Consider the following 122,079-nt stretch of genomic DNA (forward strand, 5'->3'; position numbering starts at 1 on the left):
TGTGTTATATATGTGTGTTTTCCTCTGGTCACAATAGCTTTGCTGATGTATTGACTAAATGGCAGCGAGCAGATAATGAACTTTGAAGTAGTCACCTACAGGGGCAGCGCAACTGGTAGCAAAACACAAGTCTCATCACCCCGCTTCTTTCAGCGAGTGAACTCTGAAAAATCGCTGTGGACACTTTAATAGACTTTTCAAGAGGGTCCTTTTAGTATTAATTTCACAGTTGCATAGCTACAAGAGGATTTAATTTGTTCAGGCCAAACGTGGTCGGTGTGACTCTTTGACTTCCAGTGTGAGATTGGAGCAAGTCCAGTTTGGTGGCTACGCAGCTAATTGTCTGTGAAATACAGCATGCCTATTTCAAGCCAAATGATATTTCTCCCTTTTCATCTGATGCAATTTCAAAGCAATGAGGTTGCTGAGTGGTGCTGAAGCCAATGAGGCATTAAAAAGCAATACATTTTTGTATTGTTAAGCACATGTCCTTATACGCCATGTTCAAAGCTTCTTCTAACAATACCTATACTTATCGTGTCATATGCCAAGCTGCTGGGTAGCACGCCTCCGCATGCACCCCGCTTATGGAGACAATAGCAGGACGTCTTTGAGGATCCAGAGCACGATTTTCTCAGGGCTGGTCCCTGCAGCTAAGTCCTTTTTTTTTTTTTAAATATCGCTCACTGGACCCGGATAGGGAGAAAGAGCAATCACGCAGCTGATTAGATTAGTGGACACGGGACAGATAAAGTGTCGTCCGGCTGATTGAGAGAAAAAGAAATGCGGGCCAGGACCTGCTGCTGAGGATCACATTAATTGTGTTTTAAGTCTGCGGGCCCACGGCTTAGCTAACACTTCTTCCCAGGAATGCCATTAATATGAAATGTCTACTTGTTGCCCAGAAGATCCCGGCGTGCTCGGGATCACACACTCACACATGCACACACACACATTCTGCAGCTCTGGGGCTGATTAGTGACTACGTTAGCTGCCTTCCAATGAGTCTCAGCTCAGTCCACATCCACTGCAGGCTGCGAGTCCTGAGGGCACAACATTAATCAAATGCTCATTGCTGATAGCCATCTTGTTAAAGTCTCTTATATAGTAATTGCACAGAACCATAGCAATGCTTGTTGCTGCTGTGCAGTTTTATAAATGAAGCTGTTCTGGGTTCTGGATTGATGCACAGTTAGTTCGAATTTTTCAACAGCGCCCAATGTCCATCGTACATCTGCAGTTTTATATTGTTCTGGCCAAAAAAAGAGAGAAAATGAAAATAAAACTGCCAAATCAGCAGATTTTTTTTTCTTGTTCTATACAGTGTAGTAGGAGTGGATTAAAATTGTAATATGTGTGTGATTGACTCTGAGCAGAGTGCTGAAGAGGGATCAGTAGCTCCTTGACAAGACTCCCACCTGAGCTGCACAGTGATGGCAGACAGTACAGAGAGCAGGAGTTGCTTAAATTGGACACCGGGGAGTTCTCCACCAATTAAGGGTGTGGTTGACCTGTCAGTCAAGAAGCACTCTCTGAAAACTGCTGCTGTCCAAGAAATAGAAAGTGCCTGTAATGCTGGCAGCCAGCTCCTCTGCTGGTGTGATATAAATTGTGTTTTCATACAACACAACTGCATTCTCGGTTACTTTTGGAGGAAAACACATTGTCTTTTTGGGGGTGGCTGTGACTCAGATGGTGGAGCAGGTCGTCGACCAACTGTAAGTTTGGTGAATCGATCCCGATCTCCTCCTGTCCAACTGTGCAAGTATCCTCGGGCCCGAGTTGCTGCGATGCATCTGTCTGAGCGTGAATGTTAGAAATTAATTCTTAGGTATAAATAAAAACACTGTGTGGATGTGTTTGGGTGACTAAAACTTGTGATGAGAAATGAGTAGAACAGCACTGTGTTAGTACTGGTCTACTTACCGTTTGCCTTTCTAATAAAAATAATATTAATTCACAAATGTTCACTTGCAGGATAAAAGCAAAGTGGAGGCATACTCAAAAAGATTCAAACCCAGGAGACGTTAGTTCAACTCCTGTGTGGGGCCGTTTTTATTCTCCACTTTATTTTATATTTTTCTCTTAATTTTCTGTGCAAGCACCAAGACGAAGCAATGCATCCCCAATACGCTTCGAGCTGAAGGAGAGGTGAGAGTGCTGAAGCTTAAAACACTGAGAATCCTCCTTAAACTAAACTAAAGTCAAATAAATCGATTCACAGGAAAAAAGAAAAAAAGACTGAAATTAGTGAAAATATTTTTCAGGGAAATAAAAACTAAAATGAAAAATATATACTGAATATACTCTGAAATCTAAAATTGTAAACTTAAAAGTGCAAAACTGTGACTCTGGTTCTTACTTATAGTTTCACGTGATTATTGAACTAATGAAAGCTTGATGCTTAGAGAGCAAGCTATAAAAATAAGCATCTATGAGGAATCTATGAGGAGCCAGCTAGTGTCCAGTTGAGGAACTGCAGGTTTTTTTCTCCTTTTCACGTGTGATTTTATGCTACATGATGTTGGCTAAGACAGCGGTCCCCAACCCCCGGGCCTCGGACCGGTATTGGGCCGCGAGAGTTGAGGCTCAGGTGTGAAATGTGTGGTTTTCAGGGTTTTTATCGGTTTTCAGCGTTATTTTGTTATCGTTTTTATCGTTAACGTGGTTTTCCTGGGTCTTTTCATGTGTGTTATGAATAAATCTTCTTTTTTTCGGTACCGGTACTAGTTTTATTTTGTTATCCACGACACCTTAAAGGCCGGTCCGTGAAAATATTGTCGGGCATAAACCGGTCCGTGGCGCAAAAAAGGTTGGGGACCGCTGGGCTAAGAGACCCTGACACTGACCCGTTTGCATTAGGTGAAATGTCCTGGAAGCATTTTCAGTTACATGAGTTTGTGATGTAGATTTTTTCTTGTCGTAACACTCACTTCTATTTGTTAACAAAAAAACAACCTTTCTTCAAAATTTCTTTTGGTCTCATTTTTGTTGTCAAGTAGTGACAAAAGTAACAGTGACGCTCTGTCAATGAATAAATATGAATTTTTTTACCTTAATGTATTTTTTTTTAACTTTTATCTCCATTTTCTTTGGTCGGGGGGTGGGGGGTGGGGGACTCCTTCTTTAAACACATTTGCTGGACCTTAAAGTCATGTTCACACACTGACCAGCTACCCTTTTACCCTCAACTTCACCTTCATCTCCCTTCTCATTCTTGCTCATTAAAACCTTCCTTGTCACATCGGTTCCTCCCCATTAGTTCTCACACCGGCCTTTGGAACTTTCTCAGCTCAAACTTCTTCTACCCCCCCTTCGTCACTTCATTTTTTTGATCCTCCTCTCTGCCTAACCGTCTCCCGTATTACCCTGCCTTCACAGGAGACTCTCACATCCTCCTGTACCAGCTTTAATTCTTTTGATCTCAGGGCTGTCTCCCCTTTAATTCTCTGGCAGACTTCGGCGCCTGTAGGATGGATTCACACGGACGTCGCTTCACACTGAAACTGAATTCTGTCAGCTTTGTGGATCTTTTAATGTAATATTTGTGCTGCAGTGTATCTTCGGTTCTCTGGCCTCTGGGAACCCAGCATTGGAGTCTGTAACTAAATAGAAATGAGACTGTGACAGCCCAGTGTCAAGGCTCTTTTATAATTACCCTCTGCAGAATTTAACTACGCTTTCGCCACCAGGGGGCAGCATTTTGTGTATTTCAAAGAGCTTTAGCTACCCCATTAGTCTATATTAGAAATATAGGCTATAAATATATAATTAAGGATTTGCTCATAAAGGCACTTCTAGTGATATTAATTTGAATAGTTTAGCTACATTTTTTACCATTAGGAGACAAAGGAAGGCTGCAGTGTGGTTGCTTCTCCAACAGGGGCCCCAGCCAATGGACGGAGTTCTGCAGTTCTTTCTTCGACATGGCCCCCAACCAACCATTCAGTCACCATTCTTGGCCTCTCCAGCTTTTTATTATCAGTGTTTACATGTAGCAGGCCTTCAGTTTTGAAACACTCGCAGTGTACACGACAGCCCATGAGCTCACAGTGTTCCAGACACCAGATATTTGTCCAGGACACCATGAAAAGATTCACTCATGAGCCAACTACGATTTTAGTGTGGATATTATGCTTTGCATTGGGTCTGTTTCACGGTGAGCAATCCAAACAACACAGCAACATGTTTATGACTGACCTCATGTTGTAGATGAATCATGTCAGATGTTCTCTTGGCTGCAGTTGGTCTGGTTTCAGCATCTTCTCCCTGCATGATGCCATTTGTTTCTGCTTGTCAAGGACTCTCAACATTAATTTATATCGAGAACAGTTAAACACTCATCCTATTTGTGTTCCCACTGCTAATGTGCTAATACCGTAGCTCTTCACCAACTCTTCAAACATCACTGCAGTTTAGTTTTCTCTCCAGGTTTACATCCAGAATGATAGAGGTGCTATATGATTTTTACAAATACTCAGAATGTGATATATTGTCTTTAAATAGAATAACTTCATGCTAACTTGTAATTGGGACAAATCTCATTTAAATCTCTCTTGTTCACGGATGCCTGGATGTTAAACACTTGAGAGGACAGCCACATTCATCTTTTTAATGTTTGAAACTCTCAGAGTTGGTTTTGAAAGCTAAAGGAGTAGTGATGTGTCGGTCGCGAACGAAATGGCTCTTAGAGCCGGATCTTTGACGTGAACGACTCCTTATCGCGAGCTGTGGTTTTTTGTTTGTTTTCTTTCTCTCGCCCTCTCTCTCTCTCGCACTTTTTTTCCGCTTCACCCCGCACGCGAGTCTTGTGCTGGGAAGAGGGGGGCGGGGCGGTAGTTACAGTCGCAGTAGCACAGGAACAGAGCGGGAGGGAGAGAGAGAGCCAGGGACAACAACGTCACATTAGAAAGGTAGTAATCATCCACAACCATTTTCAGTTGCAGATGATAAAGGATTCAGAAAGTTTATTCATGCAGGTCCATATGACAGAGAATATGCATCTTCTTTTTGTTTTCATATTTTAATTTATATTTAATTGTGTTGTGGTTTGCAGTGTTTTGTGTTGTTTCACTTTAAATTTGTTTAAAAGGAAAAAGTTGAAATGTGAATAGTTGTTTTTTTGTATTTTATGATTTATTTATTACATTTTATGTGGAGTGAATAAATAAAAGTATATTTACGGTGGCCGCTAGAGACAAAGCACGTACAAACTCTGAAGCACGTACAAAACACAACAGAAGTGCTCCAGGATGCTAGGGGCAGTGTTGAGCTTTTGTTACCTCGTGGCTACACAAGCCAGCAAGTACCAACGACCGGATTTGGTGTGTGGTAGTAACAGGTAATAATTAATTGAATATATATATGAGTGCTTGTGTATAAATACACAAACAATACACATGTGCTTTCAATTGTGTAGTTTAAGTGATCTAGGTAGCTGTTTTGGAAGTTCAGTTCATGCTAGAAATGTGTTGTGGAGTTTGTACGTGTTTTGTCTCTAGGGGCCACCACATATATTTATATATAAACATATATAAATAAAACCACTTTTTTTTAACATTAGTAATTCCTTTTGTGCATAATTTTATTTTATTGTTAATAATAAATTAATTAAAGCAACAAAACAACCTGAAGAGCCGGTTCAGAGCCGAAAGAGCCGGTTCTCTAAAAAGAGTCGGAAATCCCATACAGGAGTGTTTGGACCATGAAATGTTTAATGACATCAGACTGAACAAGTAGATTGTTGTTGCAAGTTGAGCCAAAGCACCGGGGATTATTTAATGCTACATTCTAATCTAACCTCTTATTAGCGTACAGTTACCTTTAATTACACATAAAACTGTTTAAGAAATGTTTGAGAAACAAATGGAGAGCAACTGCAAATGTAAAGCTGTGTTACCTGTCCACTAATGATTACAGATGGGTTAATTATCCATCGTGTGTGTGGATGCAGTTAGCTGTGATTCAGTGGCTCTTTGCTGTGATGTTGAAAGTGGTAAATAAGCTCCTCTTGCTCATTCGGTTTATAGCTTCAGTTAATATCAGAATGTTTTAAAGTATTAAAAAATACTATTTTTACATCTTTAAATGTCAAAGTTAAGGCTACTGAAGCCAGGAACAAGAGCAGGAAATAAAAGGTTTACGATGACAAGTTTAAGATTTTTGAGGTGAGGATGGGGATGGATGAAGGGATTGGTGGTTGTGCATGGTGGTTGAAAATCCTATTGCACGTTTAAAAAAATTCAATGTGGCAAGACTGAGTGAAACCTTATAGATTCGTTTTGGAGCCATTCCAGTGCATATTCAGTTCTCTTCAGTTTGAGCTTTAATTTGGATAAAATGCTGTTTTTATCTGCAGCAGGACGACACTGTGAATGTGAGCTTTCTTGTGCTCGAAGCTTCGTCTTGACGCCCGAGTACACTGGTCACACTGACACAAACAGCTACTGAAAGCTCGCTCACAAGTGCAGAGAGCCAATCAGACGGTCTCGAGTGAGACAATTATAAGTTTCATCCAAAATTTGCCGCCTGTCTGACAACATGCGGTGTCAACCTTCAGACGGCCTATGATTGTGCGTTGCACCCGTAAACACGCCTTGCGTCTCTGAATAACTAACCACCTGATGTGAAATGACATTTTTTTAGATAAGAACAAATGGGGTCCTGCCCCCTTTTTCTCCCCTCCGCAGCCCTTTTTTCGCTAAACTGTTCCAAGTGCTGAGGGGTTACTTCCAATGGTTGCCAGTGGGAGCGGCGAAAAGGTTAATGAATTCAGCACTGTAAGCCACGTCTCCCTTTACAGTGGGCACGGCGAGAGGTGGTGGGTGCACAGGGCTCCTGCAGCATGCTGATGAAGGCGCATCAGCAGAGAGAGAGGGTGTCGCTGCCCCCTGGAGGTGGAGAACAGCAGCTGCGAGGCTCAAATGAAGAGCTGAGGGAATGTCAGATTTCATCGAGCGACACATCTTTAATTAGAGTACAAATGCTGGACTCTTCTCAGTTTTCTCTTTCTTTCTTTTTGATGAATAATCACTTGAATATTTTGACTTAACAATATGAATTTCCTTTTACTTCACTGGAGAGACATGGGACATCATTATTATTTAGTTTTATGGTGGAACTTCATAATGAGAAAATTACATGTAATTTACAAAGTAATAAGTAAGAGTTGGTGTTATCAGCGGTATGTACAAGTAATATTAAAATAAAATATACATAACAGGGTAGAGAGTAGAAACAGAACCTAATGAGAAGCATAAACATGCAGTAAACCAACTATGAATGAAATATCTGTGCTATAGTAATTTGATGACAGTATAGAGTATACAGTATAGTATGTATGCATATTAAGAATATACACACGAGGTGTTTAAAAACCTCTCACATTTTGTGCGGACTGTTATTGGTTATTACTGCTCAATATAATGTTTGTAATTATGAGCTTCAACTAAACAAGTTAAAAATTTGAAGACATACATGTTTTTCCAAGAATATTTAACATACATTCATAAGATTCAGAAAAATGAAATTAATATGAACGATAATGTCATGGGACCGAGTGGTCAGTACCAAAACTGGACTCAGGTGCAGAAAGGAAAAAAAGTAATGAAACACAGGACTTGATGTGGCGTGGCCTGGGTAATGTGGCTAGGGGAACTTGGATCTAGAGTGGGGAAGAGGGGCCTTAGATGCTGGAACAGGGCAGTAAGCAGTCACAGTGCAGGAGGAGGAAAAGAGCGATGACAGGAGGGTGACATGAATGAGCTGAGCAGTGTGGAAAGGCTGACCGTAGGTTTATGATTGAGTGCAGTGGCAGGAGAGCAGGCAGGTGAGGCACAGAGTGATTTCCAAAATGGTGGCTTGGTATCCTGAGTCTGAGAGTGGAGCGTGAGCCAGAGGTTTGAGACAAGGTGAATCCAGGAAAATCTATGGTTAACAAGGTCAATCGCAAAGAGAGCTTGAAACATGAGAGCCGGCTACCAAAATGGGTTGATGACAAACCAGCGGTGAATGAACGTCAGCGTGAGGCTTAAATTACTCTGGCTTGATTGCCTGCAATCAGCTCCAGGTGTGAGGAACTGGAGGAGGAGGTGGCCCTGCCCAGGGGCGGATCCCAGGTAGGCTCAGGAGCCTGATGGAAAATTGCAGCCACACACCCCAGACCCCGTTTTCCTCTTCACACCCAATCGAAGGTAACAAAGCATTAAACACTATATTAAAGTGGCAGAATTAAATCCCCCTTTTACTTAACCCTACAGCATAGCGTTGCCCTGAGGCAACAAACCACATTTTCATGCCTTACACTGGCCCTTCAAAAAAAAACTACTTTTTTTTTTTCAAATAATGCTACCAGACACATCTCTTTCCAATAAAATGATGAGTTGAAGGTGGTGTGACTTTCATTTTGGGGGGGAGGACCCCTTTCTGCAAGCTGCACTACATGAGGGACATCTCCATTAGGAGGCAAGATAAAGATCACTATTTTACATGTTTAAATGGGCGACCGTGGCTCAGGGGGTTGGGAAGCGTACTGTGACCAGAAAGTCGCCGGTTCGATCCTCGTCGTTGTGTCCTTGGGCAAGACACTTTACCCAACCGCCTACTGGTGTTGGCCAGAGGGGCCAATGGTGCGATATGGCAGCCTGCCCCAGGGCAGCTGTAGCTACAACCATAGCTTGCCTCCACCAGTGTGTGAGAGTGAATGAATAGTGGAATTGTAAAGCGCTTTGGGTGCCTTGAAAAGCGCTATATAAATCCACTCCCGTATTATTATAAAGTGAAATAAATGTATATTAAAAAATACTTGTATGTACATGAATATGTTAAGAAGCATATTTGATTGTTTGTTCTACTTTTTAAAATTTATTTATACAGTAAAACTGTTAATTTTCATTCGTTGCCTCAAGGCAACACTGCGCAGTTAGCCCAATTTTTTTCAGGCAATATAATTCATTTGCATATGAGTCTAGAGATGTGTTTGTGTGCATTTATATGATCATAGTCAATGTTTTTTACTTTACAATCTACTCATAATTACAGGACATGGATGTAAATACCTTTTATGGAAGGAAACCAAGGGAATGTGCACTTTCTGTCCTCAGACAGTGAGGACAGTGAGCTTTCAGGGAGTGACTTTGAAGTAGAGGAGTAGATCCCTGAATGAGGTTTACAGAACACTTAGGAGCTCAGGGGTCAGTTGGTAAAGTAACTGTGTGTGCTAGTGCCCACATAGCAAGCAGGTCTGGCCAGGATCTGGTATCAGGCTGGTACTTCTTTTTTTTTTTTTTTTTTTGCTGGCACTTCTGACTGACTGGTGTTTTGGCAGAGTGTATGTCAACCAGATGTGTGCCAGGTCTGGCAATGACGCCACTGTTTATGCGATGGCATGCCATATCTCAGGTGGTAGAACAGGTTACAAACTGATCGGAAGGTTAGCGGTTCGATCCCTGCCTCCTCCAGTCTGCATGTCAAGAGTGTGAATGTGTATGAATGTAGTTAGGAAGTACTCAGTTAAGCAAAAATGTATAGATACACGATCGTGGCTCAAGAGTTGGGAGTTCGCCTTGTAATCGGAAAGTTGCCGGTTCGAGCCCCGGCTTGGACAGTCTCGGTCGTTGTGTTCTTGGGCAAGACACTTCACCCGTTGCCTACTGGTGGCGCCAGTGTCCGGCAGCCTCGCCTCTGTCAGTGCGCCCCAAGGTGGCTGTGGCTACAATGTAGCTTACCATCACCAGTGTGTGAATGGGTGGATGACTGGATATGTAAAGCGCTTTGGGGTCCTTAGGGACTAGAAAAGCGCTATATAAATACAGGCCACTGTCTGAACAGAGTTTCGGCATGTTACTTTTGCATGTTCTGGCACATGTTGTTATTGCATGGCTTGATTAAGGTACACATTAGGCTGACATCTGGGGCTAGAGCTGAAACCATTCTGGGCCAGCACAGGGCCAGCAGTGTGTCTACAACTGGCCCTACAACAGACCTACAGACTGCCCACATACCGCAATGAATGACGGCCCTTTGGTGGCCCAGATCAGGTTTGCCAGAAGTAATCCACACATGGGCCTGCACAGGACCACCAGTGTGTCTGAAACTGGCCTTGTGCTGGCCCATGTGTGGGCCACCTCTGGCAAACCAGGTCTGGGCCACCAAAGGGCCGTCATTCTTTGCGGTATGTGGGCCATGTGTAAGCACATTGTATGGGCCAGATCTGGACCATAGCAATTTTGCTCTGTGTGTGTGTGTGTGTGTGTGTGTGTGTGTGTGTGTGTGTGTGTGCGTGCGTGCGTGCGTGCGTGCGTGCGTGCGTGCGTGCGTGCGTGTGTGGACGTGTATTACTTATTGTTGTGGGGGCACAAATTTGTTTACACACTCCCATTGTGAGGTCTCGCCTACTTTACGGGGACAAATTGCAAGGTAAATCATTCAATTTTAGGGTGAAGGCTTGAGTCTGGGCTAGGGTAAGTTTCAGGCAGGGACCTGTGATGGGTAGGGTCAATGTTTGATGTATTTTGGTGTTTTATTGTTCTGTGAAATGTTTACGTTGTTTATTTGTTGATGGGGCGATCGTGGCTCAAGAGTTGGGAGTTCGCCTTGTAATCGGAAGGTTGCCGGTTCGAGCCCCGGCTTGGACAGTGTTGGTCGTTGTGTCCTTGGGCAAGACACTTCACCCGTTGCCTACTGGTGGTGGTCAGAGGGCCCGGTGGCGCCAGTGTCCGGCAGCCTCGCCTCTGTCAGTGCGCCCCAGGGTGGCTGTGGCTACAATGTAGCTGCCATCACCAGTGTGTGAATGTGTGCATGAATGGGTGGATGACTGGATATGTAAAGCGCTTTGGGGTCCTTAGGGACTAGTAAAGCGCTATATAAATACAGGCCATTTACCATTTTTACCATTTATTTATTTGTTCATCGTTGTTGTACTAATACAACTTATTATAGAATAACTTGGCATTTTACTACCCTTGTCGCACAGTGTTGCCTTGAAGCAACAAACCAATATCTGTTTTGGGGGGGGCAGGGTGTCAAATTTTATGATTGATATATTATTAGAGACCCTAAAGCTCCCCCAAAATAGGGAGAAATATTTTTTTCCCAAAAAATTAAAAAGTCATGCAGTAGGGGGTTAATGTATTTTAGCCAGGTGTGCCATTTAACTTCAATACATGACATAAGTGTTTTATCTTTTGCACTTTGGCAGTTTTACTATCAGTTTCTGTTGTTACTTTGTTTTTAAATAAATTCCACTACAGTAGATTCTAAGAAAACTGTCTGCTTAGATGATCGACTTATTCTGCGTTTATCTGAAAATCTGAAAATCCAGACCAGGAAAGATGCGACACTGTTCATGTACTGAGAGATCAACAGCCAACTTTTATTATTTGCGAGTCAATAAATATGAGATCATGGATGGGATGTTCTAACTTGCAAGTGATGCAAGTGGCTGCACCAGCAGTTGCAAAGCCAATAACCTGCGTGCATAACATTTCCCCAGAGACACCCCTCATAGCAGGGCTTTCTGGTAGGATGTCATAGCCAGCAGCCCCACTCTGTGACAGCAGGTGTGAATGTCCAAGCTGCTGCTTTGAATCCTCTTCATGTTTCTTTTATTTAGTTAGCGGTAGCTGCTCACTTTGTCCCACAAAGCACCGCTGGTAAAGGTGGAAGAGAACGGACTCATCAGATAATCACCCCTATATGCATTTCTAACTAACTAGCTACACAGATATGGTAACCTGAGTAAGAATACAATATAGGTAGATTTTTAACAAAAATGTGTACTAATATACACATATACTAATATATACTTGGGCAAGACACTTCACCTACCGCCTACTGGTGTTGGCCAGAGGGGCCGATGGTGCGATATGGCAGCCTCGCTTCTGTCAGTCTGCCCCAGGGCAGCTGTGGCTACAACCGTAGCTGCCTCCACCAGTGTGTGAATGTGAGAGTGAATGAATAGTGGAATTGTAAAGCGCTTTGAGGGTCTCGAAAAAGCGCTATATAAATGCAATCCATTATTATTATTATTATTATTATTATTATTATTATTATTATAAATATAGAGAAAATCTGATTGATGAAAATGAAATGAAAGTTTTTGATAGAACAAAGTAAACCTGGTGAAGTCTTAAAATGTGTGTATTTCTTTAGCATTGTTTTTTAATGACCTCTAATTTTGCAGTGTGGAAGTATTCGAGTAGGATTAGAGAAACAGGCAGCATGAACACTGCTGCACTGTAAGATCACACTACTCCCCTTGCCTAGTAATCTTGTCGGTAAGCAGCAGCACATGCAAATGCACCAACACGCAGGACAAGATAAAGAGAAAAGGACAGGCTTAGAGAGAGAAGCTTTAAAACTCTTTGTGTGTGTGTGTGTGTGTGTGTGTGTGTGTGTGTGTGTGTGTGTGTGTGTGTGTGTGTGTGTGTGTGTGTGAGTGAAAAGGAGAGAGGATCTGTGTTTGCTGCATCTCTCACTGCATCTCAACAACTTGACAGAGGGTGTCAGCAGCCTGGGACCTGAACCAGTGACCAGAAACAATCCCCAGGCAGGCTGTGTTTCTGCTCTCGCTCCACACATGCCTCCACCCTGCCCCCTCCCTCGGTTGTAAATCAAAGCCACGTGCAGCACGGCGTGCAGCTCCACAGTCGGCCAGTGGTACATCAGGTGGAAGAAAATCCAATTTATTTGATTGCGACATTATTTGCTTAGCGAATGCAGCGGCTATTACGAGTGTGATTAAAATTAAAACAATCATTTTAAATCTGCTCTTATGGGAAGCCAGCAGAGCCGAAAGCCGTGATTGGCCCCAGATAACTTTAGCCATGCGTGACACAGACAAAAATAACAAATACAAAAAGAGCAACCTTAGGAGATACCTCCTGCGCTGTGCGTCCCGTGAGGCCGTATCATTCATTTCAGGATGTGGTTGAGCATCCGGAGTCACGGGCCAGCAGCTTGGTGTTTACTCAGTGGTTATGAAGTATGTGGAATCACCACAGCAGCCAGCTCTGGGTTTTCTTACCCCCTTACGCACTTAAAATGACAAGCAGTGCGTATGAGGCCCTGCGACTCCAGGCATCCGCTCAGCACTGAGAGAGGGAGCGAGAGAGCAGCTGGGGTGGATGCACCATCCTTTATTTATGGAGCTGGAAGCAGCCATGACTGACAGCCGGGCTAGCAGAGAGGTCCAGATCCCTCAACGACCCCCCAAAGCCTCAGGCTGTCTCACACCCAGGATGTCATCACAAACACACATACCCACGCAAACATCTGCACTGCTGTGCGAAAAACTCCATCTCCAAAATGTCACCTTTTCAGGACTGCTCTTTGCTCAACTTTTGTGCTTTGACTGCTTCAGGAGGGCCAGACGGTGGCTGTGAGCGCAGGACAGCTGTTCAAAACCAGAACAAATGCAGAGAAAAAAGACTGAAAGCGTGTCAGGATGTGCCTGTCGCTTTCATTTTCATTACTCTGCCTTTTTGCTTGTTTCTTCTAACTAATGCTAGTTTGGGTACACATGGCCAAATACTGTTGTGGATGGATAGCAGGCAAATTTATCCAAACTCAGTGACTTTGATCTTCCAAAATTAGGAATTTATGTGTAATGTAACATAGCTAGCCATAGCAATTGCTAACTTTTTGGCTACCAAACAGTGGTTCAAATGTTAGATTACATATAATGTTAAATGCGACTGAAAGTCAGGCAGAAAAAGAATGCAAGGTTTAGATAATGAACCTAGTCTGGCCAATTTGGGCATCAGGGGAAGCATGCAGTGAAAATCATAGCAATTCAATTCAGTTTTATTTATACAGCGCCAAATCACAACAACAGTCGCCTCAAGGCACTTTATATTGTAAGGTAGCCCCTACAATAATGCATTCAGAGGAAAAACCCAACAATCATATGACCCCCTATGACCAGCACTTTGGGGACAGCGAAAAGGAAAAACTCCCTTTTAACAGGAAGAAACCTCCAGCAGAACCAGGCTCAGGGAGGGGCGGGGCCATCTGCTGTGATTGGTTGGGGAGAGAGAAGGAAGACAGGATAAAGACATGCTGTGGAAGAGAGACAGAGGTTAATAACAGATATGATTCAGTGCGGAGAGGTCTATTAACACATAATGAGTGAGAAAGGTGACAGAAGAAGAAAAACTCAATGCATCATGGGAATCCTCCGGCAGCCTAAACCTATTGCAGCATAACTAAGGGAGGATTCAGGGTCACCTGGTCCAGCCCTAACTATATGTTTTATCAAAAAGGAAAGTTTGAAGCCTAATCTTAAAAGTAGAGATAGTGTCTGTTTCCTGAATCCAAACTGGAAGCTGGTTCCACAGAAGAGGGGCCTGAAAACTGAAGGCTCTGCCTCCCATTCTACTTTTAAATACTCTAGGAACAACAAGTAGGCCTGCAGAGCGAGAGCGAAGTGCTCTAATAGGGTGATATGGTACTACAAGGTCATTAAGATAAGATTGGGCCTGATTATTTAAGACCTTATACGTGAGGAGCAGGATTTTGAATTCAATTTAGCAGAATTGTTTGGTTTGGGGAAACAAATGCAGAACAACAGAACAATGGTAACACAATACGCAGTAATTGTCATGGTTTGGGGTCTTTGACCCAACATGTTGGGTTTCATGGCTTTTTGTATTATTATGTTCTATTTGTGTAGTTTAAGCTTCAGTTAGGTCTTTTTGAGTTCCCTGTTTAGGTTCCTCCCCCACGATGTTGGTTAGTGTCATGTTTTCAGTGTGCAAGTCCTGTGTTTAAGTGTCCCCCACCCTTTGTGCATCTCAGTCTCCCTCGTGTTCCCTCGCTCCCTCACTCTTCCTTGTTTACATGTTTCCCCTTGTGTCTCGTTCCATGTCTTCCCCATCTGTCATGGGGTCTACATCTGTCTGCTTCCTGTTTTATTTTGACAGTCTTGCGTTCCATGTTCAGTGTGTTTAGTTTTGTTTCCCGTTGTGGCATCACGTTCATTTGTATCAGTTGTTTCCCCATGTGTTTCCACTTCCCTCGTCACCCTCGCGTGTATTTATGTGGCCTGTTGTCATGCAGGTTGTCTGTTGTTTCACGCCAAGTTTCACGTTTAGGGTTTTTTATGTTAATGTTTAGTTTTCCCAGTCTAGGTTATTGTTTATTCTCATCTTGGTTCGTCTTGTGCATTGTTTTGTACCTTTTGATCAGCCTTATTAAACGGCTCGCCTTTTGTTAAATTATAGGTTTGTGCCCGTGTTTGGGTCCGTTGTTCACACAGTGAACAGTCTCCTTCCGAGGACTGTGACAGTAATGGAACACCATCCCCACAGTCAAGCATGGCGGTGGAAACATTACACTTTGGGGTTGGGTACAGGACAACTTAATCAATTTGAGGGACCGGTGCATGGACCAAGTACCATAAAGCACTATATCTTGCTTCCAAACACATATCTGAATGGAAATGCTATTTTTCTGTGAAAAAAACAGATTTATTTGAACTCAGTGTAACTCGTATAATAAAATAAAAGATGTATTTTCATCCTTTTCTGGCCCCCTCTGACAGTCTTTCTGAATTAAAGGTCGAGTTTTGCCAACTAGCAGGTAAACATTTATTACCACCAAAGCTGTAAATCAACATATTCTAAGATAGAAGGTTTTGATCGTGTGGAGAAGCTCAAACATGCTCACTGACTTGCACAAACTCTAAAAAACTGGATCTGAAATGAAAGTGACAGTCACGTCCTGACATGCTCTCATCCTGTGAGAACTCTTTTTTTTTCTCCCTGCTGCTGCTTTCGACATGTTTCTGTCCTCCTGCTCAGCTCGACTCTTTCAAAAAATAAAATAAAATAAGATGTTTGTGTCCACGCTCGTCACCTGGCCCTGCTGAAGCAATGAAAGCACACATGAAAGCCTTTGCTCCAACAGCTCTCCATAAATATTGCACTACACAAACATGTTTGGCCAATTTGCACATTTTCCTTTTGTCTGACAGTTCCATCAACAAGCATCTGGGCGGCTTCCATTCACATAAATAAAATATCAGGAGGAACAATATGTGTGTTTTTAAAAAAAAAAAAAAGTTTCTCTCCATCTGATGCACGGCATGGATGTGTCGGACTACAGTGAAGCGAGTGACAGCTCTCGCATACCTTTGATTTTATCTCTTTTAGCATTTCGTTCTGTGTGAGACAGTGGTCTGATTTCGCTCGCGAAGCCAGCCTATATATAAACTTCAAAGCAACAGAGAGCGACACATAATATCATGGAAATAAAATGCAGAGTCTCCTTTCAGGACTGGCGCTTGCTGCAGAATGTTTAAAATTTAAACATGCTTGTCGCAGCCTTTACAAAGCGCCTGACAAATTATGAGCAGCAACTGTGAGAACATGAAATGCTTCCCCCCAGATCGAATGCTTTTAATAGCGTGGAGATGGTACACTTGGTGAAGTGTTTGCTTTGTTGGCAAGAGATCACTTCACAGAGCTTCCAGTGGCCTGACAGTCAGGGAGAGCCGTGTAATAAGTGCCTCAACAGCTGAAACACGGAGCAACGGGATGACAGCGCCTTTGTACATCATGTTCGCTGATCGATAAAGGAAGAAAGTCGACACCTTCTTAAGAGCACCGCTTGTCCTGAGACTCGGTGTGGAGTCAAAGAAACGGGGAGGCTCGGAGGTTCAACGGCGGGATTAAAGGCGAGCCGATGTTGATCAGCAGTTTGCTCAGGCCTGCAACATGCTAATAGAGCAGTGTCTTTGGGAGCAATTTGACTCAGAGACGCTCAAGCACCCGCTTCGCCCCGAGCTAAGATGATTTTTTTAGCACTCAGTAACCCTTCTTTCATCTGCCGGTTTGTGGCTGTAGTGCGATTGGGGTTTTACTGTGAAGATGCTAAACACGGGCGCCAAGCTGAGGCAGAGAGCGGGCCCGAGATCACATGGCAATTACTGTACAGGGAAACAGGCAGGAGGTGTTTTTCAACAGGGATCAGTAATCCAGCTGATGGCGGGTGTTACAACAGTTTTCATGTATTACAAGCTTTTTCTTGCCCAAGTCTGAACAGATTGTAATGTAACTTTTAAAAAAAACTAGACCTTAAATGAAAAATTCAAAGGATGCTCATGCCAGAGTCCAATCATCACTCACAACACCAAATGATCAGCTTTGACAGAAAGTCACAAACACAAACTCCACACAAAAGCAAAAACCAGTTTGGCTACAGATGGTGTTTTTCTCACAACATGAAATAGGCTCACATGTAGGTCTCTTCAGTATTTTAGCCCTTACGCTCGGTGAGAAACTGCGGTTTACTTTATGGTCTCGTCATTTTTAAAGAAAGCTTTACTGGAACGTACCAGATTTCCTTTAATGTCAGTATGTGATGCTGACATATAAACGTCAGTTTTTAATAAACATCGTTCTGTGATCAGATTCGTGTTTGCCTCAAGGGCAGAGCTACAGAAAAGAAACTCAGATCTAGTCAGTTCCCAGATCTCTGTCGCAGCAAGTCTTTACAAGCTGTGACATCCTCCGTCGTTAGACCCTCGACTTCTGGTGAGGAAGAACTCCACAAAAAGACCATTTCAGGTTCCCAAAAGGGCCGACATCAGGAGGTGATTCATTCTAGAGAACAGGCTTGATACAGAGTATGGCATGTATACAGAGGACAGAAAGACTAAGTGTGTGTGTGAATGGCTGTGTAGGAGCCATAATTGAATGTATTGAATTTTGATGATCACTGGGTTTTTATTTGTTTGGTTGTTATGGGAGTCACGTGGGTGCTAGCGGTGACATAAATGGGCGTTGTCAGTCTGTCATTCACTGGTTTTGATTTTGACAGAGAGGAGGGCTGGGTAGCCGTAGTTTTTGTTGACCGCTGCACAACATGTTTCGCTTCGTTATATTAGAGCCTGTGACGTTGTAAGAGTCTGAATCAGGAGCCGATGACATTACTCTGTAAACTCTCAAAGCACTTTAATAAACAAGCAAACAATTCCACCTCTCGCATTATTGCGTAAAGTTGACAGCGCGTCAGGCAAATAGGCAGGCTTCATCCCCGGCCTGTAGCGACTGTGGAAGTCGCTACAGGCTGTTTTTTTTTAACAGAGTTCAGAAGGGTTTCTGTGTTAAAACTGATTTTATTCTTCGTTATTTTAGGGCTTAAAGTCCCAAAGAGCATGCAGCATTTTAAAAAAGACAGAAATGCTAAAAGAAAAAAAAATCTTCATCAAATGACAATGAGTGTTTAAGAGTCACACAAAGGGAAAAAGATGTCATGCAATATGTAAAACCCACAAAACCAAAGACAAAAGTGGAGCTGAACAAAGGTCCAAGTTCAGTGAATTCATCTCAAACCAGGACATAAGCACAGCAAAAAAAAAAAAAAAAAGTAAATAAAAAAATTCACATGTATTTTGAATGACATTGGCCCAGTCAGGATTCAATTTTACAAACTATTTGTTGTTTAAAAGCACAAGGACTCACAAGCAGAACTTTGTTAACAATTTGATATCTTTGTAACAAGTTGCCAGTCTTCTCTACTAATCGTCTAGAGGCGTTTATTGAATCACTCACATGCTGAATGCACAGATCCTAAATCTAACACTTTCAAACTTTTAACCTTTAATCAGCCATCAAACCAGTGAAAGAAGCAGATGTGTAGATGTGGACATTTATTTCTACAAAAATGAAGAAATATGAAAAAATGAGCATTTTCAGGGGAGATTAATCCAGGGACATTCTTCACACTCCTATTATCCAAAATTTAAAAGGAGAAGCATAAAAACATTTTGGTGGCAGTAAGCTCAAGTGAAAACCACCCCAGTCACACAGGCCTACAGACTGGTCTGCAACCAACTGGCAACCACCAGGAAAAATGTGTATTAACCAACCGGTTGGTGTGGTTGCTAGCACACTGCTGCAGTCATAGTCTGAATGGAAGTGAGAGACCTGTCTTCAAACACTTTCTAGCTGCTGTCAGAGCTGCAATAAAACTGTGAAAAGTACAAAGCAAAGTGGAAATGGAAAACGTTACCCTTCAAATTAAAAGCTGTGCATGCTGCAGCATGGTTGGCGGAATCCCAACCTTTATTCTGAAGGCGAACCTTGCACGCAAACAAGAAAAACTAGAGGCACCTACAGGCGATCTGCTAGCATCCAGAACAATCTCTATAAGATTTTTGTTCAGCACCTTTGTTTCAGTCAGCCTCCAAGAAACATAGGCAATTACATCCAATATGGCAGAAAACTCCAGAGCAATGTGTCACATGATAAACCTCAGCAGAGGTCTGTGGAAAAACAGCCTCGACTTCCTTGCTCTTGGACTTTACTAAACGCTCTCTCTCTCTCTGTGACTTTATGGGCTCAGTTGCAAGTTTCAGGTCATTCTGAATAAAACATTGAGTCCTTTTGTAACTTACGATCACATTACAGTTCTGGCCTCAAGTTTTGGCAGTGGCACTACTGTTATTACATTTTTATTTATTTATTTGCCAATAAAGGTTTTTGAAACTTATGAAATCCTTGCTTGTTCTTCACTATATCAGAAATACTTCAAGGTAAAGCAAACTGAAGCAGCACAGTGCACAGAAAGCAAACTTTGTGCCACCGTGAACCTTTTGGCCACGGCTTCAAACACATTAATTTAAAGTCTAATTTTAAAAGCAGAGAGGGTGTCTGTCTCCTGAATCCAAGCTATGAACTGACTCCACAGGAAAGGAGCCTGATAGATTAAATGACTACCTCCTATTGTGCAGAGTGGGGATGGGGGGGGCGGGTGACAGGACTTACTCTAAGTACTGTGTGTAGCTACACAAACGATCTTTTAAGCATTTTAACACCTCTTGCTCTTTTGTCTTATTTGTGGATGAATAAAACATCTGTACTAACCTCAATTCATTTAGTCTCTTTTAACACCAGCTTGTGCACATTTGCATTGTGCGTTCAGTGAATGAACTCGAGCATTCGGAGGTTTCAGCTCAGAATCTGCACAAGCTGAGTAACTCAACACATTAGCGCCTCCAAATGGAACCAGAGGGTAACTGCAGGAGTTTCAATGCCAGCTCATTTTATTTAAGTTTTTTTTATTTTTAGCTGCTGTAACAGAAGAATCTTACAACCTCTGGGATACATATCTTTAAATTATTATATTAGGTAAAGTGAAATACAGAATTTCCTTTAGAAACACTGTCTAGGAGACTTAGCATGACATGGAACACTTATGTAGCGCTAATTCAAAACTGTACTCTGTAGTATTAACCTGCAGGATTAGGTGGAACACACGCCTTTGGTACAGGATCGATCAGGTCAGGAGATGCCAGCTGCTAAATTTCAGAGTTTGGGGATGTTTTTGCAGAGATTTGAGGGTTAAATCAGGGTTAGTCACATTTTTTATTCCTAAGATTTCAAATAGGTACTAAATAGGATGACATCATTGCATCATATTGAAATATTATTTATATATATTTTTAAATATTGAACTTTGTACTTGCTTTTACCTTTACTGTGTGTATTGTTTGTTTGTTTTTACTTTACTTTCTATATTCTCCTGCTTTACTTTATGGAGTTTAAGCTGTTTTTTTTTTACCAGCTGTGATCAGTGTTCTTGCTGCTGTAACTGGAATTTCCTGATTCGGTTATAAATAAAGTACATCTGATCTCCTTATCTCAGTAACCTTCCTGTGGCATTTCTGAAGCTGAGTCAGGCAGTCTGGAGGAAAAAAACCTCACACGGGGGTTAATTCATACACATTTTGGATCACGTGCTGCAGATCTAATATATACTATATTCTAGGCAGATATTCAAACCTACGGTCCTCTTTTCTATCCATCTGTAGTGGATGAAAGGAGACCCATAAATATCTATTTATCTTTCCATTTAAAATAGATTTATGGCTGTTCTTATCATGTGACCCAGTAACCTCTGCACCAATCTCTGCCAATCAGATACCGACCTCTTGTGTGGGCGCCTGATTTGGATCAGCCCAATGAATGGTCATAACAGTTGTTATCGCTTGCTTGTAGTCTTCCAGTAGACGCCTGGCTAAACCTATGAGCTGGCTCACCGGGCTGTTACTCACTGTTATCCACTGTATAGTGACCAAAATATCTGAAACAAAGTCTTTAATGTATGAATCAAACATTAAACACAGAACAAAGTAGCCACATTTTTGCACGTTACACTCACTCAGCAACCAAGAAATCTGATCAATTCATTTGTAGAGCCTAGACCAAACCAAATGATAATAATAAGCAGGAGTGTGTCAGCAGCAGGCTCGGGTCAGGTTTCCAGCCTCAGTCTGGTGCTCATGGACTTCCTGATTGTTGTCGTGCAGCAGAGCAGTGAAGTGGTATTTCTGGGTGTCTGAACATTCATGCAGAGACACAGTGCGGAGGAGACGTTGCTGTTTAACCCGAGAGACTTCGCGCCACGTAGCTTATGTTTCAGCATGTGTTCGTTGTGTTTGTGTCAGTGTGAGACGATGTGAGAGTGTCCAAATGGGCCGAGCACAGCCTCAGGACCCAGAGAATAAGTGGGCTTATCGAGGATCTATTCTTTCCCACACTCCCGTGCTCTGACCGGGCCGCCTCTGATTTCCCTGGAGTGAAGCGGCTCTGATATACTCCAGCAATGGTCAAAAATCAAGACGTGTTGGCTCAGCTGATCAGTCGAATGGAAGCCGAGAAGCAGAGCGGGCCCCGGTCAATCGATAACCCACTCAGCATCTCCGCGTTAGCATTCATCGACAACTTGGCAGGGGATAAATGTGCTGCCTTTATTTGGGATAAGCACTAAATGTTGTAGTCATTTTTTTTACATTAACTCATCAGTCAATGTTTCATCTTTTATCAGCCTGAGGAATGATTTCTGAGTGTGTGTGTGTGTGTGTGTGTGTGTGTGTGTGTGTGTGTGTGTGTGTGTGTGTGTGTGTGTGTGTGTGTGTGTGTGTGTGTAGAAAATGATGCATAAGAAAATCCCTTTAAAATGAAAAGTATAATGAATTGTTTAACCCTAGAGTCGCACTGACCACAGTTTTCTTTGATAAAGGCTGTTTTACAGTGACAGTGCCCCCTATGGGAGGTGTATCTTGTTTCCCTCTTTCGTCCCTATGTTTTCCTTCCTATGTGTCACGCCATGTTTCCCTGAAGGTCATGTCTTTCGTGTCGCATCATTGCTGTGTTGTGCTCGTGTCCCCTCGGCTCCTGTGTCAAGCTCATGTGTCAGTCTACATCTCAGTGTTTCCTGTTTTATTTTGACAGTCTCGTGTTCTGTGTTGGTGGCATCCTGTTCATTTGTGTCAGCTGTGTTACCCGTGTGTTTCCACTTCCCTCATTACGCTTCTGTATATTTAAGTCATGTCTCTCTCTGTTCATCGTCTGCTAATCTCCCCAGTGTTTCCATGGTTCAGTTATTCAAGTGTTTTCAGGTTTGGTGTGTTTTAGGTTTTCCTGGTTTAGATTTTATGTTAGCCGCTCCTCTAGTTGTTTTCCTCATTTGGTTTACATTTGTGTATCTGCCACAATAAAGGCTCACCTTTTGTTAAATCCAGTTCCACATCCTGTCATCTGCTTTTGGGTCCACACCTCATTCATTCCACACAATCTGCCATCGCAGATCATGAAAGAAACTGCAGTTCCTCTAATGTCCACTTGAGGGTAATTCGCAAAGTGAGTCAGGCCCCATTCAGCCTTTGACAGTATTTCACAACAATCGTAAGCTGAGTGAATTCTGCAAACATATCTTCACCACCACACTTCTTGTGTGTGTGAGAGAGATTTTTTTTATTAAGTAAAAACCTTAATCCCCTCTGATATCATAGAAGCTTTAAGAATAAGAATCAGTGATTAAGGTGGTAAATGGACTGGTATTTCTGTAGCCTTTACTATAATCTCATTCATAGAAGCACTTTTGTCCATGAACTAGAGCCTAAAATTCACACTCACATTCGTGTATCAACTAATGATTCAGACTGGAGGAAATGGAACCACCAACCTTCTGACTGGGAAACATCTGTTTGCTCTGCTGCAACAATTTGACAAGATGAAAGTAGCTTTAATGTACTGAAAGAGGCAGAGAAAAGCAGGTCTGCTGTTTACAGAAAGCAACTGTTCCATTTAGATCATTAACCTTACTGAAAACACTGCCTTTAGCTGATTTTCAGACACATAATTTTAGAAGCAGGGTTTTCTTTTTGGGTGAAGGAGATTTGGGGTGAGATTTCGTTAGTGGGGGTGAGAAAGTGAGGTAATTGAGAAAACAGTTGGTGCTGACCTTTAATACGGTCAGGAGGATTGATGCCAGGTAAATTTGAGGAAGAGAAATAGTTCAGATTGGGTGAAAAAAAAAATTGTCACTGTGAGTGTTTCTATTCTTACCTATGAAGCAACGCCACCAGAGAGGCGTCTGACTGTTCTGACTGACGGACAGGCAGAGTCGTAGAGGACTGTCTTCAGACGAGGCGTCCTGCAGCAGATGCTCTGCCTGGCTTCTACTAGGCTTCACCTCAGCTAATTGGAGTCACTGAACTGGACCTCTGGAGCATTTTTAATCTGATTACCTGACAAACAGCTTACTGTGCAGTTAATTGTACTTACAGACCGTAGCAGACGTTTGTGCTTCAGTTTTCATGAGTCAGATTTTCCAGTAAGTGGGTAAGGGTGTCTTGTTAGCCATGTCCGTTTTTTTGTATACAGTTATTGCTGTGTGCACATAACAAGCTGACATTGTGCACGAAGTTGAGTTGGGTTTATGCATAACAGCTAGCTTCTACTTATTAGGGAGCGTAGCTGGAGAGGGAGTGAGCAGGGTCATGTCAGTTAACTCTCTCCTGACTACCACAGAAATGCCTGAAAGAAATTTCCAAGAGAAAAATTTGCTTTTAATATGAGTCATGTAAAATTTCTGTCATCATTTTTCACCAAAAAAATAAACGAATACTAAAAAATGCTGTAAAGAGATGAAGACCAGAGTGATTTTAGATGTTTTTCTAGGATTTTTATTTATTTTCACGAGAGGCCGTTTTAGATTTCCAGTATCTACCTGAAAAAGATGTTTATCCTAAAACACAAACATCAGAGTCCTTCAGATTTTTCTGTTTAAGGATAAATATCTTGAACTATGGCTGTATTAGTATGGACTGTTGAGAGTTAGTGGAGTGGAGTGGTGAAGTCACTAAAATATTTGTGTGTCTGATCTCTGACAGCAGATTCGGAGGCCTGCAGAAACAGCTTTGCATGTAGGGGAGTGATATTTTATTTACTGCTTCTCGTGTACAAAGAGCGTAAAATTCTTTGAAGCAGTCCAAATCAGGTGAGTTTCACTGATATTAAGCTTGAACTATACCTTGGGCTGCAGGGCGTCGTGATTCCAGATCCAAGAGGAGGACGACATTCTGATGCTCATGATTATTTACGAAGGTTGGCGGTAGCGTGATGCACCGACTCCGAACTGCTGCAAACAATCGAGAACATCTTCAAAACACAGCCTGTAAATGTGTTTGGTTTGGTGGCTGATGTACATGAGATTATAAAGAAACTGTGCGTTTGATTAATTAGTCTGTTTTTCTAACCTCCACTAAAGATGTACTCCACCTTTCTCTGATTTGGACCCAGAAACTGCCAAACCAGTCCAAACCCTTTTGCACTCCTTTTATGGTCGACTTCCTGGAGGAATGTGCCAAGTGTGGTATGAAGGAGGGGGAGGTTATGTTGACTTTAGTTTGCAATCATGTTTATTCTGTTGATATGACTCCAGATGTTTTCTTGCAGCACAGGGAACTAGAAAGATCGACTTTAGTCCAAGTTAGTTCACATGTTTTCAGAAATCATTTGCCTCAAACATTCACAATGTTTAAAAAAGATCATATAAAACTTTAACTCAAACCAGCCTCCCTCGTGCTGTTGCCACTAGATTTGGGCCTGATGATTTACAGAGGAGGGGAGAAAGTGACAATCTTTCAATCTGAGCTGTCGGATGTGGATCGCTGCCATCGTTGGATCGTTGCGCAATTGGATGTGGCGGCAGATGTTTGGTGGTCTGGTCCAGATGTTAGATTTAGCTCACAGTCCTGAGCCGTCTTTCTTTGGAAACCATGGTTTCCAGATTCTTCAACTTTAACACTGTTTTCCTTGCTGCTCTGCTGAATCAAGTAAAAGAACCACTTTCACTTTAGCCCACTCAGAGTCACGACATCCTTCAGGAATCCATCCCCGCTTCATCATCTGGCCTACAGCTGCTGCTGTAAACAGCTGTGGTCAAAATGCTCTCCTGGGCATGATTTAATTGTTATCGTGCTAAGCCCCCACTCTCCCCTAGGAGTGCACGGTTTGTGTATGATAACAATTAATTTGCTCACCCTGCAACAAAGTCACTTCAGCGTCCTCGAGTGCCAGCTGCGTCTTCTGTGCAGATCAACCCTGTTTGTTTGTGTTTCGATGTAGAGATACCGGTGCTGAGCCGCAGGTTTCATTATGAGGGTTAACAAAAACCAGCTGGAAACATTCAGGGTGCCAAGAAATGAAGCTTTTTCTGGTTTTTGCCCAAAGACTGGGCGAAAAATGAGCAGGAAGCAGAAACTTCTATCAAAATTAACTTTATTTAAAGAGACATTCAATAAAAATGTACAAAAAAAGAAGCAGAATAAATAAATATCAACATAAATACCAGTGTCAAGCAAAAAAATAAAGGTGTGTGCCCTTCTTACACAGACTTGCTGCTATATTCTGTTTCTTGTATTAATTTGTATTTATCTGTATTTGTCTCTTTCCTAACAACTCCACAACTTCTTTCTCTTCCGTCCTTTTCCTGCTCGCTCTCACTCGTCTGGCCTTCTCGGCGCGCTTTGCTCTCGCCGTCATTTCACAGAGATCTGAGAAATATCTATCTTCACCATTCTTCCTCTCCTTTTCGTGTGTTTCATTTCTCCGTGGTACTGTTCCCGGCCATTTTCGGTCTGTCGATGCACTCCATTTTGCGTGTCTCATTTTTGTTTATGCTGAGAAGAGAAAGGGAGGAAAGAAAAACTGGGATTAGGCCAAAGGACTAATGGAAAACATCTGGATGTTTGCGCAAGGAGTCACATGTTAACGTGTCCTGAGATTTGTTCTAAAACTCTTTGCATCTGGGGAACGATTTATACGCCATTCGGTCTGTTTCGTTTTTCTGTGGAGTCAGAAGCATGTGGTGTTTTGGCTGTAAAAGAATCGATTCTGAAGCCAAATCAAACATTTTTAAGTGGTGTGATATTCTGTCCCAGCTCTCTGTGAAAGCTGTGCAGCTGCTGGAGCATTCAGTCTGTGCATGTAGCACAGAACAGGGAGCGAGAACGAGACAAGAGAGTCTATGTTCGATCAGGAATAAATGTAGAAAACACCAGAAATGACTTTTTAGGCTTCTGTGCAGTCCTGTGCTCGCATACAGATATATTACATGGAAAGTAAGAAGAGCATTTTTACTTAAAAGTCATACTCCTGCCTACTTGGAAAAAGTTTAAGCATCAAAATATACATAAATTATTTAAAGTAACAGCAGTCTTTTTTAAAGAGATATGCATGCTGGATTATAATTACTGATTTGTTATTGCAATATCAGTGTCAAAGCTGAAGATGGTTTAATGTCTAACAGCAGATATCTGCATCCAAAATGCAAAGTGTAAAATACAACAAAACATTGATCCTGGTTTTAAAACTGAGCGTCACTAAAGTACTTTAAATACTGAATTTGAGGGGATCAAGGCCCCCCCATCCCCTCCCCTCTGGACACGCCCCTGTCTCAAACGCATTTATGGAAAAGTTTGAATTCTGTTTTTAGTTGTTCTTAAATTCTCAAATTCAGAAGCATTAAAGAAGAAGCAAAGAGCAGTTAGTTGTGGGTGAACCGATGCTAATGTTGTGTAGCTCACCTTTCCCAGCACGATAAGAGGCGCTTGGCTCTAACTCCCTCAGTGAACATGCACAGCTTCTGGGTGGAGTTGTCGGGGTTGATCCTGGTTACACTGAGAAAACAGAAGTATTACCATCAAAATCTGCACAGCCGACAAGACTCTAAAGTGGCAGATATTCAAAGATATTCTTTTAAACTTACATCAACTCAGTTTTATCACAGCTGGGCCGCTTTTCAAGGACTTGGAAATCTGATATTTTGCCTTTGACTGCCTGGACCTTGGGACATGCACAGCGTCCTATCGAGGTTTGAGCTGCAGGGGAACGTTTTCAGACAGGTTAGCAAAAGAAATGCAGTCCTACCACTGATGCACTCTAAGAAGTAAAAGCAAATGCATGCCAATAAAGTTTTAGAGCATTACTGCATTACACATTCTGCAGAAATTACTAACCTTGATAGAGCTCCACACAAGCCGCAGCCACAACAACCAACAAGACTGCACAGTTTCTCTGCAAAATGGCCATTGTTCTGTTGAGAGAGACAAACCAAAGTCCCCAAAATATCCCTCAGAGGAGAACAAGCGAGAGTTCGAACCGGTTGCAGTACCTCCTTGAAGAGAGAAGACAGGAGTGAAGAGCTGCTGCGAGCCTCCTCTGCTTTTATAACGAGGCCAGGGTGGGTTTCCCGATAGGCCGAGCCTCTTCCCGTCAGTTAGACTCTGGAATTTCCACATTCATGCAGGAGACATGCTCAAAGAATGCGCTCTGTGCTGGTTTTAAAGAGAAAGGGAGAAAAATGAAATCATGACATAATTAAACAGATTCCACATCTCATTACTAACCATAATCAGAGTCAAAGGGAAGAGGTGATTAATACTTTTTATCACGCTTTGCCCAGGCATGTCCGGGCTACTGTACAGTCATCTGAAAAAGAAAGTCCACGGTCATTTCGTGGACCGTCGGGGAGCAGGGCACAAACAAAAACCCACAAAGCTCAGTGCACTGAGGTACCGTTGTAAAGAAGAGTGGCCAACATTCCTCCAAAACAATGTGAGTGACTGATAAAGTCACACAGTAAACAGTTACTGCAAGTTATTGCTGCTAAAGTTGGTTCTTCAGGCTGCTGAGTCATGGGTGTATGTAGTTCTTCTGTAGTTTCCTGGTAAATAAATGAGGACCTGGTGTCATGATGACCCTTTGTCAGGAGTTGCTGTTCACCTGAGGTTGTATTGACCTTATTGTAAGAACTGCTAAGCACCAGATGAGTTGTTTACAATGCTTTGATGAAACCTCCTTGAAAGAGGGTGTACTTTCTTTTTCACATGAATGTTGAAAGAGTTGGAGGTTATGAGGAAAAGCTGGTGATTGTTTTCAAGCTCTGGGCTAGCAGCAGCACAGCTGGGTTGTAAAATACTGAGTAATGACTGTTACCGTGTAAATTCTTATTTTATTTGAGGTTAAACTTAATGCATCCTCGACATTCTTCTGGCCTGTTGGAGTTACTGGAAAGCACATTGCACTGCACAGAGTAGCGTCACAGTGGGGTGGGAAAAGGAATGTCTCCGAGGAAGACAAATCTGCACCTGTTTCATGAAACACAGTGGAACACTTACAAGGCTGATAACAGTTTAGCGCTCACGATGGATTCACTCCTATTTCCGATGTTTACCAGTCTGTAAACATGCCACAGCAGGTACCATCTCACTCATGACTGAACAGCTCACACCGTGTGAACAACTCACTTTCCCAGAGCGGAGAAAACACATTTCACAACATGTAAATGTCTGTCACTCATATATCTTTTTGCCATTGGGCTCATATCCTGGCATTACACGCAATGAACACATTGAAGGTTACCAATAGGTTGCAACGTGCATTAAGTGCATTTGTGTAACAGGCGCACTGGAGTTCACGACCGTCGTCATATTTCAGTTTTTCAGCAAAACTGCTTATTTCTCCTCGTTGGCTCCGAGCAGCGACTTCTGCGGCTGACGTCTGCTCGAGTCCCCACAGACTACCAACTTTACAGCAGAACTAAACATGTTTTAGCCTCTAAACCTAATTTTCTCCTTTTTTTAAATATAATTTTTCCATCTAGATACAGGAGTTAGGTGGATGTCAGAGGTTGAGACACCTACAGAGGGTGTAGCTGCTAATTCTGAGATAAACTTCCCTGCAGATAATTTGAGTCCCTGAAGGGGCCCTCTGTACTTTATTTGTGCTGTTGGTGCCTCCAGATCACAGTACAGGCCACTCAAGACGTCTCTGCTTTAGTTTATTAGTCAAGGCCTTGGCACTAATTGGCAGTTTATGGTTGCTACTAACTTAGAACAGCAATCTCTGACCCGCTGAATTAAGCATAAAGTCCATTACTTAAATTCTGGTCATTCTAAAATCATAAAGGAGATCATCTAGGCAGCAGGCTGCCTTACTCGTGGTAGCCCTGCCCTGTCTGCCTAAAAGCAGACTCAGAAGTTTGTTGCCTCGAGGAGTCATTTCTGGGGACACTTGCCAGCTGATTGTCATGCTTCCAGTATGACTTTGTGCACAATGACAGAGTATGACTGTCTAATAAATATTCTGTTTCATTGTGTCTGAATGTGACGTGTCATCCTCACATGCCCTGATGCCGTTACAGCTCATTTTATTGCCTGATGCTAAAAACCCCGACCTGCCCCTCTGGTCTGCCTCGTTTACACAGACCGTGCAGGTTCATGGTCACTGCTGCATGCTCTTAACATTTGTGGACTCACTTTGTAAACAAGTACAGATGGGTCAACAAGTTCCCCCTCTTTCGTTCTGCAGCGAAAGTTAATCACCTAACAGCAAGGGGACTATTTGGGGAACTCGCAAAGCAAAACATAAGGTCTCACGGCGAATCCCCTCCTGCTCCGACTGAGCTCGAGTCAGAATGTTTCAGATGAGGTGAGGAAGCTCATTCAGTCTTCACAGCAGCATCCTGCAGTCCAGCAGCGTCTGTGATTACAGCCAAAAAAGCAAATAGAAAGCTGTTATCCTGCTCGGTGACAAATTACCTCCTCATTAGGTGTCTCAGCTTTAATTATTTGGCTCACTCTTTCTTTTGTTGCAGTTTCTTAGTCGACGACAGAGCACAATGAAAGTCAGACTGTAATTTACACGTGGACCTTTTTTTATTAACAGCTTTATTTCATAGCCGATATGATTGCACACCAGCACTGCAAGCCGGCGGTTGCACAAGACATCGCATTTCAATTTTTATGTGTCTATTAAAACCATCACAAAATGCCCTGTGGGAGGAAGCAAACATGAGGAGCTGTTTTCTGTCTGTAAAGTTATCACACTCGCGGCTTGCAAACCTGAACATGCAGATAAGACAGATGATCCCGGTGTTTGTTATTAACAGGCTGCTTTGATGAGGTGTTTTATCTTTTTCAGAGTAAAAGGAAATCAAGACTGTGACTCCTCGATGATTAATGGTCATTTCGGCCTTATTTACGATGAGAAAGTTGGCCATTATGCACACATTATCTTACCCTGGCTTTATTTATTTGATCAGTAAACACAATGGCAAACCAGAGGGGAGGAATAAAACCACTTTTACTGTTTCAAAAAAAGAAAAAAGCGGCTAAGTGTTTCCAAGTGAAGGCAGTAATCGGCACAACAATCTGCCACACAGCGAGTCCAGCAGATACACTGAGAATAAACAGCACGGACGCAACATGGCAGCAAACATAAACATTTATCTCACAAATGTGCACCAGATTTTTTTTTAAAGGAATGGAAAAAGAAAACAACAGTGTTGAGCATCAGTAAGTTTTCAGTTCAACCCAGCAAACACCAAAACAGCTGTGAAGACGCTTTTTCCAACACATCAAACGACCAAAGAAAAGACATTCTGTTCTCTGTCCCAGGGTGTCACATGGTTTCGTCAAAGCTGCTCGCGTCACATCTAAAAGCAATGGGAAGCATCGTTTTTCAAAGTGGAGCATAAATGTTGTGAAAGTGTGCATTTTAACCCTCTCAAGGCAGGCGTTGCAGATTTGCAACAGTTAAAAACTAAAAATACCACTGCAGGTATTCTTTTGTGCATTAGCAACAAAAACTTAATTTGAGCCTGAGAGGGTTAACCTGGCCATTAATTTGGTTATCCCTGGCTAACCAAGTCATTTTGACTCTGTCGGCTGCTCGTCCATGATCAGATTATCGTTCCACCGCATCCCAGAGGTGCTCTGCTGGACTGAGATCTGATGGCTGTGGAGGTCATCTGAGTGCCCTCAACTCAATGTTTGAGTTGATCCGAGCTTTGTGATATGACACATTACCCTGCTGGAAGCAGCCATCAGAAGATGGCTACACCGTGGTCAGAAAGTGGATGGAGCTGGTCAGGGCTAAATACTCGGGCAGGCTGTGATGTTTAATCAGGCCCATAGTGTTCCAAGAAAATATCCCCCACACCATTACATCACCAGCCGCAGATGTTTACACTATCCTCTATCATGTCACAGCAGAAATTGGTCCGACTCATCAGACCAACTTTAGCAAGTGGGTTTCCCGTTCTTAGCTGACACGAGTGCCAGCCGGTGTGGTCTTCTGCTGCTGTAGCCCATCGGCATCAAGGCTTGACACACTGTGGGTTCAGAGATGCTCTTCTGCACTCCTTTGTTGTAACGAGTGATTATTTGTTTTACAGTTAACTTCCTGTCAACTTAAAGTAGTCTGGCCTGCTCCATCTTCTCTTACATCAACAAAGCATTTTCTGCCAGAGAACTGACGCCCACTGGATGTTTTCTCTTTCTTGGACTGATCTCTGTAAGCCCTGGACATGGTTGTGTGGGAAAAAACCCAGCAGGTCAGCAGTTTCTGAAATACTCAGATCAGGCCGTCTGGCACCAACAATCACGCTGCGTTAAAATTCACCTAAATCACATTTCTTTCTGATTCTGATGCCCAGTTTGAATTTCGGCAGGTTGGTTTGCCTAAATCAGAGGTGTCCAACTCCAGGCCTCGAGGGCCAGTGTCCTGCAGGTTTTGATCCAACACAGCTGTTTTAAATTGCTTGAAGTTCTCCAGAGGCCTGGCAATGAACTAATTATTTGATTCAGGTGTGTTGACCCAGGATGAGATCTAAAACCTGCAAGACACCGGCGCTTGAGGGCTGGAGTTGGGCACCCCTGGCCTGATTGTTTTGAGTTGCTTCCATGTTATTGGTATTGTCCCCTCCACTGATTTCTTTTATCATGCTTAAAGATTTCAGTGCCTATATTAGACAAAGATAACTCGAGTAAATGCAAAATGCAGGTTTTAAGTCTTCTTCATTTATTTGGGGGAGGGGTCTACCCAAACCTACCAGAAAATCCTGAAGAAGAATGTCAGTTTGTGCCCTGGAGCCCAAACACACTGGGGTTATGGAGCAGGACAATAATCCAGAACACACCCCCAAGTCCACCTCTGAATGGCTGAAAAGACAAAAAAAACAAAATCAAAGCCAGACTTACATCTGATCGAGATGCTTTGAGATTACTTTAATCAGGCTATTCGTGCTCAAAAATCCTCTAATGTGGCTGATTTACAACAATTCTGCAAAGACGAGCGGGCCAAAATTCCTCTACAGTGATATGAAAGATTCACTGGCAATTATCACAAGCACTTAACTGCAGTTCTCGTTGCCAAAAGTGGCACAACCAGTTATTAGGTTTAGGGGGCAAATACTTTTTCACACAGGGGCAGGTAGCTTCAGATGGCTTTTTTCCTTTATTACATTTAAATCCATCATTTAACTCTGAAAAGATCCAATAACATGAGCACTCAAAGCACTTCATACAACATGGCATGCTGGGATGCACACACATTCACACTCACTCACTCACTGCTGGAGCCAGGGATCAAACTACGGCCCTTGCAACTAGTAGATGTCCTGCTCCATCTCCTGAGCTCCAGCCAAATGTGACAAGTATGCAAAAGAAAAGAAAAAGTGTAAGAAATCAAGAATGGTGCAAGTACTTTTTCACAGCGCTGCACAGATTAAGCTGCCACTAAGAGATCCAACATGAAAACAAAAACGTTGCACGCAGCTTTGAAGGCATCTGCAGACAGACTGATTTTCACTGTAATCTGCAGATAATTTGGCAGCCATGGTGTGATTAACACGAACAGTGCAGCGCTCTGTCTTGTGAAATAGTAAGATCAAGCAAAGTAAACGTTGTGTGACTGTTTTAGCTGGTGAGCAGTAATGAGAATTCATCCATACTAAAAGCTGACATTTCCTGTTATTCATCAATGACTGCGGTGCATGTCTCGACTGGAGCCTGGCAGCTCTCAGCTATAATCCTCAGCTTGTCTTTATGTTCAATTATTGTATTTCAGGGTGTAGTTTGAGAGATGGATTCCCCTGATATCGCCTCTCCACACTGAGCTCTCTCACAGAGCTCCTATTGTTTTTTTTCCTCGCTGTATTTCATATTTAATGCCACATTTCTGTGTTTACACATCAAACAGGTCTTTGGGATATTGCAACTAAACGACTCAAATACAGCAAATCTGTTTTATATCACTCTGGTACGCTGCAGTGTATCTCGCTGCTCACAGTATCTCACTCCTTTTCTAATTTAATGAGTTTTGGAGAAGCGACGATATCTGCACCTCGCCATAACTACGAATCCAATTTAAAAGAAATCCTATGTTTTCAACACACCTGGTGCTGAAGCAGCACTTTACCGTAAGTTATGCTTCATAAATCTTTTCTTATCTCCGTACCACATACCATGTACGTAAATGGTTCCAGCTATTTCTTTGGAATATTGTGACACATTTTTACGTTAATGCAAGAAAATAATGTTCCTGAGGGCCTCTTTGTGTTCATACTTTGTGAGCTTGACATAGTCTGTGTTGCACAATGTGCATGAGTAATTTGGGGTCAGTTTGAGTCAAATTCTGAGGCTTGTTCTCTGGAAGCATCTCCAGGGGGGTCGCTCTGCTCTCCTCCCTTTCTCTCTTTCTCTCTTACCACATGTTTGTTGGATGTAACTCAGGCACTTCTTGCCAATAGCCAGCTGGAGCGACTTATCTCATAGTCACACAACTTCAAGGAAACAGAAACTAAATTTTGATGGTTGAAAATAAAGTGTGTGCCCAACACGGTCATTGAGGACGCCCGCATTCCTGTTCAGACATGATAATTACATGCAAAGAAAGGAGGGAAGCCGTTTTATGTTTTTCTTACAACTGCTTTTATTTCAAATGGGGGGAAAAAGCAAACCAATGTCAACAAAACTTTGCAGGCTGCACTGCATAAACCTGCACAGTGTGAGTGCTTCTTTACCCTTAGCACAAACGTGTTTCAGTTTTAAACTTAATTAAAACAAATAAAATACAATTAGAAAAGTGAATATTTAAAACTCAGAAATAAAGGAGAATTGCTTTCAGTGAGCTCAGGTGGCCAGGAAGCCATAGGGAGCTGGAATTCCTGGAAAATGCAATGGAAAAAAAATACAGATTTATTGAATTTAATTACATAGCCTTGTGATAGACAGGTGAGGTTCACAGTGGGGCAAAAAAGTATTTAGTCAGCCACCGATTGTGCAAGTTCCCCCACTTAAAATGATGACAGAGGTCAGTAATTTGCACCAGAGGTACACTTCAACTGTGAGAGACAGAATGTGAAAAAAAAAATCCATGAATCCACATGGTAGGATTTGTAAAGAATTTATTCGTAAATCAGGGTGGAAAATAAGTATTCGGTCACCTCAAACAAGGAAAATCTCTGGCTCTCACAGACCTGTAACGTCTTCTGTAAGAAGCTTTTCTGTCCCCCACTCGTTACCTGTATGAATGGCACCTGTTTGAACTCATCATCTGTATAAAAGACACCTGTCCATTTTAAGTGGGGGAACTTGCACAATCGGTGGCTGACTAAATACTTTTTGCCCCACTGTATAATGTCCACCCACGGGCAGCTGGGAATGGCTGCAGACTATGAACTGAATAAGTGGTTAAGAAACTGATTTATTTGGGGAGAGAAATTATCCAATATTACAAATCTGTGAGGTTAAAAAGAATAAGAAGCTTTAGGCTTAGCAGTACATTTTAAGGTCAAAGGGGGTTCAGTTCATTTTATTTATAAAGCTCATGAGTCACGACTGATGAGAGTAATCTCAAGATGCTTTATAGATTAGATTGTTTGAGAGACAATAACCTACGAGAAGCATTTGGAGACAGTGGTAAGGAAGATCTCCTTTTCAACAGGAAGAGACCGCCATATTCTTTTTTTACCTGGTGGTGATGAAAAAGAGAAACAAATCTCATCATTTACTAACACATCTCTGCGTCTGTATCGAAGGAGAATTTGAAATCAAATGTCTTGCAGTAGAAGTTTACTTATTTGAATGAAAAAAACCCTAAAAAAAACATGATGATTTCATCCTAACACCTCCCAGGTCACCAGCCTAAGACCAATTTTTAAAAAAAGGAACAACAAGATGAAAGGTTTTTGGTTTTCCAAAAAAGCTATGTGTGTCTAAAAAGAGTTGACTAAAATCATAACCCTAGATCTGGTGGATATGAAGAAGCATAGAGCTTTGAACCAAAAAGATATTAAGATCTTTAGATTAAGACCGAACATCCAAATTTCTTCAAATGTCCAACAGAAATGATTCGGATATTTAAAATTGAACCAGACTCTACACAGAGTTCATATTTATGTAACAGCTTGGATAGACTAGAGCCAATGAGGGAGACTATCTTTAAATTTTTAAGTCACAACTTAAACCCCGAAGCTGTTCGAAGGCCCCCCGTCGGCTGAAGCAGCCCTTTGTATTCCTTTTCTAGGCAGTTAAAGCTTACCTAATTCTGGGCCCTTTAAACGGTCTGAAGGCAAATGCTTGGATATTTAATTTAGAGCTACAGTCTGAAGAGATTTAATATTTGTAGTTCATCTCAACGAGCTCCTGGGGTGTGGGAGCCAATGAATCTACCTAGTTTGCATTGCTTTCTTGAATCATCCTTAGTTTGGGGTCCTCAGAAGATTCTGGTGGCAAAAATCAGAGAGTATGTCTTTAAATATTCAAATCAGGAGAGTTCACAGCTTGGGTCTGTTGGAGGGCCCCCTGGTGGACGAGTGGGCCCAGCACAGCCACTTATCGCACTTATACCTCAGGCATCCAGGCAGGCACTGCTCGTTTGTTTGTTCTGCCCTTGATTTTTCGCTTTTCATCTTTTGTTTCATGTGTTGCGTTCATTTAGAACTTCAAAGGGAATGCATATAGCTTCTGGAGCGTTGCTGACTCAATTACTTCTTACACATAAATGAATCATGCATCGTGGAGCTGACGGGAGCCGTGGGCAGAGGTCAGCAGTCCGGCCGCTACCTTCACCTCACACCAGCCCTGCAAACAGGGAATGTCCCACCAGCACGTCCAGCAGGTTTTGTTTGAAATGTGTTGATGTCTCACACTTTGATTGGTCTGTTAAGGTCAGTGATACATCTGATAGGTCAACTGGACTCCAAGGTGGGCTGCTTCTCAGGGATTTTAAAAACAGAGCCGGTGCCACAGGTGGAGCCGCGGGGCATGAGCGCACCATCCAGAGGCGGTGACCTCTGAGGGGCCCATGGAGTGGGTAGGGGGCCGGCTGGGAGAGCTCTTTGATGGAGTCCACATACTCCTCCATGGTGTGAGAGGAGCAGTCCGGGTCTCCTTCTTCTGTGTCAGTCTCCTGCATTTCACTGATGGTAGGAAGTCTGTCCACAGCGGACAGCAGCCATCTGGACTTCATCCTGCAAAGGAAGGTGCACCTTTAATGGAGGAGACCGAAACCTTTACCACCACAGGATAAAATCTGAACAGAGCCACAAAACACACCCAAGCCTTACGGAGATGACCATCAATATTAGTAATAGTTTAAATCATTTTAGCATCCATGGCTATGCTTGTTGGCTTTTTATTGTTTCAAACTTTAACTTTGTTTTGTTGAATTTATGAAATTGCTGTTTTCACTGAAAACAAATTAGCGCATTTGGGCTGACTGTAAAACACAGCACCTATGAGACTATCATGGTCCGGGCCTTCAGCCTTGTGTCGAGAAAGGTCTGGCTGCAGCCACCGTGGAGCTCCACAGTAGGCAGAAACACATGACCTCTAAAGTAGGCGGAGACACGTCACTGCCACAGTAGGCGGAGACATGTCACAGCCACAGTAGGCGGAGACACGTCACTGCCACAGTAGGCAGAAACACGTGACATAGATACGATGGAAACCGCGCCAATGGATCGTAAAGGCTGGGACAGAGTCATTCATATAGATGCTCATGGCTGAGTAGCCGGCCTGAATTCGAATCCGACCCGTGGCTCTTTGCCACATGTGTTACCTGCTCTCACTCCCTCTGCTTTCCTGTCACTCTTCACTGTACCCTTTCAAATAAAACCATAAAAATGGCAAAAAACAGAACCATAACCCCTAACCATACTGTGGAGGTCACGTGTTTCTGCCCACTGTGGAGCTCCACAGTGGCTGCACCCATTTGCTCTTGCTTGTGTCTTGCATTTATTTTTACTTCCTGTATCTTGTTATCCCTTGATTGTTTGCACCTGTTTGTTTACCCACCTGTCCCACTTTCCCCCAGTGGGGCCCTTTGCGTATTCACAGCCTCAGTCCTCTCTTTGTCCTGGTTGCATTGTACTGTTGCTCTCCGCTGTGCGCTCGATGTCAGTTAAAGGATTATTTTACTGTTTCTCTGGCTTGAGTTTCACTTTTGTTCATGAACACTTATCAGCTAAAGATAAACAGCTGGCTTTTGTTTTGACCCAGCTTCCCTCTGCGTCTGCATTTGGCTGCGCATTTCCACACATTCCAAACACGACAAAGTCTCTTCTGTGCAGAAAAATCAAATAAAAAGTCTCTTATTTCAACTTGATTTGGGACTGAAGTCCAGCCGCAGATAAAGCAGATCGATATGTCAGCAGAATTGGCACTTTTGAATTATTTTCCTCATAGCTCGGGAGCTCACGACCTCTCGTGCACGTGTTTACGTCCATGCTAACCACGACTGTTGACATTCAGCTACATCAAGTGGATGAGGTGTCAGCTGAGAAACATGGATAAAAGTGTAGAGAATTCAAAGGATCACTTGAAGCAGTGATTGACTGAATAACTGAAAGGCTTATGTGTTTCCTGTCGAAGCTACGAGGAGCCACTGGAGATGGGAGCTGCAGGGTCATGACCCCTGCTTGAATGCTTCTGCTGTGAGTATGAAGCCGTGGAGGTCACGAGCTCTTTGGACAAACTGTTATCTGTCCTCGATAATCCTGACCACCTGCTGCATCACTTACTGGATGAGCAGCGGGAAAACTTCCTGGCAAATGATTCACCTCCGCCACCGTGACACCAGCACAGGAAGTCTGTCATACATCATGCGATACGACTTCCAAGCAAATCACATCTGCCATCTCGTTCTCTTCCTGTAGTTTATGTCGCCCCTGCGGTGTCGCTGCGCTTAACGCTCAGAGTACGCTCTGTGGTACTGAGTCACTGTAATGTCACATGACATTTACCAGGCTTTACTACAATCACTCAGCCGTTTGAGCGTCATTACTTTCAAAAAGTCACTTTATTGTATTTCAACATTTACACAAATTTTTATTCTATGTAAAAAAAAAATTCACTTAGGGGTGGGCGAGGTTTAACCTGCTGAGCTCCTTTATTTTTAGGTCTCTCTTAGGCTACATTCACACTGCAGGCGAAAGCGCATCAAATCCGACTTTTTTGACCCTATGCGACCCATCTATCCGATCATGGTACGACAGTGTAAACGGCACAAATCCGATATTTTCAAATCCGATCTGGGTCACTTTCGTATGTGGTACTGAATCCGATACCTATCCGATGTTTTAGAAAGCGACTGCTGTTTGAACGGTCAGGTCGCATTAAATCCGTCTTTTACGTCACTGACACAAGACAGATGCCAATTATCAGCGCCGGAGAAGACAAACGAGAAAGCATGGCGGCAGAAACTGGAGACGGAGCGAGTCAATGGACAAAAACTGAGGTTTTGGACTTGATTAGCATATGGGAAGACAATTCTATTCAAGCTAATCGACTCCGTGTCCATATATACCTCTGCACGGAGGTAGCAGCCACTGCTCTAAACAAGGCCATTGTTAAAGCACGGGCTCTCTTTGTCTCAGTGTCCTTCTTTCTCTAATTAATTTGTCAAAATTCTGTCGGTTACCACTGTGCACAAATTGATAGACTGCTGCAACAGCACCTACTCGCTCTGTAGCCGCCATTTTTTATTCCGTAAACAGAGCGCGTTGTGTGTGACGTCTTCTTTTGCGCAAGCGGGCCGCTTTGAGGGCCGTGAACCGTTCACACTAGAGCGCCTTTGCTGTCACATTTTATTTGTAGTGTGAACAACCAGACAAAAAAGATCAGATTTGATCATAAAATGGAATTGAGCATTAAGACCTGCAGTGTGAACGTAGCCTTAGTTTTCACATCACTGAGTTTTTCTACATTTAATACGTTGATATATAGTTCCGATTTTTCGTGAGACTCAATTTAGTTGTTTAAGATGTGTTAATATAAGAATCATGGGAAGTTTTGGGGTAAAAGCTGGGCTGATATGACGAGACTCACAGAATCAGCATCTGAAATGTAATTTCAGTTCAATATTGACAGAATGAAAATAGGAATAAAACCTAAAAGGACACGCCTGAAGGTTTTTAGGTGAGAAATTGTTGTTTTTGCCTCACTTGGATTTAAACTGTTCTTTGCTTTACCTGCACTTTCCTGATTGTTTCTCTGGTTCCTGTTTTCAACATAAACAGCCATATTAGAACAATTACATAAAATTCTGGCAAACAGTAAAACTAGACCGATTCCTCTGGAAACAACAAAAGCCTTTTGCTTTTTTTTATTTGAAGAAATCAGCTGTTTTTTTCCCCGCAGACTCAGCTGAGTAAATCCTCCTGTGTAATTGGTACCACAGCATACTTCCAAGGAAGTTATTTGGAAGTAGGCTTCCAGTATGGAGACATAAGCAGTGTTTCAGAACTGCAGCCAAGATGAATGATGATAAACTCCCACATTTTACTGGAAAACACACACACTGACCTGTGATATGTCCTGATGGATTTTGTCCTTTATCTTCACTTTTTTTCCTGCACTTTTCCTCCTGTCTGTTTTCACCACGTTATGCCAGCAGAAGTCTGTGGGTGTCAGCGTGTAGACGACATGTTGCGGGGACATGGAGGTGTGATTCTGTAAGTGCTGTCGGAGGATAAGCCGGGCCAGGGGAGCTTTTATAATGCTTTAAGCAGCCAGGCTCAGAGAGCCAATTATAGCAGTGAGAGCATGGAGAGAGAGTGAGAGGGTGGATGTAGGCTGTGATGGACCGCGGGACAAACAAGTGATGTGTGTTGTTATTTCACATCCACACAGCTGATGGATTTGCTGGTACTGAACTACAGCCTCAACCAATCAATAAAGTCAATAAAATCGATAAAATCAAACAAACTCTGAGAGCCAAACACTCACTGCTCCATTTCTCCTCTTACAGACAGCGAGCGAGGAAACGTGAAATATGTGAAGGAGGATTAAAGTGTGTGTGTGCGTGTGCGTGTGAGTGTGTGTGTGCGTGTGCGTGTGTGTGTAATTTAATTTGTATAAATTAATAGAACAGTTGTGGTCAGTTCCATTTGACTCAAACACATTTGTTTTGTCTACAACTATGATATTTATTCTTTGCTGTGATGTAATTATATACACACACACACACACACACACACACACACACACACACACACACACACACACACACACACACACACACACACACACACAGTTTACAATATATATAAAGAGAAATAATAAATATGTATTTATTCTATAAATAAAATATTTATAATATATTCGTGTCTGTTTATTTATTTATTTCTACTTAAATATATTTTTTCCATTAATAATTATTTAAATACTTTATTTGGGTTTAATTGATACATTTAGAATGATACAATTTTCATGTTTTGAATTATTCGTAAAAAAAAAAAAGATTTTTATTTATCGATCTACATATTTGTTTATGTCACTGAATGAGCAGCATGACAGCGCTGTATGCACAGTAAAAGTAACTGTACTGGAACTAATATAGCTTCTTTCTACTTAAGCTGAGCACTTTCTACTACAGGTCTCTCTCTCACACACACACACACACGCACACACACACACACACACACACACACACACACACACACACACACAGCATATTTGATATGTTTTCTGGACTCTGCTGTCAAGAAAACGTGAGTCATGAGGTATTCTGTTTAAATCTTTGGATTTGGGTTTGTCTTTGAAAACACTGACTCTGATTAATATGACGTCTGTGTAACAGAGATGAAAGAAAGCTACACGTCCTAACTTGTCTGTTGTAAACTGTCAGAAGTTCTCTTCTGGGGGGAGCTGTGATGTTTTGTGTACAGTCTTTGCGTACCTGTCAGTGCTTTCGTAAACGTGTCCATTGTGTCTCGTCAGCAGTGCAGAACCACACATCGCTGCTGGCTCCCCGACTCGTTCCCACCAAACCGCTGCATTATTCTGATGTTGGTCACGCTGAGGTTTTACCTTCTGTCTGCTTCCACAGCAGCCTTAACAAGACCACACGATGCACACATGATGGAGTCGACATGATGAGTCATGCTAGCGCAGAGCGTGCAGAAGACTTGCAGAGTCTCCACCAGATCAAAGTGTGAAGCAGCCAAAGGGTCGACCTGACCTGACGAGTCTGCAGGACAACGAGGCAAAAGTGAAGTTATATAAACTGACGTGAGGACATCTGACACTTTCTGTTTTTGTGCTGCAGGCTTAGAATCAGAACATGCAAACATGGATATGAAGAACTCAGCACAATGTTCAGACACAGACCTGCACAGCACAAACCTTTTGGTCTCTATAGAAAGTTCTTCCCTTTATAACAGCTGCATATAAAAACTCACCTGCTGAATTTGTATTAGAGCTTAAGGTTTGCATATCGAGGGGCGTGGCCTCTTTGCTTGACCGGTGCATATGGACACAGGCAGCTGCAGCTGCTTGCTGTCTGCTAGGCTTCACCTCAGCTAAAAGGTCATTGAACTGAACCTCCCAGTACTGTTTGTGCTGTTGGGGCTTTTTTAATTAAATGATATAATGCAAGTTGGTGCAGCAGCCAAAAAGATAACATTGACACTTGCTGCCTGCAGCTTTGGTTGGACGTAGCCGATACAGGCTATGAGCTTGCATCGTCTCCCCGAGCCTGAGTGGGTTTCCTCTGGGTGCTCTGTCTTCCTCCCACATCCATGTTAGGTGAACTGGTGATTATAAACTGGCGTCATGTGTGTGTCAAATAAAATTGAAAAAATACTGAATTTATGTGTGGGTAAATGTGGCCTGTGGTTTGAAGCTCTTTTAGTAGTCAGTAAGACTAGAAAACTTAAAGTAAAAATGCCAGTTCATTTAGATTGTTTCAAGCAGGAGAGTGCAGGGTTTTCCAAAATACAAACAGCATGTATCCATGCATTTTCACAGAGAGGGGTCATATCTCAGTTGTCATTGCTGTTCATCTGCTGCAGGGAAAGAAAGACAACCTATGACTGATTTAGAATAACCAGCTAATCTAACAAGTACGTCTTTGGACTGGGGGAAGAAGTGAGTGAGCCCTCACGGGCAGTGTTGGGGAGTAATGTATTTAAAATACTAAATATGAGTAACTGTATCCCATGACGCCTTTTTGTTGTTGTTGTTGTGCTAAGCTAACAGGCAGAATGCTACAGGCATAGGCCTAAAGAATGTAGCATCATGGGCAGTGTAGTCCGTGCTGCAGGGAGAATGGACTGCCATACACGTTATGTGTCTGTGAGCGCGAGGAGGGAGAAAAAGGAGAGTGGAAAACTACGAGCTGTCATTGAGCAGAAACGGGAGCTGGAAGCATGTAAATATAATAATAACCACTGCAGCCAAACAGAGTGCCTGACGAGCCCAGCTGTAAGTAAGCTATTAAGACTCGACTGTACACCGTGTTCGTGTTTTCCTCCGAAACAATAAGTTCCATTGGAGCAGCCTTTCAACGCCTCTCTCTGTCTGAAACTTGACCCAGACAACAAAGTAAAGCTATTTTTCGGCTATGAGCCGACACAGAACCCAACGTATTAGCCAGAGGTCCCTTTACTACGGTTCAGAGCCGCGGACCTTCAGTAATAGTAATAAATCACATTTATGTAGTTGTAAACAGCATGATAATACATTAAGTAATCCAAAGTATTCAGAATACGTTACTCTCATCAAGTAACGTAACGGAATACATTACAAAATACATTTTCTGTAGTGAAATACATTTTAAAAGTAACCTTCCCAACACTGCTCACGGGCACGGGGACACGATAACTCCGTCCTGAGAGGCCACAGCGAACCCAAGATCTTTGTGCTGTGAGGCAACAGTGCTAACAGCTGTACTGCCCTTTGTCAAATAGTTTCCCATGAAAAACAAATAATGTTTTTTTTTGCTTGAAATTCCCATCCACAACCTGAAACCAGCTTGGCTGTGCACTGAGCTCCTTGGGTACAAACAGATTGTTAAACATGTTTTTGACCATTCATCCGTCCAGCAGCGACCTCATCTTTGAAGCGCCTCACTGAGACACTTTGTTAGTTTTTGCTTTCACTTTTCTGTTTGTTCAGGCACCAAAGATGTTTCCTCGCTGAGGAGAGCTGTTCAGACAAGCCAGCACACTCATGCAGTTTGGCCTCAAAACAGCAACTGTTACAGGAACATTTTAAATCCTTCTAATATTAAAACTTACTGAATTCTTGTGAATGTGAAAATATTTCACTTTCACAATTTGTCTTAACGCATATTGAATAAAAATATGCTTGTATTTATATAACGCTTATCAGTATCACTGACCAATCAAAGTGCTCTATACTGTGAGTCAAATTCACCCATGTTGCGCAACACTCAAGTCTGTGCACTTTATATATCGCACATCCAAACCACATCCAAGCTACGGCTGATTAATCCAGTATGCATGTCTGTGGTCTGTGGAAAGAAACCAGTAAAACCCACACAGATAACATACAAAGTCCACAAAGGCCTCAGGAAAGCTGAAACCAGAGACTGTATATAAAAGATCCATATAGTCACAGAGATGCCACCCAAGTTTTTGGACTCTACGCTTTGAAGCTCAGATGTTGGTTTTTTGGTTGCCATCATGTTTTTGTTTTGTGGAACCAGAAGTGATCATATTTAGATGAAAGGTTGAAGCGCATAGTTATTAGTGGCTGGCTAGCTTATTTAGTTATCTGTATCCTTAAACTATACAGGTGCAGTGCACAGACACAGATGCCTGGCTGCCACTTGGTGTTAACGAACTAAAAAATGCTAGAATTTAAGCTAGCTAACAAGATTAAAAAAAATAGCTAGCTAGCTATTTTTTTACTTCAGTTCTGTTTCTTTCATATTTTTGAAAAAGAAATTAGATAATTAGATGTGTAATTAGGTCTATAATTTCACAAGTGAAGCAAAAACATGGACGTACTGTCATAAAAATGTCAAAGTTAGACATGAACAGACCACTGCGGAGCGCTAACATGTGGTGACAGCTCAAAAAGGCTCTTTTGGGAATAAAGGCTGGTGATCGTACAGATTAGGCATGAGGGGAACTTTTCTCACGGTTAAAAAATAGTCTTTGACACGATCCAGTGGGCAAAAAGTGAAGCAAAAGAACATTACCGCGTTTATATAATACAGTAAAACTATAAACAAAAGCTGACTTTTGCCCTTTGAAATGGTTTTGCCTCTCTGAGCTGCACCCAGGAAAAACAATGACTGGTTATCCACAGTGAATTCCAATCAGTTCTGGATGCTGTGAAACGGAGTCATTTTTACCGCAACAGAAAGTTATCTGCTTCTTAGCAGAAACACTAGTCATTCCCTTGAATGTCTTTCACAACTCATCCCTGTTTTCTACATACCGGTAAGCCATATGTCTGTCTCGTGAACAGTTTGTCGTAAAAATGAAACTGTTTCGTCTTTCCCGTGCAGAAATCACCATGAGCAGACTTTTCCATCAGCTGCCTCCACCATCGTTGTGTTCTATTCTCAGCACAACGCAGTCAAATGTGATGTATAATAGCAGATCACGCTTTTGAGGATAATACTAATATGTTAAAATGGCAAAACATCCTCATTAAAATGTGATTTTATGTGGATTCTGAAACATTTTAATGAAAATAAAGGGCAGGAATTTGCATTAACGCTGGTGTCTGTGTGGAGCAGCACTGAGGCTCGTTACCTCAGAGACAACCCCACTGAGAGCCGACCTCAGGGACTCAGCCTACTATTAAGTGATGTGTACTAAGCTTGCATGCTAATGTGCTATTTAAGGCCCATTTTATTGTCAACAAAGGCCGAAGTAAACCCTGAGATTAAGGCCAGGGCTGAAAATAGAGGCTGCAACAGAAATGGACTTTGAGGCTCAGGTGCTGCCAGCACAAATAAAGATATTAAGGAGGGCTGAGCTAATTGCACACTGACAGTCAGGTAAGTTAAGTAACTTTTGCAGTGTGGATCTGCTCGTTCCCAGCTCCATACAAGAGAAGCTTTGTATGGTTCACTTCATCCTGTGGCTCTGGATGTTTAGCTCCTCCCCCTCTGAGCCCACTTCATTCCTTTTTTAGCAGATTTTATTTATACATAAAAAAAACAACAAAGAGAAAAACAAAGCAACCCAGAAACCAATATGGTAAACTACACAATAATAATTTTCCAGTCTTTCACATGCTGCAGCTTTGGCATTTCTGCCATCAAACGTGGAAAGCTGCACCCTCCACGTTCTCACGAAAATAAATCTGCTATCATCAGGACAAACAGTCTGGGACTGAATGGGATTTTATTTCCTACAGTATCACGCTTCTTCTTCTTTTATTTGTACCCTTTAGGTGTCGTGATAGCAGATAATCTTCCTCCATGTCACCCCAACATCATCCTCTGTCACACCAGCCCTCTGTATCTCCTCTTTCACTACATCCATGAATCTTCTCTGTGGTCTTCCTCTTTTCCTCCTGCCTCCTTCTCCGTATTCGACATCCTTTGTCTATCGATCATCTGCACATGTCCAAACCCTCTTACCCTGAGACGTCTCTCTGATGCACTCATTTCTAATCTCGTCACTCCCGATTAAAATCTCAGCATCTTTCATTTTGCCACCTCCAGCTTCACCTCCTGTCTTTTTGTCAGTGCCACCATTCCCCAAATCATACAGTGGGGCAAAAAAGTATTTAGTCAGCCACCGATTGTGAAAGTTCCCCCACTTAAAATGATGACAGAGGTCAGTAATTTGCACCAGAGGTACACTTCAACTGTGAGAGACAGAATGTGAAAAAAAAATCCATGAATCCACATGGTAGGATTTGTAAAGAATTCATTCGTAAATCAGGGTGGAAAATAAGTATTTGGTCACCTCAAACATGGAAAATCTCTGGCTCTCACAGACCTGTAACGTCTTCTGTAAGAAGCTTTTCTGTCCCCCACTCGTTACCTGTATGAATGGCACCTGTTTGAACTCATCATCTGTATAAAAGAGACCTGTCCACAGCCTCAAACAGTCAGACTCCAAACGCCGCCATGGCCAAGACCAAAGAGCTTTCGAAGGACACCAGGAAAAGTATTGTAGACCTGCACCAGACTGGGAAGAGTGAATCTACAATAGGCAAGCAGCTTGGTGTGAAAAAATCAACTGTGGGAGCAATCATCAGAAAATGGAAGACATACAAGACCACTGATAATCTCCCTCGATCTGGGGCTCCACGCAAGATCTCATCCCGTGGGGTCAAAATGATCATGAGAACGGTGAGCAAAGATCCCAGAACCACACGGGGGGACCTGGTGAATGACCTGCAGAGAGCTGGGACCAAAGTAACAAAGGTCACCATCAGTAACACACTACAACGGCAGGGAATCAAATCCCGCAGTGCCAGACGTGTTCCGCTGCTGAAGCCAGTGCATGTCCAGGCCCGTCTGAAGTTTGCCAGAGAGCACATGGATGATACAGCAGAGGATTGGGAGAATGTCATGTGGTCAGATGAAACCAAAGTAGAACTTTTTGGTATAAACTCAACTCGTGTGTTTGGAGGAAGAAGAATACTGAGTTGCATCCCAAGAACACCATACCTACTGTGAAGCATGGGGGTGGAAACATCATGCTATGGGGCTGTTTTTCTGCCAAGGGGACAGGACGACTGATCCGTGTTAAGGACAGAATGAATGGGGCCATGTATCGTGAGATTTTGAGCCAAAACCTCCTTCCATCAGTGAGAACTTTGAAGATGAAACGAGGCTGGGTCTTCCAACATGACAATGATCCAAAACACACCGCCCAGGCAACAAAGGCGTGGCTCCGTAAGAAGCATTTGAAAGTCCTGGAGTGGCCTAGTCAGTCTCCAGACCTCAACCCCATAGAAAATCTGTGGCGGGAGTTGAAAGTCCGTGTTGCTCGGCGACAGACCCAAAACATCACTGCTCTCGAGAAGATCTGCATGGAGGAATGGGCCAAAATACCAGCTACTGTGTGTGCAAACCTGGTAAAGACCTATAGTAAACGTTTGACCTCTGTTATTGCCAACAAAGGTTATGTTACAAAGTATTGAGTTGTATTTTTGTTATTGACCAAATACTTATTTTCCACCCTGATTTACGAATAAATTCTTTACAAATCCTACCATGTGGATTCATGGATTTTTTTTTCACATTCTGTCTCTCACAGTTGAAGTGTACCTCTGGTGCAAATTACTGACCTCTGTCATCATTTTAGGTGGGGGAACTTGCACAATCGGTGGCTGACTAAATACTTTTTTGCCCCATTGTACGTCATAGCAGGTCTAACTATTTACGCATGTCCTAACTATCATCTTATAAACCTTCCCTTTCACTCTTCCTGTTGTCCTTCTATCCGAAACACTTATGTCCACCCACTCCCCCCACCTGCACGCTCCTCTTCACCTCTCACTCTTCACTCTGCAAGCCTAGCTTAACCAACTCAAAATATGTACGAGGACCAAGATTGTGTTTGGTTAAAAAGTCCGATGTCCTCTCTCCTAAACGTCACCACAGGTATGATATCTGGACCAACGGCCTTTCTCCTTTGCATCCTCCTGATAACTGTCCCCATGTCTTCCTGATTCACCCTCTGCATGTCCTAATTCACTAACTGTCCTCCATCTATCCCCTCTATCATCTTATTTTCTTAATTCATCAGTTCCTCAAAGTACTCCTTCCATCTTCTCACCACATTGTCTCATTTACTTGTTACTTCCATCTCATATTCACTCAAATCTGCTGCACATCCTTTCCAGCTCGATTTCTTTGTCTAGTTAACCGATACAAGTCATTTTCTTCTTCCTTCCCACTCTAAAAGCCTTTTCCTTTACCACTTCTCCTTTTGCTGCATGCCTAGCCTCCCAATACTCCTGTCTACTTTCTTTATCTCTCTATGTTTTTTTGCTAATTCCCTTCTTTGAATGCTTTCCTGTACTTTAACAGAACAAGGACAAAACTAATCTCCTTGTTTTCTCTCCTCTGTCTGGAGCATAAGTCAACATAGCTCACACTACTTCAGCTGTACTCTTCCAGTCACCTAATAAAGCTTCCTAATCTTCCACCCTGACCGTTCATCCCAGTCTTACATCACTTCTGCATTTCTTCTTGAGAGCTGAAAATCTTCCTTCCCCACTTAATGAATCAGCAGAGAAAATGTTCAGATAATTCATGATGTTTTCCAAAATTCAAGAATACTTTATCAAAGAGTTCAGCAACTTTGAAAGGTTGTAAATAAGATGTGAATTTAGATAAGCGTGTCCCAAACTGTAAGCTCTTCAGATGATTTCAGTAACTATTATGACAAAGGTCATCTAGTGAGGCCACTCTCTTTTCTTTCCAGTAAAGTCGGATTTTTGCTTAACCATAGCTTCAGTGTTATACAGTGGCTTTTAAAAGCAGCTCCAGATTAAACACACAAAGCACTTTAATCCAGATTATATTAACCCTCGTGTGACCCTAGCGAAAAAAGGGACCATTTTGGGTACGAAGGGCAAAGGATGGGTATAAATTTTAAGGGATGCTCAAGGGTTAAGGTCAGCATTGATTGAGTGATCTTTGACTAAGACAGCTTTATTCTGATTGGCTGTGCTTGAGATTTGGAAAATTCCATTTCTGTGACATGAAGGAGAGTCCGGAGTCGAAAACACCTCTGTGAAGCTGAGTGTTTGGAGCTGGATTGGGTGTAATGACGGGTAACAATGGACTGATCTGTTCAGTTCAGTTTTCTGTTACACACCACATGTCTGCGGTGGAAGCAGCACCACTTTGAAGTCAAAGAAACATAAATGAATAACTTTAACATTACCTGTAAATATGAGAATAATAAAAAAATCTGTAATAGTTAGTAATTAAAATAGTCCTCTGTGGGCTTTTTCTTCTGGCAGCAGGTGCAAAAAATGACTTTAGGACTATTTCATGAACTTCACCGACTGCAGGCTGAATGGGATTGAATGAAATGACCATTCTGCATCAGCTCTGGTGCTAATCTGCACAACTGTTTCTATTCTGTACGTACAGAACCAGAAACTAGCATCATGTCCTGTTTTTGTGCTGCAACAAACAAATAAATAAATCCATCAGTAAAAACACTGATACAGAACAGGTCTTTATTGGTGCTTTCACTGCACACTGCACCTTACACTCTGAGACGCTTTAAAGTCATCTTATTTTTGTGGAGTCTTTTCTTTCTTGAATTTACTTCATGGGCAATTATATTCAGTGTTTTCCTGTACTTTATTAAGATTAAGAACCATTATTTTACTTAATCTTTCTCTACTGGGTAATTTTTTACCTTTTTGTTGTTGTTGGTTTTTTTGGGGGTTTTTTTTTTAAATTTTCGTCTTTACTTAAGCAAGTCATCATCATACATCGGCTTTCTTCTAATGATTTGATTGCAGTAGCACGTTAATTTTCCAGCATTTATATCTCAGCAGAATAAAGGAAATTACATGTCTTTTACCAGATAGAAACGAAAGGATTAATGGGGAAAAGGTGAAAAGAGGGGGGAAAGGCATGAAGCTGGAACAAAAGAAATACTTTTTTTCTTTAACTTTAGAATAAAATTACTAGAAAACTGTGTAAACATATTTTTCAGTTAGACAATACAGCTAAACGAGAGCAAATGTCAAATATCTCACTTTTTCCTTCTGTGCCATAGACGATCTGCTAAAACTGCAGAAGCTGCGTAGTGCCCCCGGCTGGTCATATTGCAGTATTGCACCTCAGCTACAAGGAGCTTCCTGCAGAGGTTAAAAAATAAAACGAGCTAAAATGTCCTCAGAGCCATTAATGTGCTCTCTTTCTGACTGGCTGCAGGCCACCGGCCAACTTACTGATGACGTTTGTGAAACCTGCTGTGTATTATTAAGGTCCCCCGTGTGTGGGCTTTCCTACCACTAGGACTGAGCATTAAGCAGAGGCTGGTGTTGTTTCGGGACTCGCTGTTCCAGCTGTTGTGGGAGGACCAGGACCCATCAATCCAATCCTACCAGCCCTGGAGGAAAACTACAGCATCCCCATAACTGCAATTTTTTTTCAGCTGAGTGGGAACTAGTTTGAAATATAAATCAAAACATGACCAAAAGCACAAAGAATGGAACCAGGGAAATGGTTTTCAGCATTATAAGCCAATATTTTCAAGGAGGCACCGAAAGATTTTTCAGAAAATGACCCAGACAGTCATCAGTCACGTGATCGTTTTTTGCCTTTAAATGCGTTCATTAAGGTGGTATCTGTCTTTGGGGACATGCCTGAAGCAGCAGAGGAGACAATCTGCAGCAGAACAGGGAGGACACCAGATGACTTCATGGTGATGTATGATTAAACATACAGAAAGTCAAACCCTTTCTTAGGCTGTGACAGGAAGAACATCATGTAGGCGACATACAATATTTGAAAGGGAACCCTTATGAGCAACACCTGGTGACTGTGGGAAGGAAGAACCCCCTTTTAAAAAGAACTGTCCTGCAGCTGTTTGCTAGGTGTGACATTTTTAGCCATTTCCAGGTCCAGGTGCTCCTTTGGTTCAGAATATCAAACACTGAGGGTTAAAAACTTTCCAATAAAATGATGGGTAGCTGAAGTTTAACATTCGAGCATCCATTAAAAAGACAATTTATGAGGTTTAGCCCAGTTAGCAGGAGGTTAGCTTGCAGGTTCATCTATCAACAGATGAAAACCATACAGTACCAAATCTGACTGAAGGATTTCTAAAGCTCTGAACGATGCAGCATGTTTGAAGGGTTAGTGAAGTTGGGCTAGCGGTCATATATGACTGCCCTACCTGTTGGAGACGTACTTATCTTATCTCAGTCGGGCTGAGAGCGCTTCTTTTCTGAACTGCTCAGATATTTGGTTTCTGGGACATCGCCAGGTCATCAACACTGAGCTTAAAGACTTGCTGAACATAAATAGTGCCAGTGAAAGAAACAGAGAGGCTGAGAATAGTGACTGAATACTTTTTGGAGACTAGTGTCTAAAAAATGAGAAGCTCATCCATGGAGACACCTGGATAGGTAACAGGATCACTATGAAGGTGTCCCGAGTACAGTTTTTGAACATGAGGAAGAACGGGACAAAAGCTCACAGATGACAATGACGAGAGGTTTTCACTGGATTATTTTGTTTTGCCTTTTTGCACACGCCGACTGCAGCTGCTGAAAATGAGCTAAATGAGGCAATAACTACTCGCTAAAGATCACAATTACTCACAAATTCAGCTGCCTTATTGAAAAGGAAATAGAACAAATGGCTGGTGCTTGAATTAATTATGTTAGGAAAAGATTTAATTGCTTTGTATTTGAAGTGTATCAAATAAACAGATGTACTAATAGTGTAATTCATTACATTATTATCAGGATGTCCAAAAATTTGCTGAAAAGCCTTCAGTTAATCCAAAATGCTGCAGCAAGAGGCCTGACAGGGACTAGAAAGAGAGCAGATTTCTCCTGCTTTGGCTTCCTGTTAAATCCAGAATTGAATTCAAAATCCTGCTCCTCACATACAAGGTCTTAAATAATCAGGCCCCATCTTATCTTAATGACCTTGTAGTACCATATCACCCTATTAGAGCACTTTGCTCTCGCTCTGCAGGCCTACTTGTTGTTCCTAGAGTATTTAAAAGTAGAATGGGAGGCAGAGCCTTCAGTTTTCAGGCCCCTCTTCTGTGGAACCAGCTTCCAGTTTGGATTCGGGAGACAGACACTATCTCTACTTTCAAGATTAGGCTTCAAACTTTCCTTTTTGCTAAAGCATATAGTTAGGGCTGGACCAGGTGACCCTGAATCCTCCCTTAGTTATGCTGCAATAGACGTAGGCTGCCGGGGATTCCCATGATCATTTGAGTTTTTCCTTTCCAGTCACCTTTCTCACTCACTATGTATTAACAGACCTCTCTGCATGAATCATATCTGTTATTAATCTGTCTCTCTTCCACAGCATGTCTTTATCCTGTCTTCCTTCTCTCACCCCAACCAATCACAGCAGATGGCCCCGCCCCTCCCTGAGCCTGGTTCTGCTGGAGGTTTCTTCCTGTTAAAAGGGAGTTTTTCCTTCCCACTGTCGCCAAAGTGCTGGTCATAGGGGGTCATATGATTGTTGGGTTTTTCACTGTATCTATGAAGCGCCTTGAGGCGACTTTTGTTGTGATTTGGCGCTATATAAATAAAATTGAATTGAATTAATACGGAGGGCCAAAACCAAACAAGAGGTAAACAAAGTGCTGACATTTCCCTGAGCCACGGTGAAAACCCACTGCAGTGGCAGTTAAAGAAGTTCTCTATTAAAGAAAAAGTTGAACATCTAATTAAATGTACAGACTATCTTGTTAAAGAGGCACCCGTCCAGGATAACAGCCTGTTTCCTTAATTATCTGTGTTAACTCCTAACACACTTGTTTTGTTGATGATGCTTCCTGATGGCGTGCTGCTTTAATTAGTCCCAACTTTCTTTTAAATTACCACACGATAGCGACTCTGTGAACAAATGTTTCTTCTGATTGTGCCCACGTCATCTGACCGACACACACACCATTTTTACATCTTTTCAGTATTTGGTATAATAACCTCTTTATATTTAATGTAGTCATGCAATATTTTATCTTCATACTATGAATATTTTCAGAGTAAAAGCCCACAGAGTCCCCAGGGGTGGCTCAAATGTTATGCTTATTACTTTTACCAACATTTCTGAGGCTTTATGACTTCATAAGTGCAGGAGATATTTTCAGATATTTTCTGTAAAAAAAATCAACTAAATCAATTTTACACCCACACCAGGAGTCACAATCTAAAGTTAAAATTACCCTGAAACCAAGTGCATCAGTTTTATATTTATAACAGAGGATCAGAAATAAACGCTGGTAGCCAAGAAAACAGAGAAAGGGGTTTTAAAAAGTGGGTAAACTTGGCTCAATAAAAATAAAGTTAGAGGTTTGGAAACTTCTAACTGGGCTAAGATTTTCACTGGGAGTGACCGGGATGGACAAGATTAGACGGCTCAGGTCTGGAGACAGAGGCTGCGATGGTTTGGACCTGTGCAGAGGAAGGACAGTTGATATAGTGGACAAGACCTCGGAGAAGAAAAAACAGATGTAGTGAAGATGCTAGGGAGAGATGGAGGCAGATGTGGAGACCCTGAAGTTACAAAATGCTCCACAGAAAGAAAAACACACAGAAAGAGTTGAAAACATGAAGTCATTTGAGTGATTTGTGGCATACTGTTAGTCTGGAAACAGTCATCAGAAGGTGGATATGGCCAGCAACAGCACTCAGGTAGCCTGTGGTGTTTATACAAGGCTCCGTTGGTACTAAGTGGCCCAAAGTGTGCCAAGAAAAGTCCCCCACACCATCACACCACCAGCATCCTGAACATTTGACACAAGGCAGGCCGGATCCATGTTTTCATGCTGTTTACACCTAATTCTGACCCTACTGTCTGAAACGCACAGCAGAAACCTTCTGCTGCTTTAGTCCTTCAAGGTTTGACGTGTTGTGTTCACACTTTGGTCATCTGAGTTACTGTTACCTTTCTAAAAGCAGTGCGTCTATTCTCCTCTGACCTCTGGCATCAACGGGCCATTTTCTCTCAGAGAACTGCTGCTTACTGGATATTTTCTTTGTGTGGGTTATGCGGGACTACTCGGACCAGTCTGTCCATCTTTCAAAGTCCCTTAGATCACATTTTTACCACCTTCTCATGCTTAGGTTAAACTTCAGCAGGTCACCTCGATCAAGTCTACGTGCCTAAATGCTTTGAGCTGCTGCCACGAGAGATATTTGTGCTAACAAGGAGGCGAGGGTGTATGCTGTCGGCCTTTACAGGAAACAGGTGCTGCCAGTTGTTTGTTATCGATCCGTCGAGATCAAATATGTGAATTTCTTTAAAGCTTGTCGTTGAAAAAGGAAGCGCTAAGCACTCTTTGAGTAAAAACATTTCTCTTAGCTTTAGTGCTCGATACGCTGAATAAATCTGAATATCTGAAACCACAAAACTGCTGAATGTCCATTAAGATCTCAGAAGAACAACTCAGCAACTCATTTTATTTTGAACACATTCATCAGTTTGAAGAAAGAACACACGACCGAAAGAAAAAAACATAAGCAAATATGACAAATTAAGGTATAATCCACTCCATTCTGTTTTCCTCAATTCAATTTTTCAGAATATACATTTTCAAATTCCACAGACTCCTGCTCACACCAACATATCTCTGTATCACACTGTAATTATTCATTATGTAAATAAATACACAAAAACTGAAAGCAAAGATTGTTTTTGCAGCCTAAATGCAAATTTTATCATGAGTTCGTTTATCACCGTGCTGCTGCAGTAACAAGCTGCAGTGTGAGGAGTTCCTCAGCTGTAGCACAGGCTGTGCATGCAGACTGTGTCCAGTGTTAATGAAAGAAAGGCTGCAGGAGAGAGCAGGAGGACTGCCGGGCTCGTTTCCTGCGAACAGGAGCGTGAACACAGGAATCTTCCCTTTGACAAAATTAATTAATTAAAAAATAATAATAATAACAGGAGTTCAATCATATGAATAAACAGAAAACATACAAGCTTGAAATCCATCATTATTTAACTCCATCAGCTCAGGTTTTTTCAGGCGCACTATGGCCTCTACCATTTATTTTTTTTGGGAGCCAGAAGTGACCACATCTGGATGAGAGAGTGGAGTGACAAGCTACAGCTACTTTATTTAATGTGCATCAATAAACTGATGGATTCAGATATCTGCCAATTCATGCAAATGACAGACTTAAAAAAGTACAAGAATTTCCCCCAAAGCTGAAACACCGACTTCCTGGACCATGATTGGTACGACTGCACAGCGAGTCGTGTTTGTTAGAGAAACGCATTCAAAAATGCGCCAAAAGGAACCAACACCACAAAGAGTTCCAGTCAGGAACTCCAGTTAGCTGGCGCGATGATAGTTAGCGATAGCAGCTTCAGCTCTTTTCAAAGAGGCCACACCCCTAATAATGCAAACTTTAGGCCTTAATGTGATATAAACAAGTGAAATTCACTTTGTGTACAGTTGTTCTGTAAGGGGAAACTGGCCATGGAGACCTAAACCGTGTTTTTGTTGCAGGCTGTAAACGGATATTTTAACATGGGCGTCTGTGGGGACTGACTCACTGCTGGAGCCTCTGGTGGACATTAGAGGAACTGCACGTTGTGGTGCTTCCATGTTAATTTCCCTGGGCTACTTTTTTTTTTAATAAGACCACAAATTTTCAGTGCAGCAGCTTTGAGGTAGTGCTAACATGATAACAGTGCTCAGCATTCTTACCTGATCGCTGCAAAAATAACAGAACCGTGGCTGATAGTAGTGCACAAGCCAAAGTGCTGGATATATTTATCTATAGTGGCACTCAGTCATAGACTGTATATAAAGATCGATGTACCTTTTGGGTACAAAAAGTAAAGCCTTAAATCTGCATCCCTTTTATTGTCCAGTAGGGGGCGACTCCTGTGGCTGTGGAAAGACGTCTGATTGTGTAAAAGTCCACGTCTGTCTCACCCGAGCTCTTTTGCAAACTCTTTGCCGATGAGTTTACGGCCACACGCGCTTGTTTTAAATTCATTGAAAGAACGTGACGCTACTTTTGTGAACACACAGAGTCCAGAAGGACGACGGAGCGTACGAGCCTACAGCCGCCCTCAGTCTCTCCCTCCCCACTCTCTCAGATAGCAACAGCAAAGCGTGAGGCAGAACTTTGCTAACCAGTGGGTCACATCACAATACAGAATCAAAAAGTTATCAAACACTGAGCAGTTCATCCTGAGATGGAAGTTATTTTACCTCAAAACCTCAAATGTGAATCTCGTGGTGAGATTAGAGCAGAAACAACGAAACATTAGAGTCAGTAAGAGTCATCCTCTGATAATCACAAAAGTCTGTACAAAACAGATACTGTCACTCAGCTAAGACGTGCTTGAGAAGACGAGGAGGTAGAAAATCTTTAGTATTCATCCTCCACTCAGCATGCATGGCACTGACATAGAAAACTGGGTTAGTGAAGATGCTGGAAATACAGCAATAACTTCATGGTATCTACATTTATTCATATGATAACTTTCAAAAGCATATGCTGATGTAACGCTGATCACTTTAGCTTTTTAGAAGGTGCAAAGGAAAATTTACAGCTGGTGAAATACATTCGACTCTGCGGTAAACCAGGCTGAAGTGTTAAAGTGAATCAACGATCCAGAAAACAAATACATCAAGTCTGTTAGGCGTCCACCTGTATACCTTACTGGAGTAGGACGATAGTTTAAAGTGGACTTATTCTGCTCCATAGTTATTTATTCTTGGACTCTACCAGAGTAGCTTTGCATGATTCACAGTTCAAAATAATCCTTATCTTTTTGTGGGCCTTTGTTCAGCCTCTGAGTTCATCCTCCCCCTTTAAGGGTGACTTTATTCTAATTGGTCTGAACACCAGCTGGGCGGGGCTTTTATAATATGACCATATTAGGTATATCCCGTGTCTGTGACATGAAGCGTAGAAAGAACTGTGTGAAACTTTTTCACACTTAGATGATGTTTGGTACAATAATTCACCATTTTAAGAGTTTATAGATATAACAGAGCAGAGTAGGTCCAGTTTAAAGCTCTCCATTTATTTTCCTAATTTGTTTGAAATATTTGCGCTTGCAGTTCCTGCTCGGCTGCTTTAAAGAGCTGTCTGAGCTCCTTAAAGGTACTTTTTATACGTTTCCCAACACGGGGGCGGCATTTAATCTGTGCTTGTTATGTTAATGACTTCCCTGGTGACTCACTTCACCAACTCGTGGTACAGACTGGCTTATATGAAGGTACAGCCCATCCTTTGTTTAGCTTCAGCTGATCTCTCTAACACCAGCTTTGGACATCGACTCAGCGCGTGTTTACACTTACAAAGCTTTAAAATAAGTAGCTTTAATGCTCACGCAGGTTTGTCATTTTCCTGATGTCCCGTTATTTCAAAGAAAAGAGGGAAATCAAACAGCTGTAACATCAGATGAACATGTAACTTGTGTGATCCCCTCCGGTGCTGAATTACTGTTTTTCTGAGCACGACAGGCAAAAACACCTTTTATTACAATTCATATGTAAAAATATTTTGTTCAGTTAACCCAAAAATATTATTTTTATACAAGGTTTTTGTCGTCTGAGAGCACCATGTTTAGCACACTGCTTCCACTGTACATTGCACTGACTGCTAAGCTCTTATTTTCTGATGATTGGTTACGACCTTCCCGGCAAACCAAATAAATAAAGCACTTCACCCTACTGCGGTGAGATACGAGGACAGTATGTGTGTGAACACCTTTGGCAGTGAACATGAAGCTGCTCAGAAAGACTCGGAGACATTCACAAACACATCATCTCATGTCTGACCCGCCCCAATCCTACGGCTTTGGCCTGAAGTTACCAACCTGCTGCCTCGACGATGGCTGAAGGTCAATTTCTACCTTCGATCATGTGATCGTTCATCAGCCCGCTAATTAAAACGTCAGCCTGTGATAGCCGACCTCTTCGCCCAAACTCTGATGAACTAATTAAAAGCTGATTACCTAATTAAACCCCCCAAAACTTTATATCCCAGCTTCCCTTTGCTGAGATCACACCGGCGGTCATACAAGACGGTAAACTCTGTTACCATCAGTCATTTAGCCGACCTTGTTGAGGAGAATTAGTGGCTATTGAGCTCTTTCCAGTGGGACTTTTGTTTCCCAGAGATTAGTGGCACAGCGTGACAGAAATACAGTTGCAGATATACCGAGGCTGTAAACTAAAGCTTTGAAAAGAATGAGAAATAAATAAAAGTGCTGGACAGTAGCAGCAGCACTGTAACCGAATATATATATATATTTTAAATGTGAGGTGAGATGAAAGTTAAAAATGAAACAAAAACGCAAACTGAAGGCTTCCCATGGATGATTTTGGCTTCTCGGGAGCCTCGTAGTTAAAGAAAAACCACAACACTCCAACTCGTGTTCCTCAGCACGACTAAACTACATGTTAATCTGACCAAGGCTCGTTCTTTGAGGAGCTCCTCCTCATCTCCGATGTCCTTTCAGCTTCTTGTTCCTCGCAGGGGTTTTGATTGGCTGACTGGCGGCTCCGTTTTCCTTCGGCACCGGAGCTGCCGCTGTCGGTGGAGACATCGGAGAGAAAGGGTCTGGCTCTCCGTCGAGGCTGGACTTGAACGGCCCAGCGGGGGAAAATTTTAAAGGACTGAAAGAAAAAAAAATAATGGTCAAGTTATTATTAACATGAGAGCAGGAAGGATAAACAAGCTTATTTTGGATGATCTCCCAAAGTTTGCAAGAAGTCATTCCTCTAATTCTTCCCAGTGGGAGGATTTGCACTCTTCTGAGCTGGACTGCAGCTCTCACACTGTCCGACTCTTACCCTGTAATCTTGTAATTTCAGTGTCAGTGGCACTGTACTTCACTTTCTCTCATGTCAGTTCACAGCTGCCTATCTTGGCTAGGACAACAGAGACGTTTATTCTCAAGACTCTTACTTTCCTGGTTTAAAAAGTTCCCAGGGGCCAGTGCTGGCCTACCAAAGGATCCGATAATGCAACCCAAATGTTTCATAAAAATGTGTCTTTGTTCCCGGTGTGGTGATGGACACATTTGGAAAACTAAAAATATCTCAGACTAGTTTAAATAAAAGTCCTGCAGAGTACATGTAGTGACTGTAGACTCAGTTAACATGAAAAAACTTAAAGAAATTCACTTTCAACATCTCAGGCTGAAGAACTTTCAGCTTAAAAATTAAATAAGTAAACATGTTGGCTATAGTCAAAGTCCTTTTAGAAAGAAGTCCCAGCACCGCATACTGAAACGCTTCCAGGCAGATATTCTGGAGCTCAGTCACAACTAGGGATTGAGCTGTGAGGACCATGAACTAAAGTTTTTGGACCGTTTCTCTTGAATACAGACTCACAGAAGTGTCTTTCTTTGCGTTACCTGATGGGCGTGCGTGGGCTGCTGTTGTGTCGGCGTACGTTTCTCGCTCGGGGTTCGAATGAGAAGCCTTCCTTTAGACTCTCGAGGACCGATGGAGCCACGTATGTGAAACCCTAAAAACAGCAGACGAGCGAAGAGCCTTTGACTATCTGAGGCTTCATTATGTAGCGGACAGAAAAGAAGTCTGATGAGGAGGATAATCTCACAGCGAAGGCGAGCTCTGCGCTGTGGCTGAGCGAAGTATCATCCGGACTGTCCACGGGCGTCTGTCTGGTAAACCTGGTGTCAAACTGGCTCACGTCCTCATCCGACTGCTGCACATACGCAGAGAGAAAAGAATGAGCAATTAATAAAAGGTATAAGTTGGTGTGAAGGTAAGACAAAGGCATCGAGCGGTCTGGGAACATCAAAGAGAAACACGCAGCAGGAGGTAGATGGGAAGAGAAGTTAATTTAAAGAAAAAAGGGAGTAGAGACTGCTGAATCAACTCCTCTGGCTTTGAATAAATAAAAGGAATAGATTAACTTGAATAAGAAACAGTGCCCTACCAGCTGTGGCTTATACGGCGGCTCCAGTCTCTTATGCAGCAGGTCGTCCCAGTTAACGTGTTTAAAGAAGGCGTGTTTCTGTAAAGGAACAAAAGAACCTGTTCTTAGATTCTTGTGTTCTCGGGGGAACGCCACGAGTTCAGCTCCCTTTTGTTTTAAAGCGTCTGCTTTGGTTTAGCAGTGTGGAATATTCCCATCATATGAGCCGTGATCAGAGGTGTGGCCCTTAATCTAAAACCACATCTCATTTAAATGGAATCATTTTGACCTCTACATCTTTGACCCACGTCAAGTGTCTTTGATTTCAATCTACACTTATTTTTCCCTGCACATCTTGTACCAGCACATCTTTGCTTTACATGTATTCACACACACACAGTCTGATTCAGAGAAAACACTGTACATCAGATTGATTTCCGTACAGATTTAGTCTAAACGATGAACAGTCTGCAGGTATTTCAGAGCGTTTCCTGTGTTGTAGCTCACACAGGAAGCATCACAGTTAGTTACCTGGATGTCAGCACAGTCTGCTTTACTGGAGCCAAGTCTTTGGGCTGGGTTTTTCTTCAACAGCTGAAAAACAGATAAGAGTGGGGCGTGTCACCATGCAGGGAGATAACTGTGTGTCTAAAACCCAGAGCCTGAAATAATTACTCAAACACGTTTTCAGGTTTTACTCTTTCTAACCTCTACATTCATATAACACCAAATCACAACAGCAGTTACCTCAAGGAGCTTTGTAATGTAAGGCAAAGACTCTACAGCAACGTTCACTTATAAGAAAACATTTTCATTCAATGCTAGCAGTTATTATGTGAAGAACAAACAACTTTCATGTAAAATTAACTGATTTTGAGCAACTTGTGACTGAAAGTATTTGTCAGATAATTAGCATGACTTTTCAAAACTTTTCCAGCCACAAAAATCTGGCTTTTGCAGGTTTTTTGACTAAAATCACTGAAACTAAAGTCATTCATTTGGTCCCTTTGCAAAGTTTTTATGTTGCTTTAAGGTGTCAGATGACCAGATGAAGGAGAACGGTGGAAGAAACGTCCACTGAAAGTATCTGTGCAGAAGAAAACCCAAGCAAAACATCCGGGTGCTGCGTACAAAACAAAGTTTTGTGAAAGTTAAAGGTGAACTTGACTAATGGCCTGGACTCAAAACTTTTACGATAAATATATATAAAGTTAAATGTTCCAGAGAAAAATCTGGACATGTTTAAAACCATCTGCTTACCGAGTGTTCCCTGGACTGTTTCCTACATTGATTTTATTTTGGCACAGAAAGGAGAGCGCTACACTGAGATGTGTGACTGGGAAGGGCAGTAAAGTCTCCACCGCACGCTGAGAAGACGGACAGCCAGCTTCTCTTGGCAGACGTGAAGGAGGGAGGCTGCTGGCAGGAGGCGAGCCCCGACTAATTCTTAAGAATCATTGATCTGACACCGAATCCACGAACAGCAATTACTCATATGTGTACAAACCAGACCAGGAGCCACGATGCATTATTTTAAAAAAGCAAAAATAACTGGGCTGAAAAACATTTGAAACCCACTCCAAGTGGCACAATCTAAAGCCAAAACCTTGCTTTTCTTTAGCATGATTTATTTGTGTAACCAACTGGGAGTTGATGAGATACCAGTTTAAAAACTGTGAAGGGACAGAAACGAGTTTGCTACCCTGGATGTTTGATGTGTTTTCTCTTAGTTCACTGGAGAAAACTTCAAAAAGTACATTTAAGCTTTAAAATGCACAGAAGGACAAGCACAGCTGCACCGTGTTTCATGTCACTTTGTGCTACGCACCTTTTTGACGAGGTCTCTGGCATCGATTGTCAGGTACGGCGGCAGGTTGAGTTTACACTTCAAGATCTTATCGATGGTCTTCTTCCTGTTTTCCGCCGTGAACGGAGGCTGAAAACAGAGTACGGGAGTCAGTCAGCGGTTACTAACAAGACATTAAAACTGCTTGTTAATCGATTCTGTGGGCACAGACGTCACTCCATCCCAGCCTGACCCTAAATGCAGCAGGGTGGCTAAACTGAGGAAGAACAGGGGAGCCCACTGGTGGGAAATAACACTGCAACTGTCAGCCTGCACCACCAGTTTGGCCTCCTGTGACTTTTTCCTCGTTTGATGTGGAATTCAAGTTTACATGTTGCTGTTCTGACATACTGGTGGATTTTTTTCCTGGACCAGTACGGCCCTCTGTAGGAAAACTAGGGGAGCACAACTGATCTGAACAGCAAACACAAGGAGTCTGAGATCCTGCATTTTTTGTTACTTCTGAACATTTGATGAACAAAAATGTCTGACTGTCTCGTCACAGTCCAAATGCTCACCATCAAGATGTCACTGCTTAATAACCGGACTTCCAAGAAGCTGAGGACAAATTTAAATCAGGTACAGGCTCATCGTCTCGCGCACTTCTGGACCGTTTTCAGCTCGGCTGCTATTTTCAGAGCTTCTACTGGAAGTGCTGTTCTTGCACTTGTGCCTCCACATTGTGCATGCTGTGCTAAAACAGAGATCCTTTAACTTGATTTTCATTTTCTGGGAAGTGGATGATGTCACGGTGAGCCAAATCAGAGGAAGAGCTCAAGTGACGAGTTGTTATTTGCATGTGCTGGCACAAGATGGCAAGGTTGAGGCCATTTCCTCTGAATGCTGATGCATCAGGACGTGCTCACAGGCTCAACTGATGGTGCACAACCTCATGAATGCGAGGAACAAAAGCACGAGTAGACTCCTGGTCTCGCTCCTCCTCGCTCCCGGAAACTGTGGACAGTTCAACTGAAAACAGCTCGGTCGTATCCAGAGAGCCAGGAGTTATCACAAAATTCAGGTGAACCTGAAACAAGTTTATTTTTGCTCTCTGCAGAGGTCATCGCAGGACTTCTGATGATTGATTGAAAACCTGCAGCTGCACTGAAAGCTGACTGAAACATATGAGGAGATGACTGTGAATCTGGGAAGCCTGTTCTTTGAACCTTCTGATCATATTTATACTGCTGCTGCTGACAGGCAGTTGAGACGTAGCTCCAGCAATCCAAGTTTTGTGGACAGAGGCGTGAATCCATCGCTTGTAGAAATTCTCTGTCCAACCACCACTTTGTTTTTAATAACCATTTTAGCTGAAGTATTGTGGAGCTGAGGAAATAAATATTCTCCCTTAGGGTGTTTGGAGCACACACTTGATTTACTACTTTCACTCTTAAATAAAATACCTTGACTAGAAAATCCGATGTTGTGAAATAGATTTCAGCCTTCATCTTTGTAAAGCAAAACTTTAAGAAACGGCCTGAAGGCTCCACAGAAACAAACTGAAACTGCAGGAAGGAGCATGAAAACCTCGAGGCTCTCTGGATGATCAGTAAAAGCTCTTCTTTGACCTGCCGCTCTTTTTCCAAACCACCATCTATCGCCCTAAACTAAAAAAAGAAAAATGATTGCAGATACTAGCCACAGGGGGCAGTCTTTTATTCTGTTAGGCTGCAGCAACCACTTCTTCATAAAAAGAGAAGCAAGCTTCCTCTTTTTGAGGCAAGCTTTCGGAGGAGGTACAGAGAAAAGCCAGCTTAGCCCTACAGCAGCCAATCAGCCTAAAAAACACTCCAGGCTCCAGCTTACCGATCCAGTCATCATATCGTACATGAGCGCCCCGAGGCTCCACCAGTCCACCGCTCTGTTGTGACCCGACCTGGTCAGGATCTCTGGAGCCCTGCAAGAAAACAGGCAAACACAAAGTGAGGGAGTGAACGTTTTTGTGATGGGTTATAAAGCCGAAGCCTCGGAGTCTGTAACGTTTAGGTGTGTGTGTTACCCACATGTACTCGATGGTGCCGCAGAAGGTGTGTGTGACGGATCCATCGTGAATCGATTCTTTGCAGAGCCCAAAGTCAGTCAGCTTGATGTGTCCTTAAATAGAAAACCAAACTGAAGCACTCAGATGAGGCATAAACGACTCCCTGAGGTACAATTACATCCTGTTTAGAATTCAAGACATTTGCCTCTTTTCTCCACCTTCATTCAAAATGATGCCTGCAGTACCGCTAGTGTCCACTTGAGGCACGCTTTAAAACCAAGTTAGTTAAAATATGAGACTGTGCAGGAGAAATAAACACATTTACAGGCAGCTATAAGAAATGAGACCCTCTATGGAGAGTTTCCAACTTAATACAATTTCAGCAGTTTTGTTATGAAGTGTTAAAGCTTGAATAATTCCTCCTGTCAGTCAAACATAACTCTTAGACTGACAGGTGCATCTGAGCTTGCTAGAGTCCCTGAACTCTGCATCACAGTTGTGCTGTTAGAGCATTTTTAAAGCATTTATCTGCATAATAATATGACTGCTGTGCAGTTATTGTACTAACAGCGGCTCCAAGAAATCTGTGCCCCACATTTCTACATTTTTCTGCATTTTGTGCATTCTCAGGCAAACTTGTGCTCTCACCTTGGTGATTGAGCATGATGTTTTCAGGTTTCAGGTCCCGATAAATAATCCCGTTAGAGTGGAGGTGACCGAGGGCCAGAGTGATCTCTCCGAGATAGAAGCTAAGCATACACAACATTTTCATTAAACATTACTTAAACAGTGAACCGTTTTCAGCATCATTAACAAAACGCACATACCAGGCAGTGTCCTCCATGAAGATGCCTTCCTTCTCCAGCTGCATGAACAACTCTCCTCCTGAGGATAAACAGCAGAACACATGGATGAGACAGAGTTCACATAATGTCAGAACAGCGTGGTATGATAACAAATATCAGAGGCTGGATTTTCAGTCACATAGATTTTGTTTGACATGTATTTTGGGTGCAGGTTAAGAATATTTCTACATGCATATCGTGTCTCCAATCCGTAAAATGCCTTTGACAAAAGGACCTGACGGGTAAGTCAGGGTAAAGATGTGTTGCCCCACAGCTGGATGTTGCCTCCAGCTTACCGCTCAGACACTCCAGGATGAGGTAGAGTTTTCCTCCAGTCTGGAAGGCGTACAGCAGATCTACGATGAACGGGTGCCTCACCGTCTCCAGGATCTCTCGCTCTGCTCGCGTATGGGCCGTGTCTTTAGCGTTGCACACTATCTTTGCCTGCAGGAGACAAAGAGTGGAAGGGGGGCTTGATATAATGACGACAGAGACAAACTAAAAAATGAAAAGTGTGCAATGCGAGGAAGGTCAAATAGCATCCAGGATCCGTCCACGTACCTTTTTCAGGACCTTCATGGCAAAAATTCTCCCTGTCTGAGCCCCTTGAACCTTCCTCACTTGGAAAACCTGCAGAGAAAGAAAAGCAGCAGGATGCTGTACGACTGTGGTTGCATCAGGTGGGACGTTTTAAAATTCAAATCTGAAAAATCAAGGCAGATTTTGAAGATTTGGTTGATGGAATTCCCCCAAGAGTATGATCACAGATTAGACTACCTAGTAATGTATAGAGAGGTAATAAAAGGTAACAGGGACCAGTAAAACTCTGATCTACTGTTATCAAGAAGGAATACATAAAACCAAAAGTCTGTGCTGAAGAAACATGCTACTTAAAGAAGTGTCACATGTGCGCACACAGACACACACACACACACTTTGCCATAAGCTCCTTTTCCCAGCACAGTAAGAAGCTCAAAGCAGTCCGGTCCGACTCTCTCACGGTCCCTGTTGACACTTTCACTGGTCAGCTCCACCTCCTCCGTCTGGGCACTAGGCAGAGGAGAAAATAACCAGTATGGGTACTGGCATCAGCAGTTATTATTTATTTATGTTTTATATGCACTGTTAAACCTGCCTTACTTTTCTGGTTCTGGGACAGTGAAGTCACACACATCATCCTACAGACAGGGAGAAAGAAGACAAACAGGGTTAAATGGAGCTGCAATATTTCAAAGGTACTTTTAATCGAAATGAGGGCTGCGTAAAAGGAGCTGATAGTCAAGAATTTCAGATTATAGACTTTTGAAATGGATGACTCCTGCTGCCTTCTGGACCAAACTTCACACCTTCTAAGACGAACTAAAACTGAAAAATAGCAGCTGTGTCAAACAAGCCTGTGTATTGTATTGGAGAGATATCAGCTGAAGTTAAAATAGGGCCGGGTATGTAATGCCATGTAGCACCACAAGATGGTGAAAAGGTCCAACAACAACACACAACATTCTTCAGAGCTGTGACACAGCAGCAAAATAATAAGGAATAATAAAACTTTAAAGCTTTTTTAGCAACACTCCTTTTAAAGTGGCTGTCTTCTGATTGGCTCCCCTGTGCAAACAGAAGTTTTGGGTACCTGGTGAGTTAGATTCTATGAGATGGCCAACCCATCGAGTTGTCCCCTTTCTATAAGAGCATACAAAGCCCAAAGCAGAAGGACAGGAAATAGCCATGCTCCCAGTTTACTATAAAAGGGTTAGTTTTTCAGAATAAAACTCTAGTTAGTCAATTCAAAAGAATGCATTACTTTCCAAACAAAGCCTTCAGTGACTCACACAAAGTTATTGGGATGATTGTGTCAGGAGTTTCAAAATAAAAGCCCCTAGTTATAGTACTTTCTTTTAATCTCGTCATTTAAATTTCAGAATATATTAAAAAAGGTAAACCTGCTTTACAAATCTGTGATCTTCTTTCAACATTTTATGCAAAAAGTATATCATTTTCTGTCACTTCCTGTTTACCCTACATGTGGCACTTCATATTTTGTCATTATTTCACAATTTGTATGTTTATAGTATTTACAGAAGACAAAGTAAAGAAAAACAGCATTTATCAAAACTTAACAATACATTTACACAACATAAATAAACTATCGTATAAAAACATGATCATTTTTCACATTGTTCTCATTTGGCTTGGCTATAATGAGCATTTAATGCAGACCTCTGTGTCACTGATGTCCTCAGTCTCCAAGTCGATGTCGAACACTCCTGCCATCCTGAAACAAAGACGGTGCAGTCAGACAGTCTGCTGTGTTTCAATTCACTTTACTTACAAACACGGGAACATTTTTGCAGAATGTGAAAACTACACTTTGCTGCAAATTCATAACTGGAAATTTATGTAGGATACTGGTTTGTACAGAAATCAGGTTTACATACTTTTATATTTGGGAAGAAAACAAAATGCAATGTTCTGTGACTCTGCAGAACATAAATAAATGTATTTATTCATTCATTAATGAGGATGTGACTTCCTAACAGCAGCACTGGGAGCCGTACAGAGGTGCATAACCAGACGAACATGAAGGGCAGATTAGACTAAATTAATCAGATCTAAAATCTAAAAATGACACTATGCAAAACAAAATAACCCGATGGAAACTTTAAATGATTTTAAATATCAATAAAACATTGTAATTCACTCAGCAGTGCTTTTGTTGCTGCTATTACACTGCCAATCCCAGGTTGGATATCCACACGTTTATTAATGAATGTTCTGCTATACCAGGTGCCCAAATAGGAAAGTTTAACAGCCAAAATGCAGCTTCATTTCAAAGGTTTCTGAAAATGTGCTTGTTCAGCGTGTAACTCAAACACAGCATCAGCTGAGTCAGTTCAAACACATCTTCAGACTGTGAGCGCACTCCAAATTTAACCAACTGGACCACAATACACCGGAACCACAAAACCCAGCATGTTTTACCAGCTGATAATTAAGGAGAGAACAGAAGTTATCTCCAGCCTCGTCTCACTCTGCTGCAGCTGATTGGCTGTAACACCAAGCCGTGTGTGAATAACCGCAAAAGATACTGAACCAAACAAACATTAGCTGAGGCTCCACCGAGCAAAACACGGCCCGGCTAAGTGAATGCTTACGACGCGGCTGATCTTCAGTTTAAACCCGTTAAATGTGACACGTGAATTCTGTCTTATTTTACTCGATCTACGAAGCCTCGGCGTGAAAAAAAAAAAAAAAAACAGGGACGGAGCTCATTCACTTCCCACGTTAGCCGAAACAAATAAACGTGTTACCGTGACAGAAGCGCTGAGCTTTCCCTGAGATGATTTTAGTCCCACAGATGGTCTTTTAGAGTCTTTAAAGTGTCACTAACTTCATTTAATTGTCAGTGCGGTGACACGTCAGGCTGCGAGCAGGTTTGACAGGCTAAATAAAAACACCGAGAACAGGCTAAAGCTAACTAGCCTCACCTGGGGACGCTCCGTCATCCGGCGGACGCTCGGTTTTCTCTGTACGGTGATTTTCTCTCTTCAAGCAGCTTTATGCACAACCAGCGGTGGCTGTCATTGCTTTGTCAGATTTTACTGACCTGGACAAACAACCACAGAGAGCTGTTTGGGTTCCTCTCATACGCCGCGCTACTCTTCTTCTACTGCTTATTGAGTGTATGACCGGTGTGTTACTAACCCGCCTTTACTGCCATCTACAGGACTGGAGTTTCGTAGCAGCAGGAAATCAAAATGCGAAAAACAATAATTGTTTTTCATGTTTAGCCTGTCTGAGTAGCTCAGAAACTGCTGATCTGCTGGGATATTCCCACACAAACATCTCTAGGGTTTACAGATAATGCTCTGACAGGAAAAAATATCCCGTGAGTGGTACTTCTCGTGGAGAAACTACCTTGATGATTGTTTTGAATTAATGGGAAGGCGAGAGTTACTCAAATAACCACTCATTGCAATCAAGAACACCTCTCAAAGCATAGCAGATCAAGCCTTCATGCAGATGAGCTACAAAAGCAAGTGTCCACCTGAGGTGACACTTTAGTCAGCTAAGATCAGGAAACTGCAATTTCCCAAAACTATAAAATAGAAGACAAGGGGGGGAAAGGTTACCGGGTCTAATGACTCTGGATTTCTACTGCCACATTCAGATATCGGGATCAGATTTGTAAACAACATGAAAGCATCACTCCATCCTGCCTTGTATCAGCAGGTCAGGCTGCTGGTGGCGTGATGGTGTGGGGGATACTGCTTGGCACATGTTGGGCCCCTTAGTACCAACTGACTGGTGTTTAAACTCCACAGTCTACCCAATTACTGTTGCTGACCATGGTCTTTATGATCGCATTGTACCCATCCTCTCATGGCTGCTTCCAACGGGAGATTCATAACATGGAGGAACAGCTGACAAATATGCAATGACTGTGTGATGCTGTCATGTCAGTGTGGGCCAAAATTTCTTAGGAATGGTTCCAGCACCTTGTTGAATCAGTGCCATGACAAATTAATTCTGCTCTGGAGGAAAAAGAGGGCTAAGTTGGTACTAGCAAGTTGTACCTAATAAAGTGGCTGTGGAGCGTACACGTGCCTGTCTTCAGTTAGTCAATTCAAAAGAATGCATCTGTGCCTTTTTAGTGGTAACAGTGTTTTGTGCTGTGAATGTTTTGTACTTTTCATAGTAATTAGAATACTACTATAGCAAAGATAAGGGGTTTGAAATATCAGCAACTGGACTGTTTTGTTTACTTTTTTAAATTAAAGTTTTTGATTTTATTGTAATTTGTTGGTGATTATTCCAGAATTAGTACAGTATAGTACATTTAGCATGTGAGTTTGAAATGTCTGTTTCTTCTCTTCGTCCTCATGTATTTATTGTTCAGCTGCAGTTTTGTCTGTCATCATTTGGGTTTCCACAAAGTGACCCATTTGTTTCTGAGCCACAGGTTTCCTGAGAGGATCACAAACAACTGTCAAAAATGGGGAAAGAAGTTACCTGAGAATCACCTTCATCCAGTTTTACCCAGTTGTTGGTCATTTATCAGTCATTTCAGTAGCAGTGTCAAACTTGTGACCTTGTGGTGAAATGCAATTTTCCAGCTTGGGTGTAGTGTGGGCAAAATCCGTTAACGTGTTTCCTAGTATTAATCAAGCTGTGTTTGTTTTGGAAGAAGTAACGGACCAGGATCATCTGAACACTGACATTTTGAACTTACTTTTAATTTTTTTAGTCAAATTAAATTAATTAGCAAGCAAATGACATATGGGTGCAGGGAGGTGGCGAGTAATCATCGTGGGCTTTTGTTATTTTAGATTTGGGGTTCCTGTTTTGTTTTCATTGTGAATCTATTCGTGTGAGGCTTCAATATCAAAGCACTACTGACGCCAAGTTTTCATTTTTGTAAGGTTAAGGTTCTGGTTCCCATTTTTTGAATCCTCTCATATTTTAGTCTCATGGCATTTCCCTGCCTGTTCCTCCCTGTTTGTCTTGTTTCCCCGTTTCTGTTATGTTTACTGTAAATCTTCAGTCAATCACTCTTTATTCATACAGCACCTTTAAAACAGGTGGTGCAGATCAGTGAGACACACCACAGGATGAGCACCTAAAATAATTGCAATCGCAGACCGTGGTAGCATTTTTAGGTTACCTGGAAAGACTGTGGTTGTTCACTTCCTCTGCAGGGTCTGATTGTGGGCTACTGAACTTAGATCACAAGAAAATAGATTTAAGAAGAAAAAAACGAAAAATCTAGAATTAAAATACATTTTTTAAAAGTAAGATCCATCATAAAACTTATATGATCAGTAAGTTGCAATGAGAGACACAAAAAATGTAAAAAACAAACAAACAGTGAAACCGAAATATTTGTTTCATTGGAGAAAGTAAATAAGAAATAAGGTAAATAATGTTTTTCAAGTCAAAACTCAGTCAAAAGTTGGGATGACGCAGTTTTATGTTTGAAGACTGAATCACTTCCAGCTGCTCTCACATCTGCAGAGATACATGGTAAACATTTTCTCTCCAAAGGTTTTCGTCCTGACTCAGAGGACCTGATGGGTTCACGGTCGAGTCCTGCTAGATCCAGAAGCACATATTCCTTTCTTGCTCAGAGTTTAGCAACAGTTGTCTGGTTATAGAAGGACGTTTTGGTGACAGATTGATCCGACAAACAGTTAAAATCTGACTCAAAGGGCCCTCCTATGTTTCTTATTTAATGCAAAAATAATCAGTTCAGCTACATCTTTACATTTTAAAGTTAATCAAACTGGGTCATCAGTGTGAGGCCAAAGTCACATCTAAATGTCTTCTGTTAACTTGAGACCATCTGTTATTTCCTGTACTATCATGTGTGACCCATAACAGGCAAAATAAACCTGCACCAACTAAAAGAAAAATCCCCATATGACCCACTTCCCCATACGATCGGGAAAATCCAAATCCAACCTAACAAAGGTCTGACTGTCATATCAGACCTGTGAAAGAGACACCCCCGCCACCGCGCTGCTCGACCACATGCTCCCCTGTAATGTTTTTAAAAACAAGCTGATCGCTGATCCTTTGGTTAATGTTTGCTTTATGATATTTTCCACCTCAGGTCCTCTCACAGAGGTGACAGTTGTTTTGCTGTTGTGTACTCGGGGTTCATGTTCTTAGAATTTCTGCCATTTCTGTGGTTTTAACTTCCCTTTATGTCAGCCTGCTTCTCATGCTCAAACTCCAGTCTTTAGTTCAAGATTCACGATTCTTTATTGTCATTATGCACAACAAAACATACAGTTATACTCCCTCACGTGGTGCACAACATTTAATTAACAGATAAATGTAGTGACGTATAAAAAGTATAAAGTCTAAGTAAATATATACATACAGATACATGTACTCATGCCTACATAAGTACACAAAAATAACAAATACATGTATGACTATAAAGGCAAAAGCAATAGGAATGAACATGAGATATTCACAGACTATGAAATGTACACAAAAAACTGATGATTACATGAGAATATGTGTATATCTTAGGATGTAAACATGCAGAATCAAAGTAGAATATTGCAGTTTTTACTTGTGTAGTAACATTTTATTACAATAATTTAGTTCCAAATACGTTACAGAGCAACAAAATACTAATATTTTTTTTAATAGTTTATAACCATTAACAGGTTAAGCAGAACTTAAATGCCAAGTTAGCCATTAATGTCAAGGTCATGTTTCCGGCTGTCCCCGGATCTCCATGCAAGTCTTACAATGGGATGATTGTAAGACTCGCATCAAACTACTGTGGAAAATTCACCTCACAGCAGAAGTGAAAGCAGTTAAAAGTAAGAGAATACAGAAGCAGGCTTTCAGTGGAAACAGCGGCTTGGCAGCTGAAAAGGAAGTGGTCTGTTAGACCCTAACATCATCACCTTCAGGGACACGAAAATAGATACAAGATGAGGTCTCACTGGATTACATCGATTCTTACTGGTGAGTAAGAAAAATGCTTTGTGGGGTATCAAAAGTCTGCTTTAGGAAGGAGGCAAATTTCAATGATACTGATGGAAATTTCACCTTCCAGCAGGTTAAAGTTGTGTCAGATGAACAAACAGATATGAGAGAGGGAGTCATGATGGCATGACATACACTCGATGTGGTTGTACTAACTGTGGTGATGGGAGCAGGACGTTTCATTGTTGTTTTTTGAATATTTTAAATGTTAAAAAGCAAAAAAAGTAAACTACAGAAATGCTCATGAGGAGAAAAGTTCAAATATTTTCATTGAATCAAAGAACTTGGGGTCATCAGGAAGTACTCAGGAGTCAGACTGCACTGCTGCTCGTAACAGAAAACAGCACCCACGATTACACATCAGCAAGCTCCGACTCAGGATACAAGAACTCACAGATATGTTCCACTCAAGTCACAAAAATAACATGACCTCCTCCAGCTGATTCATAGGATATACGTCTCAAAGAGAGAATTGAGCGTCATCTGCATAACATTTTAAATCTACAACATTAATCATCTTAATGATCTTAAAACCCCTTTCCTCGCTTTTAATTGAATTCTGATGCTCTTCTGTGAAGATGGTAGTTCATAGGTGCTTCTCCTCCAAACTGGCTGTGGGTCTGCTGGGAGTATAGGATAAAAGATGCAAATCCAGAAGTGGAAATCCAGGAAACCTGGAGGCTACAACTACTGCCAAGAAAACCTTTCCAGTCTCTGTCCAGTCAAATGAATTTGCTCCGAGTAGACTCTGATTACACACTAACTGCATAAAACTCAATGCACCTGAATACACTTTGAAGACTGAATGCTTAAAAAGCATTAAGGTGTTATGTATTGATTAAACAGCAAAAATATTCTTTTTAACCATTTCGAATGGAAAAAAAAACTCTTTCTGAAAACGAATCTGCTGAGTGCTTCCCATCAGAGCCAATGAGTTCTTTTTTGGATGAACAGACTGTAAATAAATGTGAAATGAGCAACACTTTTACATAACTGTGGATACAGAGAAATATTTTTGAAACACTTCTTCAGAAAATAAAGGAAAATGAGCCGCAGTGTGGTCCAGTTCTGTGAATCTGTGGTTTCCATCCACTGAGTAAGATAATCATTTCAAATGGAAATATTTTTCTGTTAGATGGTTTCTGTGCCAGCAGCCTTGAGTGTATAGTCATAGATTGTGTATGACAGATAAACAGCCGCAGTGATGTCACCCGCTGGTTTGGAATTCGTTTTTAAGCCAAGTTAGCATTTTTGTCACCATCATGTTTGTTTGTTTGGAGACAGATGTGATTGCATTCATAAACTGTATGGATGCACATACAAGCCAATTAGCTGCCGTGTTATTTGTCAGATAATTCAAAGTGACCCAGGCACTAACAGCATAAACTAGCTGTGTGCTGGCTGCAGGTGCAGATTTTTCCACCAGGTTGTAAACCTGTTATTTGTGCTGTGATTTATATATATATAGGAGACACTGGGGACTCACTCAGAGTCTGAGAAAGGTTCAGGTGGACTTTAGACGAGCTGCAGTTTTTCAACATTTTCCCACTGCTTGAGTAAAACTGAATTTTAAGGACACTGCAGAGAGAGATCTCTCTGTGTGGCTCGTTAAAAGTTGGTGTCCCGCTGATCCCCTTCAGAACTGATCACATCTGGGTTCTGGATGCTGCTTGTTCCTGCTGCTGAGGTCCAACACGTCCAGCTGGGTTCAACAGCCAGCGTGGGCTGTAACCTCTCCTATCTTTATGACACAACGTGGCTTAAGCATCACCCAGATAAACCTCCCACCATGATCTTCTCTGCCAGCCTCAAAGAGGGACGACCCATCCAAGGTGACCGATCATCTCACTTAAAAATGTTGGAAACATGCAGAGAGTGTAAGGCTGTGATTTCACTTTGTGAAGCAGGTGACCAGTAAGTTACTCTTTTTTTAGGGTTTCAGCTCAACAGTCGTTATACAGTGACTTTGGTGAACCGCTCTCTGGCACTGATGATCTCCAGTATCGAGGACAGAGACCTGGGGCTGTACTACTGTATTTCCTACGTAAACTCAGACTTAAAAATTGGGGAAGGAACCAAGCTTCAGGGTAAGAGTAACCTTTAGGTGATATTTCACTGTGAAATTTTTCTTTAGCTCAGAGTCAGTTCTTCCACACAAACTTCCCCTGCAAAGTCCAAGCAGGACAGAAGGTGAGGTTATGTACTTGATGTAAACACAAATTTAATTCAGGAGCTATTTTACAAACCGGGCTGGACATCGAGAAATTATGCAACTTCTAAACGTTTGCTCGGACTCCAGCCTGAACGAGACGGATTCATGAACAGGTTTTTTAGAAAGATGTCGAGTGAAGTGTGGTCTAAAACGGGGGTGTCAGACATGGCCTGGTAGACAGAACTGGTCTGGGAAAGGGTCCAATTCATCCCACTCACTGGCTTCTGAAAATTTCACTTTTTACTGTACTGACGTCAGTGTTACGGCCTTCTTACTAATGACACGACCCATGGAGTGTCAGACTACACCCAAGTAAGAGATAAAGCATTAACCTGATGAACTTCTTTGATTTACAGCTGCATTTCTTTCTAATGTTGTGTAAATCACATTTTTATGTTAAGAAGTCTCCGGGAATAAATGTGGAGTTAAACTTGTTCACACTGAAAAAAAGAAAACCAGTCAGAGGTGATGCAGGACTTCATGTCTCAGAACATGTTTCACCCTCGGCTTTATTTTGTCTGTTTGTCATCAGTTTCAGGTTTATCTCGGTTTCTTTTTAATCACTGGTACTGCATGATCACGGGTTTCATCCTCATGATTATGGTACTGGCTGTTTGTGTCACCCACTGGAAAGCTCGGGCGAAGGAGAAGAAGAAGAAGACCGCCATCCGGACCAGATCCTGACATCACCCGTAAATATATGACAAATAGTAGTAATACTTCAACTCCGACACCAACTACACTTTCACAGCTGATAGTTTATGCCCACTATTACATGGATTCAATGTATTAATGTTGCATTTGTATATATACAACCTGTGTGTGTATGTCTGGGTTTTTATTTTGTGTATAAAGTGTAGATTCTTTGTCTTTCTTCCACTTCTTATTTATGGCATTCTTATGTTGGGTTGCTAAATGCACTGTATTTTTTCCTTCAAGTAGTTAAAATGATTTGTTGCTATTTTGCTTATAAATGCAAAACAAAAAGTTAAGTCTTTGTGTATGTTATTATCCATGTTGCTCAGTTATTTAGTTCCCCACATATCTTACAAAGCTATGAACTTCAATACATCTGGAGACACCAAGATAAGGCAACAGGCAGATACTGGAGGTCGTTGGTTTTCTTAGAAATAAACTGAAGTGTATAAGAAATAAATACAAAAATTTCAAAGTTTTAAATTTAAAGTTTTTTAAGTTAAGCTAACAAGTGTAAAGCTGGGGTGGGAGTGGCTGGATGCCATACTGCTTCACAGAGTGAATGGGTTAAACGCAGAGAGGAATTTCCCCACGGTGATCAATAAAGAATACATTATTATTATAAACACACGCCACAGACCGAAAAACGGTGAAGAAGCAAAAACTCTTACGCCCGAACAGGGACTTGAACCCTGGACCCTCAGATTAAAAGTCTGATGCTCTACCGACTGAGCTATCCGGGCTCTGGACGAATTCACATAAATGCTGTATATGACGAGACACGTGCCATATAATTATATTGTTTGTTTGTTTGTTTTAAACTGGTCCGGATCTACGTTAATGGCACAGAGTCGTTTACAGTGTTTATAGCCTTTACAATAGACCCTGTGCACGAGAAAATGCTAACTTCTTGTTTTATGCTAAGGTGCACATAGTCTATTAGCTCTGAAGCGTTTGAAAATACCGGGGAGTAGCTGGCTAGCTCCCTGTTACAAACTGCTACCTTTACTAAACTGTATGCAGCTACAAAATGCAGCAAATACATTTATACAGACGCAGAAATACCACAACAACAACCTTCTCTGATTGTAATTTTACACTACCTGATTTGTAAACAGAGAATCAGGCTACATTACATTAACAAGAATGAACGAATGACGAAGAACTTCTTCTACAATTCATTATATAAGCACAGAATTCTTTATTTTGATGCGCGTGGCTCTTGTGGTCCTCCATAGGACCAAGGTAGGAATTTTGTTTTGTAATAATTTATTTTGGTTTTCTGGGTCTTAACTTTTAATGAGATGAAAGAAAACGCTAAATTCTAGGGAACCTTGCTGGGTCGTCTAGAAGTGTCCAAGACACTAAACTAAGAATGAAAACAGAAAAGGATTCACAGGCCCCAGCGAGATTTGAACTCGCGACCCCTGGTTTACAAGACCAGTGCTCTAACCCCTGAGCTATGGAGCCTGGGACGAAAGCGAGAGCCGCCAGTATTACCAAAATAGTTAGAGTCAAGTTAGTACAACGGACTTTGCAGGAGTATATCTGTAGAACCAAAGCGCCATTATGTTTTACGACATAATTATTAAGTAAAACAGACATTTTTGAATCCTGGTTACACACGTCATCAGTGGAAGCTAATTGAAACATACATATGAAAAAGTAGAGACGTAGAGATGAAGAGAAATGACTTAAGACTTTAAAAACGTCTAATCGGCTTCTAAAAGTTGATAAACGTGCAACTGAGTTTTCGTTATTCTGTGATTTCAATTTAAATGTTTTCAGTTTAAATAAAACAATCTAGATGTCATTCCATGTCCTCCACTAGACGGCAGTGTGCGACCACCCACACAAAGATAACCACTTTCCTAAACTCCTTTCTTTTAAAAAAAATTTCAGTGAATTCCCAACACATAGAAAAGGGTTTAATTTTACATTTGAAATCATATTCCACCTGTGCGCGTGTTACAAAAAGTAAGCAGGTCAGTAAACTGAAGCTGTATGTGTTCTCTTTCTTTGCGTCCACACTGGTGCGTTTCTGGGCATGGAGTGAGGGGGCAGGAGCTGGTGGGGTCCCCTCTGGAGCCTCATAGTTTTTCACCACAGTGTGTTAGTGAAGATGGAGGCGAAGGGATACGTGCCAGATTAATTTCATCACATAATGGAGGCACCATTTTCCCACTTTTAACCCTTTAGATGGATTCTACTTCCTGACTTTTTGGATAGTGTATTTTTCAGATTTATAAATAAGAGAAGAAAGCGAAGAGTGTTTTTCCTTTGTTGGGTAGAGAGAGGGAGAAAGAAAGGAGCCATGGTTGAGCCGAAAGGATAGATTTTCATTCATGAAGAACCGGGATTTTGTTCCGAAAGTCTTGGAGTGTGTGGACGCAGAAGATCGTATCAACAGGTGAGTGTTTTATACAAGTACTAACATTTGTGCGTAGATTAAAGCTGTAGAAAAGTGAGTATTTCAGGCAGACCTGCCCTCACAAACCTTTAGATTTTTCTTTGCGATACAAGAAGAGCTAGTATTACTGAGAATATGCTTTTTAAAAGCAGGAATGAGAAATCGCGTTTGTGAATTTATTTGCAGGCTGCTGAAAATGAAGTGATTGTGGGTTTAGTATCGAGCCGTGGCGACATTGTTAAAGCTGTTTCGTCTATTGCTGGACTTGTTTTCTTGTTTATATGATTTTTTATTTTATTTTGGACCCCCTCCCCTGCTGCTGGTGAAATGTGTCCGTCTGAGTGGACATTCCTCCAGATTTCAAAATTATTTCAGAATTTCAAGCATTAGCTACCAAAAAAACTGGATCGGCGTTTGGATTCTCTCCATCTCTCCTCCGCCTCTCCTTTTCCTTTTTTTTCTATTTGATCTACTAATCAAGGTGCAGGTACAGGTGGCCTGTCTGAGCGAGAGAACATACAGGGAGAGTCAGAAGCTGCATGTGTGCATTTGTCTGCATGTGTCTGCATCTTTGGCGTGCGCACTCGTGCGCGTTGAAGACTGTCCAGCGGTCATTTCCCGGTGCCCTGGGGGTCACTTTATACAGCCGTGAATGGCCGACTGTAGCAGAAGTCTCATGGGAAGCAGGAATCAGCTGAAAGAATCTCAGAATCAACACTTCATCCTCGCTTTAGTCTGTTTGGCTCTCGCTGCAGCGCACGCCAAATACGCACAGGTGCGCGCACGCAACCTGCCTCCCCCCGTCTTTTTCTCCTCAGTGTCTACCCTTTATTGTTATTTCACTAATAATCAAATGCAGTGTCACGTGAAGGACTAGAACTGTCATATTTGACGTGACCAAATCTATGTAATACAACAGCATCTCCTCTATCCTGTCCAATAGGGGCGTGCCTCGCTTTACAGTCGAAAATGTTTATTTTCTGTAGCTACGCACGAATCTGCTCAATGAATGAACACATGAACAACAGAGGTCACGATTATTTCACTGCCACGAGACTGTGGTGGGTGGGTGAAGATTTGTGATATTTTTGGTTAATTCTTGTCATAAACAAAATGCACAAAATTCACAATGGTGACATTACCAGACTCTGATCTCAGGTTCAGATTTTGTTGACATTAATAATCTGGATAATTTCCATTTAAGATGAACATAGTGTCGCTAATAGTGTCATAGTGACATAGTGTCAACCAGCATTTAAAAGTGAGTTATGGAAGCAGACTCTCCACTGCTAGTGGTTCTTTTCTTTTCTTTTTTTTTGGGGGGGGGTCCCAAATAGAAACAAACCACGAATAATTCTTTAAACATCTCTAGTTATTCAGTAACATGACTGAACTGAATTGTTTTTACTACAGTGAACATGGAGAGATACTTTAACCGCCTTAAATAACGCACAGGTTTAGCCTAAGTGACCTGGAATACGTCACATTAGACCGTCAAGTGTCCCGGATGGGGCCAGTCTCCAACATCACCACTCCAGGAACAGCACAGCAGAACGTTTTTTCCTAGACTTCGCTGCAGTCGTCACACTTTACGGAGCCACGCAGTGTTCTGCATTTGACCCTCTGTGGGCTGCTTCTGGCCCTCACACCTCTGTGTGTTTAGTTTGTAACCATTGCTTATAACCAAGTTATTAGATGTTTCATTCTTCTCATCCACATTTATGTCCAAAGTCAACAAAGCTGTCCCCGCATAAAGCTCTGTGTCTGCTAAAGTTTAGTGAGTGGGTGGGGAGCAAATCATTGGTGTGCATATACAACTTTTCCTGTCACTGACTTCATAAACAGATGTTTATTTGTTTTTGAATGACAATCAGGGACCGGTCGAACCTGTTCAGGGTCTGGGAGTTGTTCTTTCTGAGGTTGCGCTGTTGGAAGCTACTACTTTCTCAACGTTTCAGTTTGCAACGCCCCAAACTACAGAAGGAAGGCACACACACACCCACAAACACACACACTAGCTGTTGCTGTCTACACCCAGCAAAAGGAATCAGCGGCTTTATTATTTTTTTATTTTTACGCGGCACCGAGGCCGAGACTGGAGTTACCCCAGCGCACAGGAACCTCAGCACCAGGCCGCCGAGCTCTGCGTGTGTGTCAGTGTGTTTTAGCGCAGCGTGTCGGTGGTCTAACAAAGGCAGGCTGAGCTGGGGCCGTGATTTCCTTCTCCCCGCGGCCATGCGCGGAGCTCGGATCTTCGTGGAAGAATGCGCCGCCTTCTCCCGGCGTTAGCTCAGCCTCGGCTCCATGTAAGTCCCCCAGCCTGGCTTCGTTTCAGCGATCGGGCCTTTGTTATTTATCACGACACTGGCTCGCACAGACAGGGAGCGATCGTGGCTGAAACGGAGGGATTATAGCGGAGAATTTCAGCCCGTTCGCTGCGCTTTTGGCCTCTGCTTGCCTTTATTTGGGCTAACAGCCTCCTCCTGTTTTACCTCCACGGCGCTGCTGCTTCTCACTGTTTTCTTGTCGTTTCATCTGTGCTTCTCCCCTCCAGGGCCAACAGTAACAACATGCTCCTGGCCTCTGCCGTGGTGGTGTGGGAATGGCTGAACGAACACGGCCGGTGGCGGCCCTACAGCCCCGCCGTCTCCCACCAGATAGAGGCGGCCATCCGGAGCAGCGACCCCCGCGGAGGGAGCGTGGTGCTCGGCCAGGTGGACAGCCGGCTCTCGCCCTACATCATAGATCTCCAGTCCATGCACCAGTTCAGACAGGACACAGGTAAGCTGGGACGATGGGGCAAATGGTGCACGCTGCAGAGCTGTCATGTCGGGGTTTATTTGCAGGTTCGGGGACATAAACTTGCTGCACTGAAGCAGAGTAACAGTCCTGTTATGGCCAGGGGTGCTTACAGGATTTCTATTATTGGGGGACCCGTAATGAGGAAGGGGGGGTCCAGTGGAGATCAGCGTCAAATGAAGTGTCGAGAACAGCAGCATGATTGTGAATTTACAGCTTCGGTGTAGTTTCGTTTTACACCTCTTTATTTTTGTAATGCGCTGCGTGGACAGACTAAGGTCAAGTGTACTATTTATGAATATATAAAAATGGAATAGTACTTATATTTTACTTTTTACTACAAGCCTCATTCGCCCAACCACACAAGCACATACACACGCAGCTCGTCTCAGGCCTGTTTCAGACTTCTGCTGTGAATCTTTGTACGTAAGTTGGTGACGTCGTTGTCGGTATTTTTCCTAGTGTGTTGTGCGTTAGTTACCTTGTGTCCAGGTGGCTGGGTGCCCGTTCTTTGTTTCATTTTTACAGTCAAACGTATTTGTCCTTCTACTTTTTCCACTTCTTTGTGCATTGCTTCACATCCAGTTTGCGAAGATACATTTGAAAGCCACAGCGATAAAGTAGCTGGAAATGCACAGGAGGACTGTCGACAGGCCAGCGTTTCACTTCTCAGGTGGTGGTTTGTGGACAATAAACTAGTGACACTTGCAGGTGTTCTCTGTCTTGTACAGGGTTGCTTCAGCATGCAGGCTGTAGTAGCCAGAGACTGAACCCTTGTCATTCTCTCTCATGCCTGAGCCACATCCACCACAGTACTGTGGTACATCAATTTGGAGACTTTTAGGAGAAAACTTTGAAAAGAACTCCGCTATTGCTTTGTCCCTGTTTCATCGTATTTAGTTCCTTCGCATCCAGCGCTGAATCAAAAAGCCTGAGTTTTTCTCTGAGTAGTGACACCTGTCGTTCAGAACAAGACTGCAGCGAGCACGGAGTCCCTAAAATGTACATCACTCAGACCCAAGTGGGCCCTAGCAGGCTCACAGATGTGGAAACTGCTGACACATCTGTAATACAGATGTTCCACACTCCCAGTTTTCTGGTTTCATGTTTATTTTAAAGTCTCTGTTTTCCTGTTTCTCTCACTTACATAACTTTCAAACATTGTTCGTGTAATTGGCGTACACATGTTCGTCTAATGTCACAGAGTTAATACAGTCTAGACACACAAATATAATTTCTGTAGAAGGAACCTGGCAACACACCCACCAATTCGAGGGGTGTCTAAGGGTTTCCTGCAAAGACACCTCTTGCCCAACCTCAGGAATTCTGTTAGTGCACAGTGTACTTCTTTAGCATCTGGATTTTGGCCTCTACTAATCATGGTTAAAGCTTTTTCCTTAAGTCACTGTTTACCCCTAAACACATCACTGTATAAGCTTAGACAGAGGTATAAGACAGTGGTGTCAAACATGTAGCCCAGGGTCCAGGAAAGGCTTACCAGTGGCTCTATTACAGCTCTCAGGGTAGCTCTAAAAGTCTCAGCAAAGTCATTAATAACTTAATTTTTAATGTCTTAAATTTGCTGTTCCTGGTGTGATGGTGGCAGCCTACTAATCAGGGGTGTTTGGAAAATTAGAAGTATTTTTAGAGCTTGACAAGTTGTTTGACTCATAAAGAATAAGTATTATTTAGTTCCAAGAACTCAACATGTGAAGACTATAATGCACCTGTAATATAATTCATAAAAATATACATCCGTTTGCTCAGCGTATGACGACTGGGACCATTCTTATATACCCTGAGACGTCTCCAAAGGCAGTGTTATCCAGGAAAATCCTGCTAGAGAATGCAGTCAATCTGGGATTCTGCTGGACAATCCTCCAGATGTTTGCACCACATTTATTTGGGTCAACAGGGCTGAAATATGCGATGTGAGGAAATCGAAAGACACCATCTGTGATCTCTCATAGGATCTGACTTCACGTTTAAAAGGCTGGCTGAAGGCTCGAGATCCAGCCCTCTGCAAACTTTAATCCAGCCCAGAACATTTGAGAATGCAGAGTTTGTTAGAGAACAGTTCAGTCACACAGTCTGGGTTTCAGCAATAAGAACCACCAGTTTGGTGAATGGCTTGAGTTTGTTTGGTTTTTCCTGATGTTTGTGGGCTGCGTTTGAGATGTTTCAGACGTTCTCTTATCTGACAACAGAAACAGAAAAACGTACATGAGACCAGTTTCACTGTGAATTTTGTTGCATTGAACAACAACAACAACAAACTTTATTTATATAGCACATTTAAAAACCAGTGGTGTACCAAAGTGCTTAACATGCAAGAGGGTAAGATGAAGTAACAGGGAAGGATGAGGGCTATGGCAAGGTACCAAAACGTGCTAGCAGGTTGAATGGCATTAAAACACACGAAGGGAAAAGAATTGCATATAAAAGCATAAAAGAAGGCTAAGTGTAGAGGATCAAACAGTCAAAAAATTAAAAATGAATTAAAAGCCGAAGATAAGAATAAGCGTTAAGCTAACTATCAAGCAAGCATTAACTGGTAGAAAAGGTGAGGCTAAATAAGTGGGTTTTTAACCGCGATTTGAAGGATTGAATGGAATCAGACTCACGTATAGCGATGGGGAGGTTATTCCATAAATCGGGTGCAGACAAGGCAAACGCGCGGTCACCTCTAGTCTTCAGCCGAGATCTTGGCAGTACCAGGAGTGACTGGGAAGATGATCTTAATGCTCTAGTAGGGGGGTATGATCTAAGTAGCTCAATGAGGTAGCTTGGTGCTATATTGTTAATAATTCAGAAGGTGAGCAGCAGGATTTTGAATCGGATGCAGTACTTAACGGGAAGCCAACGCAGATCAGCAAGGACACGGGTGATAGAGACACGCCGTCCACTACCAGTAAGGAGACGAGCAGCTGCATTCTGAACAATTTGGAGTCTATGGAAGAGAGTAGAGTTAAGACCGAAGTAAAGTGAGTTGCAATAATCCAACCTGGATGTCACAAAGGCGTGGATAAGCTTTCCAAGGTCCCGATGTGGAACATAAGGTCTGGCCTTGCTAATAAGACGCAATTGATGGAAACAAGATTTAACAACAGAAGACGCTTGTTTATCGAACTTAAAAGAGCAATGAATATTCAAACAGAGAGTAGGAGAGAGTCAGACGGATATAAACAGCAAACAGAAAGCCAAGTGAGCTAAACTGCACTGAAGCACATGAAGGGACAGGAGATGGGAGACCACGGAAGTGGTAGTTTGAGTATTTGCACGTATATTTAGAGTGTTTTTAACACCTCCTGACGCCCTAGCAGAGCTGTTAATACAGTTTAATTCAGAAACAACGTGTTAAACACCAAAGTCACAAAAACAGTCAAACTACAACAAACTGAACGTCAATGCAGTTTCATCACAGTTCATGACCTAGCCACGACCGCTAATCTACTGATGCAGCTTCCTGAGCGTAAATTTTACATGTACTTTTTGACTTGTACTGATTCATTTCAGTGTTGATGGACTAAATGATTCGGTCACTTACACCAGAAACTGCAGGTGTTTGTTTCGTGTTTATTACATGACATCATCATTAAAAATAAATGGTTAGGTTCGGAAAAGGGTCACGGTTAAGTTTTTTTTGAGTGGAGAAAATTCAAAGTGGCTTGCAAAAGCAGCAGGCGGTCTAGTTTTTGGTACTAAGGGGCTTTATATTACCACAGCTTTGATTTGATACTTTCAAGTTTTAAAAAGAAAACTCAAAACATTGTAGAAATGCATTTTTAGCAAACAGAAAGCTCTTTAAAACAGTAAGATAAGAAAGCGCCCAAAACATAACATGAAATCTTTGAAAAATAACAAATAAAAAAGAAGGCCAACAAGTTTTTGTCTTTAAATATTTCTGTGATACAGAACAAATGTTAGTGTGTGTGTGTGTGTGTGTGTGTGTGTGTGTGTGTGTGTGTGTGTGTGTGTGTGTGTGTGTGTGTGTGTGTGTGTGTGTGTGTGTGTGTGTGTGTGTGCTTGAGATCCAGCAGTATGATGTTTTGGAGCAGCTGTGAATGACCATCACAGCTCTGAGTTCACTGCATACTTAAACCCTTATCCACTGACACTAAACACACACACATGCACACACACTTTCCCAGCAGCTGCATCCTCCTCCAACGGAGAAAAGAAACAGAGGGACCTCGACTTTGTGGACAGAATGGAGAATTTCAAGGCTTAATGAGCAGAGTTCACTCCAGCCGTCCTCCTCTGTTGCTCCCTCTGCTCTTCCATTTCTGCTGCCCGAGTGTTTAGTTTCATCGATAGGCAAAAAAAAAAAAAAAAATCCCAGGGGTCTTTCTGTCCGACGTGGGAGAGAGAGAAGTGTATGAGTGTGTTTTCGGTGCAGAAGGAGTGAGATAATTGGGCAGTGCGTATTCTTTCGTTCTTTCTCTCACGCTCACATCGTTTTTCCAGAGATCTTGGATTTTCCCAAACAGATGCGAGCACGCTCATTGTGGTTTTGACATGCACGGAAGGGAGAAAGCGTTTAGAGAAGTAGAAGCTGAGGCGCAGGTTCTGATAAGTCTGAGGTTATAATGTACATAAAGAACACTCAAAAAAATAACTTTTTGAATGAACATAAAAAAATCATGGAAAGAATTCCCACATAATTAAATTGCTTTATTTTAGCATTATGCAATTCTGTTATTCCAACTTAATGTGCTTGAGTTGGACTAACTTGATTAATTAATGATGAATCAACTGTTTTACTACAGTTGAGTCCAACTTAATTTAATTGAGTTGATCCAACCCATGTAAATTACGTTAGTGCGACAAAAATGCTTAATTGTAATAGAAAGCCATGTGGAAATCGTTTCTATGATTTTTTAATGAGTTATGTTTTTTTGGAGTGTTCAACAAAGTCTAGAGTCTGGTTAACATAAAATGTTAATGGATTTATAATAACTTCCACTCCATCCATCCTCTTATCTTTACCATCTTTTGTAAATGTAACAACCACCCAATTTCATTTTTATAATTCCCACTTAGTTTTCAGTTCTACGTTTGTTAAACCCCAGAATGCTCTTATGTTTTTCATCTCAGATATTTTGCTTTCTCCTTAAATCTGGTGGCCTTATGGGACAGAGATGTAAAAAGCAGGCACACACTCTAAAAACTATTGTTTAAGCTCAACAAAAAAAATTAACGCAACAGTTTCCATTACTCTTTTTGAGTTATGATAACTTATGTTGAAATTAGATTGAACCAACAAACTATATTGAGTTACGGGAATTAAATTATCCTCCATAATCAAAGGTGATTTTAATTACCATTTACGTAATATTTGGTAGCTTAAAAACATATTTTTAAGTTGTTTACTCATAAAAATTATGTTCCTCCAATTACTTTTTCCACATTATTTGAAATGATTTTTAAGTGTTATGTAATTAATTACAGCAATTACAAAAACAATTTTTTAAAGTTCATTATTTAAAATATTAAGTTGCTAATTTTCATCATTATTATCATCATTTTAGCTTTCTCTTATTTATTTTTATTGTAATAGCTTTTAAGAAAGGAATTCATTCAACATTTTTTTTTATCAGATAACTTTTTTTATTTTTTAACAGTAGGCATTTCAACACTTTGTATTTAAAAAGTGAAAATAAACCAGAAATTTAGATTTATACCATCACAGCCAAGTTATAGAATATGCCTTTATGTATTTAACACCACAGAAACAAATGTGTTCAATTGGTAAAAAATCTACTTAGAAAACATTTTGTTGCAGTAATACTTCCATGCAAGTGTTCAGTAAATGTTAACTTTCAATGCCTACCAAACTTTACAAGATCTTGCATCTTTCTATTACACAATGCAGCAAACACCTTTAAGATCAATGTTACACATACAGGATTCAAAACAGCTAACAATTTGAAACAGAGTCAACATCTTTAACATAATGATGGTTCCATCAAGGTCAAGGAACAGCTTCTGAACAACTTCAAAAGTATATTTCAGATCCTTGCATTAGCTCAGATTGAGAGCATATATTATGCCCATGAGCAAAACACAGCACCTTGGGAAATTCTGGCCCTCCATGATTTTTGTTTCCTCCACCACAATGGTTGCAGTCTTATGGTTAGATCCAGGGGTGTACTGGTCACTGATGATGGCAGTTTTCATCACCTGCCTTAAGTTCTTCGGTGTCCTTGTAAAGCAAATTTAAAAAAAAATAGGTTAGTAAATTATAGATTAGACTTTTATACTTACTGAATCTTAATGAATTCAGATGATCAATGGAACACATACACAATGCTGAATTACTTACACCAAACTCCATGAAAAGGTCCTCGTCCTTCTCTCCAAGGAAAGTGATAAGGCAGCAGATGGCTTCAATTGTATTGTGCTATTTAAGAAAAAATAAAGTATGAGTATAAAATACATGGGTGACTGCCAACAAAGTGCATTTCAAAGCTACCCAAAGTCTAAATAGTTGTCCTACCTCAAGAAGCATGTCCTTGATCTGCCTGATTCTCACTCCCTTAGCTCCTCCCCTTGAGAAAATGACATCCATCAGTTTTGGGGTGCAATTGTCAAGTGTAGCCATTCAAGGCTTACAGTGGTTATTCTCTTGAACTCCTCCTTTATCTGTAGACCACACAAACAGAAGAATTAAACCTTGCAGACTATTAGCTATACTGCATTAATGAATGCTCTAATACATTATTTAAAGAGGATAGATGTGATCTAAGGCTACCCCAAGTTTTGAGGGAACAAAAACAATCTTGGTGAAGACAAGGGAGACTTCCCCACCATAACCGTGGTGTAATCTCTAATGTTTTAGCAACCCTGTTTTTGCAGAGGTTTCGAATTTACACATTGTTCACTCCCAGCCCATTTTGTAAAAAATGTGTCCCAACTTAACAAAGCACTAATGACCCTAGATTATCACACTATACTAACTGCTTACATAAAGTCTTAATATTAAGTAGATTCACATAGCCTATGCCAGAATAATGCTATTGGAATGACATTAACAATATTTCACACAATCTGATTTTTTTTTTAAAAAACAAAAAAAACAAAACAAAGATAGCTACAGCTCTTAAGATCAGGAACAGTACTTACTTTAAGCTGTATCACAATACTAACCAAAATCATTTACAATGTAATATTACGTATAGGTCATGCAAGTTTTATAAAGACATAAAATAGGTGAGCCAGACAGAAAAAATAAGCCTCTAGGTTATCCCTCTGACAAAACTATTCACAGTTTAAAGGCTTCTAATTTTGGTAAAAAGAAAAACAAAATCAGCCTAAGATTGAAATTAGATTGCACTGTGTAGCAAAACTTTAACCACGCTTTTCCTAGCCACAGTTGCACTCTCTAGCTGAAGACTTTTGTCAAATGAAACTTTCTAAGTCTTATCCTCTGCTGTGCTAAAGTTTAGAATGGCTAGCATTAGCTACATGTGGTAGTGCAAAGTATTTCCTTATCTGTATGAGCATCACATCATACACAAATCCACTACAGGTGACTAGCACAAATGCTTTGCTTTGGTAGAACTGTTATTTGTAAATGAAATGTTACTTACCTTGAAATGTCTTTTACAAAAGCTTGCACCATGCAACCCAACATGTGTGAATTTGCCCGGGCTAGTTAAGTCGGTAGGGGAGGGAATTTGAAATCAGAAGTTACAGTGGAAAAAAAATAAGTTATCTATTCAATTTCTTTAAGTAATTACAACTTGAATTTTATTTTGAACCCACTAACATTGGGATTTAATTTCAAATTACATATAAAATTAATTTAATGTAATTACCAACATTATTAATTCAACACAACCCAAAAAAATAAAGTTTGCAACTTAGAAGGTCTATCTTAATCAATAAATTAGAATTTTTATGTTGCAGCCATGGATTTAATCAAGTGGTGGTAAAAGGCCTGATGAATCACTTTTTAGAGTGCAGAGCAACAGATACGATACTGATGAAGTATGAAATAGAGGAGTTGGGGTGGAGGTGGGCTGCAAAGTGGCTTGCAGATAGATGAGGACCTGTAGGGAGAACTGTTCATGTACCACAGGGAAGTGACCTGAATGCAGACTCTCAGAAGCTGAGCTGTTGCCTTTAAATACTTTAAATGCTTCCCCCTGTGTGAGATTTGCCAGTTAGATCAGTAGAAGGTAGCTGAGTCATCACCTGATGTGACTGGCTTGGAGACTGGCTGGTGCAAAAGCACATCACATTTCAGATGGCACAAAGGCGAATTCACACAGGTTTGTTTTGAAGTTGTTCCCTGTGCTTTGTGCACAAAACTGTTCCATATATTTATTTTTCAAAGTGTGGAAATATAAACCGTCCTAATGGAAGATGAGGTCCTCAGCACCTTTGAGCTGCCAGGTCCTCCTGCAGACCACCTCCTGCATGCAGATGGAGACTTCCTTTGGAGAGCGGCGCGTACATTTGACCCCGCTGGGAAGAATACATGCACTACAGGTCTGTCTTTACAGTCACGTATGAAAGGATCTCCCTCCCAGTGCAAGCTCTCCCAGCACTGTCAGATGTGGTTGGAGCAGAGCGTGTTTCCTGTTCACCTCAGGTCTCGCAGCGGGATCGTCGCTCCGCAGACGCTCGCTGCGCTGTCACCACTGATAGCACGCCGTTTAGCTGACATTCAGGGAAAAGCCTTCATGTTCCTGTGCTGCCCTGCTTCCCTGGGAGCTTCACTGCTAACAGTGATGTGGTATTTCTGCTCTGCACTTCTTAGACATGAAGGTTGTCATTGTGGTGGCGGTGGTCTCGTTTCTGTGGGTGCGCTCTTCCTTTGGACCGTGGAGGCTTTTCAGTTCGTCCTTGCTTGCGATCCAGCTCCTTTTCTTTAACTTTAATTAACTTCTCTGATGGATCATCTCGAATCACTTCATCACTTGTAGTTTTTGGAAAAGGGAGCGTAATTATTCTTATATGCAAAAATGTGACGTTATGACTAGGGCTGCCACAAACGATTATTTTGATAGTCGACTAGTCACCGATTATTTATGCGATTAGTCGACTAATCAGATCATCATCCACTGGACGTAAAACTACAGCTTATTGCACCAGCAGCATCTGCTCTTATATAACTATCATTAGCTTACAGCTTTAAGCTTTTAAGGTGCTAACTAAAAATAAAGACAAGATGATAGTTTATTCAATTTTAATGAAATTTGCAGATTGTTTCGGTGAAGTTTAATAAACTCCTTGCTATCTAAAATATAACAGGACAACGGAGTATATTCTCCAGCATCTCACACTTCTGATGATCAGCTGTCTGCTTGACGTTTATTCAGCTGTGTAAAAACTATAACTTTAATCTCAGACAAACCGATTTACTCAGGAACAAATAAAATACAAAAAAAAAAAAAAAAGCCAAACAACAACATTTTTAATTTATCTAAGTGACTCATATATATTTAACCTGAGTAGCGAAAGACGGCGGTGGGTTTGAAAACAATTTGCCGGGAGTCCGGTGTTCTCACCGCGCTAGTGACCTAGCCCCCGGCTAGCTATCGAGCTAGTGGGTAACAGACGTCTCTGAAAACGTCGGAGCGCTTTTGAAAATATGTGGTGTCCTGATAAACTGAGCCGATATTTGAGGTTTACACAGCTACATTCTCGGCTGAAAATATGTTAAACGTTTATTTTGTGACCCAGAAAGAATAATAAGAGTAATATTAAAACTAACTAGCTGCCGCCATTGTTGGAAACTGAGCTGGGCCGCTATGAATTCTGGGACACAGCTGCTGCTGCTTCTTCTTCTTCTTCTTCTTCTTCTTCGGGGTTTAACGGCAGCTGGCATCCTTGTACATGCAGTGCTGCCATCTTCTGTTTCAGTCCGTTATTACACTCTTAAATCCTGCTACTTATTCCTGCGTCTTTTGTGATCTTACAAAGCTTCAAACGACGCGTCGACTATTAAATCAGTCGTCGACGATTTTGATAGTCGACGTAATCGTGACTAGTCGACAAATCGTGGCAGCCTTAGTTATGACCTTGATGAGCTATTTGGGACGAGACTTAAATGAGCCTCCTTTGAACACATGTATGCTTTCAGTCATTTGTGTGAGTACAACACGATTTCCTGTAAACACAAAGATTTTAATCTGACAGTATCTTAACTTCCTGTTCCTGTCCTGCTTGAAGTTCTTTTTATGTGAAATTGGTACAGAAGGGATTTTTTTTACATGTTAAATAATAATAATGATATGTATATTGTTGTTAGTCCCCGTAGGGAAATTACTCCTCTGCATTTAACCCATTCACCCAGTGAAGCAGTGGCAAGCCACCAATGCAGCACCCGGGGAGCAGTGTGTAGGGACGGTACCTTGCTCAGGGGTGTCTCAGGGTAGCCGTTCAGTGAAGTCGAACCCCCAACCTTCCGATCATGGGGCAACCACCCTACCTGCTGAGCTATCCCTGCCCTATATTTATATTAGAACCAAAAATCCTCTATTTGCCTTCATACTTCTGTCCTGCTTTTCATGAAGATTTACAGTCAATCAGCAGCAGCTCTGGTATGAAAACAGTGAAGATTTTGGACTTCTCTTCTTTTGAGTTTGCGAGGAGACAAACCCATGCAAATATTTTGAGAGAAATAAATGCAGAGCCGCTACAGCCAGCTGCCTCTCCAGAGAGTCTCTCATTCTTTGGGCAGATTCTGGCTTCACAAACTTGGACTGCAGCTGGAAACTGTAACAGTTTATGCTCACCACTTTCATCCTCTAGTGTTCTTTTCACTTGTCGCACACGTTGGTTTGCACACTTATATAAATTGTGTTGATGTCACAGCATGTGTGAGCAGTGACCAACAGGCTGAACATAGCTGCAGCATATGTGCACTACAGTAGCATGTGAAGCAGAACAAGACTGTGGGACGAGAGGCTGAGTGGAGAGGCAGCTGGATGATGCTGGACGACCTGGTGACCCTGCTGTTAGGAGAAAGAAACAAGATGAAGATGGCCAGGGCTAGTTTCACAATATGGACAAAGTGATTGCCATCCAGTAAATTGGTTGGCCAATCGTCTTTTACGCTTGTGTGTAAACATTTTTTAAAAATTAGTCACTAATTAGTGTTCATGTGGTTTAGGAGAGGCCTGACTTAGCAGAAAATCTTTGTACCCAGCACATTTGAGCTGCTCTGACTGCATAACCGAGATGAGGGTGTGGTTGTTGAAATAAAGTAAACACGTTTTTATGAGATGTTTTCAACAGAGTGACGTAAATGTCCTTATTTTACTGGGCTTTAAAAGAGCGGCTCGTCATCGCTTTCTTTGTGCGGCTTCTGTTTTTTTCAGACTTCGAGGGCATCTTGTGTTTTTTTGTTGCCCCTGCAGCTTGTTGCTGCTCTCGCTCCAGCTGGTCCTGCTGAAGGAGGCACATTCCCAGACCCCCACAAAGCCCCGGGGCGTTAGGGTCACAGTAGAAGGCGGGTCGGGGGTGGATTCCCCAGAGACGGAGGGTTGGGGGTAGATTGGTGGTGACAACAAAGAGCGGAGGAAGGGGGGAGAGGGAGTGGCAGCAAACATCAACACTGACTCTGTCTGCACGCACAACAAACCAGTTGGCAGGAAATAAACAATGGGTTTGCACGCACTGGTGAAACCTCCATGCAAGAGACGAGATGTTTGTTTAAAGGGTCTTGTTGTTTGATATGTTTGGGTTTTATCTATCAAGCCCACAGTCTGCAGACGTGTCACACTGCTCTGCTTCTAATGTTCAGGCTACTACGCTTCAGTGTTTCTGAAAATCTGCAGCAGAAGGATTACCAAAGACTAAATGTCTCGTTTGACATTTTTAAGCCTTGTAAAGGTAGTGGAACAAGCTCTGAACACAGTATTTTGGTATCAGCTTTCTAAGGTAAAAGCTTCTTAACCATCTCAGATTTTCTTAAAAATTCAAAACCAACACCAAGGATCGGGCGAAGAGTTAGCACCGCCTCTTCATATTCACTTTTTACCTTATTCCCAAATGGAAACTGGGTCTCTTCCTTTGTCTCAAACTCTCCGCTTTATGTTCTGCTTCCTCTGGTTCACCTGATCTGTCTCTCTTCTCGACCTCTTGCCCTCTTTGTATGCTTTTCTCTCTCACACTCTCTGAAGCTGAAAATTGAATCTGAACCCAACACTCGAGGGACGGGACTCTTTCAAGGTGAGACAAAGACACGAAGAGAGGGAGAGAGAGAAGAGGACAAAGTGGGTGGGTGTGGAAAAAAAAGAGTGGAGAGCTCAGCTGAAAGTTAAACAGTGATGAGGAATATTAGTGGAATAAGAAACGATGGAGAGCGCCGAAAAATCATGATATTGTCAGGAGATGAAAAAGTGACTTCTTTAAATCACATGCCTGGACGTGTCGTCTCTCTTTGGTATGATAGTAAATATCTTTAAGAGAATGAACATTATCGCTGTAAATGTACTGTTATCTAAAGAGATAACAGTTGGAGTTTCCATTCAGGCCCACAGATGAAGAAAGTTCCAAATACAAAGGTTATCAAATCAATAAATCTACCCAGAATCTAGATATGAGCCGGCGTCATACGCGTATCACAAACAGCCCACTGACAGGACTGCAGAGTGGCTAAATTTACAAAGGAAGATAAAACTATCAAGTGAAAGAAGTGTGAAGAGGTTAAATACGGAGCCCCGCAAGGGACATTGGAGAAAAAAAATTAAAGATGAACTTTTGCGAGATCTTGCAAAATAGGCCGAATCCTTCCGAGGCCGCCAGCTCAATGCTGACCAGGTGGTCGAGGAACGATGTGCCCAGAGTGCGGTGTTCCCTCTGGCTCTAGTGGGCCTCGACCTCCCGGTCATCTTCGAGCAGGTGGGTAACAGACGTCTCTGAAGACTTTTGCAAATATGTCTTGATAAACCGAGCAGATATTTGAAGTTTACACTTTCTGTAACCCAGAAAGAGTAATATTAAAACTAACTAGCTGCAGCCAATGTTGGAAACTGGAATTGGCTGGGCCGCGCTATGAATTCTTGGATAGGTTGGGCCACAAAGGATACACCCGGCCCATCCATCAAATTCGGGGAAATGAAGGATGCATTTGAAGCAGCCTTCAAATTGAGACAGCCTTCGTCGCCTGGCTGTGAAGTCATCGGCCTTCAGATGCACCCTGTGAAGGATGCGGCCTATTTTGCGAGATCTCTCAAAACCTTTGTGAGATCTCGCAGAAGTCCCTCACAGGGCTCCGTAGTTAAACACATAAATCAGGCTGAAAACAAGACCGCTGCTGCAGACAAAAAGCACTTTATGAACCTGTGTGAATTTTAAATGCTCTGCTCAGTAAACGTGAAAAAGAGCTAAAGAGCTGAAAAAATTCCGACTGTGTCAGGCAACAGGACATCGGCATCATTTTTTAATTGCTTGCAGCCAATAAGATAATAGCAGAAATCAAGCAGCTTCCAGGAATCCCGATTTCTTACTGATGCTATTCAGGAGAAACAGGCAGACTTTTTATTATCTCTTAAAACCGCAGGAAATCAAACACAGGTGAAACTGATGAGGGTGGACAGACAATCACAAAGGAGGGAAGGAAACAAAAGCAGAAAGTGAAAACACATGTGACACGTGAGAAACGTAACCTTCAAAGTAAAACACAAACACAGCAATGTGACAGGAGTGCCCTGAGTCAGTGTTAAAACCATTTTTGTTTACCCCGTCCCGTCAGTGCATTAGCATATGTTTGCAAAGGCTGTTGCATAAAAATGTCTGACTTGAAACTGCTGTTCCAGTTGTGCAACACCGCCGCGTTTAAAGCTCACTAATCCTCGAGAAGCAGACCGAAGAAAGCCGAGTTAGTGTCCTGCAGAGTGTCAGCTTGTTTTCTGTGCAGAAGGAAGTCCAGGGAAAGTGAGATGAAGAAGCTGGAAGGGTCAGAGCTCAGCTTTTCTCTCTCAGTTGTTGTTGTGAAACTCTGCGTGTCGAGTTACTGTTACTGGGAGGCCTCCGGGGGGGCATCACTCACCGCCTGTGCACACACATATAGGAAAGCATGTGAAGGCATCAGTAAATATTTATGTCCCTGCTGCTTCTCGGGGAGTTTTTTAGCCTTAAAGTGTGAGTTCACCCCTAAATTTGAATTCTCCTCTGTCCTGTAGTGCTGTGAATTTCCCCCCCGAAAAAACAACGTCGCTGTCCAGAAACCGTGAATCTCGTTGCATGTAGGAACTGTTTTCTTTCTACTGAACTACACCCAGCAGACAGAGGTATCCGTCTGACCATGACGAGAGGCTGAAGATTAAGATAAGATAAGATAACCTTTATTAGTCCCACACGTGGGAAATTTGTTTTGTCACAGCAGGAAGTGGACAGTGCAAAAGTTATGACGCAAAAATTAGAATACAATAAGAATAAATACAGTACACAGCTGTACAGAATAGAATAAAATAAAATACTATATACAGTAGAATAAAATAGAATAAAAGTATACAATAAGATAAAAATAGAATACGAATGCTATATACAACTGAGTAAAAATACAACGATGACAGAAAGGATTATTGCACTTAGTGTTATTGCACATGTGTGGATGTGTGTGTTTGTTCAGTTAAAGTCTTTGTTGTGGAGTCTGACAGCAGTGGGGAGGAAAGACCTGCGAAATCTCTCCGTCCCACACCGTGGGTGCCGCAGTCTCCCACTGAAGGAGCTGCTCAGTGCTGTCACAGTCTGCTGCATGGGGTGGCAGATGTTGTCCAACAGGGATGACAGCTTAGCCGCCGTTCTCCTGTCACTCACCACCTCCACTGGGTCCAGAGGGCATCCTAGAACAGAGCTGGCCCTTCGGATCACCCTGTTCAGTCTCTTCCTGTCCCCAGCAGAGATGCTGCCGCCCCAGCAGACCACACCATAAAAGATAGCAGAAGCCACCACAGAGTCATAGAAGGTCTTCAGGAGTGGGCCCTCCACCCCAAACGACCTGAGTCTCCGCAGCAGGTACAGCCTGCTCTGCCCTTTCCTGTAGAGGGCGTCTGAGTTATGAGTCCAGTCCAGTCTGTTGTTCAGATGAACACCAAGGTACCTGTAGCTGTCCACAGCCTCAATGTCCATACCCTGGATGTTCAGTGGTTGCAGTGGAGAATGCTTGTGCCTGCGGAAGTCTACCACCAGTTCCTTGGTTTTACTGGTGTTGATCTGGAGGTAGTTCAGCTGGCACCAGTCCACAAAGTCTTGGGTCAGACCTCTGTACTCCTTGTCGTCCCCATCAGTGATGAGGCCGACTATTGCAGAGTCATCAGAGAACTTCTGCAGGAAGCACTGGGTGGAATTGTGGGAGAAGTCTGTAAAGAGCTGTACTGTTGGTAGCTGCACGCTTCTTTTGTTTGGCGCATGTAGACGGAAAGAAAACAGGGGTCCAGTTCAGTGAGAACCAAATCTCAGTGCGACATAAAGGATTATTATGAAGTGTGAATAATGCAAACTCAAGCGAGTCCAAGAATAAAAATAAGAAGCAGGGAATGAACATAATGGGGTCTACTTTAATGTTCAGGAGCTCGTTTTATTTATTCAGCCTAGGTAGTCGCCCTAATCTCAGTGTTAAGATTACAAAAGCTGGCGCAAGTTTGCAGTTTGGCTGGAAAAAGAGAACGCAAAGAAGGATGAAAGAAGAAAAAGTGACAGCAGAGGAAGAGACGGCATCAGACAGCAGGAGGGTGAGAAATCAGGACGAAGTAATGAACAAAACAAGAAACAAGAACAGAAAGTGTGAAAGTGATGACAAAAGTCGAGACGAAATAAAGCGCATGAAGCAGGTTTGTCTTATCCTCTCAACCGCTTCCTCTTTGTGTCTCGTTTCGGTTTTATTGCTGTGAGAATGTGCCACAATCCGGTCTCGGTGCAACCTTTCCAAGTGTGTCAATTTGAATTTTTCCATCCCTGTCTTCATAAAGACTCCGGAGGTGTTCATCAGTCTCGCCAGCCCTGAGCCCCGCTCGAGGGCGCTCGGGGGGCCATTTGAGGATGATGAATGGAGAAGTGGAGCTACGAGGTCGAGGAATATTTTTCGAGAAGTTGTTAAAATTGCAGTAGTTTCGGCTCATTTGCTTCTGGCCGGGTTCAGGTTGGGTTCAAACTGGGACACGTCACATTTGAAAGATGGGGAAGAAATCTTCGTCGTCCTTTTAACGGGTGGAGGAAAGTTAAAAAGGATGATGTCACAATGTTTCTGTGCACATCTGATTTAAGAGGGTCTGGGGGAGCAGGGGGAGCCCAGGATGATACTGGATGTGCATCGCGCTGTATGCTAGATGCTTGCTAAGCTCTGCTGAGGAGTCCTTATTTAGATTTAGTCCAAGCAAAATGTGCCAGACTTTAAGAACTAAGAATAACGAGCACATAGTCTTTACACCGCTGCCAGCGAATGTGATTTCATCCATTCTGGTTTATCTGGCTTTCATAGAATTAGAAATATGTACATTTGAACACAGAATAAAACCTTCCCACATGTAACGTACTGCATTATTTCAACCCTCGAGTGACTGAGCTGTTTTACGGACTAAAATAAGGTTTAGATTTTATATGGGAAAACTTTTAGTTAATGTTTCTGTATGTGGTTATCACACTGTTTCCTTTATCTATGACAGATACTCCAAAGGATGTTAAAAAAACATCTCATGTCTCACTTTATTTTCTCACACTTACCTGGGTCAAGCCAGTCAAGCGCATGCCTCTTTCCTCCTCTCCGGCTCCTCTGGAAGGACACCGAGGTGTTCACAAGCCAGTCGAGAGGTGCGATCTCTCCAGCGTGTCCTCGGTCCGCCCTGTGGTCATGTCCTAGTTGGACATTCCTGAAATACCTCTTCTGGGAGGCATGCTGGTCTCCCAATTCAGTTTGGTCCTGGGTTGATGGGCTAGCCAATGTATGATTCAAAGAACTCCTATGATGATGAGAACAAGGAGTGAGGAAAGCTCAGCTGAACCGGGGATACCGTGCAGCCAGGCCTGGGGGATGGGCTCATTCAAGGGGCACTTGGCGGCCGACCGTAATCCACAGTGTACGAACGAGCCACGTGTGTTTGTCCAATCTTAGCTGCTTAAACTGGCTGTATTTATTGTAAACGATAAAAAAAAATCCAGTTTAGAAAGTTATTTGTTACTTTCAAGAGTCTGTTTCAAACTAAATCTGAACATCTGGTTTGCAGATGTGGATATTTTAAATATTTTGTCCAAAAACACTTGAAATGATGCCTTTTGAAGCAGCAAACCTCACTCCTCTCAGTCTGTTTGAGTTCAGTGAAGAAAATCACAAAATAATCATTGGAAGTGTAAATTTACAATATAATCAAAGCCTACAGAACAGAAAACATACATATATTTCACACTACTTGTTTCACCAATGACCCAACCCGACTGCCTTTGGGTTTTCATGATTTCAAGTCACAGCAGCATCTAAGGATTTTAATTACTGGTAAACTGTTGCTGTATAGACAGCAGTGAAAAATGCCCGCTGTGGTTTCAGTGACCCAGTGTGATGTATTTAAATTCTGTCAGTGACCCAGGGCCTGTCAGCTTTCTGTCATTTATAAAGCTGATAAGGAAGGACGCCTGTGTCTCCAGGGTTTTCTGTGACTCGCAAGGTGTTTGAAATGTCACGACTTCCTCCAGCTGACTGGTTCGGCTTCAGGCTCAGTTGGTAGCGTGAAAGCCTTGTAGCTGCAAACAGCAGAGATCTTTAGGTTGCTGGTTTGAGTTCGGCTTCAATGATGTTGGTTTTTCACACACAGCGCTGAAGCATTTGGGCTGAAAGACAAACCCCGAGTCTAAGGATGGTAACTGGTGACAGAAGAAGAGTCAGTGTTGTTTACAGTTGTAGTTTATGTTTATGGCAGCGGGTCACAGTCACGGGGTTTTAATTAATGCTGTCATATTTATTATTTAACCCAATTATTCATCTTCTTGAAATGTGCACTTTTATTATGCAGTAAATGAAACTAAGAAACATTTTAAGATGCTAGTGAGTGTTTTGACTGTAACAGTCATTTACATCAGAAGACGGGTTTAAATGTGTGGACAGGCAGTTTGTCTCCTTCGATAGCTCAGTTGGTAGAGCGGAGGACTGTAGGTGGAAACAGCAGAGATCCTTAGGTCGCTGGTTCAAATCCGGCTCGAAGGAAGCTGTTTTATTTTCACATACACTGCCAAAAGGTAATCATTTTGGGTGCTCGTGTTCGATGAACTGATTGTTCTGAAGGTAGCAGAACGACTTCCAAACAGTTTGTAAACAAAGAACCAAAAACAGTTAAAATCCTTCCACAGCTTCACCTACAGAAACTCGGTGAGTTTGACTTATTTTACACAGATCTCGTCTTCGCTCAGGCTCCACTAAATCGTGAATGAGTTTACAGGGGCAAAAATCACAGAGCTGTAATGTGATGTGGTGCGCTTGATTTGTAATACAAGACAAACTGAGAGCTTAAGAGCAAAAATAAATGCAAAAAAGGTTTCTATTTATAATCCTTAGTCCTGAATACACATAAAAATCTATTTTACTGCTCAAAACCCCGTAAAAAGTAGAATTTAGGATCACTTGGATGTTTTCTGGAAACACAATAAATACAGATCACTAAGGAAATGTACGCGTTCAGAGTTTTCCTGCACAGAGGAATTTGGGACCAAAGAAAAATCACGTACGCTGTAATAATCATGTAGGTAAAGAGTGACTCGTGGAGTCTGTGAGACAGGGTCAAGCTTTCTAAGCAGATTATTAAAGTGTGGCTGATACGAGAAGTGTGAAGAGGAAGTGTCGGCTCATCCCAGACTTTCTCGCATGGACGAGAAGTGAGAGCGGCATAAAGCATGACCCGACCCTAACATGTGTGTGCCTGCTGGTCAGTCTGCAATGATGTGTGTGTGTGTGTGTGTGTGTGTGTGTGTGTGTGTGTGTGTGTGTGTGTGTGCGTGTGCGTGTTTGAATGCAGGGAGGGGTCAGTGGTAAAGACAGAGAGGGAGAACAATAAAGACCAGATGGCCAGTTTCTTTCTCCACCTGCTTCAGGCCTCTTTGTGCTCCCTGAGCTCTGTAATATTCACACGTTTTCCTTATTTACTTTTGCTGTTGGGTCTGCACCACACACACGCACACACACACGCGCACACACACACGCACACACACACGCACGCACGCACGCACGCACACACACACACACGCACACACACACAAACACACGCACACACACACAAACACACGCACACGCACACACAAACACACGCACACACACGCACACACAAACACACGCACGCACGCACGCACACACACACGCACACGCACACACACACACGCACGCACACACAAACACACGCACGCACGCACACACACACACGCACACACACACGCGCACGCACACACACACACACACACAAGCACGCACGCACACACACACAAACACACGCACGCACACACACACACACGCGCACACACACACACACACGCACGCACACACAAACACACGCACGCACACACACACACACGCACACACACGCGCACGCACACACACACACACACACAAGCACGCACGCACGCACACACAAACACACGCACGCACACACACACACGCGCACACACACACACACACACACACGCAGTATGCATTCTCTTGGCTCCATTTAACAACTCATTATGTTGCAGTTTTCTTTTTCTTCGAAGCAGAAATCCAGGAATCGGCTACACCCAAAACACGCTTCGCTTGATTTCAAACGTGAGCGACAAGCGAAAGCAGCCGAGCGCCGCGTGCTGATCCGACTCTGACAGATGGATGATTTGGGAGAGGTGTGGTACTATAAGAGCGAGGAGAGGGACTGCGGCTATGAAGCTTTCCCCATACGACACACGGACAGACACACACATGCTCGTTCCTACAGCTGTAACTGCTTTAATCAGACCCTTTTATGGAGGACACCCAGCATACCTACAGTAAACACACGAGTACACAAACACCCACGCCCAGTTTCTCCTGACTGACTGAGAAAACCAGTATGAAGGGAGGGCCTGAAATTCATATTTGAGAAACAGGGAGAATTCCTCCCTCACATGCATCCCACGGGGGGATTTTCCAGCCTGCTGTGTTATTGGGGTTAACGTGGGCAAGATGACTGCTGGAGGTTTTAAGCAGCTGACTAGTAACCTGCACATTGTTGGTTTGAATCCCTGTCTAGATGTTTGGGTCTCTTTGATTACTGTTTCCTCCACAAACGGAATGATGTGCAGGTGAAGGCCACAGATAATTGCTCTCTCCTTTCTCCCGACTACACTTTTCTCTAGTTTTCTGGTTTGTAAGTGTGCTTGGCACTACTGGTAGCATGAGACGGTGCCTGCAGGTCATTCACAGGTCATCGGCAGTGACCTCCCAGACCTCAGAGGGGTAACGTAACAGGAATGGCCAGCGGCTATAGCGCCTTCCGAGCAGATTCCTCGTCAGCTGATGTAGATTTACATTTTTAGCCGGAGGTCCACGTCTGCCTTGTACTTCTCTGCTGTCTGTATTTGCTGAAACAGGAGACAAAGCTCGCTGAGACAGCACGTCAGGTGTTGTCCAGGTCAGATGTCAGTCCACCTGTCCAGCTGTTTGGTTAAATTTACTGCATTATAAGTGCTCAGTTTGCAGGAGCTGCTGAAAGCACTGACTCCTCTGTACAGGCTCTGTAGGGAGGAGACAGTCTGTGTGTTTTGTTTATGAAGTTGCAGATATAAAATGTTGTGCCAGCTCTAAAATTCTGGCCTTACAACAATCCCCATTCTCTCCACTCACGTTACCTTTCTTTATTGAATATCCAATATTCTAATTTTCTCATGTAAAATATGCTAAACACAACCTCTATGAATGGAGCTGATTAGCTTCACATTTATGCAACCTAACTTGAAGCCATAGCTGGCGACCTGCCTCGATTATGTCAGAGTTTTGGAAAGGCTTTGCCAGAAGAACTGGGTTGGACTGGTTCTTCTGGATCAGTCATGTCATGGCTGATATCCAGTCAGTTTAGTCATGTACTGCACAATTATTTTATATGTTACGCCCTGATTAAGAGACTGGCCAGGCTGATGTTTCCACAGATACTAGCTTACTGTTATTTGTGTATGTGACAGCCTGTAAACAAGTCCATAAGGTTCCAGCTGAGCGTTTTCACTGTCGCCATCGTGGTGTTTTGAAACTGGAAGTGTGGAGTGGATCTGACTGAGAGGCTGAAGAACAGCTCATTGGCTAACGACTTCCGGTTAACAAGCGTTGTCCTCCTTTGTGACTCGTAAAAAGGCCAAAATTAACTTAATTAAAAACAAAAAAAGACTGGAAAGTGCTAACTGAGCTCAGAGCTGAGGGCCTTTTTTCCACTGAAAAACATTATGGTTTCCTGCTGGCCATTAAATATAAAGTGCTTAATTTTTCCGATCTGGAAGCTACATCCATCTTTTGTAATGCGACTAAAGTCTAACCTTAGTGGTTCGCTGGCCACCGACTGGATGTTGATGAGTTATGGAACTGGTTTGTTTTTAGTTGTCATGCAGCTGTCGAAGTAAAATAAGTCCTGGAAAGTTCAGATGTTCTCAAGCTTAGTGAATATTTACAAAGCTATTAACTGTTTTTGCGCATCCAAGGCAACCTTGACTTACCAGGTGGATGTTCGCATCAGTTGGATTGAACAACTGGTCTTTAACGTGCCAGCTTCCCAGTAACAATAACAGTAATAATGGATTGCATTTATTTAGTGCTTTTCTAGACACTCAGAGCACTTTAAAATTGCACTATTCATTCACTCTCACATTCACACACTGGTGGAGGCAAACCACAGTTGTAGCTAGGGCTGCCACAAATGATTATTTTGATAGTCGACTAGTCACCGATTATTTTTGCGATTAGTCGACTAATCAGATCATCATCCATTGGACGTAAAACATACAGCTTATTGCACCAGCAGCATCTGCTCTTATATAACTATAATTAGCTTACAGCTTTAAGTGTTTAAGGTAAGTGCTAACTAAAAATAAAGACAAGATGATAGTTTATTAAATTTTAATGAAATTTGCAGATTGTTTCGATGAAGTTTTATAAACTCCTTGTGTCTGTGAAGGTTCTCAGTCATCCAGGTCATCGTAGTCAAAGGAGCTTGCAAAGAAAAGCGTCTGGACTTCTTTAAGTTGCTTGAAGAAGTTTCACCTCTCATCCAAGAAGCTTCTTCTCCGTGCTATCTTACGGAGCCCCGCAGGGGACATGGGAGAAAAAAAATTAAGACGGACTTTTGCGAGATCTCGCAAAACAAACTCGGGATCTTGCAAAACTTTTGCGAGATCTCTCAAAAGTTGAATTCCAACAATGGCGGCAGCTACTTAGTTGTAATATTACTCTTTCTGGGTCACAAAATACACTTTTAAGATATTTTGAGGCGTGAATGTAGCTGTGTAAACGTCAGATACCTGCTCGGTTTACAAGACATCACATATTTGCAAAAGTGCTCCGACGTTTTCAGAGATCTGACACCCACTAGCTCGAAGCTAACGGGAGGTCGAGACCTACTACAGCCGGGAGGAACACCGCTTTCCCGGCACATCGTGCCTCGACCTCCCGGTCGGCTTCGAGCTGGCGGCCTCCGAAGAATGCGGCTAAAACTTTTGCGAGATCCCGAGTTTGTTTTGCGAGATCTCACAAAAGTTTTTGCGAGATCTCGCAAAAGTCTGTCGTAATTTTTTTTTTCTCCCATGTCCCCTGCGGGGCTCCGTACTATCTAAACTCCTTGCTATCTAAAATATAACGGGACACCGGAGTATATTCTCGAGCATCTCATACTTCTGATAATCAGCTGTCTGCTTGACGTTTATTCAGCTGTGTAAAAACTAAAACTTTAATCTCAGACAAACCGATTCACTCAGGAACAAATATGCACAACGTTTTGACCGTAAGAAGTAGCTACACAAATGATTTGATGCTGTCTGTATTTGGAACCTTATTAAAAGAAAATTCATAACAATGTGTCCCGAGACTGTAACATGTGCTGTAGGTTTTAACTTGGCTGTTGCTAGTTTACTGTTAGCTGTTGGTACACAGTTCTTCTTTTAAACCTTTTTAAGTAATAATCGCTGTAAATGCGTAATTAAGATTATGTTTTCTATGAACAACATTGGATATGAAGATGCTCCCAGATCGGACGAGACTCGGACGTCAGGAAACATTAGGGCCGCAGTGCAAAAAAGGGCTCATGTGACTTTCGCAGTTATCTGGAAATGAGCTGTCAAGGCCGTGTGATATGCAGGAAAAGATCGGCATGCACTCGGAAACCTTTCAGATGTCGATACTGTGTTCAGAAACAAAGGGCAGCTCGTCTTCTCTGTGATAAGACCTTGGCCTGCTGAGTGGGAGTCCAGCACAGATTAAGCTGTAACTACACACAAAGTACACAGATGCAGTACAGCGAATCCTTTTCCCACAATGCCTCCTCCTCCTGCTTTCGTGTACAGAGTGTGGTGTTCTGTGTAGGTATGCACTAATCCAGTATTTTGATCAGAGATCAGATTTGAATCAGCGATCTGGTTTGAGCATCAGTGACAACGAGCCAATCTGTTCAGAACAGCCCTGATCTGTCCTGTGTTTACTTTGAGTGCATTAGCGGCGGGGGATCTAATGGCGGTAGCTATGTCTGTACTTGCTAAAGGGTTCGTATTATATGTGTTTTTGGTGTTTTCTGGGTTTGACGCAGCTCTAACCACAAATGAACGGCTGCTTGAGCGTTTTGCAGGTTCTTCTCACCAGAAAACACCAACAAGTCGTGACTGAACTTTAAATTCTCGCTCTCATCTTGGTCGGGGTCATACCTCACATTAAGACCTTTTTGGATCTCTCTGCCTCTAAATTTAGGAAATGTCTGGCCAGATTTCACATTTTGCTGTCACGGTGGGCGAACATCACGAAGGACAGACAGACAGCGGCGAGGGTCGGCCTCAGTCTGCCGTTTGTCTCAGGCTGAATGAACTTGTTCTCTCTGCAGTTCGAAAGAGAGAAATTACGTTTCTCATGGTAATCAGCAGGTCAAGTGCTCCCTGCTGTGCTGTCCATTCAACAGAGTGTGAAGGAGGAGGAGGAGGAGGGGAAGCACCGTTTCTCCTCTCTCCCACACACTGACGATGTTCTTGTGAACTCCTGCACATCTCCAGGCACAAAGCAGAGTTTGATATCTCAGTTCGATCATTCGCCCTGTCTCTGTTTCTTCACCTCCTTTGGTGTTTTTTTAGGTTTGTGTGCTTATGCCACTCTGCCAGTATAACCTCTTTATAACAGCCTCTCACACATATGCCCTCCTGCTCTTGCCCTGGCTTTGACTGAATAGCCCGTTCCCCTGGAGACGGTGGTAGTTTCTGGTTGGTTGGCTTAGGGAGCCTCCTGCCATCCCTCGGCCCCACGGGGAGACAGAGAAACACTGTTCTGAGTATTTCTTGTGGTATTTAAAAAAATCTTTTGACTGTTTAGCAGACTGTCAGCGCTGTGTTAGACTGAAAGTGAAAACGCAGCAATACGAGCATGTGATTGTCAGAAGAGGACTCTCCCGTCCCCTTTGTGGAGCTGTTGTGGTGGAAACTCATCGAAGTATTTTAATGAAAATCATGCATGCAGCTCGAGAGGCTGCATCATGGAGCCATCAGTTGTTGCCCTTTTCAGTTCCTCTCAGCGTCTCTGCTCTTTCTGCAGGCATGCTGCCTATTAATGGGAAATTAGATTATTATTCACTTAGGGGTGGCCGATCAGGCCACAAGATCATATCTCTCGGGGTGGAATCGGGATACATCTAAATCAATCCTCCCCACAGATTTAGTTCAGCTCATGTGATCAGACTCGAGGCAAATCTCTCTGCTTTCTCTTTTCACTTTTTTCATATCTTTATTGGGGTTTTCATGACTTTCTTTGTTGGGTTTTGGGTCTGCTGTGCTGTTCTGTTTACAACAACAGTTACTCCTCCGAGATGTGCAGAGTCTCCTAAGTGTTTTACAACCATCTGTGCTGACCGTTAGTTCGTGTGAGGTTGAAAAGTTAGGGCAGTTCATTAAAATTAAGATTTTCTACGATGTAAATACCTTCAGATTTCTAACTCAGGCAAATATGAAATATGTTAAAGCGTGATTATTTATTGCCAGTGGTTGTTGAGATTGACTAAATCATATAATTGTGTTTGTGTTACTTGTGTTAGAAACTCCGCCCCTATTAGTCGCCCACCATGAAACACCCGCACAGGAGCAGCACGGCCAGAAGTGAAGCAAAGTAAATCTAAGACAAGTGACCGGCTCTGTTGGCTTTGAGGGTTTTGGTTTTTTTAATTTTTGCAAAGACATTTATAAAAATCTAATATTTCATATGAACTTAGTAACCTCATCCATTTATTTTTCTCTCACGTATCCGAGCCTTTCTCACCCACAGACACGTTTTTGTTTTCTGTCTTTTTACATTTACGAGCTTGCATACATGTTCTCATTCATTTCAATTGACCTCCTAAATGTGATGTTAATTGACGAGGTGAGGTTCAACATGCCACCCACGCCCATTACCAGTCATGACTCACCTGTCAGTGGAGCCAGAATCCAGGAAAAGGTCACCAACATGTAGCCACACACCTGATATTTAGACTGTAGTATTGATATTTTAACCTTTGCCTCCCTCACCCAGACCACCATACTCCAGTTCTTCTGGTGGGTCACCAAGGTTTTCCTGCTCCAGCTGAGAGACATTATTAATCCAGTGTCTGTCCTGGTCTGCCCTCACTCGGACATGCCTCGCCTAGGAGGCCTGAGATCTGTGATCTCATAATTCCTCTAGCTTTGTTTTGCTTTTGGTTGCTTCTTTACTCACAAGTGATCATCACAGCAGGTAGCACAGATTTGACCCTCCTGATCCAAAGGGATTTGCATCTCCTGGATCGAACAGAGGTTCTTATGTGGACATTTAAACTCTGCATCTCTGCGTGGCATCTTTACTTAGCTGTCCTCAGGACAAAGAGGCTGAAATTGACCCAGAGTTTTGTTTGTGTCTTTTAGGAACCATCCGTCCGGTACGGAGGAGTTTTTATGATCCAGCCTCGGGCCCGGGTCAAGGTTGGCAGTGGGAGTGGGAAAACGACGCAGGCACATGGACGCCGTATGACATGGAGGTGGCCATCGCCATCGAGAGCGCCCACAGTCGTCAGCAGCCCTGCCTCGACCTGACGCCGCTCGGCTTCTGCTACCTCATTGATTTTCAGAACATGACGCAGGTTTGTTCATGTGCACCCTGAACCTTTCTTGCAGGATGCGATCTTTATTTCTTTATTTCTGAAAATTCATTTTTCTGTCTTCCTGCAGGTGAACAGACAGAGCCAGAGGTGTCGGAGGATCCAGCGGCGTGCTGACATGGCTTACCCCATAGTGTCCGGTCCGCTCCCTGTACCTAAAGGAGGAGGTGTAGGCGCGAGCGGAGGCCTGACTGGGGCCTTGCTGGGCGTTGGGGTGTCAGGAGCCAGCATGGGGGTCGGAAGCTCTGTCTACCCTAATGGAGGATTGCCAGCCACAGCATTAGGCCAGCCTTGTTCTTGCCAGCAGTGCATGCTGGTCCTCAGTGTGAAGGCCAATACAGGAGGAGGAATACAGACTCTGGGAAGACGATCTTTAACCATGCAGCGACCCAAGAACTCAGCGCCACCCCCCTCTAAATCACTAAGTCCATCGAAATCAGCCACCCTGGGACGGGGACAGCAGCAGAACGCCAACTCCAGCTACTATCAGACGCTGCCGCACGGCCTCGCCATCTCCAAGAACACCGCCTCCCAGAGGGTGAACGCCCAGCTCTTCGCTCAGTCTCTCGCCGCCCTCACCGCTGGCACCTCCTCCATGAGGATCTCCGTGTCTTCCAGCAGGCCGCCTCCGCCGTCGCTCCCGCCACCTCAGCCCCCCACATCCAACCCGAACCCTCCGTCCGTTCCACCCAAGCATTCCTCATCTTCAGCCAGCGACTCGGTGCCAACCGCCACTCTGATCACCCCTGCCAGCAGCGTAACCACGCCTCCTTCTCCTGTGCCAACTCCATCACCGGTGGTGATGAAGCCGCAGCGGTCAGCATCATCCGCAGCGACAGTGTGCCACGCGCCTTTACCACAGCGATCAAGCTTAGCCGGCCTGAGCAGACCGGCGTTGCAGAGGATTGCCATGGCTCAGTCCAGAGCGCTCATAGCTTCAGGGTGAGTGAACGAAACACACGCAGATGGTTTGTTTTGAACTTTAGCATTTTGTTTGTGTGGAGCCAGAAGTGACCAAAATTGTACAAGAGGGTGGAACATCAAATCATGGCTCTAGTATCCAGGTGAAGAGTTAAAATCACCCATCGTACAGCTGATGAAGGAAGAAACTATCCAAAGACACCAACATGTGTTTTGGAGCAGGTGGGCAGACTGCAGCAAACTAAAACAGGGACAAAGAGTTTGTTTGTGTGCACCACATTCATAGAGCTGAGAGGCATTTAGCATGTGAAGGTCGTCTTTATTTCATTTGAATACACAACAGAAGGCTGATTTGGCGTTATATTATAATCTTCTGACTCTCATGCACCCTTATTTCTGTCCAAGTGACCTTTAAACCTGCTGTTAAGTGTTATTAGGATGGCTTTGTTGTCTGAAAATACTTTTTCTGGTAGGTCTGTATTTTTAAAATGGCCAACAATCACCTTCAGCCAGTTTCAGAAGTTTTGCAGCCTTAATTGTAGCAGCATTTCCTCTTATTTATAATAGTTTTCATCATTCAACAAAAATCTGTATTGCTTTTGGCCTTGTGGTGAACTGCAGTTTTCCCCTTTGGCTGTAGCTCAAGTAGACAGTTACATGAAAACCAGCTATAGGAAATAATCTCAAACAAAAAAAAGAGGCTTTAAAAATGTGCAGGATGTTTTCTGAACATGTGTGGATAGAGGAAAAGGGATAAAAATGCTGTGCAGTCCTACTTAAAGAGAGAAACCTGCTGTGAACATGTTTATTTGTGCTATAAAGTTGGACTTTTTAACAGTCTGTGGGGAGGAACTGCAGCTTTTCAAGCTGAACCACTAAAATTAGCAGCAGTAAGCATAGCTTAGCTCCCTAAAACTGCTCTTTCCTGCTGTTTCTCAAGTCAAATTTGGGCTACAGTTGGTCTGTTCGTCTCAGCAGACTGGCTCAGCATCTCTTTTATTCGATGTTAACTGCATGTAGTTACACAGGCTCAGTATGTGTTTACATTTTAAACAAAGTCTGTCTGTATCTCATACTCATGAATTTCCCACATTGCGCAGTCTTAATGCAGTCAAATATGTACAGACTTGCACAATGAAGTGCTCTCGTTGACAGTTTGCACTCTTGCATGTTCAAACATGCACTAACGTTGTTACAGATATGCACGCCTGAGTAAGAGCTGCTAAATATTTACACACACACACACTCTGTTTGTAATGAGTCGTGTGAGACTCTGAGTGGCTCTTTTCAGAGGTGGGATTCAGAGCTGTCTCTCTGTTAATAGTTTAGTTTCAGTATCTTAGATTTGTTTGCTCAAAACGGCCTAACTATTTTTCCCTCCTAGCAGTGGCTGACTTATAAACAGGCAGCGGTGAAAAAGAATGAGATTTGCTGTCTGGGACGTGCCTGGTGGCTTTCTTAGAAGTCTGAAAATCATATTTTTGATGGGGTTAAAGCTACAGATACTATTTAGTTTGGATTCTAGTAAAAACATATACAATGTCGAAGATTGATGTAGCTTCCAGATCTGTAAAGTGACAGAGGTGCCTTAACTCTGCATTCCTTTGAAAGGCCACCAGGGGGCGATCCCTGCGGTCACAGAAAGACTTCAGTCCTGTAGAAGTCTGTGGGAAACCGGGCCTCATCTTCCTCCCTTTGTGACCTCAGTAGACACTTTCCTGATGTTTTCTGGCCTCAGGTGTTAGTATCAGGTCATACTGAATTAAACACAAAGATCATTTCGTAAATGATGGTCCTTATCGAGTAGCGTTTACACAGGAGGCAATTTCCTCATCACATATCGCTTTGTTGCTGGCGGTGATTCCAGGTAACCTAGGTAACCCTATACTTGATTTACTATAGTGTCATATGTCAGTTAACAGAATCATCTGCTGTCATTGGTTGGCATTTTCATGGCTCACCTTCAAATAGAGAAATGTTTAATGCAGGACCCGCCCACTACATGTCACTAACTGGTTATTACGCCTGTCGTTGCTGCATGTTGTTGACTTTCCATGGTCTCTGCTGCTGGTCACATCCTGTATGGATGCCCTTTTGGAGTCTGGAATGTGTGTGCGGTTTCATATGCAGTTTTCAAAACACCCTTCATAACGAGACTTGGCTAACGCTTTGGGGTCTGTGGTAAAACATGAGTAAAATCTATATTTCCACACTAGAAATAGTCGTGTAGAATACTCGTTTATCTTATTTGAATATCCAATAAATGTTGCGCTGATGGTGCATGCAAGATCACGGTTTCAGAAAATGTAATAAAGAAGTATAATTAGAGTTTTAGACCCAACAGTAAAATAAAATACAAATAAACCAACCAGCCTCACCAAATGAATTCTGGGCTCCTTGAAATTTGAGATTTAAACCTGTTAATAGTAATGGCGGATAAATATAAACAGATTAATGCTGATAAAAAGTAAAATCAAGACCAGACTGGAGATCCAAAAGGTTAACCTGACCTTGGAACTGTTTACTTGCATTCCTGTAAACTGTGTGTCCGAGTCAAATAAATAAAATTCAGCCGAGCGTTGTGCATGTCGTCCATCTGTGAGGCGGCATCTGGAGAGCAGAGGAGAGGACGGACGAGGGAGCGTGGAGGCCGTGGGTCAGCGGCCAAAAACAAATAAATAAATAAATACGTAACAGCTTCATGGTCGCCGAAAAGGTCTGAGCACAGAGGAAACGAATCAAACGCAGCAAAGACAATCCAGAAAGTCTTGTTTACACTGACGCTCAAACTGCTGCTGGATTCATTCTGAGGCTCTTTTTTCTCTGAGAGAGAAAACTGAGTGTTCACACAGCTGAAGGTCAGTCATTTTAAGCAAGAGAGCCAATGAAGACGCATTTAAAGCTCAAAGACGTCACGGTGATATTTTCTCATGCATTGACTAACTACAAGAAAAGCCAGCAAGTGCTGACCGTTAACTTCAGACAAATTCCTCCTTTTTCATTCTCCTGAACTTCAGACTGCCACGGCTCAGTTTCCTTTTGGTTTTCATGATTTCATTTTGATCTTCTGATGCTTTACCGACTGTACTTGATTCACCTTTGCTTTACATATTCACTTATGTTCAGCTGTTGGGCCTGAAAAAAGAACATGGTAAATAAGTCTGTTTTAAATCTCGTAACCTTGTGTTAAACTTAATTACCAAACCATCATTTAAGATTACAGAAAAAGAAACGAAAGAAAAAACCTGATGTTATAACCAATCCCAGAAGGTTTATCCCGCCTACAGAACTATCTGATTGGTTTTATGGCACAAGTAAAAGCCAATTAGCCGATTATGGTGAGTTAAGGCAGCGTCAGCAGTATCGGCTACCTGTAGCTTCAGGATGTGAAAAGTGATGCCGACATGGGAGCGACTTACACTTGCACTATTTCACCCTGCAGGGGGCGACTGTTGAGCATACTACTCATTAAATAAATAAAATGCTCAAATGTGGCGGATATTTAATAAATCACGATCATGTTTGAGTCAAAAGGACATGCAGAGGGCTGACTGAGTCCACCTCCAGTAGTTGCAGAAGCAGCATTTTTGGGAAATGTGTTGCTCTTTCACCCACGTAGACTGATTTCAGTCAGTTTACAGTTACAATCAGTCTTCAGTACTGCAGCAGAGAAAAACTAAACCACAACTTTCCATGGTCTCACTCAGCAGTGACTAAAGCTTGAAACCAGTAGTTGTGTCACTCCTTTCTCAGGAAAAAGCCTTCCCCTGCACAGGAAGTGGTGCGTTTTCAGATCAACAAACAGGAATCTTACAGACTTTAAAACTGAAATCAGGCTCAGACAGTTTGAGATGTAGATTTTGATTTCTTCTCCTCCCCCCATCCGTCTCCTCCCTCCTTGCCTGTCCCGTCTCGGTGGTCGGGGGCCCCTTGGACCCTCATTGTTGGTCTCCACAGTAACCTTTGTTGGATTATCCAAGCCTGGACTGCATTAGCAGCACAATACCGAGCCTCTGCTGGGTTTCACTTCTTCTCCTCCTTCCCCCTCTCTCTCATCTCAGCTCTATTCCCTTTCCTCATATATGAATACCTTTCTCTTCATTGCAAGGAGCTGCTTTTGCTCTGCTTTTTGAGCTATTTTAAGCCTGACTTTACTTTTTTCACACTGGGTGGAGATGGTGGAATAACCCCCGGTATAGCTGCTGAAGAAGCTGAAGCTTCATATTCAGTCATTCTAGGTGGAGGAGAGGCAGACAGTGTTTGCTTATAACCCCCCAAATGACAGTGATCAAGGGTGTGTGTGTGTGTGTGTGTGTGTGTGTGTGTGTGTGTGTGTGTGTGTGTGTGTGTGTGTGTGTGTGTGTGTGGACAGCCTCTGTCTCAGACAGCGACTGAGACAAGGAGGGGAGGGGAGTCCATGACAAAGAAACGAGTCAGCAAACTGTCAAAAGATTGATCACACAGTGCTGCAAGAAATCAGGCCAACCAAACACACACACACACACAGGCGCTCCGCTGCCCGGCTGTGAAGGCATTTAACACACACACAGTAAAAGTAAATATTGACGGACCTAACAGGAGCTGCAGTGCAGAATGTCTTATCTCTCTCTCCAGAGGGGGATTGTGGGAAAACAGGACAAAGGGAGTGATTGAGTTGGGGGGGGCTGCACAGACTCAGCATACTGAGGAAAAATGAAGCCAAAGTCGGGGGTGAGACAAGGACGGGGACAAAGGGGCGACACCTGTTTAGCTCACCAACAGGTTGCAGTTTTTAGCTTGAGCGGCCTGTAGGGGGAGCTGTAAGCACAGACAGGCTGAGCTCAGTCTCATCTGGTGCTTTTCACACACTCACACAAATGATAGAGGTTTTTATTTGGTCATTATCTGCAGGTTTGGGGGGGGGGGGGGGGGGGTTGAAAATAACAACAAACCCAACCATAAAAAAAAGCAAATTATCGATTAAAAAAAAGTCCTAAAGATGAACAAATTCCAAGATAAACACAAAACAAAAACAGACATGAAGTGGGGAAAAATAACGACGGAGCAACATGGAGAGAACAGGATGGTGTGACTGTGCACACGCCGCGCCCTGAGTGAGGTTTGTGACCTCACGGTGATGTGACGGTGACCAGGCTCCAGTCATCGGTGTCGTGTTTCACCGTGTCCATTAAACTGCGGTCAGATTAACCATAAATTATTCATCACCAATCAGAAACACTCGGTTATGTTATTTTATATGAATTACAATGTATCCGTTTCTTTCTAAAACTAGAAAAGTGAAGTAATATTGTTCCTGGACAAAGATTTCTTTTCTTATTAGTTTACTATATTTCTCATAGGTTTTCTCATAAATTTGCGATTTCTTGCTAATAAATTTGTTTTTTTCCTTATTATTGTTTTTCTTTTATCCCTTATTTTTCCAGCATTTTTTCTCACACATTTAGAAATGTCTTGTATTAAATTTACAATTTTCTTCTTGTAAATTGGCAATTTTTTCTTTTCTAATTTGATTTTTTTCTCTTAAATTAATATTGAAACATGGTACCAGGAACAAAAGTCTGCTCACATTTGCCTTAATCAATCTTTCAGCTGCAGGAGAAAGTTGAACCTCGAGGAGTGACGAGTGAGCCGAGACAGCCAGACCAAACATGTCTGCGTTATACATTTACACCAATTACAGAGTTAAACTCGGGGCAGCTCCGACAGCCTCTTTAGAACATTCACATAACTTCATCATGAATATTTCTGAACCTCTGATCGAGCCTGCCATTATTCATTCAGCACATGCCCTTCCTTCTCCCAGCATGCATTTAAAATGTCGCACAACCCGTCCAGCACTTTCTGTCACATCAATTTTTTTTAAAGCAGAGGAAGCCTGCTCGGGTGTGTGTGTCTGTAAGTGAGTGTGTTATTGTCTGCTGTCTAAATCAGTCCAGCTGATGACCATCTGGGCCCGAGGGGAGCGGGAGGAGCAGCGGCGGAGGGATGGAGGGATGGAGGTGAAACAAAGCCGAGGGAGGGTGTGATCTGGTGGGAAGCAGGCAGAGGGGAGGAGGGCGGTTTGAGGTCGTGGGGGGTCAAGAGACTCGTCTCATTCATCCCCTTTCCCCCCCAGGCGCACACTCGGTTTTTTCTTTTTGAAAAGTCTCTTTCTTTGCTGCTCGTATTTCCATCGGCGCTCACGGGCTTCCTGCGTCTGCCCGATTACTTCCTCCTCTCCCAGGAGAGTGGACTTAGATGGAGATGAAGATAATATTAGTTCTGTTTTTATTCATAATTATGATGTACCTGTTGTTGGGCTGATACCAACACAGAGATGTGATGAGCTCTTCAACACGCAGCATTTTAGAGAGTTTTCCAGGACACACAGCTCTCTGAGTACCCTCCTAAGTACAGAGGTGTCTGCAGAAAGAAGAGAGATTTTCCTTTGAATTACAGTTCAGTGAAATTCCCTTTAAGGAAGAAGTGTGACCCTTCAAGATAAAGCTGAGATTTTTCCTTCAGGAGATGCAGTGTGGAATAAAGGCAGTCAGCACATCAGTGGGGCAGCTGGAAAGTGTGTTAAGTTGAAGTCCACGAGGCTTATCCTCCTGCTAACACAGCAGCTTATTAAATATTAATAGATCCCGTGAGAAGCAACCAGCGATTAGCGCCCGCGTGTGTGTGTGTGTGAGATTCCTGCCGTCGTTGTCACTCGCCGACTTGATCCGGTGCAGATCCAACATGGTGTCGGTGTTTCCCCTCTGTCATCAGCGAGCACGCTGCTACTCGCGTGTTGTCATAAATAAATCTTTAAGAGCTTAAACGACTTTGAGTGCACACGACAGCAGAGCGCTCATTTGACACGCTGAGCTCGTTAACGCAGATGGAAATATGACGAGATTACGACGTGATAGTCGTCCTGCTACACACAGCAGTTGGATTATTGTTAAAATAGACCTTTCATGTGAACTGATGTGATTCAGTTGTTGGTCCTCAAAATGCACTGATGGATTCTGCTGGAGGAGGATGAGGGATGGGCATTGCGAGGATTTATCAGTACCAGTATAACTCGACACTGATTCTTCTTGTATATTGAAATAACGTAACTGAATAAAATGGATCGGATGTCTGATCCAGCTCATTGCATCACCATTGATTATGCTGTCCACGTTCTTATGAGACACTGGGAAGTTCACCGGTGATATTTTACTCATCTCAGCCTCATAATCAGCAGGTGTGACACATTTTTGCACGCTGAACACCACCACACTCTGCACTGGATAAATCCAGCCTGTGAAAATATGATCCTGCGTGTAAAAATGGCTGTAATTCTTACACAGTAAATGCAAGACTTTTGTTAAACTCTTTGAGTTAAAGCTCAAGTTTGGACTTTGAACACATCTTGATTGTTTAATTTAAAATCTTCTGTGTTGATTTTCTTTGTTGGCACATTGTCCAAAAGTTTATGGGCTGTCAGAGCTGACGGCTGCTGCCTCGGGCTGTAATGATGTGTACAGGGATGTGGGTGCACTACGTGCCTCATACTGCCTTAAATAAGTTAATACATGAAGTGAGTGGAGGGCTGACTGCACGCTAAGCAGGATTGATCCGTTCATCGTTAAGGCAAAGAGTCTGTTTGTGTCAGTGCGTTATCCTGCTTTAAAAAACAACAGCCGTCTGTTTTAAGCTTGAGAAAGTTAAACCTGTCCTAAAGCTTTTTAAAAACCAAATCAAAGTCTCGGGGATTTTCCTTTGGGCACCAAATTATTCATATGCGGGGAAAACGATAAATCTCATCTGGTACTTCTTACAAAACAAAATTTCTTTGTATCAAAATCAGTAGAAAAAAATTAAAACTTGAGCTGTTTGAGTGAATATTGGTATCATTTTAAAAAACGGTGACTCTGTTTGTGGTAGGAGAAATAACACGACTGCACACAAGCAGCTTCGGTCATCGTGTGTGAGAGCTGAAGGCAGAAAGTGTGTTCAGTGTTGTGTTATTCGTGTTTGGAGGTTCTTGGTATTCGAGTGCGTATGTTTACTCTTCTTCTCCTCACACCTTCTGTTTATCTGCTTATAAGCGTGAACAAACACCTCTCACACACTTCCTGATGCACACAGATAGCAGTGAGTCACTCGCTCGTGCGTGGTCATGCGTCGCTGAGTGAGGTAGGTGAAAGCTGCTTAGTGGCCTGTTAAAGCTTAACCAGCAACAGGAAACAGCAGATCATCGCTGCCGTCTCTCAGGCCTGTCGCACGTTCCCTGTTTGCATTTGTGTCGTGGCAGGGGGAGCCAAGCCAGCCCCTTCGATAGCTCAGTTGGTAGAGCGGAGGACTGTAGAGGCTGATCACAGTGATCCTTAGGTCGCTGGTTCGAATCCGGCTCGAAGGAGGTGCTCTGTTTTCTCTCCTGTAGAGGACAGAGCTGGGACACAACACTGGATTTTGAGTGTTTGCTCAGTGTGTGTAAAACATGGAAGTCACTACCGGTTTGTTATTCTGCGTTCCAGATACCTCAGAACTCGGATGTCAGAAGCACGTTCAAGGAAAAGTGTTATTTAGAGAGTCAAAAATACACAACAGTGAGAGTACAGAATAAAGCTTACTGTTCAGTGCTGCCATCGTGGAGCATCTGCTCCAACTGTCTGAGTTGCTCCGCCAAAAACTTAAGGAACGCATCGTTAAGCCCAGTCTATCAGCTGTGTGGTCATCAAGCTGGAAAAACAGAAGACAGACGGATGATGGATGGCTTAAAATGAAACGCAACTAATGAAAGCAACATAAAAAATGACGTTATTCTTTATTTTACTCGTCTTTTATGTCATCAGAAGAGTGAAAGAAGTCAGTGTGGTAGAACGTGACCTAAGCAGCTGAAGAATGGCAGGAGACAGAAGCTGTCCATTTATTCACCATTTTATGACCAAACAATATTTACAAAAAAATAAATAAGAAACTCAACTCCATAGCTAACTCAGTTCGAATAAACATAACTGGAGTTAAATCAGGTCAAACTGCACACAGCTACACTGACCTGGTCATCCCCCCAAACACCTGCTTTCATCTGCTTAAATAGTCCACTCAGCCCTGGACTAATCCATTAGGTATGTAAGGCAAACATTTCTATACTCAAACCTGTACAGCTACTCTTTCCAAGCAATCAAACTCTGCAGTGTGTAGTCGATACATATTACAACAAATCCATTTCTCTATAAACACTCTGAAATCAGCTTTATCAAATAACACTCGGTCTCTTCTTGTGACCTTGTGACCCCTTCCTGATTAACCAGGAAGCTATAAATACAGGAAGTGAAAGTACATTTCCTCCTTTTGCTCCTGGAACAGAGGTGGGTAAGGTGAGTTCAAACTAAACCGTTTAACAGTTGAAATAAACAACCTGTTAACTTACCAAACTTGTCAGATTTAAACCAGGATGTTATGTTACATAATCTGTAAAAGTGCAAAACATAAACAGACCCGGGATAGTACATGTTTGCCTATTACAGAGTAGATATGAGAGTTACAGATTTCAAAATGGGCTTTGGTCGTTTTAAATCTGGTGATTGAATGTTAAAACAAGCTTGTTGAGCGATCTGCAGGGTGTAAATATCAGAATAATAAAAGTAACAATCTGTTAACATAATAAGACTTCCTGGACAGTCTGTTGTAAGCTGTAGTATTTTCAGTTTTCACCTGACCTGAGGCTTCAGTGTGAAACAAAAACAGAAAAAACATTGATTATTAGAAAGAAATTCACTGGTGTGAGTCAGTCAGTGTGTGTCTCTGCAAGGTGGTGATGACGATGGGCTTCGTGACGAGGCAGGTAATCCCAGCAAGCAGCTGTGTGACGTCCATCTCTTTGAGCTCAGTGAGCAGATGGAAACTCCGAGGATTAGCTCTCATAAACACACACACACCCCCGGCAGTCCTGCACACACTCCTCCAAACAAAACGGTGCACAGAGGAAGAAGACGCGTACGTGACACATCGAGGAGATAAAAATAACGAGTGAATTTCTTCTTTATTTGGTTCCATTTCTGTCTCTCTGCGCGTTTACCTGTGTGAAAATGACAGTCATCAGTTTTTCTTAGTGAGTATTGAGGTTTAGTGTGTGATCTGAGCGCCTGTGAGGAAGCGTGGAAACACATCGGGCTAAATGGTTGTCTTCTTCTCCTGCAGCGTGCCCACCGTCCCGGTGAAGAACCTCAACGGATCCAGTCCTGTTCACCCTGCACTGGCCGGTAAGAATTATTCAAGACATTCAAATATCTCAATACAGCTACACGAGGGAAACCAAATAACTGGCCGTTTATTGCAATATAAACGGGATCCACGACTTTGAACAGTCTGCTGTTACCAGTAACATCATTAGCACATAAGTAGGTCAGGATCTGATGGCAGGTGTCCTTCTGTACAGTCTGCCGGTCACCTTTTCATAATTCCTGTGCTCCACCACCAGATTTTTCCATGGCTGACTATCTAATTTTTATAAATATTTGAGTATATCTCTTCCTCCCCTCACCCCAACCGGTCGCAGCAGATGGCCCCGCCCCTCCCTGAGCCTGGTTCTTCCTGTTAAAAGAAAGTTTTTCCTTCCCACTGTGCTTGCTCATAGGGGGGTCATATGATTGTTGGGTTTTTCTGTGTATGTAATGTTGCAGGGTCTACCTTACAATCTAAATGCACCTTGAGGCGACTGTTGTTGTGATTTGGCGCTGTATAAATAAAATTGAATTGAATATAAACAACTTTAGCGTTAGTAAGAATGCAGAAACCACAGCGCTCTTCTCACAGACTGTTTCTTTCGGTTGTGTTTCAGGGATCACGGGAATCCTGATGAGTGCTGCCGCTCTGCCCGTGTGTTTGACCAGGCCTCCGAAGCTCGTGCTTCACCCTCCGCCTGTTAGCAAGAGCGACGTCAAGCCGGTGCCCGGCTTCGGCCACTGCTGCAGGAAGACCACCAAGAAACAGGCTCGCAAAGGTACGCGTGGTGATCTCTCCATTTTGACCTCTCAGCTTTCACAGTTGTAGAGATGTTGAACCATCAGCCGCAGGTTTCATCCCGTCGTCTCCCGTCCTTCTCTCTGTACGCAGGTAAAACTCCAGAGGAGGTGGTGAAGAAGTACCTGCAAAAAGTAAAAAGTCCACCAGAGGAGGTGAGACCTCAGTTTTTTTATCATGAAATTCCATACCACGTGCAGAGATAAAGGGGAATGAGCCTTTCCTCTGTCTGAATATTTCCCAGGACTGCACCATCTGCATGGAGCCACTGGGGGGCCCGTCTGGATACAAGGGTCCAGGGGTGGGGCCTGTGTCCAGGGCGGAGTCAGTTGGACGGCTGGCACAGTGCGGGCACCAGTACCACTTCCAGTGTCTGGTGGCCATGTATAATAACGGCAACAAGGACGGCAGGTTAGAACCAGACCACGCTCCTCATCCTCTCAGGTTTTAGGAAAGTCCTTCGTTTAATGGATCTGCTTCCTCCTCTCTTCAGTCTCCAGTGTCCCACCTGTAAAACCATCTACGGCGTGAAGACTGGAAACCAGCCGGCAGGGAAGATGGAATACCATGTCATCCCACACTCTTTACCGGGCCACCCCGACTGCAAAACCATACGCATCATCTACAACATCCCACCAGGCATTCAGGTACCTCCAACACTTCAAACACCTGGACCAGCGGCCCTGTTTGGCCCTCACAGGTGGCGTTTGACACCCTCTAACGTTGCTCCTCTCCTTTCAGGGACCAGAGCACCCGAATCCAGGGAAGCCCTTCACTGCCAGAGGCTTTCCCCGACACTGCTACCTCCCAGACAGCGAGAAAGGACGCAAGGTAACCACCAACAGACGTCCATTCGTCCCGCTGTCAGATTTGTTTAGTGTTAGATGGTTTCGGTTTGGGTCGCCCAGTTTTGGAGATGTCTGCTGTAGAGATGGACACCTCACTTCAGTATAATTAAGCTCAAAGTAGAATGGGAGGCGGAGACTTCTGCTACCAGGCTCCTCTCCCGAGGTACCACCTCTGTCTGGGTGACCCCTTTGTTGTCCTGCTAAATGCTCAAGCTGATGGGGGACTTCCCATGATGCACTGGGCATTTCAATTGGTTAGTTTATGGCCTGGTAAATGGCCTGCATTTGTATAGCGCTTTTCTAGTCCATAGGACCCCAAAGCGCTTTACACTACATTCAGTCATTCACCCATTCACACACACATTCACACACTGGCGATAGCAAGCTACGTTGTAGCCACAGCTGCCCTGGGGCGCACTGACAGAGGCGAGGCTGCCGGACACAGGCGCCACCGGGCCCTCTGACCACCACCACTGGTGGTGGTCAGAGGGTTTAGTCCGTTACTTCCTCCCCACTTTACCAAGGTCTTGTCACTGTGGGGGCTATCTTATTGGTTTTCTCTCTCTGATACCTCACAGTGTACAGTGCCTATAACCAGTCTGCAGTCAGCGGGGAAAATATGGATGTTTGATTTTAGGCTGGGCTGAATCTCTAATTTTTTTTCACCTCTCAGGTACTCAGACTGCTCCTGGTAGCGTGGGACCGCAGGTTGATCTTCTCAGTGGGTACTTCAAGCACTACAGGAGAGTCGGACACCGTCATCTGGAACGAGGTAACTTCAGACCTAAGAGTGAATCGGATTGGTTGTTAGTTTGTGATGTAAAGACTGACACGTTCTCCCGTCGCTTCCCTTCATTTTAAGGTCCATCATAAGACGGAGTTCGGCTCCAACCTGACGGGCCACGGCTTCCCCGACCCCGGACACCTCGACAACGTCCTGGAAGAGCTGCGAGCTCAGGGCATCACAGAGGACGACGCACTGATGGAGAAGTGAGAGGGCAACGCGAGAGGAGGAGACGGAGGGTGGAAGGGAAGAGGAGGCGGCTGAACCATGAAAATAATAGGAGGAGGAGGAGGAGACAGAATCTCTCTGCCAGCAGTTAGCAGGGGGCGCAGGGCGATTTGGGGTAACGGGGGATGCTGAATTTGTTTAGTCACATCAACCGCAGTGAGTGGAAGTTTGAAGAAGCAGCAGCAGCTCTAGAAAAGCCAGAGTGACGAGGAGGAAGAGGTGGATTTAGGTACTAAACGACAGCGGTCAGAGTGAATCCGTACTAATAATAAAAATAAGTTTACTTTACTGGGAAAGAGTCAAAAAAGAAGGAAAAAAAGTTAGAGCAGTTCAATAAAAACTGGGAGAGGAAGGACAAAGAGAGGAAGACTACGGAGCAGCTTGGGGCTGTAAGGACAGAGGGAGGAGGGGCAGCAGGAAGAACGAGGGATGGTGCACGGACGTAGCGTAGGATAGGAGTAGAGTAACACTAACTTTTCGGAGAGGCTGAGTGCTGCCTTTGTTCAAACCACCTGCTCGCCTGCGGTTGAAGTGCAGTGCTGCGGCGCCCCCTGGCGGATTTTCTTTTGAACTACATGTCAGTCTGCAGGCTGAGTTATCCACTTTATTTCCTCATTGTTACTATAGTCCTCCTCATTTAGTTATTCCATATTTTACCTCTTAACCTGATGGTTTTACACGAGCTCAGCTCTGTGTGATCATGTGTGTGTGAAATGACTAAAGACCAAACCGACCCCCGCTCACCTGCTGGGCGCCTTCGGAGTCTTACTATCGAGCCACTGTGGTACGAGTTAACCTTAGACACAGGTACCATTTTCTTTATTTCATTCTTTTGTTCCTGACAGATCAGAGTTTCACTGGATGCAGTTTTTCTCTCTATGAAGCGTTTCATTAGAGCTGTGATGAACGTCTCGGGTAGCGGTTAAAGAGGAGGGAGACACGAGCGTGAGGATGGGATCAGATTGGGCAGGAGGTCTGAAGGTCAGGAGATCTGCTGAGTGACAAAAAAGGGCTGTTGCACGCTTTTTTAAAAAGCAAAACAATAAAAACAATATCAAATTTATGGTGTTGTAGGGCTTCGTTATCTCTGGGCTTTGGCCAGCAGTGACCTCCTTCTCACACTAGACCTGTTTGCAGCTGAGCATGAAGCAGACAGATGAGAATTAGTACCTTCAAAAACAGGCTAATCTGAGGGTGAAGGTTAATCTGTAGATCTGCCGGTCAAACGTTCCTGTGGCCCTGAGATGCAGGTAGGGACCGAAGGGATAAGATTGAGGACACAAGGAGCAGAAATGAGACTCCTCCACAAACGTATCTGAGGAGCTCATCATGCAGAAGGAGCTCAGCTGAGGTGTTTTAGGCAGGTCCACAAAGGAAGAGGCCCTGGACACGCTCGAGAGATTATGCCTCTGAGCTGGTTCTAACGCTGTGGTGTTGGAGGAGGCTGCTGATAGAAAACAGATGGAATCTCCTCATCTCTGAAACATCTGCATTTATAGAGTCGCCAGTCGAATCTGATTAAAAACTGCTTCAAAGGTTTGACCACTTAAAAGCTTTTTAGCCCACAAACATTAAACATTATAAACATCTCTGGCTCCTCCCATGAGAACAGAAACCACACTAGGTCTTCATCTTTGCTGCGCCCGCCCACCACCACACAGCTCAAACTGACTTCTGATTGGCTCTTTGGGGGGGGGGGGGTTCAAACGCTGTGAGATGGGCCGGAATAAATGGCATTCTGGGGAACTGTAGAAAAACATTGCAAATTTCATGGTTTAAAATTTTCTTCTTCTTCGGGAAATG

At 42.7% G+C, this 122,079-nt stretch overlaps 3 protein-coding genes, 3 long non-coding RNA genes, 4 other non-coding genes and 1 gene segment (V, D, J or C); 4 read left to right on the forward strand and 7 right to left on the reverse strand.

Moving 5' to 3' along the window:
- Nucleotides 1–25,554: 25,554 nt before the first annotated feature.
- Nucleotides 25,555–27,535, reverse strand: cxcl18b (chemokine (C-X-C motif) ligand 18b). The gene is made up of 4 exons (XM_080302628.1): nt 27,311–27,535; nt 27,061–27,172; nt 26,879–26,971; nt 25,555–25,972 (listed from the first exon to the last, which is right to left on the reverse strand). Exons 1-4 carry the CDS (start codon nt 27,381–27,383, stop codon nt 25,894–25,896), a joined length of 357 nt encoding a protein of 118 aa, XP_080158754.1. The 5' UTR covers nt 27,384–27,535; the 3' UTR covers nt 25,555–25,893.
- A 4,563-nt stretch (nt 27,536–32,098) lies between these two features.
- Nucleotides 32,099–40,111, reverse strand: LOC145429356 (uncharacterized). Its single transcript, XR_013909584.1, has 3 exons — nt 39,944–40,111; nt 32,704–36,609; nt 32,099–32,296 (listed from the first exon to the last, which is right to left on the reverse strand). It is a non-coding gene; the product is annotated as an uncharacterized LOC145429356 (long non-coding RNA).
- Nucleotides 40,112–56,498: 16,387 nt separating this feature from the next.
- On the reverse strand, nt 56,499–68,302 carry LOC113023567 (ribosomal protein S6 kinase beta-2-like). 2 transcript variants are annotated; one of them, XM_026169683.2, is made up of 16 exons: nt 68,105–68,287; nt 66,837–66,891; nt 65,760–65,797; nt 65,555–65,669; nt 65,181–65,249; nt 64,916–65,063; nt 64,602–64,659; nt 64,423–64,523; nt 63,797–63,887; nt 63,600–63,690; nt 61,776–61,883; nt 60,479–60,541; nt 59,969–60,046; nt 59,627–59,734; nt 59,421–59,533; nt 56,499–58,677 (listed from the first exon to the last, which is right to left on the reverse strand). In XM_026169683.2, the coding sequence occupies exons 2-16, from the start codon at nt 66,888–66,890 to the stop codon at nt 58,500–58,502; spliced, it is 1,413 nt and encodes a 470-aa protein (XP_026025468.1). In that variant the 5' UTR covers nt 66,891; nt 68,105–68,287; the 3' UTR covers nt 56,499–58,499. The 2 variants fall into 2 exon arrangements, with proteins under 2 accessions (XP_026025468.1, XP_026025467.1); XM_026169682.2 differs by having other exon boundaries at nt 58,306–58,677; nt 68,224–68,302.
- Nucleotides 68,303–71,893: 3,591 nt separating this feature from the next.
- Nucleotides 71,894–75,324, forward strand: LOC113023187 (Ig kappa chain V-V region T1-like). The segment is given in 4 exon segments: nt 71,894–72,104; nt 73,766–73,957; nt 74,060–74,212; nt 74,870–75,324. Coding segments are annotated over 4 exon segments (531 nt in total).
- Nucleotides 75,325–75,703: 379 nt separating this feature from the next.
- On the reverse strand, nt 75,704–75,776 carry trnak-uuu (transfer RNA lysine (anticodon UUU)). Its single transcript has one exon. It is a non-coding gene; the product is annotated as a tRNA-Lys (tRNA).
- A 654-nt stretch (nt 75,777–76,430) lies between these two features.
- On the reverse strand, nt 76,431–76,503 carry trnat-ugu (transfer RNA threonine (anticodon UGU)). Its single transcript has one exon. It is a non-coding gene; the product is annotated as a tRNA-Thr (tRNA).
- Nucleotides 76,504–77,242: 739 nt separating this feature from the next.
- Nucleotides 77,243–120,866, forward strand: LOC113023568 (E3 ubiquitin-protein ligase DTX4-like). Of its 2 annotated transcripts, none has more exons than XM_026169684.2 (12): nt 77,243–77,443; nt 79,998–80,224; nt 106,283–106,497; nt 106,586–107,457; nt 117,595–117,656; nt 118,235–118,396; nt 118,510–118,571; nt 118,661–118,827; nt 118,910–119,063; nt 119,158–119,247; nt 119,938–120,036; nt 120,127–120,866. In XM_026169684.2, the coding sequence occupies exons 1-12, from the start codon at nt 77,379–77,381 to the stop codon at nt 120,256–120,258; spliced, it is 2,307 nt and encodes a 768-aa protein (XP_026025469.1). In that variant the 5' UTR covers nt 77,243–77,378; the 3' UTR covers nt 120,259–120,866. The 2 variants fall into 2 exon arrangements, with proteins under 2 accessions (XP_026025469.1, XP_026025470.1); XM_026169685.2 differs by lacking the exon at nt 77,243–77,443 and adding an exon at nt 79,415–79,749.
- On the reverse strand, nt 86,308–86,881 carry LOC145429357 (uncharacterized). Its single transcript, XR_013909585.1, has 3 exons — nt 86,742–86,881; nt 86,568–86,645; nt 86,308–86,447 (listed from the first exon to the last, which is right to left on the reverse strand). It is a non-coding gene; the product is annotated as an uncharacterized LOC145429357 (long non-coding RNA).
- Nucleotides 93,717–97,060, reverse strand: LOC145429358 (uncharacterized). The gene is made up of 2 exons (XR_013909586.1): nt 96,923–97,060; nt 93,717–94,253 (listed from the first exon to the last, which is right to left on the reverse strand). It is a non-coding gene; the product is annotated as an uncharacterized LOC145429358 (long non-coding RNA).
- Nucleotides 98,306–98,393, forward strand: trnay-gua (transfer RNA tyrosine (anticodon GUA)). Its single transcript is given in 2 exon segments — nt 98,306–98,342; nt 98,358–98,393. It is a non-coding gene; the product is annotated as a tRNA-Tyr (tRNA).
- trnay-gua (transfer RNA tyrosine (anticodon GUA)) lies at nt 115,723–115,810 on the forward strand. Its single transcript is given in 2 exon segments — nt 115,723–115,759; nt 115,775–115,810. It is a non-coding gene; the product is annotated as a tRNA-Tyr (tRNA).
- Nucleotides 120,867–122,079: the final 1,213 nt, after the last annotated feature.

This window comes from Astatotilapia calliptera, chromosome 6 (genome assembly GCF_964374335.1).
Source record: "Astatotilapia calliptera chromosome 6, fAstCal68.1, whole genome shotgun sequence".
NCBI lineage: Eukaryota > Metazoa > Chordata > Actinopteri > Cichliformes > Cichlidae > Astatotilapia > Astatotilapia calliptera.

What these genes read in the sequence shown, in the direction of transcription:
- cxcl18b (XM_080302628.1), bottom strand. Translation starts at nt 27,383, where the DNA reads ATGGCCATTTTGCAGAGAAACTGTGCAGTCTTGTTGGTTGTTGTGGCT. An exon ending in TTGTGTGGAGCTCTATCAAG is followed by an intron (nt 27,173 to 27,310) that starts GTTAGTAATTTC and finishes GTTCCCCTGCAG; the next exon opens with CTCAAACCTCGATAGGACGC. An exon ending in CTCTTATCGTGCTGGGAAAG is followed by an intron (nt 25,973 to 26,878) that starts GTGAGCTACACA and finishes TTCTCTTCTCAG; the next exon opens with CATAAACAAAAATGAGACAC.
- LOC113023567 (XM_026169682.2), bottom strand. Translation starts at nt 68,264, where the DNA reads ATGAGAGGAACCCAAACAGCTCTCTGTGGTTGTTTGTCCAG. An exon ending in CCATGAAGGTCCTGAAAAAG is followed by an intron (nt 65,064 to 65,180) that starts GTACGTGGACGG and finishes TGTCTCCTGCAG; the next exon opens with GCAAAGATAGTGTGCAACGC. An exon ending in TGCGGCACCATCGAGTACAT is followed by an intron (nt 63,691 to 63,796) that starts GTGGGTAACACA and finishes GTTTTCTTGCAG; the next exon opens with GGCTCCAGAGATCCTGACCA.
- LOC113023568 (XM_026169684.2), top strand. Translation starts at nt 77,379, where the DNA reads ATGAAGAACCGGGATTTTGTTCCGAAAGTCTTGGAGTGTGTGGACGCA. An exon ending in ACATCCCACCAGGCATTCAG is followed by an intron (nt 119,064 to 119,157) that starts GTACCTCCAACA and finishes CTCTCCTTTCAG; the next exon opens with GGACCAGAGCACCCGAATCC. An exon ending in ACAGCGAGAAAGGACGCAAG is followed by an intron (nt 119,248 to 119,937) that starts GTAACCACCAAC and finishes TTCACCTCTCAG; the next exon opens with GTACTCAGACTGCTCCTGGT.